This window comes from Capra hircus, chromosome 19 (assembly GCF_001704415.2).
Source record: "Capra hircus breed San Clemente chromosome 19, ASM170441v1, whole genome shotgun sequence".
NCBI classification, from domain to species: Eukaryota; Metazoa; Chordata; class Mammalia; order Artiodactyla; family Bovidae; genus Capra; species Capra hircus.
Genome location: NC_030826.1, coordinates 27,151,470 through 27,261,722, shown reverse-complemented (window position 1 = coordinate 27,261,722; position 110,253 = coordinate 27,151,470). Strand labels below are relative to the sequence as shown.

The 110,253-nt window shown below is 47.5% G+C and overlaps 1 protein-coding gene across 1 annotated transcript; it reads right to left on the bottom strand.

The window, feature by feature from the left end:
• DNAH2 (dynein axonemal heavy chain 2) lies at positions 3,447-106,189 on the bottom strand. The gene is made up of 85 exons (XM_018064595.1): positions 106,004-106,189; positions 100,948-101,009; positions 97,460-97,630; positions 89,666-89,894; positions 89,005-89,115; positions 88,592-88,830; positions 86,654-86,845; positions 82,117-82,322; positions 81,559-81,688; positions 81,091-81,273; positions 79,866-80,080; positions 67,844-67,990; positions 66,894-67,050; positions 66,404-66,643; positions 65,927-66,115; positions 65,583-65,730; positions 64,755-64,947; positions 61,897-62,097; positions 61,632-61,788; positions 61,150-61,324; positions 60,597-60,760; positions 59,141-59,302; positions 58,936-59,039; positions 57,791-57,947; positions 57,568-57,650; positions 57,298-57,478; positions 56,506-56,644; positions 53,754-53,971; positions 53,435-53,536; positions 52,984-53,109; positions 52,570-52,680; positions 52,080-52,268; positions 51,508-51,611; positions 51,219-51,408; positions 50,503-50,683; positions 49,422-49,549; positions 48,931-49,083; positions 48,191-48,316; positions 40,290-40,508; positions 39,966-40,083; positions 39,619-39,755; positions 38,959-39,096; positions 38,710-38,868; positions 36,578-36,730; positions 36,311-36,402; positions 35,838-36,036; positions 35,461-35,685; positions 34,267-34,371; positions 33,408-33,596; positions 33,125-33,210; positions 32,858-32,988; positions 32,554-32,703; positions 32,042-32,209; positions 31,694-31,854; positions 31,307-31,446; positions 29,914-30,046; positions 29,665-29,804; positions 26,980-27,190; positions 26,643-26,759; positions 26,333-26,474; positions 25,364-25,533; positions 25,133-25,249; positions 18,683-18,847; positions 17,673-17,798; positions 17,387-17,535; positions 17,247-17,313; positions 16,952-17,102; positions 16,567-16,715; positions 16,249-16,382; positions 15,946-16,090; positions 15,669-15,868; positions 14,090-14,216; positions 12,548-12,734; positions 12,201-12,349; positions 11,895-12,078; positions 11,473-11,663; positions 6,330-6,521; positions 5,990-6,174; positions 5,576-5,804; positions 5,347-5,498; positions 5,105-5,219; positions 4,447-4,623; positions 4,267-4,341; positions 3,932-4,082; positions 3,447-3,799 (listed from the first exon to the last, which is right to left on the bottom strand). Exons 1-85 carry the CDS (start codon positions 106,158-106,160, stop codon positions 3,645-3,647), a joined length of 13,275 nt encoding a protein of 4,424 aa, XP_017920084.1. The 5' UTR covers positions 106,161-106,189; the 3' UTR covers positions 3,447-3,644.

Below are 110,253 nucleotides of genomic sequence, written 5' to 3'. Positions count from 1 at the left end.
GTACAGGGGGCTTGGAGGGAAAGCTCTTCTGTGTCTATCTAGGGAAAAGTGACCCAAGCTTCGCTTAGCCCAGCAAACGGGCAAAGTCCACCACACCACACCCCTGCCCCTCCCCCTCAAAAACTCCAGGCCAGGGTTTCCCACCTGCAGGACGCTAAGGCCAAGGGAACGGAGGAGGGGGAAAGATGGCACGGGGCTGCAGCTGGACTCGGGGCGGAGGTTGTGGTGGGGGGAGGGGCTGGAATGGAAAGGGGTGGAGGCCTCATCGCCTGGCAACTATCCCAGGGCACGTGCACGGGTGACATCATCCCAGGCCACCTTTAACACAGACCTTTGACCCCGAGGGGCGGAGAGGAGCCGCGGGCTAAGCTTCCTGGGAAATAGCCTCAGGAATTCTGGGAACCCAAAAAGGAGAGGAAGGAAGGAACCCAGGCGTCCCGCCCTTATCTTTTGCCCCCTACGCGGCTCCAATCCCAGGGACTCGGGCCTCTCGGCTCCTCCTCTCCGCCTCCAGCCCTGACCTCCCAACCCACATTTCTGACGGAGTCCCGACACGCCTCTGAGATACTGTGCCTTCTCTCTCCTGGGCGAGATCTCGCGTAGGGGGGGCGGGAGGTGGGGGGCGGGGGCACCAGGTCCCGCGGGGCTCCGTCTCCCATCAGCGGGATCCCCTGTGCCCAGCCGGCCGCCAGCCGGAATCTGTCTGGGTCCCAACACTCCTGCCCCTCCCCGCGCTGTTCCAGGGCGGAGTCTGTGGAGTTGAAATCAGGACACGGCGAGAGGAAGAGTTATATAACTGAGAGAAGCCGAGAAGGACAAGTGAGGACCGGGAGAGACAGCCCGAAAGGAGCCGAGGGAGGTGCAAAGAGCACCAGGGCGAGTGGGGAAGAAACGTTAGGGATGGGAAAGATCTCGGTGCACACCAAGGGGAGGAATTCACGCGAAGACGGGTTGTGATGGTGCGGGAAGAATCACCTGGGGCGTCCGGGGCTTCCCCGCAGAGCCCTTCCCTGCTGCCAACAGCAGCCGGGCCCGAGCGCGTGAAGCCTCGGGAAGGGGCGCTGATACCCGTTCGGTTCGTCTTGGGGAGGCAACTTTAGCCAGAGCCCGGGACGGCAGCGGCGGAGCATATGGGGCCGGAAACCACAGCTCCGCCCAGCCCACCTGGGAGAGTGGGGCGCCAGCTGGGGTGGGGAACAGGTAGCTGGCTCCTCCCACGCCAGGCTGGGCATTAACTGCTCGAGACCCCTAGGAAGAAGGCTAGCGGACCCAGACGTCTGGGTCCCCAGAGGCTGAGAAGCGCAGCCGGGTACTCTTTTGCGAACCGAGTCTCTAGAAAGGAGAAAGGGGGCGCGCGGTGAGCGCTGACTCGCCGCGCAAGCGCAGGGTGGGGTACTCGGGCGCGTGCGGCGGAGGGAGGGGGGTGGGCGCGAGCGTGTGGGAGTGCACGTGCGGGTCCCGGGCAGCTCCCCCCTTCCCGCCTCCACCCCTCCCCTCCCCTGTCTCTCTTCCTTTCGCTCTAAGATGCCTCCTCCACATTGGCTGCCAAGGCCCTGATGTCAGGGGCAGCCGCTGGAGCGGATTGGGCGGACGCGCGAGTTCGGGAATCTGGCCCCGGAGTCTAGCTCTCCAGTTACTCTGGCAACGGGGCAAGCAACCCCCAAGAGGGAAGGGGAGCGGAGCTCATCACTGCTCCTGGGTCCCGCCTCCCTCCGGACTCACGCCGAGTCCGTTTCTGTGGCAGCTCAGCTCGCTGCTCCCCGGCTTCCTCCTAGGGCTCTCTGTGTCTCGAGAACCTGGCGACCTGCCCTCGACCTTCGCCGCGGTCTCCCAGCCCCCCACCCTGCCAACTCCCATCCTAAGTCAGCCACAAGCCGCAGCCGACAGGAAGCGAATTTCCGTTGCTTAGTAACCTGCCCGCGTGCCCCCTCCCCACTATTTATCGCAGATAGGGGAGGCGGAGAATGAGCCCTGAGCCCCTCTCCCGCCCCTGCCCTTCGCCCTCCCGCCCTCAGTTTCCTGTGAGGGGGCCGAGATGACAGGAAGTCAAACAAGCACCTCAGCCCACCTTTCCCTCTGGCCGAGCAGGGAGCTTCGGCTGTTTTCAAGGCCACATCCCCCACCCCAGAACCCTGAGTCGCGCTGTGCGCGTCTCGCTCTCGCCATCTCGCGGCTACGTCGCGAAGGTTCAGTGGAGAAGGGCCCGAGCTGGGTGAGCTCGTAACCCGAGGTGGCAGAGTGGGGGCAGAACCGGGGATGGGGGACTAGCGCGGTGAGGCTGAGTGCAGCGGGGTGAGGTGCCGCGGAAGGGATGGGGCGAAAGCTACCGCTGGGAGGCCGTCGGGGCTGCCGGTGTGAGAGTCACAGCTGAGGCTACACACCTCATCCGTGGGAAGAACCAAAGGGAGGCTTAACGCGGCCCCAGGACCTGAGACACATCCCTTTCTGACCACACCCGCCCTCAAGAGTCCAACTGCAAACCCTGACCTTTAGTCCTGCCCTTCAGAGAGGGACCGCAGCGCTGCGCCCCCGCCCTAGTGTCGGGAAGGGGAATCCCAGCCCAATAGGGACAGGGAGTCCTTTCAGGGCCCCCTCAACATCCGGAACCCAAGACATCTGCCGCCCAGTTCTTCCCTCACGCCGCCCTACCCTCTTCTAGAGAATCCAGACGTCCTGCACCCAGTCTTCTTCCCAGTGCCTCTCCAGAGACCCGAACGTCCATCCTCATCTCTACCCATCCTGCGCCTCAGGCGTCCCGCCCCCCCTGCGCCGAGACGGTTTCCCTCTTTCCAGACACCCTCGCGGCTCCCCATTACCTGGTTCTGGGGTGTCCCAGGTGTTCAGGTTCCCCAAGGTCGCCCAGGGGGTCGAGCGGCCCCCCCTTCTCCCAGGTCGGGGCTGGGGGGGCCGCTCCGCCCCGTGGCGCAGTTGGATTTTCCAACACAAACACCGCCCCCCCACCCCCCGCGCCCCAGCCCCGCCCCTTCTCATGGTCCCGCCCCTTCTCGCGCCGGGAGTCCCTTTCCCGGGCTCCGCCCCGCTTTCTGCCGGCCCCGCTCGCCTCTACACAGGTGCCGAATATGATGCCGAATGCGGGGTGCAGGGTTCAAGATGCAAGGTAGGGGTCCAGCACGGATCCCTGCCTGACAAACCCCTATTCCATTCGGATCACGCGCCCTTCCAAAGTAAGCCCCGCCCCACCCGCTCGAGTCCTGCCCAGAGATTTAGCCACACCTTCTTTAGGCCCCACTGCCCTGCCCATTCGCCGAGGCCACGCCTCCTCTCCCTCTCCAGACCTCCCACTTCCCTTGCTGCTTTCCCTATCCGGCGGCAGCCCACAGGAGCGTTCATCCTTTGTAGGCCCTGGGCTTCCTCCCGACTACCCCGCCTCCCCCCAAACCCCAGCCATCCCATTGAGAGACTTGGGGCTTGTGGTCGGGGGTGTTTTACTGAGCTGAGCTCCGATAAAATTCTTTACGATCAACACGACTAGGTATTACCAGGGCCTCATCACGTGACAAATTCAACCGAGGTAAAGGCCCGAGTGAAGCCTAGTCTCTGTCCGAGGTACATTATCAGCCTTGGCTCCTGAAGTCCTCGACCCTCACCACCCGCCCCCCAAACGAAAAGAAGAGGAGGCCCTCTCAGTTATCCAGGCTCATGAGTAGAGCAGTGCCCCTCTTGATCCAGTGATCAGAGGTCATGGTCCCAGAGCGGAGGTCGATGCCAATAACGAAGGATGCGCGGTCTGAGCTGCCTGCCCGGTTGGGATAGTAATAGCAGGGACAGGAGTACATGCCTGCAGGAAAGGAGAGGAGAATGAGTCAGACCCTGGAGCCACTGGGAAAGCAAGGCAGGAGCAGGTGGGAGGGGAGGGGTGGAGCAGAGGCTGGGTTAGGATGCAAACTAGGGAGGGGGCAAACTGTCCCACCCTTGGCACTCTTCTTGCGGCTCTCAGTAGGCCGGAAGTGGATGGTGGGCATGAGGCAGACAAGCTGCATGGGCTCTGCCTCCACCAAGCAGGAGTTCTTCCGGTCCCAGCCGGCACCCTCCAGGTATAGACCCCGAACCCAGACACCGTCCTGGAGAGACATGGGGACAGGTTGGGGGTAAATACAGACCCTCAGTTGCCAATGCCCCCACCCCTGTCCTCCCACCTCTTTCCTCCCCTCCCTCTCAACCAGTCGTTTCCCACCTTTGCTCCCAGCCCCTCCTCCTCCACCAGACTCCCCTCTGCTCAGAGCCCTAAGAACATGTGGCACCCACCTTGGGTGGATACACTAGGTTGCTGTCGTCCACAGTGGAAACAATAAACTCCCAAGAGAGGCTGTCCACTGAAATCTGGAGATTGAAGGTGAGAATAAGGGAGGATCCTCCCACACATACAGAGGAGAGCAAATACATATCATCAGTATCCATTCCCATCACACTGTCCATGTGGCTCACATTGTTTTGGCGAGCTGACGACTGCAGCACGGCAGTGAGGAAGCCAGTGGGAAAGGTGAAGCCAGACAGCCAGAAGATCACAGGAGGCCGTGCCCGGCTGGCCCACATCTCAAACTGCTCCACACGCATGGCCAAGTCCCGGGTCCATGAAGCCAATGGCTTCTGTGAGGGGTAGGCCTGGAGCAGGAGGTAGTGTGTGTTTATTCATTCACTTATTCATGCATTCAAATTCTTACTGAGAGCACTTGAAGCAGATAGAAGAATATATGGTGTCAGCCCCTGTTCCCCAAACCATAGTTCGGCAAAGCTCTCCAAAAGCCAATTTCCAGGAAAGAAGCATAAAATGACAACTGTTAACAATAGCACCAGCAATGCTAACCAGTTACCATTAATGAAGCACCTTTTAAGGTGCACAGTACCAGGAATCCTTGAAACATCCTTGGAGAAACTTAGAAACTTGCCCTGGGTAAGTTGCTATGTTAATAACTTTGCAAAGTCAGTCAGTGAAGGGCAGAGTCAGATTTTAACCTTGAACCTGTCTGACTCCAAAGCCCAGGCTCACTGCTTTCTGCTATAGGCTTCCCTAGGACCAGGAGGCTGTGGGTCCAGGAGTAAAAGGAGAGTTCATTGTTGGAGAAGGATCAACAGATAATCTTACCTTTCCCCAGAGCGGAGGGACATGGGCATCAAAAATGCAATTGAAAATCTCTTCCAGGCTGGTAGACATGACGATGAGGCCCTGGATGCCTTTTTCTAGGTCTGTCAGTGAGAAGCTGGATGGGGAAAGGTGGAGGGTTATGGATGGGATGGGCCTGGGAGAGCCATCCTAGGCAGGCCGTGAAGGCCTTTCCTCTTGCCCCCTCCCTGCGTTCCACAGAGCCCCGCCTCCCCCCATCTCACAGGATGGTCTCCATCAGCTTGTTGTATCTCTGAATCTCCTGCAAAAGGACCACATTGAGTGGGGAGGGGTCCATAGCCAGTAGTTTTCGGGTCCCCTCATAGTCGATCATTTCCGGGATCTTCTGTTTCACATCGGCAGCCAACTCAAGGACCTGCCGAGGCAGGAGCGTTGAGTGTAGACCTCTCTTCCGCCTTGCTTTCCCTCCCCCAGGTGACTGTCTGTCCTTACCTTCTCCTCCCGACTCTGGCCTCCGGCCCTGGTGGGTGTAATCTGGGGTTGCAGGGAAAGCAGAGTCTCAAAGAGAGTGCGTGCCTCTGTGATCTGGGAGGCCACGTCGGCATTGGGGTGCTGGCCAAAAGCCTCTGGGGGGTCCATGCCAGGCAACATGCTGATGTACTCTTTGTACGAGGCCAGGCTCCCATCCTTGGGGATAAAATAGGTCTCCAACACTGACAACCTGGGGAGTCAGTGCAGAATTATCACTGTACTGTGGGGACTTGGGGCTCCCATGCCAGGCCAAGGCCCTATCCATCCAACTCTCTGCTCTTACTTTGCCCCCCAAGTCAATCTCCCATTCACTCCTCAAACACTGCCCCTACCCCCAATCCTGCCACCTGGCACCCCATTCAGTGCCCCCCTCACCGGTAGGAGGGGGTCGAGAGAGCCTGGTCACAGAAATAGTCATTGATGTAGGTGGTCAGCAGGCGCCGATCCCAGTCATCTGTGACGTGTCCACCATAATTGACCCCGGAGATGAGGTACTTGAGTGCATCCCAGGGCGTCTCCTCATACTCGTCCAGGTAGAGGCTCAGCAAGTTCTCTGACACCTGTGCGTGGCCCCAGCCCACACCCCCAGCCCCACACACAGTTATGGCAGGAATTCTTCCAGGGGCTTCCAGTCAGTGATGATTCCTGCAGGGCAGCCTTGGGGCAGAAAGTGTAAGGAGGGAGGGTGGGGTGAGGGACCCTGGTCAGCACAAACCTCAAAGTCAGAGTCATTGAAGCCGTAGATGATGTTCCAGCCAAGCTGCAGGAACTTTTTGCGTTCAAGTAACACAGAGTGGAAGAAGCACAGTGCGAACAGCAGCTTCTTATACTTGGTGGGTTTGGAGCAGCGGGAAAACTGTGGCTCTGTCATCAGTTGGTAAAGACGGGTCATGTTGGCCTTTAGGCCCTGGGGACAAGGAAGTACAGAGATGGGATGACATGCGTCTTGCATGGCCCCAACACTAGCATCACCGTGTTCAGTTGTGAAGGTTGCTCACTGCATAAGGGCACTCACTGGCTGAAGAAATGAGTGAAGGTTGAAATCCAGCCCTTGAGCTGCATGCCAAGACATGCACTCATCCACAGGGCTTGCTGTCCTCCTCTTCACACGCAGGCGCTGTATGGACTCACGGCAGCCCTGCCTTCTCGTCTCCACCCCCCCTCCTTGATCCCCCTCAACTGTGATGTTCTCAGTGGTGGGTAGGCCAACTCAATTTGTTAGTGCCAAAAAATATGAACAAAAACACAAACATGGGAACTTCCTTCGTGGTCCATTGGTTGAGAATCTGTCTTGCAATGCAGGGGATGTGGGTGTGATCCCAGTGAGGGAACTAAGATCCCACATGCTGCCAAGCAACTAAGCCCTTGCAGCGCAACTACTGAATCCACATGCCACAATGTAAGATCTTGTGTGACACAACTAAGACCTGACGTGGCAGAATTAATAAGAAATGTACATAATTTTGTGCAAAGGGTTAGTATATAGTGGCATATCATTAAACAGGAATGAGCTATATGCTTGGATTTATCAGGCTTCATGAGCAGGCTGGGGTTTGGCTAAGTCTTACAAATAGGAAGGATGTAACGAGGCTGAGAGGAGGGCCTTGGCTGCCCAGAGATGGGAAGAACTGGAGGAATAAAGGCACGAAGGGAAGATAAAGTGAGAAGAGGATCTAACTGAAATCAAGTGAAGCACTCAGATAGGGTAAGAAGGACCGTGAGTAGATGGCGATACAGTAAGAAGGGCAGTTTGAGCCGACTGGACTCGATACACCAGGAACCCTGGAGCCATTTCTGTCTTGAATAGGACAGTGATACATTGAAACAGTGTTCTAAGGAGATTCATCTTGATGGACAAAAGGGAGCAGAGAGAAAACAGACGTAAGAACATTGGTTAGACCGAGAACAAAATGAAAATCTGATTTTTAAAACTATCATTTATAATGTCATCAAGTCATGTAAAGCACCAAGGAATAAATCTAATATAAATGTATATATTTTTAGAAACTTTACAAAATTTTATTAAAAGAAAGAATAAATGGAGAGACCTACTATACTCATTGACTGAGAAGCTCAATATGCTAAAGATGTTGATTTCCCCCAAATTGATCAATAGGACTTTTTTGGTGAAACTTGACAAGCTAATTCCAAAATTTATGTTAGAGAATAAAAGATCAGGAATAGCCTAGAGAAGAATAAGGTAGCAGGATTTGCCTTTCCCAGCCATCAAGAATTATTATAGAGCTAGAGAGTAATTAATACAGTATATATTGACCCCAGGATAAACAACTTGATCAATGAACAGCATAAAGGGCCTAGAAACCCATCTGTATATGTATATGATAACTGCAACACTTAACAAAATTGGAACACATAATACATTTAGATTAAAATAGTGTATCAATTTATTGAAATCAGCAACCGTGTTGCAGTTATATAAGAGAACACCCTGATTCTTAGGAGTGAGTCCTTTCCACTGAAATACACTACAGTATGTGGCAGTAAAGGGCCAGGATATACAATTTACTCTCAAATGTTTCAGAAGTATGAATGGAGAGAGAGAAAAACAGAGATCAAATGATAAAGCAAGTGGGACAAAATGTTAACTACAGATGGATTTGGGTAACGTATAGGGGGTTCTCTGTACTATTATTCTTACAACTTTTCTGTAAACTTAAAGTTATTTTCAAAAAAATTTTTTAAAATGTTGGCCTCTTTGTCAGCTTCTAAAAGGAATTCAGTTGCACCAAGCACACCTGAATGTCCTTTCTCAGAAGGTTTGGTGAATTGCAGGAAGGTTCTGCATCACCAGCAGGCAGCCCTTCATGGACAGCTCTCCCGGGCTGACCTCCAACAGGACTCTCTCCCCTGGTGACCCACCCACTGCAAAGCCATCCTGTCTGGTTCCTCTTTCCTCATGGAATTTGCTCCCATTCATTGTCTCCATGCTTACTGCTTATTAAACCGACCTAAATAGCACCTACCTCAGGGCCAACACACCTCTACCCATCACAGAGGGTGCGGTTCAGCCAACAGAGGGCCCTCTGGCTACAAGGCACATGCCTCTCTTAGAGAGGCAATAAGAAAGGCTCTTAACAAATTAAAAAAGAAGGGTTGCATCTCTTTGACAATTCATATCTGAACTGTTTGACATTTTTTTAACAGGAAGACAGACTACTTCTGTTGACAGAAGTAAATAAAGGTAAATAAAAATCAACTTTAAACACAGATTTTTAAAAATTAGTGGTGCCATTAACAACATGGAACAACAGACTGGTTCCAAATTGGGAAAGGAGTACATCAAGGCTGTATATTGTCACCCTGCTTATTTAACTTATATGCAGAGTACATCATGCGAAATGCCAGGCTCGATGAAGCACAAGCTGGAATCAAGATTGCTGGAAGAAATATCAATAACCTCAGATACGCAGATGACACCACCCTTATGGCAGAAAGCGAAGGAAAAAAAACTAAAGAGCCTCTTGATGAAAGTGAAAGAGGAGAGTGAAAAAGTTGGCTTAAAACTCAACATGCAGAAAACTAAGATCATGACATCTAGTCCCATCACTTCATGGCAAATAGATGGGGAAACAATGGAAACAGTGAGAGATTTTATTTTGGAGGCTCCAAAATCACTGCAGATGGTGATTGCAGCCATTAAATTAAAAGATGCTTGCTCCTTGGAAGAAAAGCTATGACAAACCTAGACGGTATATTAAAAAGCAGAGACATTACTTTGTCTACAAAGGTCCATCTAATCAAGGCTATGGTTTTTCCAGTAGTCATGTATGGATGTGAGTTGGACTATAAAGGAAGCTGAGCACTGAAGAACTGATGCTTTTGAACTGTGGTGTTGGAGAAGACTCTTGAGAGTCCCTTGGACTACAAGGAGATCCAACCAGTCCATCCTAAAGGAGATCAGTCCTGGGTGTTCATTGGTAGGACTGATGTTGAAGCTGAAGAAACTCCAATACTTTGGATACCTGATGCGAAGAACCAATTCACTGGAAAAGACCCTGATGCTGGGAAAGATTGAGGGCAGGAGGATAGGGGATGACAGAGGATGAGATGGTTGGATGGCATCACTGACACAATGGACATGAGTCTGAGTAGGTTCCAGGAGTTGGTGATGGACAGGGAAGGCTGGCGTGGTGCAGTCCATGGGGTCACAAAGAGTCAGACATGACTGAGCAACTGAACTGACTGATTAACAAAAATCGGCCAAGGAGATAATCTGCGTGTAGGAGCTGAAGACTTGTTTTGAGAGCTAGTAATTTATGGTGCTGGAGTGCCAAAAAATACTTTGTAACCAGATGTAATTCATACTTGGCACTGAATTCAGTAATGGAGCCAGAGAAGGGGATTGGGGTTGAAATCAGGAAGAGGACAGTTTCTCCATCAACTTGTGAAGGGAGGAAATGTAGAATGAGGACAGGACAGGAGGAGAAAGAAACACAGAAGTAATCGATGATGTTGCAAAAAAAACAGAAGGGGGACCAGGAGTGTGTCAGGGAAACTGGGGGGACAGTCAACTGTGCCAGCTTCCCCAAGGTGGCCAAAGAAGGATTTAATGATGAAAGACATCCGCATGCCTGTACATCTGATCAGTTCTCGTTTATTGAGCACCTACTACAAACAGGTCCCTACTTTAGTCACAGGATGAGCAAAATGGTGAGGGAGATGAAAAAGACATGGTCTCTGCCCTCTTGAGCTTACAGTCTAGAAGAGAAGTCATGTATTAACCAGAATCATACTAATAGGTGTAAAGTTCTTGTAGCGGAAGGTCGGAGGGAACAGTGAAGAGGATTCCTGAGAAAGTGCTGGTGGGACTGAGACCTGAACAGGCAAAGAAGCGGGTGGGGAGGAAAATAGGGAGGACAGTGTATGAAAAAGCAGCAGGCTGGAGAACACAGTCTGTCGAGGAAGAATAGCGAAACAATTTTAAAAGTTGATGGTGTAAGGGGAAAGTTGCGACAGACAAAGCAGGAGAGGTGCTCGCAGCGGCACACAGGCCATGTGAACAGGGTTGTGAACTTGATTAAAGGCAACAAGAAGCTACTAAAATAGTTTGGTGCTGCTAAGTCGCTTCAGTCGTATCCAACTCTGTGCAGCCCCATAGACGGCAGGCCACCAGGCTCCTCCGTCCCTGGGATTCTCCAGGCAAGAACACTGGAGTGGGTTGCCATTTCCTTCTCCAATGCATGAAAGTGAAATGTGAAAGTGAAGACGCTCAGTCCAACTCTTAGCTACCCCGTGGACTGCAGCCTACCAGGCTCCTCTGTCCATGGGATTTTCCAGGCAAGAGTACTGAAGTGGGGTGCCACTGCCTTCTCCAAAAATAGTTTAAGCAGAGGTAAATGGGCAGGATGTAGTGACATGATCAGATTCTAAAAGATTGGTTTGATTGCATTCCAAGGTGACCTCGTAGTACTGGAGATGAAAATTTCAGTAGAGCTGGAGGGAAGGAGAAAGGCCAGGAAGTGACAGTAGGGAGAGAACGTAAGGAAGTGTCCGGAGGAGGAAGGGGCTGACAGATCCACACACTAGTTATATACTCTTCCTTTGCCTCAGTTTCCTACCTGTAAAATGGGGCTGATAGTACTTACCTGATAGGCGTGTATGTTAAATGAATTAATAAATGTAAGCATTTAGAACAATGCCTGGCATGTAATAACACTCAAAAAAAGTTAGCTATTACTACTATGTTCTAGGAGTTTGGCATGCAGAGGTGGAATTTCTTAGAGGACAGAAGAATCAAACAAGCAGCCTTGCAGCTAAGGTTACAGCCTCTCTCTGAGGCCAGGAGGACAGGCAGGCCCACTAGCGTGGGCACTGCAGCTGCCTACACTTGCCCATACCTTTGGTGGCTCTGTGGTCATCTTGATGCTGGCCTGCAAGATGGAGATGGGGAAGTCTGGGTGGGGGCTGGAGCTGAGCCAGAGGCGGAAGGAAGGGTGCGGATCCTCCACCTGCAGCTGCTCCACCAGTTTATCCAAGTTCGGCATCCAGGACAGAGACAGGTGGCAGTTGGCGAGGAAGACCCAATGTCCTGGAAGGAGGTGCTGGTGTGGTGGGAACCACTCCCCATGCCCCCTCTGTCCCCCCACTGTTCCTCTGGTTGAGGGGCTAGTTTAGGGGGAGGGTCCAAGTGCTCAGGTGCCAACCCCCAAGGCCTTCTGGAGGAGCAGGAGCTGCAGTGACAGCAGGGTGACAGGTGGGAGCTGGTGGACAGTTGGGCCAGGGCCATGGTTGGGGGCAGAAGAACTGGGTAGACACTGACCCTGAATCACACCCTCTCGGAGGAGCCGAGCTGCGATGGGGGCCTGGCCCTGGCCCAGAGACAGGGCATGGAAGCGCTGGGCCATGCCTGTATGCTCAGCCAGCTGGAGCAAGGCACTGGTGGGGTCCACGCCGGGGGACAGGATGAACACCAGTGGGGTCCGTGGGGCCGAGTCCTCCATCACCTGCCAGCAGCACAGGGTGTCACCTTAAGCAGAAGGCCAGGTGAGGTCTCGGGAAAGACCGAGGAAGCGCGGGCGGCAGACTGGGACAGAGAAGCAGGTGGGAAGGCGAAAGAGCCACTGACCAACTTCATGTTTAGCACAGGCGGCTCAACGAAGCGGGAGCCAAGGTTGGAGACGATGAAAGAGGTTACACAGAAGGCCACACGGTCCTGGCGCAGGGAGCGAACAATCAGCATTCGTTGCATTTCGTTGCAGGCGTTTTCCCACTCACCTGGGGACAAGATTAAGGGTGGGGTTAGAGAGCCCAGACGAGCAGGGAATCTGAACAAAGAGGCGCCTGCAGGGACGCTGGGCCAGGGGGCAGATGCGCTGAGGGAACTCGGGAGAGACACGGGAGGAATTAGAGCAAAGAGCAGGTGTGCAGCTGAAGGAGGGAAAAGAAAGGAGAGGGAGGCCTGGCGCCAGGCACCTGGCAGCATGGCCTTCTCGGGGGTGGCGCTGGTGTACCACAGGTTCCAGTCCCGAGGATACTGCTCAAAGGAGCTCATGAGCCCATGGAAGTTGGTCAGTTTGTCCAGCTCTGTGATGTTATCCCAGTAGGCGTCTGCGAGCCAGGTGGTACAAGGGTTATCCATTTGGCCCTCACGATCCAAGACCTGGGGCGGGGGGACGAGAGAGGAGAAAAGCATTGACCAGACTCTCCCAAAAGAAGAGTTTTTTTTTTTCAAGGTGAAAAAGCCAAGATGAGTATTTCATGAAACAAAATGAAGACATGAATGCAGGAATCTGAGATGGATTGGAATCCACCTTTATTGGGGAAATAAATGGAAGGAAAGGGGGACCCTGTGTCCCTGAGCCACCATGTGGGTGGAGGCACAGTCCAAAGTTAGGAAGCAGGCGCCCTCTGGTGGTTTCCTGGCAATACTGCCTTCTACCTGAATGATGGCAGTTGCAGCTGCACCCTTAAGAGAAGCACAACCTGTTTACTGTCACTTATTAATTTAACAAATATTTATTGTTCACCAACTATGTTTTATGGAGAAGGCAATGGCAACCCACTCCAGTACTCTTGCCCGGAAAATCCCATGGACGGAGGAGCCTGGCAGGCTGCAGTCCATGGGGTCGCTAAGAGTTGGGCATGACTGAGCGAATTCACTTTCACTTTTCACTTTCATGCATTGGAGAAGGAAATGGCAACCCACTCCAGTGTTCTTGCCTGGAGAATCCCAGGGACGGAGGAGCCTGGTGGGCTGCCGTCTATGGGGTCGCACAGAGTTGGACACGACTGAAGCGACTTAGCAGCAGCTATGTTTTAAGCACTCGAGACACACCACTGAACAGAACAAATACCTCTGCCCTTGAGGAGCTTATTTTCCCCCATGGGATGGCAGATAATGAACCAAAAACACAGCAAATAATTATCTAGTAGGTTAAAGATGGCAGTGCCATTGAAAAAGAGAACAAGTTGAGGAAGATTAAAGGAGACTGGAAGTGCTTAAGGGTAGCTGGAAATATTAAGACAGTCAAGGAAATCTCAGTGAGGTGAGATCTGAATCAAGCCTTAAAGGAGGAGAGGGAGGGGCACAGTGTACACCTGGGGGAAAAATTTTCTGGCAGAAGGAACAGCTGGTGTGGAGGCCCTGGGGTGGGACATGCCTGCTACAGTGAGAAGCCTGTGCAGCTGGAGTGGGGAGGAGGCAAAGAGGCTGAGGGTGTTTGGAAAGGAGAGAGTGTAACAGTGACCACAGAATTCAGGACGGCGAAGGAGTGGCCTGAGAAACAGTGAAAGAGTGGCCGGGTCATGCCAATCAGTGGGCCACAGGGAAGGGGCTCAAAGCCCCACCTGTAATGCAGGCAAGCCACTCCCCACGGCCCCTGCGAGCTTGTCATACACCTGCTCCTGCCAGCTTTCCTCCGCTCACTTGCTGGATCCTGGGCTTACCCTCTGCATCAGGGGTCCACTCCCGACCTTGTCCACCCCACACTCAGATATACTCTCTACCCAACTCACCACACCCCCGCGTAGAAAGAAGTTGTATTCATCCATGTTGAGTTTCCCAGAAGTCTCCAGGATTTTGGCACACATCTGAAAACTGAATAGCAGCTTGTGGCGCTCGAAAAGCGTGCGGCAGGTGTACCTGGGAGGGGACAGGAGGTGGGGGTATGGGAGGCAGGATACTCAGCATCGAGGCTTCCTGAGTGTAGCCCCGACAATCACAGAGCCCTGCCTATAGGGAGGACCTTCATCAGTCTCTAATCCAAGCCTCCTGTAAACAGCCTAGCCTTCAGGGCTCTAGAGAGAGGATGTGATTCTCCCAGAATTTCCTCAACACTGACTGGACCCCGGCTATGTGCCAGGTACACTGCCAGGTCCTGAAGACACAAAGGTGAATGAATACAGTCTCTGTCCTGCTGTCCTGGAGGAAGTCAGGCAGAGTGGGGAGGACAAGTGAGAGACCATATGAGAGGACACGGGAGGTTACTGTGTGACAAGATGAATCCTATACAAGAGTGGCAGCACTCCCCTGCCTGGAGCAGAGCCAGAAGTGCAGCAGAGTTACTGTGATGTGGCAGAGAGGAGAGGGGAGGATGCCAGGGAGAGCTCAGATACAGGCCAAGGAGGCGGTGGTGGTGAGAAAACCATGGTATGCAGGGCATCAGCGATGCTCAGGGTCCAGTGTAAGGAGGGGGAAGGTGAGGCTGGGGGGCAGGTGGTAGCCAAGGTATGGAGGACTTTATGGTTATTGGACACAAAGCAACCACCACAGAATGGAAGCCGGGGCTGGGGTGGCATGGCCAGATTCGTGTTTGAAGGGCTCTCGTTGCTGACGGCAGGACAGATTGGAGAGGGACAGAGCTGGAGGCAGAAGGACCTGTTGGGAACCCGTGGGGGAACTCAGAAAGAAATATCACGGCGGCCTCAACCGAAGTGAGTCATGGCAGTGGAGAGACCTGGGTGGGATGGGGGAACAGTGTGCAGGAAGAATCATGAGCAAAACCTATGGACTGATCTGAGAGGTGAGGGACAGTGAAGAGCCAGGAGTCTCTCCCAGTTCGGGTGCTTGGGAGGTGGCTGTTGGTGCCACTCAGGGGTGCAGCCCCTGAAGAAAGAGGAGAGACAAAGAGTTGGACGTGAAACAGGTTGACCTTGAGGGGTCTGTGGGATGTCCAGGCAAGGGGGTCAGGAACCTCACTACTCAAAGCAGAAGCCACAGACCAGGGGCAGCAGCTTCACTTAGGAGCTTGTTAGAAATGCAGGCTCCCAGGTCCCAGCCCAGACCTACTGAGTCGGAGTCTATATTAATCTGCGTCGTGGACACGTTAACCTTTGGAGAAGTGCTGGCACAGGGGTAGGTCCTCCACACAAGGCTAATGCTCAAGGGAAACACTGGGGCTGGGACTGGTCAGCCCATGGGTGATGGTCAGCCAGAGGGTGGACACTGTCCAGGGGAGATGTATGGTGAGAAGAGCAGGGGACCAGGGGCGGTGGCAGGGGCAGCTCCAAAGCACAAGTAACCAGAGGGGTTGGTGGGCACAGAGCCACTGGGCCTCACACCGGATGCGCGCGGGGCGCGGTGAGGCGCCCAGACCTGTAGACAGCGTAGGTGTGGTACTCGTTCAGGTAGTCGATGCGGTCCTCCAGCTTGTTGCTGCGATGGCTCTTGTCGATGCTGAGGATAAAGAGGCTGATGTAGGCGTCCAGGGAGAACTGGTACATCGGGTCGATGCGGCCCATATCGTTGAGCACGAAGAACAGCACAGAGGCCCTCTGAGCGCACGGGCGGTAAGCCTGTGGAGGGGGCGGAGTCAGGGGCGGAGGGGCGGGGGCTCGGAGAGGGGGCGGGGCCGGAGGTCGCTGTGGTTCACCTCTCGGGCCAGGTCGATGTTGATCTCCGTGGTTTCGCTGGTCTCCAGCTGTTCCGTCACCTCGGTGGCGGTTATCTTGGAGGTCCGCAGGGTATTCACCAGCTGCACGTCGTCTAGCAGGGAGCCCGTGGCCTCGTTCAGCAGCCTGGAGAAAAGCCAAGAGGTGCGTGGATAAACGGGCTTCAGCGGGTGCTGCGGCTGGCCGGGAGCAAGGGAGGGGCGACCCCTCATCAGCCCCCCGGGACTGTAGTCAAGCCTGCGAGCAGACCCGCGGGCTGTGGGCTGGGGGAGGCAGGGTCTCACCGAAGGATCTCGTCCTCCAGCTCCTTGAGCTTCCTCTTGCCAGCGGCGATATTGATAACCAACGAGTCCTTCTGCTCCTCCAGCTCCGGCCGCTCCTTCCGGACAACAATGCCCAGCAGCTGGGCCTCCAGGCCCTGAGATGGCCAGGACCCGTGGTGAGAACCTCACTCTGGTGACCTTTACCCTTTACATCCCTTTACACCTCTCAAGCCCCACATCCCCAGCTGCCCAACACAATCTCAGCCTTTTATCAGTCCTGGCCGACTCTACAGCCCTCTGGATTCACCCTGGTTCAGTCTAGGCTCCGTCGCCACCCACCTGTTCTTTGACAGCGAAGTTGACAATAGTGGTCTTGGCTGAGGTCTCTGGGCTGTAGTGGGGGTTGGAGAGCTTGGTGGTGATGTAGAAACGGAAGTTGGGATTGTATTCCACCTCCTTATCTCCTATGCGCATCAGCAACCGACCACCTGCACTGACAAGAGGGTCAAGGGCAGGGACTCCACATGACCCAAGTGTGGGCTGACCCATTGCTCCCCAACTGGAATCCAGTAGCAGGGACTCAGCCTGCCTACGGCCCCAACCCAGGTGTGTTTGAATACAGGGACAGGGTAGTAGGAGACACAGCCAAAGACCCAGTGCTTTCCTGCCATGGGTCCGACCTCGCTGGTCTCAGCCCAACCCCACCATAAGCCTGGATCCTGACCAATTCGAGCTACAGATTTGTTGAGCACAGGGTTGAGTGTGGGATCCAGATATTCCTGCACGTTCTGGAGCAGAACTGGATATCCAAACTGGATGGCGTTTTCTAGGATTCGGAGGTAATCGTTCATCTGCAGGTCGATGATCTGTAGGCCCTGGAAAGCAAGGAAAACTATGGAAGAAATGCTGAGGGATACAAGATCAGTAATAGCCAAAGGGTAGGACCTCAGAAAGAATCACGCTTGGGAAGAGAATCTAAGGGGACAAATCAGCCCTCCCCCATCCCCAGCCCTGATTACCTGACTTCCTTCCATGTTCTTGATCCATTTCAGGGCCTGGGCCTGCGGATCAATCATCAGTGCCCACCTGAAGGAGGAAGCGTGAGTCAGAAGATAGGCTCAGCCTTCACTCGGCCCTGTGCTCCCAGCAGCATCCTCACCTGTTGCCACGGGTGACAATGATGCCGTTCTCAGTGGAGAAGGCATCCGAGGGCAGCCCTTGAATGTTCCAGTCCCGAACTTTGGTAGGATTGGACAGGAAGTTGTCGAACGTGAAGCGGGGTGAGCAAGGAACCTGCAGCCCTGAAATCTGGGTGGAAGGAGCCCGGAGCTTCAGCCTGGGTATCAGAGCCCAGGACCTCTGCCCCTTCCAACATCTCTGTTATTCCCAGAGGCTGTGATCTTAGAGCCCAGGAACTCATGCATCACACCTGAGCCCTGCCTTACCTTCCTGATCCAGATTTGGTTGACAATCTCATCCCGATAGTTGGTCAGGAAGGGCCCCATATAGGACAGGAAGGCAGCTGCCAGGAGACAGTCTCCCACCAGGTAGCCCAGATCCTCCTCCAGGCCCTGGAGGACAGCAGGGGAGGTAGGTGTAGGTCTTCCTGGGCCCGTACTGGAGGCACATGGACAGGTCTGAAGGCACTCTCCCCTCTGGACATTATCCAGATCAGAGCGAGTCTTTCCCTCTCCTAAATCCTTGTGCCCCAAGAACTCAACCCTACTCTCATGACTTTTGAGTTCCCCATGTTTTATTTTTTTCATATTTTGGCTGTGCCATGTGACTTGCAGTATCTCAGTTCAGTGACAGCGCCGAACCCTAACCATCTGACCATGAGGGGACTCCATTGGGTTCCCCAATCTTAACAGCAATGTTTTTTTCTTCTCTCTTTTTTTGGTTGTGCCACATGGCTTGTGGGATCTTAGATCCCAGGCCCTCGGCAGTGAGAGCATGTAGTCTTAATCACTGGACCACCTGGGAATTCAGCAGTGTTAGTCACTTGTGATGCCTGGAGAATCCCAGGGATGGGGGAGCCTGGTGGGCTGCCGTCTGTGGGGTCGCACAGAGTCGGACACGACTGAAGCGACTTAGCAGCAGCAGCAGCAGTCACTTGTGATAAGGCCTAACCCTCTTGTGAAGCCAGGAGCTCACTGAGATCAGAGATGAGATGCCCCAGGTTGGCTTCAGTCAGGCCAGTGGGCTCTATCGGGGTCCTCGTGAGTGTTTTCCAGCCGCACCTACACAAGGAGGCAGATCCCTCCTGGCACAAAAGCCTCTCCTCCTACTATTCTCACCAAATGGGAGAGGAAGAAAGCCCACTCCCCATTCTTGGGTGTCCCTACACCCAAGCATTGCCATCATTTCCCCTCCTGTCCCTCCACCTAAATGGGCAAGGAGCTGGTGGCAGTGGTGGGCAACAGCGAGGAGAGCCAGGGGGCTCAGCAGGCCTCACCTTTACTGTCTCCTCCCATCGGGCCTTCTCTCCAGCCAGCCCGGACACCAGCATCCCAGCACGCTCCAGCTTTATCTCCATCTCCTCGGACCTCTTGCGAAGCTCCTCCTTCTGTGCCAGCTTCTCATCATACTGTTTCTTCAGCATCTCCAGTTTCTCAGCCACCTGAGAGGGATCAGAGTATAGGAATCTAACACAGGCTGGAGGCCAGATGATTCTGGCTTCGGATTACCGGATTACCCATCTGCCATGTTGTGGCTCTATGACCTCTGCGAAAAATGATCTCTTGGAGCCTCAGTTTCCTCTGGTACAAAAAATTAACACCTACCCTGCAGGGTTGTTGTGAAGGAAAAAATAAGGTCAAATATATGTGATCAGGTGAGTTTTCTTTCCTGAGTCTCTACCACTCCACCACTCCTTCCTTGAGCCTGGAAACTACTTGGTCATGAACTCAAGGCTGAGGGAGAGACGGGCCTCTCTTAGCACAAGGATAAACCACACAGGATGTTCTGACAAGAGAGGACCAGATAGCACAAAAATAACTGCCATTTCATGTTGTTGAGAGAGTGACTCCTGAGTTCTCATCACAAGGAAATTTTCGTTTTTTCCCAACTATTGAGGTTGACTTCCAGTAACTTGGGAATGAGATAAGTAGCTCTCCAAGAATTATTATTATTATTATTTTTGCCTGTGCCAGGAGGCATGTAAAGTCTTAGTTCCCCAACTGGGAACTGAACCCATGGCCCTGCAGTGGAAGCGTGGAGCCCTAATTATTGGACCAGAGAATTCCCTCCAGGGAACATTTTTTAAAGCAAAGTGGAGATTCAAAATGTCACCCTTGAGTGACTTGAGCATCTAAAGAAAGAAGGTGTCACTCAGGGATCAGATGGGCCACTCAGAGGCTAGGGGCCCACAGGAAAAGGGTGCTCTGGCCCTCACACACATGTGCTGGGTTATCTGGTAGGCTCTACTGCGTGACACTTGTCATCAGGCTCACACAAGCACCTCCATGCACCGAGCAACACTCTGATTATAATTTGGCTTCCTGTGGAGACTGGGCTCTGGGGAGGCAGCCAACCTGTGTGATAGACCTATATTTCATTATTTATTTTGCATGTTTTCACTGTTTTGATTTTCTACACAAGAAATATATGCACAGGGTTAAAAACCTAAATAATAAAATAAAAGAGGTTATAAGGAAAAGCAACGGTCCTCTAGCCCACTTTGCTACTTAGTTCCATTCTTCAATAGCAAATTATTTTTTAACCATGTCTCTTTTTATTTCTTCAAGTAATTACCTCCCTATCTCTGACTGTTACGCTTATGCAGCTACTGGATGTATGTGTGTGTATATATATATATATATATATATACAGCTTTAAATTTTTGCAGTTTTAATCTTTTTAATTGAAAATAATTATGAAAAATTTCAAACCTAAGAAAAAGACTAATATAAGCAATACCTACCCACCCAGCACCCAGATTTAACAGTTGTTAACATTTTGCTGTATTTATGCCATCTACTTGTTTTTCACCAAAGTATTTTAAAGACTGTTACACACTCATGACATTTCAACTTCAAATACCTCATAATGCATCTCTTTTTAGAAAAGGACATAGTCATAACACCATTATCACACCTAACATCTTTAACTTTTTTTGAAAATAACTTGTCCCATTTGTTTTTTTTTTTTTTTGAATGGTGAATATGTTTCACACAAATCAACATTCCAAAGGAGGAAAAGTGTGCCGGGGTTTGTCTTCCTCCCACTCCCGACCCCAGCTCCCAGCCCCAACCTGAGAGGGAACCACTGTCATCAGTTTCTAGTGTAACTTTCCAGACTGAGTCCATCAATAGTAAAGAAAACGTAAGCATCGTGAGGGGAGCGCCACATTCGCCACTGAATCAGACCCAGGTAGTGCCCAGCACTCAATAAATATTTCTTGAATGGATGATTTTTTTCAAAAAGATAAATGGTAACATTCAATATCACTGTTTTATACTTTACTATTTTTCACCTGTCTTCAAATCCATTCTTGTCAAGCGGTCTCATTCTTTTTAACAGTTGCAAATTTTGTGTATGATGGAACCACAATTTATATGACAAGTTTCCTACTGATGGACATTTGTGTCTTCCCAACATTTTCTATAATTAACAAAGCTGTAATGAGTATCCTTGTCCTTGCATAAGCACATCTTGATGCTGCTAGTCCTTTCCTATTATAATTGTGTTTACTTTGTGATTAGGTAACTTAAAAATTCAAGAGGCATGAAAGCATGAAAAATCTTCCTCCCAACACTCTTCTCCATCTACCCAGCTTCCTTCTTGAGGTAGCCAATGTGACCTGTTTCTAGTTCATCCTCTACAGATACTGCAAGTATATTTTATACAGCTGTTTCCTGCTTTATCAATGTTAGACTATTTCTATGGACTTAATGCTATGATAGATGAAGATCTGATTCCCTTATACCAACATACCTCCTCCCTTTCTCTCTACATCTAGTAGTTTTTTCTTTTTTTCCTCAAGTATCACAATGTTTATTGATAGATACAAGTTATAAAATCAGAACATGAACATGATTGGATAAATTAAGTGGACTTCATTTCAATACTATAATAAGAGGGACCAATTAAAATTCTCACCATTTGTTTCACACCCACAAAGACCACTTCAAGGGCATTTAGAATCTCTCAAGGCCTTCCTAGGTGGCACTAGTGGTAAAGAACCCACCTGCCAGTGCAGGAGACAAAGAAGCAGGTTCGATTCCTGGGTTGGGAAGATTCCCTGGAGGAGGCCACGGCAACTCACTCCAATATTCTTGCCTGGAAAATCCCATGGACAGAGGAGCCTGGGCGGCTACAGTTCATAGGGTTGCAGAGTCGGACACGACTGAAGCTAGTTAGCAAGCATACACAATCTCTCCAAATTTCCTAATAGTTCCTAATCTCTCCTACTGGCTCCCTTTATATAATGTTAAATAACATTCTAGTGTTATAAGTAATAAATTTCTATTTTTTTTTGTTTGTTGCCACTGTGCAGGCATGTGGGATCTCAGTGTTCCAACCAAGGATCAGGGATTGAACCTGTGCCCCTGCAGTGGAAGTGCAGAATTTTAACAACTGGAAAGTCCCAACACACTAAAACTGTGTTCTATTTTATCTGCTGCAAAAGCACTGCCCTGTCGTTCCCAGCTATGTCCACTTCCCCAATTTTTAGGCGGTACTTTTATTTTTATATCATTGAGGTTGACAGTCATGAGAGGCCACACTGGGTCTTCTGTGCTCCATCTCTAGACTGATTATAATGGTCAAATGCTAACAAACAGTCAATGTCATCATGATCCGGGTTGGTGCCCAGTGTCAACCAGGCTGGGCTGCTCGTGTTGAGACCCACTCAGACAGGTCACTGTGTGGGCCGAACTGGTTGTTAAATACTTTTTCTATTATCCCTGATGTGTTTTTTCTTCCAGAAATTCTTATGGGTTGGCTGTGTCTCCTCTCTCTCTTCTGTTTTCTGTCTCTGGTTTTGATTTTTGTATTATGTTCTGTGATGCTGTCCTCCCACCCTTCTACCGAATGTCACACTTTGATCATTTTTAAATTTCCCAGAGTTCTTTCTTTTCGTTTGGCCTTTCATCATCCTATTTTTGTTCTGTGGATGTCATTTCTTTCTTAATCACTCTCTCTGATGATACTAATTAGATGAGGTCTGCTTTTTTCAAGTTTTCTCCATAACTTGAATTTTCTCTGGGTTTATTTTTCCCTTTGGGGTCATGGCTTGTTATGATTTTTTGCCTTGGTCGTTCCCTTGTGTGTTGGAAGACTTCCTCCAGGATTTTTTCTCACCCTTCTCCAGGGGAGGTGGTGACTGATCTGACTGGTAAAATTGGAAAGAGTAAACTGGGAATGCTCAACTGAGCTCATGCCCTTTCTTTTTAGGGGTGAGCACAAGTCCCACTCTGCCCCCCCCAACAACGCCCAAGACCAGGTAAGTCTGTCTGAGGATGGGGGTCCCCACTAGGAGGGCCACTTGCTCACAGACATCTTCCACACCCTCCAGCCTAGCCTTTATAGGTGATATTTTGGCCAAATGCCTTTTATTTCTCAATTTGCTTAGAACTCGGGCATAGAATAAGACTACTAGTTCTCAGATAGATCCCTTCCCTTCAACAGTATACCTTTTGGACTTTCCTGGCCATCCAGTTGTTAAGACACCATGCTTCCAATGCAGAGTGTGTGGGTTTGATCCCTGGTTGGGGAACTAAGATCCCACAACCCACATGGCATGGCCAAAAAATGAAAAAATGGAAAAAAAGAGAAAATGAAAAAAACAATGGCACAGGTTTAAAAAAAAGAGAGAGTATACATATATGCAGACCAGAAAACCCCCCCAAGACATTTTTTACAGTCCTGGGGGTTTCCTGATCAGACTGCAGCGTGTGAACAGGTGTTCTGAGTAAGGTGAGTAAGGTGAGTAAGGCTCATGTTAGGCCCAGTGGGTTTTTACACTTGTGTGGTTGACTTTTAACTTCTGTGACTTCAGTGAAAGTCTTTAGGCCAACCCTGTGTTATTTTGACCTTGGCAGATGGCTGTAGCTTTGTCTATGAATGAGTGGCTTTCTCTATAGACAGGATGTTTGAAGCAAGACAATTTCTAGGAAATGGGGCTTGGGCAGGGGAGAGATGTAGTCTGCAAGGGTGGCCTTAAGAGTTCTGTGGTGGATGAAGAGTCTGTTCTGGGACTTCCCTGGTGGTCCAGAGGTTAAGAATGTGCCTTCCAATGCCCAAGATTAAGTGGGATTAAGTGACTTGCTGGTTACTGCCAGCGCTGGGGCTAGAACCCCACCTCCTGATTTCAATCCCCCACCACCTCGGTTCATCATTACCTCTCAACCTCTCTTGAAATCTTCACTCTTTTACTCTTTTTTTCAAGCCTAAACACTCACAGGTATGGCCATCCATTAGGAAAGGTTTCTCACCTCTGGATGAATCATATTCTGGGCCAAATAATTAGGGGTTGTCCCCTTCACATGTGGGGAAAAAAATGGGCCTGTAGGGGCAGCTGCCAACAGCGTCATTCTCGGGAGAAGCATTTGTAGGGCACCTCATGTTAGGTCTCTGGTGGGGGATCTCACACCACATCTTGAGGACTTCTAGTTGGTAACAGTAAGCAAACAGGGAACTGAAATTTCTCCTTTGTTACTGAAAGAGTAAGATGCAAATTCAGCTTTCAATAGAACTTCAGAATCAGGCATGCTGAGCCACCTGCTTGCAGCTAGCACTGTGCTGACCCTGGGCTCCTGCCAGTCCAACTAAGTAAGAATCTCTGAGGGAGCCTGGAAATCAGCCATTTGAAGCCTTCTTTCCCATCAGAGTTGCTCAGAGATGGGAAACCCTGAACACAGCTCTAGAGGTCTGGGAAGGGGCCCAGAGTCCAGCTATATTACATTTCAATCCAAATCTTGAGTAAATAATTTTAATCATTACTCATTTGCTTGGATCCCTGGAAATATGTATTTTCCCTAGGTCCGATTCTGACACACAGCAAAGGTTAGGGACCCCTGGTTTGGAAACTGCCCTAGAAGCCCAAGAAATGGGTCAGAATGGAATCTTCTTTGTGTGTATGTGTGTGTGCACGCTGGATCTTGGTTGCAGCACATGGGCTTAGCTACCCCGAGGCATGTGGGATTTTAGTTCCCTGATCTGGGATCAAACTGGTGTCCCCTGCATTGGAAGGCAGAAGTTACTTTCAAGGGAGGGGAGCTGGTGATTAGAGAGCAGAAGTTGAAAGGGAGAATTCTTACTGGATACATTTTCGTCCTTTTGAATTTCAAACCATGTGGATATATTTATACTACCTATTAAATCAATGATAGAAAATTAGATGATAGACTGGAAGAGTTTTGAACTCTTGATAATAGCATTTATATTCTGCCTGATAGGAGAGTTACTTGTGCATGTATTTGGAAGGCGAGCACCTTCTGGATTATCTAGCCCTCTCACAGGAAATAACCCTCTCTACCTCCAGATGACAACCCCAGGTTCCAACACTCTCGTATTCCTCCAGGTCCAAGCAGCAGTGTGACATCCTTGCCCCATCCCCCGAGCAAAAACCCATTTGCCACACAGATTTCATCAGTTACTGTCTCAAGGACCTTCTCCAAAGGGCCCCAACAAAGGATGGCGAACACTGCTAGCTACAGGTCAGTTGTGGGAAGAGCTCCCTGGAGACAGCGCCCCTGTGCCTTTGTAACCGTCTCAACCGACTTAGCTTTCTGAGCCAGAGGCAGCCGTCTAAACAAGGCGCAGAGTGGGAGGCAGACAGGACTATAAGGAGGAGGGGGTAGAACTAGACAGGGAGAAATAAACACAAAGGAAGCATCCTAGAAATCGGGAATCTGGGAGAGCTACCACCTCGGAAAATGGAAAACATAGGTACGAGGCTCACCTCGCGCAGCTTCTCCTGAGCCTCAGCCAGGGCGGCTTGCTTCTCCTGAAGCTGGGCCAATGCAGCGTTCATGCGGATCCGCTTGGGCTCCACCACCCGATATAGCCGCCCGTAGAGCTGCGGAGAGACAGCAGGCACCCTCTCACTCGCCACCCACTCACCTGCCATGAGCCTTCCATGGCCCTCCTCCCACCCGGCCTCACTGCTCCCACCCCGTCTGTCACTGCCTACCTCCATGGCCCGAACCCACATGCAGAGGGACTTGGCGGCCAGTGACACGCGGCCAATGATGTCAGGCTGGAAGTCGGGCTGGGCACAGTAGGCTCCGATCTTCTTCAGGACCTTGTCTGAGATATTGTCTTTATCGAAGTGGATCAGTGATTTGATGAAGTTCTGTTCCCCTGGGGGATGAAGATTGGGGGCCTCACCTCCACTGCTCAGGCACAGCCACATGATTCCTGGCCTCAGTTCCCAAGGCCTGACCTCATCCCACAGTCCCTCCACTGGCCGTGCTCCCTCATCTAGACCCTTGAGGCTCCCTGAGCCTCCACAACCTCCCCAGCCTCTCCTCCCATCACGTACCTTCCACCCTCTCAGCCCGACCACTCATCCCACACACCATTCTGTCTATATACTTTGCACTTTCTTCTAGGGCAGGAGTCACCAAACTATAGCTTACAGGCTATATTCCACCAACAGAATGCAGAGCAGGAAAAATATCGCAAGAGTAAGACAGACCTTTGTTTTCCCTTTTCTGATTCTTGTCCTTTTCAGGGGTGGGGAGCAAAGGCACTCCTGTCCTTAGATTCTGTAATATATTCCAATATCCTTGCAACAGCTTCTCCCTTTGTGTGTGTGTGTGTGTGTGTGTGTGTGTGTGCAGCTGAGTCATGGGGCATGTGGGCTCTTCTGATGAAGGATTGAACCCGTTCCCCTTCACTGGAAGTGCAGTCCTAATCACTGGACCACCAGGGAAGTCCCTCTTTCTTTTTTGTTTCGTTTGCTTAAATGAAGATGAGCTACCTACAACCGAAGACCTTAACTGATGGTTATGCCTCGTCTTCCCCACCAGGCTCTGTGCTTTGAGAGTGGGCACAGTGCATCCTTCATCTCTCTCTCTCTGAGTGCCTGATGCCCAGCAGATGATCAGAGGAATGCTGGGTGGGCTGGCATAAATTACCTTCCAGTTTCCTGGCTCACCTAGCTGCCTCTTGGCCTCTGCCCAGGTGGGATCATTGCCTCGAAGGATCATGACTGCCTGCAACACCATTTCCACCTGGGCCGGGGGCCGTCCGTATGACTTGATCTCTCCTATGTCCTTCTTGTTCAGAGATTCCAGGGCCTGAGAAAAGGGATGAACTTGAGGACCAGAGTCAACTCAGGCGGCAAGAGGGGTCCTTTATGGAGACAGGACTTAGCTGAAGTTCCCCTCTTCTCCTCCCTTCCAAGGGGACTTTGAGAACAAGGAAGGCCAGCCCAGTCTCCTTCCTGTGCCTTCCCGTCCTGATACCCGCATGGCCTCTTCCAGGGCTGGTAATGCCTCTTCCAGATCCTTCTGGGCATTGTCAGCCAGTGCCTGGCACTTGACTTCCTCAATTGCAATCTTCTCGCTATTGGCTGTGACAGCCTAGGGATGAAGAGAAGACGAGGGTTTTGTCTTCACCTTGAGCAGAAGTGGGGGTGATGTTGCTAGTGGTAATGATGCAAGAGAAAGCTAAAGAAGACTTGAGGAGTGGAACTGGCACCCCCTGCCCTATAACTGATGGAGGCTGGGAAGCCCCTCTGCCCGGTGGGCACAGGGAATAGGGGACGTGAGGGGCAGGGGCGATCTGGGGGGGCGGGGGCACCTTCTGCTGCTCATCTGCTTCCCGCTTCTGCTGCACGATGATGACCAGGTACTCCTCGCACTGCTTCTGGAACTCAGCCACCTTTTTCTTGGCATCCTCCAGCTCCAAGGACATCACTTCCACTTTTTCCCTAGTTTCATCTATCTTAAACAGCCCTGTCCGCAACTTATTGGCCTGGTCCAGCAGCTCCTGCCGCTTCTCCGCCAGCAACCTAGGGGACAGAGTAGGATCAGGAACCCCAGGAGTCTGGGTCCTCAGAAAGGAGAGGCCCATGTAGCCTCCCTTCCCAGCGTGGCTCTGGTCCCTGACTTTCTGCTTGTTGCCACCACCACCACCCTAGTCAGATCTGTATCATTTCCTTGCCTGGATCATTGCCAACAGCCTCCCAACTGGTCTTCCTGTTTCTGGACTCTTGTCCCTCTCATTTATTCTACACACCGTTGTCAGAGTTGGCGTGCTGGCTACCGTTTTCACTGTGCCACTTCCCTACCTGAGGCCTTTCCGCTGTGCAGTGATTCCCCACTGTGCAGCAGGCAGTGGGGCTGCAGTGAACCAGAAAATACAAGTTTCTCTCAAGGGGGTGGCCATCCCTGGGCTTCAGTTCAATTCAGTTCAGTCGTGTCCAACTCTTTGTGACCCCATGAACTGCAGCACCCCAGGCCTCCCTGTCCAACACCAACTGCCAGAGTCTACCCAAACCCATGTCCATTGAGTCGGTGATGCCATCCAGCCATCTCATCCTCTGTCGTCCCCTTCTCCTCCTGCCCTCAATCTTTCCCAGCATCAGGGTCTTTTCAAATGAGTCAGCTCTTCACATCAGGTGGCCATAGTATTGGAGTTTCAGCTTCAACATCAGTCCTTCCAATGAACAGCCAGGACTGATCTCCTTTAGGATGGACTAGTTGGATCTTCTTGCAGTCCAAGGGACTCTCAAGAGTCTTCTCCACCACCACGGTTCAAAAGCATCAATTCTTCAGCACTCAGCTTTCTCTATAGTCCAACTCTCACATCCATACATGACTACTGGAAAAACCATAGCCTTGACTAGACGGACCTTTCTGGACAAAGCCCTGGGCTTCAGCTTGGTTTTTTCCATTTGAGAGTGAATGTGGAATTGTATTGGCACAATTTCTGACGTTTTAAGACAGACTGGAAATCTGGAGTTTTCCAAGGCTTCAAGTTTTAAATGTTGGCAACTCATTCACAAAGTTTTAATGTTGTGCAGTCCCCCCAAAAAAGTCTAAGAAAGATTGTTTTCTGAATTAAATACTAAATATGGGCTTCCCAGGTGGTGCAGTGGTAAAGAATCCTCCTGCTAGTGCAGGACACACAAGAGATGAGGGTTTGATCCCTGGGTTGGGAAGATACGCTTGAGTAGGAAATGGTAATCCATTCCAGTATTTTTGCCTGGAAAATTCCATGGACAAAGGAGCCTTGGCAGGCTACAGTCCATGGGGTCGGAGTCAGACATGACTGAGTAACTGAGCACGTAGGCACGTGCATGTCAATTGCTTAACACAGTCGACTGGGAAATCATGAACAGGATGTGAATCTATGGACCCAGGGAAGGCAAGGACTTGATTTTGTTAACTGGCATATATGTTCAGTTCAGTTCAGTCGCTCAGTCGTGTCCGACTCTTTGTGACCCCATGAATCGCAGCACGCCAGGCCTCCCTGTCCATCACCAACTCCCAGAGTTCACTCAGACTCACGTCCATTGAGTCAGTGATGCCATCCAGCCATCTCATCCTCGGTCGTCCCCTTCTCCTCCTGCCCCCAATCCCTCCCAGCATCAGAGTCTTTTCCAATGAGTTAACTCTTCGCATGAGGTGGCCGAAGTACTGGAGCTTCAGCTTCAGCATCATTCCTTCCAGAGAAATCCCAGGGTTGATCTTCAGAATGGACTGGTTGGATCTCCTTGCATATATATTACAAGTATCTAAGAAAGTGCCTGGCACAGAGTACATGCTCAGAATACTTGTTAAATGAATGAATTAATCTTGGCTATCATTATTATTACAAATGGCTTTTTCTTCACCTTGATTGAAATACTAAATCCAATAAACATGAGGGTTTTTTTTAACCTTTTTCTTATAACCTTCAAAGCAAATTATTGTGTTGTGCAGGTAAAAAGACAGTCAATACAACTTAATGAATGAATATATAACTTGGGAATGGTGGAAAGTCTAGAAGATATTAAAGGCAGAGAGAGGATATATATTGCCAAATATACCCATGATATAATGTCACAGTTGCAATGTGATTGGGATCAGGGACATCATTATTCCAGGAGACAAGGACACAGAGGTATATAAAGGGGTCACTGCCAGAGGGCCCCTGAGATGGCCACGTCCCCTGGAACCCCTCTCTTGGTTTAACTTCCTGGACAGAAACAAGCCCCCCGCCTCTCTGCCATTCAGTTCCCAGTCCTCGAGTCAGTCCCCTTGGCCAGCTCCTGGATATTTTCCAAAACATTGTTTCACCAATACCCCTCAAAAGACACCAAGCTCCTGGGAATTTCCCAGTGGTTCAGTGGTTAGGACTCTGTGCTTTCACTGTAGAGAGCACGGGTTCCATTCCCCATCAAAGACCTAAGATCCCACATGCCACAAGGTGCGGCCAAAACAAAACCAAAAAATCCACCAAGTTCCCAGGCCCTCTGTGCCCCTTACTCTTCCATCATACTTTTTATATCCAGACACAAGTTCCAGGTAGTTAGTGGGTGTGACGTAGTTGTGTCTTCGAAGTTCCAACAGCATCTTCTGGGAATATGTGGCCACTGACCAGTGCATGGTAACGAAGATCTGGGCCACTTTCTTGTGGATCTGAGATCAATGCATAGAAGTTATGAGACAGAGCAGGAGTAGAGGCAAACGGAGAACGGAAATGGGTGGGAGTGCAGGGGTTGAGGAGAGATGGGGAGGAGGGCCTCACGTTCTCCTGGGTCCCCAGATCGGCTCCCATCAGGTACTTCTCAGCCACCTCCAGCAGGGCCTCGCGTGGCCACTCTGAGAACCAGTTAATGGTTGTGCAGTTCACCAGGGCTGGGTATTGGCGGATCCAGTTCCTGGCAGGGGTTGTAAGAAGCGGTTAAGTCCATTCGCAGACTCAGCCTTCAGCGACGGTCTTTGCCACAAGTTCACTCATTCCCTAGGAACCCCAAAGCCCCATCCTTGTGCTCCTGTGTCGCCTTGTCCAGATTCTGCTCCCCTCAAAGCTGGTTTGGTGCATGATTTAGAAACAGCTTCTGGGGTCAGAAAGAGCCAGTTTCACACCAACCAAATATGGATCTTGGGCAAGTGGCGTAACCTTTTGAACATCAGTTTCCTCACCTCGAATAAGGAATAACAAAGCATACTAACTAGAGTTGTTAGGGGATTCAATGGGGTGACACATACAGGATGCTTAGCCCAGAGCTTGGTACACGGGGAACACACCACAAGCCAAAAATATTCAAAGATAAACAAATTGGTGACCTCAACTGCCTCTCTGCATAAGTTCTCTGTCCTTCCCCTCCTTTCTGATGCCCTTGAAAATACGGAGTATGGATCTCATGTGGTGGAGACATACAGGGAATATTATTCAGTCTTAAAGGGGAAGGGGATTCTGATGCTGGCTACATGGATGAACTTTGAAGACATTATGCTAAGTGAAATAAACCAGTCACAAAATGACAAATTCTGCATGATTCCACATCTATAAGGTATCTAAGGGGTGGTCACTCACAGAAAGTAGAAGGGTGGCTACCAAGGCCTGGGGGTGGTGGGAGAAGTGGGCAGTTCCCACTGGGTATCGAGTTACAGTCTCAGACAAGAATGCTCTGAGGATCTGCTGCATAGCAGTGTGAATGTACTTAAAACCAGTTAAAATGGTAAAATTTAAGTTTTTTTTTAAACCACAATTTAAAACTTGAAAACGAAAGAAAAAGAAAAAACAGCCTTCACCTTCCAGAAAAATAAACAAAACTGATCTACCAAAAAGGAGAGGATGAGTCCCATGTAAGTAACAGGAAGTTGCTGAAAGCAGGCACAGGCTGGGACTTGGTGGTCCAGTGGCTAAGACTCTGTGCCTCCAACGCAGGGGGTCCAGGTTTGCTCCCTAGTGAGGGGACTAGATCCCACATAGCACAACTAAAGATCCGGCAGGCTGAACCACGCCCTGGTGCAGGCTGCGACAATAAGACGCAGAGACACGTGGACACGGTGGGACAGGCTGGCACTACTCCGGAGTCTTGGGGGCAGAAGGCAGGGAGACCAGGAGCGGGGAGGAGTGGCCCCCCAAACACACACCAACTCCCTAGGGAGAAGAAGGCCGACACGGGAGTCACCTGAAGGGGTCGCCCACGGGGCTGAGGCAGAGGACGATGTGCAGGTTGTTCCGCACGCGCTCGATGAGGTAGGTGAAGAGGCTGTCCGAGGACTCTGGCACCTGCTCAGCGCGCGCCTGGTCTATGATGAGCGTCTGGATCTGGTGAACGCCGCCACAATCAGAGGGTGGAGGTTTCCAGGACAGCACCCAGAGCGGGAGGGAACAGCGGGGCACACGGGGTGTGGGTTTTAAGGCCGCTCTGCCCACCAGGGTCCGGGGAGGGAAGAAGGCCCAAGAGGAACAGTTCTTCCACCTAATGGAGGAGCTGGAGAGGGGGCGCGACAGCGGCATCCTCTGGACCTAGGAAAGCCAGAATCAACTGGTAGTGGGTGTAGAAGCATCGCACCTCTTCGAATTCATCCGCCTTATAGAGATTGGGGACCTCGCCCGAGCTAAGGATGTTGTTGATGTCCTCTAGGAATGATTCGTCAGCAATCTGGGTGTCCACGAAAAGGAACGACGTGGCCTTGAGCTCCACCCCAGCCTGGCGATACAGACGCTTGATATCTGGGCCAGGGGAGACAGAGACCTTTCAGATTCACCCTTCTGTCTGTCTTTCCTCTTCTATTGATTAGAAAGCTGTCCCCCTGCCAGGGACACATACAGGACACCATCTTCCCTACCTGGCTTCCCTCCCTCCTGCTATTTCACTCTCAGTCCCAAACCCACTTCCGTCTCAGAAACCCAGCCTTACCTTCTCGGAATTCCTGCCTCCGGTAATGTTTGGTGACCTCAATCTGGAAGGTGATGTACTCGCAGATGGATGAGGCCAGGCGGGCCAGACTCTGCCGCCCGCTGCCCCCAATGCCCACCAAAAGCATGTTGCCCCGAGGCTGTCCAATGACCCGCACGATCCGTGTGACTGGAGGGAAAGAGGGAGGATAATGAGTTGGCTGAGCAAGCTCAGGGGACCTCCCCTAGGCTGGGGGCTGGGACACCTGACGCTGCAATAGAGGGACCCACCAGTGTGGGAAGAGGTTAGTGCCTGAAGCTTGGGTAGCAATTCACCATTCAACCTTCACCATGTCTGTTAAATACCATCATCAAAGAAAAAATGTCCACCCATGGACACAAGCGCATCTGGGGTCAGGGAGGAGGGAAACTTCTGGGGCTCAGTTTGAGAAAGATCTGGGAAGAGATCCCCATTTCCTTGGAGTACCCTGTCACTGGGATGCTGGAGAAGGCCCGGGAACAGGAAGTGCTTACTGTGCTCGATGGCCTCTCGGAAGAGCACCAGCTGCATTGGTACGACAGCGGGTGACAGGTTGTACTCATTGAGTGCTGTCTCCATGGCTGTCTTCAGGACCGTCAGATCCGTCAGGTCCTCGTACACCTTGGGCTCCCGCAGGAAGTCCCCTGGGCCATGGCAAGAGGGGACAGATTCCAAATGCCTGGTCCTCCCCAGGCTTCCCCAGAGGGCCCTTCCTCCCTGGGCCCCAGTGCCCCGCCTCTTCTTCTAACCCGTCTCCTAAGACTCTCCAGCCTACAGGGGCCACAGCTCCTGGCTCACCAAAGATGGGAGAACGTTTGTTGGGACAAAGGTTATGAAACGTCAGGTCAAAGAAGGAGCCGAGTTTGTCACTTAGGATGCTCACGAAGGCTTCCATGTCTGTGGCGTCAACCAGTCGGTCAGAAAAGACTCTGTTAGGAGGGAGCTGGAGTTAGATCTGGGATTGGAGAGGAAAGTGGCCCTGGGGAGGAGAGCGGGGGATGGGGATGGGGGAGTGGAGGCTTGGGCTTGGGGAGGCCTGGGTCTGGTGGGCCACAGCACCCTCACCGGAAGCATTCGTGGATCCAAAGTCGGGTGATGCTGGACTTGGTATCGTGGAAATCTTTGTTGGCCCTCAGCATGCCCTGGAACACCTGGGAGAGGGGCGTGGCCAGTGGGATGGAGGGAGGGAAGAGGGTCCCTCCAGAAGTTCTAGCCAAAGTGGCATTCCGGGATGGGGTGATTTGGGGTGTGTGGGATGCTCCCACACTCTGGGGCTCACTTTGAGGAGGGGAGAATACCTCCAAGGAGGCTGTGCTTGGCCCAGGGGCAGGGTCAGATGGAGTTTCACCTTGGAGATGTCTCGAAGATTGAAGAGGTAGTGGATCTTGGCGGGTGTGGGCAGGAAGCGTTGCACCACAGTGTTGTACACGTCCAAGGTGGCCTCGGTCACCACGTTCCCAATGGGCTTCACCTCTTCCTCAAAGTCCTGGAGCTTCTGGTTGATCATGGTGCCAAATATCCGGATGATCTGGGACTCCTAGAAACAGGCCCTCAGACTCAATCTCGCAGCCCCTGGCCTTTTAGCCAAGGCGGGGACTCAGGTCAGTGGAGTAAAGCACTTGGGAGCAGAGTGGGGAGGGGCACAAAACACCCCTCAGAAATCAAGAGAAGTCATACTTTAGTGTATTTAAAAATCAGAATTAATGCAAACTGTCCACAATGAACAAATGCGAATGTTTTAAATAAAGACAGGATCTGTACTGTTGGTTTTTCCTTTTGCCTCGGGCTCTCATGTAGCTCAGCATGGCACTATACTGATCTTGTATTTGTTTAAAATGTTGGTGTTTTGTTCATCCTGAATTTTGGTACTGATTTTTTTAAATATTGCATTATTATTTGTCTGGATTTCTGAGGTTTGGGGACACCCCTGGGTTCTTCCCTTGCCTCCCCTAGCTGCTCTAGTCTCCTCTTTGGAGGGTGTGCATTCCCTTCATCTGCTTGGGCCCCACTCTCTGCCCACTGGGACTGTCAGGCTTCACACACCAGAGCCAGCTCAGCAGAAGCAAAGATGCCTGCAGAGAGCAGAGAGTCTCCCCTCCAAGTATCAGAGCTCCCTGAATGCAGCTTGTGATCTGTGCCCTCGTTCTCTAGGACACGGGTGGTTTTGCCTTCTATGGCCCCTCCCCCAGCCCCCAGGAAGCCCTCACCGTGGGGAAGGTCATGTTGATGATGTTAAATCGACTCTGCAGCCTTGGGGAGATGACAGTCCGTCCACCCCCAGGAGGGCCCATGGCAGCCATCAGGAACATGTCCTAGACAGCAAAGACCAGATGGGTTGGGTGGGGTTGGGGGAGACAGGCAGGAGGAGGGGAAAAGGAGGGGCAAAGAAATAGGGAGGATGTAAGAGGAGCCAGGAGGAAGAGAGGGAATGGAGGGACAAACGGGAAGAGGGAAGAGCAGGAAGAAACATGGAGTAATGGGAATGAAAAGGTGAGGGAAAGGAAGGGGTTTGGGACACTTTTAATGTCCACAGAGTTACTGAGGTAACTAACTTGTTCTTATTTCTTTCTCTTTTTTTGGCCATGCCATTCAGTATGTGAGATCTTAGTTCCTTGACCAGGGATTGAACCTAGGTCCTTGGCAGTGGGAGCGCTGAGTCCTAAACAATGGACTGTCAGGGAATTCCCTATTTGTTCTTATTTCATCATTATAATCCATGTTCCCAACTTGGAAAATAGAGGTAAGTTAAAAAAAACAAACCACACACAACATTTGATAACATCTTCTGGACATTTTCTTCTATTTTAATATACACATATATTAATATATACTTGTATCTGTGTATGTATGTTCTTTCTCTGAAACATATGAATCTATTATTAGTTGAGTTTTGGACCCTGTCAGATAGATGAGTGCCCCAGAAATCAGGCTGAAATGACTGCCCACTGATTCAGGAAAAATAAACAAGATGCTCAGGATCCCATGGGAGAACAGCCAGGACTGACAGGAGATTCCTGGATCCTGGATGGGGAGTAGAGAATTGGTACCAGGGAGGTGGTTCCTGAAACAATGGGAGGCGGAGAGGCCTGGAGAGGGGTGTTGTGGGCGGCTCTGGTTGGCATCAGCGTTGCCATGGAAGCGAGGTGTAAGAGGCCTGGGAAAGGAGTAGAAGTTGGAGGACAGGCTCCCTTGGTCACAAAGCACAGGGCAGTCAATGAAGAGAGTTACTGGCAGGAATTGATGAAGGAGCCAGATGTCTGGGTCCTAAGAAAGGCAGGACCCTCCTCTGTGGGGAGGAACACAGGCTTACAGGACTTTATCCTGGGGTCCCAGTGGAGTGGGGACAGAACCCATCACGGGAAGGGACAGAGACTCAAAGAACAGATTCTCTGGATGCTTACTCGAATGTACTTGATGGTCTGCTTCGTTCGATCATACCAGAAGCCGTAGTCAATCCAGAGGCGAATCAGCTCCAGCGGGGGCTGGGACCCAAACGTGTCCTTGGCTGGCATATTGAGGTCATCCATGAAGGTGATCATGCTTTTGCCTCCGAAAGGCACATAGACACCCTTGGTTCGCTTCTCCACCCTGCTCTCAATGATGCTCTGCACATTATTAGATGTGGTCTGGTGGGAAAGGTACAGAATGAACACTTGGGTCCCAAGAGAGAAATTCGAGGTTAGAGAGGCATGTCCAGCAGGCACTGGGCTCCCAAAGGGGAGCAGAGACAGGGAGGGAGCAGGGGCTGGCAACCTGGCCCGGGGGTCCTGCCACACACCTGCGCAGACATGTTGACTGTGAGCACTGACCACTGGCTGGAGGGCAAGGACTGCAGGACACTCTGGGCAATGGAGGTCTTTCCAGTCCCCACAGGACCCACCAGCAGGACGGGGTTCTGGCTGGCCACCATGGTGCTCACCAGGTAGTTGTAGCGGACAGTGTCGACAGTGGGCACCATGATCTTATAGAAGGGGGAGCTGGGGGTGGGGAAAGGCACTGTGTCTCAAGATCATGGCCCACTCTGTTCTAACTCCTGCTTCCTTCTGCTCCCCACTCTTCCTCTAGCATCACTGCTCTCTGATCACCCACCCTGCCTCCTGTGGGGCCTGGGGATCAGGCATTCTCCTCAGGGACCCTGTCCCATTTCCTCTAGCTTCTGCTTCCTATCCTGGAAAGTCATCTCAACTCTCTTGCCACATCTGCCCCCACCGCAATCCCAAGCCTGACCCACCCCCCAGGCCCGGCTCTGACTTTGGAGGGTAGCGCCAACTCTTAGGGAGCTTATCCTCAAACGATGTCCAGCTCCGCATCTTTGGGTCCACGAAATACTCGTACACTGTGTCCTGAGGACGGAATGTGTGTCAGATTACCAAAGCCTGCCTTTGGCTTTCCCTGCCCAGAAAAAGCACTCATAGATCACGGGGAAGAAGAAAGAGAGCTGGGTGGCAGGCTGAGGCTCAAGATGTCTGAGGATCAGGGTTATAGAAAAATAGGACAGCTGAGCTGGAAGGCGCTGACCTTGTTGGGAAAAGTGCCCTCGATCTCTCGGAGGTAACTGTCGATCTTCTTGCGGCCCTCCTCATCCACAGAGGCACACACCGACCAGATCATGCTGAACACAAATGTCAGCTCTACCATGGAGGCAAAGTTCTCACTGTCAGCTGGGTTCACCTGCATGGAAAAGGAGAAGAGGAAATATCCTAAATCTATTAACTGAAGAGATGGAGACCATAGTTTGAAGAGATACATGCACCACAATGTTCATTGCAGCACTATTCACAATAGTGAGGATGTGGAAACAACCTAGATGTCCATCAACAAAGGACTAGATAAAGCAGATGTGTACAGATATACAATGGAGTATCACTCAGCCTTTAAAAAGAATGAAATAATCCCATTTGCAGCAACATGGTTGGACCTGGAGATTATCATACTAAGTGAAGTAAGTCTGACAAAGAAAAACATCACTTATGTGAAGAATCTAAAAAATAATGATACAAATGAACTTATTTATAAAACACAAACAGACTCATAGAAAACAAACACATGGTTACCAAAGGGACTAGGTTGGGGAGAGGGACAAATTGGGAAGTTGGAATTAACATATACACATGACTATATATAAAATAGCTAAGGAACAAGGCTCTACTCTATAGCACAGGATCTCTCTTCTCAATACTCTGTAATGGTCTATATGGGGAAAGAATCAAGAAAGAGTAGAAGTATGTATTTGTATAACAGATTCATTTTGCCATACACCTGAAACTAATGCAACATTGTAAATCAATTATACCCCAATAAAAAAAACTTTTTAAGCAACATAAAGGTGAATAGAAAAGAGAGAGAGAGACTTCCCTGGTGGTCCAGTGGTTAAGAATCTGCTTTGCAATGCAGGGGACTTGGGTTCGATCCCTGGTTGGGAAACTAAGATCCCATATGCTGTGGGGTAACTAAGCCTGAGTGCCACAACTAGAGAGCCCATGCGATTCAACACAGCCAAATACATACATGTTTTTTAAAAAGAGAGATGGAGGGGTCTATTTTGGCACAAAGAATTAAAATTTCCCTCCCTTCCTGGTTCTGTTTGGAAAACCATGTAGTTGTAGAGAAACCTAAATCGAAACATTTACATAAACCTACTAAGCTACAAAAGCACCATGGGAAGTTGTGCTGAGACTCTGGTGTCTGCTGTATTGAATCCAGAGTCCTTATTCTGTCCTTCCAGCTCACACTCGTACACATCTCACCATCCTCTTCTCAGGGTCTCTGCTACAGCTAAGAGGTACCACACACTGACACCACCCATCAGCCTATCCTGCCCAGCGGGGGGCTGGCTCTCCTATCTGTGTTTCTGCAAAAGTCATCCTGTTGGCATAGACTGCCCTCCTCTCTTTGTTCTGTTCATCAGCCTTCTTCCCCTAGCAGTCCTCCTCAGCAGTTGAGTGCCATTGATACTACCTTACTATCATTTTCCTACATGTCACCTTGCAAGTTCACCTACATAGTTTTAATTTATATTGATCATACCAGGAATGACACATACTGTTATAGATCCTAATTGTTATACAACTATATATTAATAGTTGAATGAGCTGGTAATGCCCTTAAAAACAATATGAACCATTTCTAGGCAGTGATTTAATCTCAGCAGAAAAATATCCAATTTTGGTCCTTACACCAGAATTCTAAACTAAACAAAAATGTTCTTCAATATCAGTTAATCTGGAAATTTCTAAAGCCCCTCATCAGACTAATTGGGGAGCTCCTCCCAGCAAAAACAGTATCCCAAGGGCTCACAGATTCCAAGATTTAATACTTAATTTCAGAAGAATGGAGAAATGAGGAACCAAATGAACTATCCTCAGCTCTTAAATACAGGCAGGAAATTATAGTGAAGCCCACTGTGCTCTCTATCTGATTTGGATATAAATATATAGTTTGGCCTTGCAGCACATGTGCCCACGTGGACACACGTGTGCACGCATACACACACCCTCATACACACCCTTGCTGCCTCCACAGTTGGTGAGGCCTCCTCTTGGAGTCTCTGCTCCACTCAAGCCTCATGTTCCAATTGTGTCTCAGACACATCGTTTGCCAGACATTTTCCCGGGAGGTTGAGAGCCCTTCCTGCCCTGGCCCCCTCTCACCCCATTCTCCGGTGTGGCCAGGGCGGAGTACAGCTTGCAGAGGGAGATGATGCCGCTATATTCTGGGAGGGGCACCAGCTCATTGCAGTTGTCCTTCTTGAAGGTCAGCATCTTGTTGATGAACTTTTCGAACATGTGCTGAAGGGGCTCGGCCTCCACCTGGCATTGAATGAGCAGGAGCTCTGAATTATTCTGTGCACCACCCCCAGGCCCCACTGGTTACTTCCCGCTCCTCCATCTCCTTCATACCTTTGGCCTCTTGTCCAACCATGACTGAACATAGGGCTTCCAGCCTAGGTCTGTGTAGTCAGTGTACACCATCCCACAGCGAGACACGGTGGCTGGGGAGGCCACTGCCAAGTTCTCCACTTCGAACAGGAGAGACACCTACAGATATACTTGGTCAGAACCTTGTCTTTCTCTCAGCAGTAAAAACACCCAGAATTCTGATGCCTCAAGGTGTCTCTACTGAGTACCACGTGTGGCAGGATGAATAAGGACCTAAGCTTTACAAATGATTTGCTTATTTAAAAAAATTAGGGCTTATTCAAGGTCATCCTTATGAGAAGTCTCTCTTCACCTCACATTGTTTGATTGGGTAGGAAAGGGTGGGCTCTTTACAAAAGCTCATAAATTACAGCCCAGGTGCACAAGGGCAGGTCATTCCCCCATATGTCAGTGGCAATGAGACTGCCTTAGTCTCTGCCACAGCGCATCCTGGTACATAGTTCTCTATATGATTGTCCTCAGCGTCCGTGGCAGACAGGCATCTCTTCTTCAGTCTCACAGGCTGCCCTGAGTCCAGGTGTCCTCCTCCTCTTTCTTGTTCCTATAGAACTTCCTCTTTCCTCTTGGCCCTGCTCTTCCCCTTAGCCCTGCCCTGGGGCCCTCCAGTTTCCACCCCCCAACCTGCTCAGGCATTGCGATGCGCTCTCCGTTGATGAGGGTCAGCACTTTGTTATCATCCATGACAGAGTTCATGCTCTCAATCCACAGAGTGTCCACAGGGCCATCAAAAAGGATCCACTTCTCATCTGGTTTCTCGTCTTGGTAGGAGGTGGAGGAGAAAGAAACCACAGCTTTGTTACCTTGCCCTCCCTCCATGCTCATCTTCCTGGAGACGCAAGCAGTTGCTTCCTGGGATCTCTGCATTTCCAAGCATTTTTTCCCCCAAACTGAGTTTTCTATCCCCACACTGCCCACCCCCTCAGGAAATTCAGGAATCTGCTCTCCCCACCCCATGACCCCTTGGGTACCTGCACATGCCGTCCTCATGACACTGGACAGGACGCCATCCGTCCATTCATTTGTGTTGAGGTCATATTCCCCATACAGCTCCCCTAGGGACAGTGCCTTAGGGTTCAAAGGGAACTCCTAAAATAGACACAGGAAGGGAGTTTTGAGCTGCTGGCAGACACAAATCCCAGGCTGTCCCTTTATTTCCAGGTATTTGTATTCAGCCTCGGTCTCACTCACCCCTCCCAGGCCGCCCTCCTGGTCTGTACTGCCCTCCCTACATCCTGGCGCCCCCGCCTGCTACTCAAGTCTTGGACAGCAGTCCCACTGCCCCAGCTCCGCACCCTGACAATGTTGAAGTTGGGCTCCCCCGCGCGGCACAGGGAGGACAAGGAGGACTGGAGAATCCGCCATGAGGCAGTCTTGCCGCTGCCCGTGCAGCCCACGATCATGGTGGAGTGGCGGGAATTCTTGGTTTCATACAACTGGATGACCTTGGTGAGGGTGAACGGGGTGGGCTGCAGGCCCATGTCCCGAATCTCCTGCTCAATGGTCTCCCGCAGCTGAGAGAAGGGGAAATACAGGAAACAGAAAAAAACGGTGAGGCATATAGAGGGCTTTCAAAAGCTCCCCAGTGTCTGGGAGGATAATACTCAAATGGTTTTAAAAAATGGCACCAGGGCCCTTTGCACCCTGACAGTTGTTCTTTCCTTGGGAAGTTGGCCAATTGCAGAGTTAAGAGATTGGGCTCTGGTGTCAGCCAGTCTGGATCGGTAGGTTTCAGCCATGTGAACCTGCGTGAGTGAACTTCTCTGAGACTCAGTTTCCTAATCTGTTAACTGGGAGTCATGATAGTACTTCACCCTTAGGCCTGTTGTATTCAATAAAATAGTCAACAGGAAACACAATGTCTGATACAAAGTTCTACAAATATCTTCTAATATCATTTAACAAACATTTATTAAACCTCTAAAGTAGGTGCCAGGCAGTGTGCTTGGTGCTGAGAACAAATTAGTGTTCATCCCATTTCAGGGTCCATAGTCTAGTGGGGGAGCCAGACATCAAACAACTCACCAACGAAGTTAAAAAGAAATGCTTACAAAAGACGAAAACTCTGATTTGAGAAGATACATGCATCCCAGTGTTCATAGCAGTGCTATTTACAATAGCCAAGACACAGAAGTAACCTAAATGCTCATCAACATGAATGAATAAAGAAGATGTGGTAGAAAATAATGAAATAATGCCATCTGCAACAACATGGATGAACCTAGATATTATCATATTAAGTAAGTCACACAGAGGATTAAGTAACTCGACAGAGGATGAGATGGTAGGATGGCATCACCGACTCAGTGGACATGAGTCTGAGTAAGCTCTGGGAGTTGGTGATGAACAGGGAGGCCTGGCGTGCTGCAGTCCATGGGGTCACAAAGAGTCAGACACGACTGAGCGAGTGAACTGAACTGAACTGAACTGAAGTCACAGAGAGAAAGACAAATATCATATGATATTACTTACATGGAATCTTAAAAAATTATACAAATGAACTTATTTACAAAGCAGAAACAGAATCACAGACACAGAAGAAAAACTCATGGTTACCAGAAGGGGAAAGGGCAGGGATAAATTAAGAGTTTGAGATTAGCAGATATAGCTGCTATATATAAAATAAACAAGCACCTACTTTACAGCAAAATCACTGCAGATGGTGACTGTAGCCATGAAATTAAAAGATGCTTGCTCCTTGTAAGAAAGGCTATGACAAACTTAGATAGCATTTTAAAAAGCAGAGACATTACTTTGTCAACAAAGGTCCATATAGTCAGACCTTTGTTTTTCCAGTAGTTTTTCGTTTTTCCAGTAGTCATGTATGGATGTGAGAGTTGGACCATAAAGAAGGCTGAGAGCCAAAGAATTGATGCTTTTGAACTGTGGTGTTGGAGAAGACTCTTGAGAGTCCCTTGGACTGCAAGGAGATCCAACCAGTCAATCCTAAAGGAAATCAGTCCTGAATATTCATTGGAAGGACTAATGCTAAGTCTGAAGCTCCAATACTTTGGCCACCTGATGCAAACTGCTGACTCATTGGAAAAGACCCTGATGCTGGCACATACTGAAGACAGGAGGAGAAAGGGACAACAGAGGAAGAGATGGTCGGATGGCATCACCAACTCAATGGACATGAGTTTGGGCAAGCTCCGGGAGATGGTGAAGAACAGGGAAGCCTGGAGTTTTGTAGTCCATGGGGTCTCGAAGAGTCGGACATGACTGAGCAACTGAACAATGTTACAGCACAAAGAACCATATAAAATATCTTGTCATAACCTATCATGGAAAAGAATCTGAAAAAGAATATACATATAAATATATATGTAATTATACATCATATAAAATATGTATAATATATACACATATATATGTGGATTTACATATATATAAAACTGAATCAGTTTGCTGTACACCTGAAACTAACACAACACTGTAAGTCAACTAGGCATTAATAAAAATTTTGTGTGTTTTATTTTTAAATTTATTTTAATTGGAGGCTAATTACTTTACAATAATGTAGTGGTTTTTGCCATACATGGACATGAATCCACCATGGGTGTACATGTGTTCCCCATCCTGAACCCCCCTCCCACCTCCCTCCCCATCCCATCCCTCTGGGTTATCCCAGTGCCCCAGCCCTGAGCACCCTGTCTCATGCATCAAACCTGGACTGGCGATCTGTTTCACATATGATAATATACATGTTTCAATGCCATTCTCCCAAATCATCCCACCCTAGGCTTCTCCCACAGAGTCCAAAAGACTGTTCTGTACATTTGTGTCTCTTTTGCTGTCTTGCATATAGGGTTATCGTTACCATCTTTCTAAATTCCATATATATACATTAGTATACTGTACTGGTGTTTTTCTTTCTGACTTACTTCACTCTGTACAATAGGCTCCAGTTTCATCCACCTCATTAGAACTGATTCAAATGTATTCTTTTTAATGGCTGAGTAATATTCCATTGTGTATATGTATCACAGCTTTCTTATCCATTTGTCTGCTGATGGACATCTAGGTTGCTTCCATGTCCTGGCTATTATAAACAGTGCTGCGATGAACATTGGAGTACATGTGTCTCTTTCAATTCTAGTTTCCTCAGTGTGTATCCCCAGCAGTGGGATTGCTAGGTCATATGGCAGTTCTATTTCCAGTTTTTTTAAGGAATCTCCACACTGTTCTCCATAGTGGCTATACTAGTTTGCATTCCCACCAACAGTGTAAGAGGATTCCCTTTTCTCCACACTCTCTCCAGCATTTATTGTTTGTAGACTTTTGGATAGCAGCCATTCTGACCAGCATGAGATGGTACCTCACTGTGGTTCTGATTTGCATTCCTCTGACAATGAGTGATGTTGAGCATCTTTTCATGTTTGTTAGCCATCTGTATGTCTTCTTTGGAGAAATGTCTGTTTAGTTCTTTGGCCCATTTTTTGATTGGGTCATTTATTTTTCTGGAATTGAGCTGCAGGAGTTGCTTGTATATTTTTGAGATTCTTTGTCAGTTGCTTCATTTGCTATTATTTTCTCCCATTCTGAAGGCTGTCTCTTCACCTTGCTTATAGTTTCCTTCATTATGCAAAAGCTTTTAAGTTTAATTAGGTCCCATTTGTTTATTTTTGCTTTTATTTCCATTACTCTGGGAAGTGAGTCATAGAGGATCCGGCTGTGATTTATGTCTGAGAGTGTTTTGCCTATGTTTTCCTCTAGGAGTTTTATAGTTTCTGGTCTTACATTTAGATCTTTAATCCATGTTGAGTTTATTTTTGTGTATGGTATTAGAAAGTTTCATTTCATTCTTTTACAAGTGGTTGACCAGTTTTCCCAGCACCACTTGTTAAAGAGATTGTCTTTTCTCCATTGTATATTCTTGCCTCCTTTGTCAAAGATAAGGTGTCCATAGGTGCATGGATTTATCTCTGGGCTTTCTATTTTGTTCCATTAATCTATGTTTCTGTCTTTGTGCCAGTACCATACTGTCTTGATGACTGTAGCTTTGTAGTATAGCCTGAAGTCAGGCAGGTTGATTCCTCTTGTTCCATTCTTCTTTCTCAAGATTGCTTTGGCTATTCGAGGTTTTCTTGTATTTCCATACAAACTGTGAAATTATTTGTTCTAGTTCTGTGAAAAATACCTTTAGTAGCTTGATAGGTATTGCACTGAATCTATAGATTGCTTTGGGTAGTATACTCATTTTCACTATATTGATTCTTCTGATCCATGAACATGGTATATTTCTCCACTTATTTGTATCCTCTTTGATTTCTTTCACCAGTGTTTTATAGTTTTCCATTTATAAATCTTTTGTTTCTTTAGGTAGATATATTTCTAAGTATTTCATTCTTTTTGTTGCAATGGTGAATGGAATTGTTTCCTTAATTTCTCTTTCTGTTTTCTCATTGTTATTGTATAGGAATGCAAGGGATTTCTGTGTGTTAATTTTATATCCTGCAACTTTACTATATTCATTGATTAGCTCTAGTAATTTTCTGGTTGAGTCTTTAGGGTTTTCTATGTAGAGGATCATGTCATCTGCAAACAGTGAGAGTTTTACTTCTTCTTTTCCAATCTGGATTCCTTTTATTTCTTTTTCTGCTCTGATTGCTGCGGCCAAAACTTCCAAAACTATGTTGAATAGTAGTGGTGAGAGTGGGCACCCTTGTCTTGTTCCTGACTTTAGGGGAAATGCTTTCAATTTTTCACCACTGAGGATAATGTTTGCTGTGGGTTTGTCATATATAGCTTTTATTATGTTGAGGCGGTGGTAGTCACACAGTCATGTCTGACTCTTTGTGACCCCAGGGACTGAAGCCTGCTAGGCTCCTCTGTCCATGGGATTCTCCAGGCAAGAATATTGGAGTGGGTTGCCATTTCCTTCTCCTATGTTGAGGTATGTTCCTTCTATTCCTACTTTCTGGAGTGTTTTTATCATAAATGGATGTTGAATTTTGTCAAAGGCTTTCTCTGCATCTATGAGATAATCATATGGTTTTTATCTTTCAATTTGTTAATGTGGTGTATTATATTGATTGAGTTGCAGATATTAAAGAATCCTTGCATCCCTGGGATAAAGCCCACTTGGTCATGGTGTATGATCTTTTTAATATGTTGTTGGATTCTATTTGCTAGAATTTTGTTAAGGATTTTTGCATCTATGTTCATCAGTGATATTGGCCTGCAGTTTTCTTTTTTTGTGACATCTTTGTCTGGTTTTGGTATTAGGGTGGGATGAGTTTGGAAGTTTACCTTCCTCTGCAATTTTCTGGAAGAGTTTGAGTAAGATAGGTGTTAGCTCTTCTCTAAATTTTTGGTAGAATCCAGCTGTGAAGCTGTCTGGTCCTGGGCTTATATGTATATATGTATATAATTATTATATATAAATAAGTTATTATAATTACATATACGCATATATATGTGGATTTACATATATATAAAACTGAATCACTTTGCTACACACCTGAAACACAACACTGCAAATCAACTAGGCTTTAATAAAATTTTTTAAAAAATAAAAAATAAATGAATGCTTATAGAGCCATGACACATGTGGGTCCCAGAAGAGTGTGACCTTTTAAAATACACAGCCAATGCAACCAAATAATTTCAAACATATGCAGGATTTTACCTGTATCTCTCAAATACACTAAGAGGCCTCACTTCTACTACGTCCTTCCACTGTCTGAGAATTAGTTGTATTATCATGTTTGTGTGTATTTATGTGTGTGTATGTATACTGAGCATCATGCCCCAAGTTTTTTTGTTTAATTAAAAAAATATTTATTTACTTGGCTGTGACAGGTCTTGTTGCAGCACACCGGCTCATTAGCTGTGGCATGTGGGATCTAGCTCCCTGACCAGGGATTGAACCCCAACCCCCTGCATTGGGAGTGCAGAGTCTTAGCCACTGGATCACCAGGAAAGTTTCTTTATCTCCATTTTTAACAAGGTTTTCTCCTTTCCTCAACTATATTTTGTGTCCCCCAAACCAGAGACCTACTATTTTTACCCTCTAGTCTTCTGCCAAAGTGGAAAAGGGACAGCCATCCAGGAACACAGAGAAGGGGAGACCTGCCCTGAGACAGTTTGCCTCCAATCCTTCTTATTTTAGCTACATCCCCTTTACTCAGTGGGCTTCCCTGATAGCTCAGTTGGTAAAGAATCCACCTGCAAAGAAGGAGACCCTGGTTCAATTCCTGGCTCAGGAAGATCCCCTTGGAGAAGGGACAGGCTACCCACTCCAGTATTCTTGGGCTTCCACAAGTCTAATTCCTTTAACTCAGTGGCTCAGTGGTAGAGTCCGCCTGCAATGCAGGAGACGTGTGTTCAATCCCTGGGCCAGGAAGATCCCCTGGAGGAAGGCATGGCAACCCACTCCAGTATTCTTGCCAGGGAAATCCCATGGACAGAAGGATAGGCTACCCACTCCAGTATTCTTGGGCTTCCCTTGTAGTTCAGTCCACAGGCGGGCTACAGTCCACAGTCCATAGGACTGCAGGGTCAGACATGACTAAGTGACTGAGGATTAGCACCCCCAACACCTACTTCCTACTTAACAATTCTCCCTACTTCCAGCCTCTCAGGTTTGCTGAGAGTCACAACACAAGTCACTACTTGATTCATTTATTTCCTATGTCTATACTTCTGTTGTTATCGCCTCTCTCATTCACTCCATCCTTCCTGGAATAGATGCCTTTTTAAAAAAACATCCCTTTAGAGTAGTTGCAGCAGGTTTTCAAAAGGAAACAAAATTGTTTTTAATCCACCTTTTTACCTAGAAGTCCTCTCTGAATATAATGAGGTTGTTGGGTTTTTCAAATTTCAATTATAATATATTTTTTCATTTGTAGCAATTCTATTGGTTCTTTTCAAGTCTACTCTGTTTAGAAGTATCTTGTTCCTGGATCACAGTTTCAAACTTCTCTCTTATTTCTTTAAACATATTAAATGTAGGTACTTTTAGAATTCTGTACTGATTATTGTCCATATCTGTAGTCTTCTGGGGTCTGATTGCGCTATTGTGTTGTTCTCTGGTTTCCCTTCATGATATCTTATTTCCTTGTTTGTTTTGTGATTTTTGACCAGAAGTTGCTCATTTTCTTAGGCTTTTATGAGAATTCTTTGGGCTTTTAAGTTGAAGTTTCATTCTTCTAGAAATAATTTACATTTGTTTCTGCCAGTCGCTTGGGGGAGACACTAACAACCTGGAAATACTTCAAATTAAATTCTAAATTTGAGATTTGGGGGGAGTACACAGTAAAATAAACGATGACCAGAAACCATGTGAGGCTGACTCAAGGTTAGGAAGTCTCAAAGGAGACTCTGCCCCTTCCTCTCACTGCCATCAGTCGTGACAAGCAACTTTCTTTACTGTATGGACCCTCCTCAGTGGTGGGTTTCTCACTTTCCCACTTACTGAAGGTGTTTTCCCTTGTGGGCCAAAGTCTATGCACAACTGGGTTTTCTGTTATACCTCAAAACCTGAGCTACTTTATCTCCTTTCCTCATGTCTTACGTTCAACAAAACCTTTCAGGGAGAAAGCCAGCTTGGCAATTCACTTGCCTCCCTGCTTTTACTTCCCCTCCTCATCCCAGAATTCTTTCTTTCTTGCCAGTTTAGCAATACATTTTAAAAGGTTTTTTTTTATATTTTTATCCAGCATTTTAGTGGTTTCAATGGAAAGGATCACTCAGGATATCTAAACTGCCATATTGCCAGAGAAGAAAATTCCTACACATTCTAGAATTCTCCTCCCCTGGCCCTTTCCATCCCACTCTTCTCCCTTATCAAACAGCTCCTAGCAGTCTCTCCTCAAAAGGGAGGATGAGGAGAGAGGCAGAGACAGGAGAGGGCTGACGGGTATAAAGTAGAGAGGCCAGTGGACCAGAGATCTCCATAAAGTCAAGGAACTGATGAGTAGAAGTCCTTGAGCAGGTGAGTTGGGGCCTGGGGAGTTGAGGGGAGAATGTAGAGTGTTGGAATAAGTTTGCATCATTCCCTAACCACCAGGGAGTCCCACTTTATAGATAAAGTAGCCCAAAGAAAGGGTAACCGTCTTGCTCAAAGTCATAGCTAGTTGAATGGATAGCCAGTGAAGGGCAGAACAAGGCCTGGAAGCCACGTGTCTTGTTCCTAGGACACCACAGGATCCAAATTCACACAAGAGGCCAGGGAGTCTTGGGGATCAAATACCTTGCCATAGTCAATGACCGGCAGCTCAATGCTGGGGAACAGATCTTGCACGATGGCATTGAAGAGGGGCACGTCGATGGAAGTCAGCTTGGCAATATTCATATCTCTCATTGAGAGCAGCAGAACCTGGAGGGGAAAGACAGAGACTCAGGCTGGAGGAGCCAGAGCCCAGCTCTTCATTAGCCCTTTCCTCTCTAGAGGGGTGAGAGGCAGGAGCTAAGAACAAGGGAGGACTTCCCTGGTGGTACAGTGAACCAGAGTCTGCCAGCCATTGCAGAGGACATGCATTTGATCCCTAGTCTGGGAAGATACCACAGGACGTGGAGCAACTAAGCCTGTGGGCCACAACTACTGGAGCTGGGAGTCGTAACTACTGAATCCGAGGGCTGCAACTACTGAAGCCCAAGCATGTAAAGACCGTGCTCCACAACAAAAGAAGCCACCACAATGAGAAGCCCATGCATGGCAACAAAGAGTAGCTCCCACTCACCACAACTAGGGAAAGCTCGTATGCAGCAATGAAGAACCAGCACAGCCAAAAATAAATAAATAAGAAAGAACAATGGATACACCCAAGCTAGTCTTGAGCAACAGGACAGGTAGAACTTGGGCAACACCAAGGAGGGCTGGAAGAGTGGGAAAACTGATTGAGGGAAAGTAAGGATGTGAAAAACTCCAGTGAAGGCTCAGAGGACCAGTGGTGGTGGTGTTTAAGGGTCAAGACGGCGTCCTCAGTCTACCTCTTCATCAGACAGGTCGGGCTGCAGGCGGCGCTTTTTGCCAGCATAGCGCAGGAGGGAGGTGAGGGCACGCAGGCCGAAGTCATAGTGGTCCTGTCTGGAGAGCTGCTGCACAGCCAGAGAGTAGAGCGTGTACACCTTCTTGGCCAGAACCTGGAGGCCAAAACAGAGGAAGGAACCATCCATTTCCTCATAAATCCCTCTGCATCATGTAGGGACAGTTACAGATACAAGAAGGTGGGTGCCCGGGCATGAAGCAGCTGGAGGACAAGGGATGGGAAGGTCTTGTGAATTGTGCCATCAAGGACCAGTGGCGTGGTAGAGGGAAGACCTCTCTCCTCTGGATTCTCCTGCCCCCATATCCTACTGAGAGTCAGGTACATTTCTTGTAGGATAAAATGACTGTGAGGATTTTGGGGGGGGTTTCTTGGGCCCAGAGGGTAATCATGGATGAGAAATAAAGTATCGGAGACAAGAGATGATCAGAATACCTTGCAGTTGCCAAAGCCTTCCCCAAAAAGAATGATTTCTGCAATAAGTGTAGAGTCGGGCACCACCATGGCAATTGGCCGGAACATGGATTTAAGATTGTCAGGAAGCTCTGTGCGGCCAGCATAGCCTGGAAAACAGCACCACATATTCAGAATCCATGAAAGAGTAAGCAAAAGTGTTGATTGCTCAGTCGTGTCCAACTCTTTGAAACCCTGTGAACTCTTTGAAACCCTCTCAGGCTCCTCTGTCCGTGGATTCTCAGGGAACAATAATGGAGTGGGTAGCCATTCCCTTCTTCAGGGGACACTGCTTCCCAAAGACCTACTTCCCCATCAATCCCATTCTCCCCATTCTCTGCTTCATCCTGAGCCCTCTCCCAGCTCCATCTCCAAGATCTCTTCCTCTCTCATCTCAGCCCTGGCTTTTCCCACACCTCTCTGCTCTTCTTTCCTACCCCTGGCCCTTTCCTTACTTGCTGCAAGGCCCTGCTTCAGACAAATTACAGAGCTGTCTTGTTCCCATCTCTCCAAGTTTCATGGATTGGGTGGGCCAAAAATTTGTTCAGGTTTATTCATTAAGATGTTATGGGAAAACCTGAATGAACTTTGTGGCTGACCCAATATAACTCACTCGGTGCTAATAGAAATCGCAGCTGTTTCTCTGATTCTTTTAGTGCGGAAGCCCTTTCCTGTTTTCTCCTAGATCCTACCCACAGAGCTGTTCCTAGGCAACAGTGATGAGAGACCCTAGGCCCTGCACTTCAGGGAGGTTCTCTCATCTGACAAAAGGGATGGCAGATAGACCAGAACTCTAGGAGCTAGTTCAACAGAAGAAAAAAGCTAAGTACCTTGAAAGACTAGGATGACATCTATGCACCTGAGCCGACACTAATCCCTTTAGGAAAGACAGTAAGGTTGCTTCCCCTTCTCCTAGAAATGCATGTGTTCATCCTTTTCTCACACTTTGTTGCCTTTAGCAGCATTACACTTGGCTAAATGCACTGGCCTGGGGTGGGGGAGAGGGAAGATGCACGGACATTTGCCCCCAGGAGCCCCATCTACTCTACTCCCAGGCTCTTACCAGGGTTCATAGTGATGAAGATCCCACAGGACCACACCAGATTGATTTCAAAGCCCTCGAAATAGAAGCGGGTGAGGCCAGCAGCCAGGGCAGAGAGGATGGACAGGATCTGCTGGGCCACCACTGACAGCACCTCCACATTGATGCGGTTAAATTCATCAAAGCAGCCCCAGGCACCCGTCTGTAGTTGGGGGGAGGAGGGGCAGAGATGCTGGGAGGAAGACAAGTGACCCTGGACTGGGAAAAACTAGAAACTGTGACTAACCTATCCTCCCCCTGAAGTGTTTGGCTAGAAACAGTGGCCTCTAAAATGAATGTGTGCAAGTGTGCATGTGTGAGTGCGTGTGAGAAGGGGCTGTGGTAGTTTTGTAGTTTCTGGCCAGAACTTTCCATCGGACAGGAAGGATCTAGGAGAATGCCTGAGTCGTGGGTAGGAAAGAGAGCAGGGTAGGGAACTTGTGGGTGTTGAGCGCCCCCAGCATGCACGACTTTACACTAGTTCTCTTACTGAATCCTTACATAACCTTCTGATTATGCAAATAAGCAAAGTGAGCTCAGGGAAGCGCAGGGACTTCCCCAGTTGTAAGAACTAACTGAGGCGATGCAGTGTCATCAGTTACAGGGCACTGAACCAGATCTGGGTTTCAGCTGATTTTCTGAAACTAAAAGATATGGAGGGGTCAGGCTGGTCCTGGCCAGGCTGGCAGGATGCTGACCTGAGCCAGGCCTGAGTACATCCGGCCCATGGACTTATAGTCCAGGCCCTCGGAGCAGTTGACCACGATAACGTATATGCCGAGGGCCTTGCCCAGGTCCTTGACTGTCTCGGTCTTCCCTGTGCCCGCGGGACCTTTGGGGGATCCGCCTCGATGCAGGTGCAGGGCCGTGGTCAGTGTCATGTAACACCTGTGAGTGGAGGACAGGATTCAGGCCAGACTCCTAGAAGCCTGGGCTCAGCTTTCACTGCCCCCACCCCAAGCACCCCATTCATTCCCCACGGCCGACCTGTCGGTTAGAGGGGTGATGACGAGCCGGCCAGAGTTACCCAGGTACTCATAACCATACTGGAACTGTGTGTTGGTCTGACGGATCATACAGTCGTCGAGATCCTGGGAAACGGCAGAATAAGAGAGAGGTGGGCATGGAGGGAGAGTCAGGGCTGTGGCTGAGAGGAGGGCTGGAAGCATCAGGGAGAAGACTGGGGGCTCTGTTTAGAGTTGGAAAGAGGGATGGGTTTACAGCTCAGATGGAAACTGGCAATTGCGCTGCACATGTCCAGCCCAGTCCATGGCAGCAGCTGCTGATTAAGGGACACCTAGAGTGCCGTCTATGGGGTCTCAGAGAGTCGGACACGACTGAAGCGACTTAGCAGCAGCAGCAGAGTGGGCACTCCCTGGAAACAGGCCTCTTCCCATTCCTGATGTGGCAGATCCAAGAAAGAGTTACCAGCTGGATTAGGGTGATGGGAGAGGACTGAGGGCTGGGCTGAGATATTACTCTTTTTAGAGAATATGAATTTCATCAAAGCATCAGTATTGGGTTTAGGGTACGAGAATGGGAAGCTGGCCCTTCTGCACCTTCTCCCAGTAGAAGCGCAGTTGGCTGAGCCAGTCAAAGGAGCTGACATCCATGAGGCCACTCTTATAAAGCTTCTCCAGCACATCCCGGGCGTGGACTTCTATCGTCACCAGGGCCACAATTTTAAGGCGCATGATCTTGGTCAGGTTCCCCCTGATGGCCTCAGAGTACTTATTCAGTATTGACACCTGTGGAATGAGGCAGTGGGGAAGGTGGGCTGAGCCACCAAACCCTAATCACTTTTGTCCCAGCCTCGTTCTTCTTCCAGCTTTGATGCTGACCCCACCCTCACTGCAGTTCCTGACCTTCAACATCAGCCCAGGGAGACATACTTCTGACCCACCTGACCTCTCCTCGCTGGACACCTCCCATAATGCACCCCATTCTGACCCCTTCCCACCAGCTCATCACTAATTCTCACTCCAATGGATCAGCCCCTCCTTCCAGCTCTGATGCCAGGCCCTTGTCATTCTAGTGGTATTTCCCCACCTGCTTTTTCTTCATGACCTTGAGGATCTTCTTGTCTGCCCGCTCCTTAGCTGTCAGCAGGCACTTGGTGACATCGGCTGTCCACTGGATCTGACTGGCGGTGATCACCATCTGGGGCACGTGTGGAGGCTGTATTCCAAAGGCCCATCCCTGGCCACCCACACATCCCGGCTCCCATATCCTGGCTCATTCGGGACCAGGTGCTTCTCCTCTCAATATGCTTGACCTCTTCTGGAGGGTGGGCACAGGCCTAAGTCAGGAGCTAAGAGTCCAGCATGCAGGCTTCTGGGTCACAGCCCAGGACAGGGGGCAGGACACCTGCCTTTTTGGTGACTCCAGACCCTGTCTTTACACTGGCTGCTCCCTTGTGGCTCCATCCTTCTTGTTCCCTCATTTCTACTGACCCCAGCTCACCTGGCCAGCCCACTCCTTCACCCACTTGTCCCTCTTGTTGAGAAACTTCTTGAGAGCCAGGCGACAGTTCCGGAGAAGGTCCCGGAGGGTCACCCTCATGGTCCGCTCCACATCACCAAGCCAGGACTGGGGGGGAGGTGAGAACAGGATGGCTCAGCCTCAGGGCCAGAGTAAAGAGTGCCCAGAGCAAAGGTGATTGGGAAGGAGGACCCCGGGGCTCTGGGGCCCAAGAGAAAAGTGGGAGCTGGGCAGCAGCTGGCTCGAGTCCATGAGGGGGATGGAGACCAGTGTCAGACGGACTTTCAGGAAAGCATGGTGGAGGTTAGAGTTTTAGGCATGGCAGGTGGGAGGCACAAAGTGACTAAGGCCCCTTCACAGAGATGGTCTCTCCTCATAGAGCCAGCAAAGTTAGAAGAATGAGCTTGCTTCTTAGACCCTGGCCACAGCTCACCTCCACAGGCCCTTCCAGAAGCACTGGGTGGAGGAAATCGATGTATTCACCGTCACCCGAGAACATTCCCAACGCTTCCCATTTGCTGCCAGGTCCCCCAACCTGCAGAAGCAGGAAGCTGTTGAGCCCTTTGGGGGTCATTTCTGCTCCTCCCACCTCCCCCTCTATATTACCAGTTCTAGAAAGTTCTGTCCCAGATACCCAGAATCATTACTATCCCCCTCCTTTTGGAGGGGGATGGTCTCCTCGGAGGCCGTGAACTCACTGATGTCACCATCCCTCCCCTACCCTCCTGCCCATCGTGGCCACCTCCACCGACCTTCTGCATTCTCAGCAGTTTGATGTTGTCAAAGCATTTTTTGAGGTGTGGCTGCACAGCCTCCGGGTTGCGGGACTGGCCCAGAATCTCCAGGAGGTCATCATTGGACAAGAAGTAGAAGCGGGGGAAAATATGGCGCTTGGTCTCTAAATACATATCCAGGGACTTCTGGATGTCTTCAAGGATTGTGTTCATTTCTATCAACGTGTCCAGGAGGCCTGGGGAGGAGAACAGTGAGTGACATTGGTCGCGGCCCTTTTACCATTGCCCTGAGTAGATCTGCAGCCTCCAACCATACCCACTCTGCCAGCTCGCGGATGCTGGGGTGCAGACTGCCATATGGTTTTTGGAAGCAGAGAAGTGTCCCCTAATCACTCTTTTCCCATCCTCCTCATGAACTCATTATTAAGTGTTCATTATACACTATGGTATATATTATACATTATAATTAATTATGCATGTGTGATTCCATTAATATAACTATATATCCCATCAGTCTCTTTCCACCAAAGAAGTAGGGGCTCTGCCAATCATCCCAAGAGCTTCTGAAAGTGAGAGACTGTTCTGCCCATAAACAATTCAGCAAGTTAAATCATTAGATTTAAATACACATCACATGTGCACAATGAAAAAGGTCCACCATCACTGGGACTGCCAGTGTTCCTCGTGATAGAGTGAAAAGAGTTCTAGAGGAAATTCCCTGGCAGTCCAGTGGTTAATACACTGAGCTTCCGCTGCAGGGGGACACAGGTTTAATCCCTGGTCATGGAAGTAAGATCTGCAAGCTGCTGCTACTGCTGCTGCTGCGTCTGCAAGCTACACGGTACAAAAAAAAATGCACCTGACTGGGAGGCAGATGTGGGTCTTTCATTAATTAGCATGTTGGTTAACCTCAGGGAGGTTTTACCTCTTTGTAAAATAGTAATAAGATCCACCTCAAAGAATAATTTGCGCTATAAAATAAACCGTGTTCACATCTATAGGTTCTCAATAATGTTAGTTTCCTCCCAGAGTTAGATTTTGATTGGCTTATCCCCCGGTCTTCCCAGTCTCTAGCTTTACGAAGAAACTATGGATGCCCTAGGGTCTGAACTCCAAGGTGACCCTCAGGCCTTCAAGGACAGAGTCTACAAGCCATTAGAGCTTTTGAATGACCCCCTGATAGCCCCTGGAGACCACAAGGAGACCTGGTAGCCATAGACAACAGGGGTTTGTTCTGTGTGTTCAACCAAGAGAGAGTGTTGCTTTTATGGCTCTGCTTATACATTGACTTAGCAGTAGCAGTATACATTGTTCTAAAATGTAATTATGTTAATTATCTCAAATATTATTGATAAAAATTCAAGTTCTCACTCAATTTTGCACATCCTAATACTTATATATTATCAGAGTAATTGAAATAAAGTGTTGTTTTTTCTTTAATGTGTAGAGTTAAGGTTCTTGGGAAAATTTTTTCAATTGTCAGATTGGCCCAGGCAAATAAACAGGTCCTCCGTATCCCCTGCCAAAACTCTTCTCAGGCTATCTATCCGCCCATCCATTGCCCAACCTGACTTTCTGGTTCTTTACCCCTACTGACCACAAATAACCAGACCTCACCATGTATGCCCACATCTCCCCCTATCTCCTTACCCAATCTCCATGTCTATCAAAGTGTCTACATTAAAGACTAGTTAATCTATTAATAATAAACCAATTAAAGTCAAAGTAATAACAATAGAGCCTAGTAACCAAAGATTTTCTCTGTGCCATTTAATGGGATAAGTGCTTTATCTGCATTATCTCATTTACCTACATCATCTGATTGAATGGACCACATAGAGAAGAAGAGTGATTCCTTAATCAGAGTTTTTTGAGACACAGTGCTAATAACAGCACTATCTTTATGCTAGACACTGCACTGAGTGCTATACACTCCTTTATTATCCTCACAAAGACCCCAAGAAATAGCTATCGTTAACCACTCACTGTGGGAATTCCCTGGCAGCCCAGTGCTTAAGACTCCATGCTCCCAATGTTGGGGCCACGGGTTTGATCCCTGGTTGGGGAACTAAGATCCTACATCTTGCCTCTGGCAGGGCCAAAAAAGAAAGGTAAGATAAAATATGCTCCCCGCTCCTGACACACATATACATATACTACAGGCAAGGAAGCTGCAGTATGGAGGAAACAAGACGCCTGAAGGCATGCAATCCGGAAGGCAGGATTTTGAACTCAAGTCTGTCTGATTCCATATTCCATCCTCTTCACTGCTCTACTGTACTCTGCTCAAATATGTGTTGAGTTTAATCTACAGAACTACTATGTAACGCTTAGAAGAGTTTAATCTACAGAACTACTATGTAAGGCTTAGGACAGTTGGGTACAATGGTCAGTCTTTCAGTAAATGAAGCATGTGGGGCCTTCCTTGGTGGCTCAGTGGTAAAGAATCCACCTGCCAATGCAGGAGAGATGGGTTCGATCCCTGATCCAGTAAGATCCCACATGGCAAGGGGCAACTAAGCCCCTTCGCCACAACTGCTAAGCCTGTGCTCTAGAGCCAGGGAGCCACAGCTACTAAGCCTAAAGCCTATGCTACACAACAAGAAGGTAGCCCCTGCTCCCCACACCTAGAGAAAAGCCATGGAATAACAAAGACCTAGCATAGCCGAAGATAAATACAATTCTTTTTAAAGATTTAAAAAAACATGAAGCACGTGGCCTTGACCTCACACGCACAGAGCACCCGCCGAGGCTGTGTCAGGGCTCAGACCTGGATAGTGGGTGCTCCGGAGAGCGTTGGGGTCCTTGTTCACCCGGTCCATAATGGCCTTCCAGTTGCCATTGACTTGGTCGAATAAGCCTGATTCATTGGGCAGCTGCTTCCGGATGTCCTCTCCCAGGAAGATGTTCTGAAGGGCCAATAAGGGGTGTGAGAGGCTGTTTCCCACACCCTCTCCACTCTCTGCTCCCTATGCTTAGACCAGGAGAGACAATGAAAGAGAATAAGCATCAGAACCAAAGGGTGAGGGGGTCCCTGGTGGTTCAGTGGTAAAGAATCCACCTGCCAACACAGGAGACATGAGTTCGGTCCCTGGTCTGGGAAGATCCCACATGCCACCAAGTGACTGAGCCAGGGAGCCATGACTATTGAGTCCAAGTGCCCTAGAGCCTGTGCTCTGCAAGAGAAGCTGCTGCAATGAGAAGCCTGAGCACCGCAACGAGAGAGGAGCCCATGCAGCAGTGACAACCCAGCACAGCCAAAAATAAATAAATAAGTAAAATTAAAAAAAAAAAAAAGACCCAAAGGGATGTCTAGGTTCTAGAACCAAACCTGGGATTGGGAGGCCAAGTATAAGGGTTCAAGAAGAAAAATGGAAGGAGAACAAAGGCTTTTCAAGGACGAAGCTGAGGGTTCAGATGCTTATGTCCTAGATGAAAAGTGGCTTTAGAGGTGGGACAATGGAGCTGAAACTAGGGCAACTATCTAGATCCTCTGCAAAGAAAGGAGATATGATATCTCCTATCCAGGGGATATAGGGAGAGCTCAGGCGGTGATCCTAACCTCGAGGTACATCCACTGACGCTGCACTGTGAGCACCATCTCAATCACTTCCAAGATGAGGGAGAGGCAGCGCTCCCAGTGGTCCACATCTTTCTCAAAGGCCTTGACAAAGCGAGATGCTTTCATGGTAGACAGAGCCACCTGGTTATCTTCCAGGGCCTGAAATACTTCTTCTGTCCCTCTGGGGTGAAACGTATCAGAATCATAGTCCATCCCCACCTGCCAAACCTGGTCCCCGCTCCGCAGCCCAGGTCCCACAGCCTTGTCTACCTGAGTCGGTGATGGCCCTTATCCTTGTAGGGCACTATGTCAAGCTGAATCACATCCCAGGTCTTGGCAATGTTCTGTAATGCCTGTGGGGGACAGATCAATCAGATACTTAGTCCCCAAGGGTAACAGGAGCTGGGAGGGACCCTCAGATCATGAAAAGCTGGAAGCCTTTGCTCCAGAAAGCTGAGGAAACAGGGGAGTATGGGAGAGGACTCTGTCATACCAGTTCTATAGCCAGCTCTTTGGTAGCTGAGGCAGAGATCTCCCCAATTTTCTCTACATGCTGATCCATCCCAAGCTCCACGATCTGCTCCAAGGTGAAGCTTTCTGATTCCTGATCAAACTCACGTTGGACCTCATCCCTGACCTGATCCCAGTGCCTGTAGGTGGGGACAAAAGGTCAGATCAGCTGGGGACAAAAAGTCAGCAGGGCCTACCGGGAAGTGTGAGCATTGCTCCCTAACTTTCTTCCATTGGGATATTATGATTCCGTGCCTTTATTAATCCGAGATTCAACAGATATTTCCTAAATAGGCTCTAAGATCCCATTTTAGGCACTGTGGGGAATACAGAGATTGAGCTGCTGACTCTAGAAGAGGAGTTCAGATGGATGATCGCAGGTTTACTAGAGATGAGGTGCTGGGCCAAGTGCTCTACATGAGGCATTTCATTTTAATGGTCACTCTATAAATGTTATTCCATTTATAGGTGAAGAAATTGAGGCTTAGCGAGGTTAAATAACTTAAGCAAATAAAGTGGTTAGGTTATACTTAATCGTATAATAGATATTAGCGAAGCACTGCCAAAAACATCCTGCTAGAGGCAATATAAAAGAACTAAAACTATTTACTCCTAAACGGATATACAATTATTAAAATACCACATATGAAATAGTCTATGCTAGCCTCAACAGTTTCAAAGTCCTCCTCTATAACACGATAAGTTCCAGATGCATTAAAAGAATTAAACTTGAGAAGCAAAATTATAAAGTATGCAAAGAAAATATGGAGACACTGCATTGACAGCTCTGGGATTGGCAAGGGCCTCTTCAGGCACAAAAATAAAAACCCTAAAGGACAAATGTTAGACTTTGGACTACAAAATTCAGGCTTTTGTGGGACAGAAGACATAAAGTAGAGCTATGATAGACAACATAAATTGAGAGGAGACAGAAGGGAAAGAGCCAAGAAGGCCAGAGAACCCAGAACAGTGTGACAGACAGGGGAAGGCAATGGGCTCTTGGGAAGCCTCCTTCAGGGTGTGTGTTGGTGGACAGAGGAGCAGAGCGAGGTGGGAACGCGATGGAGGGAACAACCGGGAGAACCAGGTGACCACCAGGCCAGACCACGGTGTGAGGGGCAGCCTCACCGCTCTCGAAGGGCGGGGTTTCTCAGGTCCGAGATGAGCGGCATGGTCCTCTTGAACTGCTCTATTTTGGAGCGAGTGGTTTCAATAATTTCCCAGTTTCGGTCCTGAGCACAAGCAAGAGACGTCAGGAGACCTGCCCTCCTTTCCAGCACAGCCCGCCTTCCTCAGCCGCCTGCCCGTGGCCCTCCACCCTCGCCTCACACACCTTGTACTCTTTGGCCAGTCTAGTGAGGCGGCGAAACAGCCCGTGGGCCATGGTCTCCATGGCCTCTGTCTGCAGGGTCAGGAACCGGCCCATCTTCCACTGGCTCCAGTTTTCCTCCCAGTCTCGGGTGATCTCCCAGACTTGCTGCAGCGCGTCCAGCTCCTTTGGGGCCCAGACCAGACAGGTGACAGAGTCAGGCAACTCCCACCTTCCTTCTCCCTGACAAATGCCTCCTCTCATCCACAGGAGATTTTCCCTCCCGGCAACACAGAGCTGCCTCCCCATCAGTTCCACTGTTTTCTCCACTCTCTTGCTTTAAGAGCGCCTCAAGGAACAAGCACTTGAAAAGATCCTCAGTGCCATTAGTCAGTAGGGACATGCAACTCAAAACCACAGGGAGATATTTCACACCCACCAGAATGACTAGGGCCAAAAATAAAGGGAGAAGTGTTGACAAGGATGTGGAGAAATAGGAACCCTTGTACACTGCTGGGGGAGCGTAAAATGGTGCAGTTGCTGTGGAAAACAGCTTGGAGGTTCCTTAAAAAGTTAAACACAGAGTTACTATGAGATCAACAATTCCACTCCTATGTCCATACCCACAGGAACTGGAAATGGGAACTCAAACATATGCAAGTACAGGCATAGTCAGAGTAGCAATCCTTACAGTAGCTAAAAAGTGGAAACAACCCAAATGCCCGTTGACAGGTTAATGGATAAACAAATGCGGTGTATCCATACAATGGAATATTATTCACCCATAAAAAGGAATGAGATACTGACACATGCTGCAGCATGGATGATCCTTGAAAATATTAGACAAATGTAAGAAGCCATACACAAAAGTCACATATTGCATGCTTCCATTTATACAGAATATACAGAATAGGAAAAATCCATGTTCAGTTGACCATTAAAAACCATGAGGGTGAGGGACACCAACCCTCTATGCAGTGGAAAATCTGTGTATAACTTATAGTCCACCCTCCATATCTGCAGTTTATCTATATCCAGTTTCCCATCTGTGGATTCAACCACACATTATGTAGTCTTATAGCATTTACTATTGTAAGATATCCATGTATAAGTGGACCTTACCAGTTCAAACCCAGTGTTGTTTAAGGGTCAACCGTACATAGAAAATAGATTAGTGGTCGACAGGGGCTGGGGGAGAGGGAATAGGGTGGGGTATGATTGCTTAAGCGTTTCTTTGGGGGGTGATGAAATATTTTAGAATTGTAAGTGATGGTTGTACAACATCGTGAATGTACTGAATGCCACTGAACTGTTCATTGTAAAATGGCTCTTTTGCTCCCCAAGTTTTACCTCTGTTTTTAAAAAAAGCTCCTCGTGCACCCATCTTCCTGGTCCCAGGTGTTTTTTGAGGCCCATGGGACCCCTTCTGCCTACTACCCCCTCCCCTGGGTCACCATGAGGGCCTTGCTAGGCACACCACCTTCTCCAGGTTCTGCAGGTCCTTGGAGGCTGGCTGCTCGATCTTGAAGATGCCCAGGTTGGCACGGAGGATGTTTTCTTCCTCCCGCATGGCGTTCAGCATGGCCCGCACGTGGGCGATCTGCTCCAGGGCTGCCTGGTGCCCCACATTGCTGGTGAAGGGGCCTGTGGAGTGTCCAAGGTGAGGTTCAGATTCTCACTCAAGGCCAAGGTCCTCTGAAAGGCCACTGTGGCTCGCCTACCTCTTTGTGTATAAATCTCACTTCTCTCTTCCCACAAGAGAAGGAAAACAAGAGGGGACCCATTGAAAAGAATACATTGAAACTACTAACTGTGGCTGGAGAGTCAGTAATGAGTGAGATGAAAAGCTGGTGTAAGAAAACTGGAGACGTGAGCAGGGCTGCTGCCTTCCAGCCAAAACTCAGTGACAACAGGTGTATCACTGACAGCAGTGCCTGGCTCTTTCCCTTGTTTGGCACTTTCCTGGGACCCACACTTTGAAAGACTGGGTCAAGACAAGGGAAAAGCAGAAGGAAAGGTTGCAAGAAGGGTACCTTTGCCTTCAAATTCTTCCAGAAGATTGTGTGCTTTCTTCTTGAAGTCATCAGCTGAGTGAATGAGGCCTGTCTTGAACTTCTCCTTGTGTTTCTTCAGCATCTGTTCACTGTCCAGCAGTGTTTGCTGGAAGGCAACCCATTCCCCACCGAGACTGTCCAGCATTTCCAGCACCTGGGGACATCACAAAGGGAAGGGTGGCCCACAGAGCTCTTCCTGTCCCACCAACTCCCAGAAGAACTCATTTCCAATCCTCTAGACCAGAGTCTGTGGCCAAGTTCCAAGCTCTTGGGCAACAAGGCCCAAAGAGATCGAGCAGTTGTTGGGCCTGAAAGAAATCCTCCAGCTGACCCGGAAGAGCACACAAATTAACTTTGGCTCTCAGAGGCTCTGGGGCCTTGCACCTTCTCCACCACTCACTTCTCTGCTCTCCCTCCTGACAGCCAACGGCCTGGGGCTGGGATGGGCTGCTGGAACTCACATCGTCCTGGACTGGCACTTCATACTTCTCGAGGATGGCAAATTGCTCGTGAATGGGAGGGATCTGTGTTTCCATGGTGGGCAGTTCGTGCTGCAGGGTCTCCATGAGTTGCAAACTGACTCCCAGCTCCTCCAGGGTCTGGGGAAGGCGGCTGATTCTGCAGGCAGGGGAAGAGAGAGGGGGTGGGTGGGAAGGCCAGGCCTACTCTCCCCAACTGGTGGCCTGAGCCAGTGTGCCCCCGCCCACCGACGGCCTGTCCACATACTTCTCCGAGTTCTCCTGCAGGTAGGTGTGCAGCTCCAGGAGCCGCCTGGCTGCCATCTCCTTGAGCAGGGTCGTGAACTTGTTCTGCCACTCGTTGCAGTGCTGCACCAGAGAGAACTTGAGGTGCGAGCAGTCCAGGAGCACAAACTGGATGTTTAGGACCGTCTCCTCCTTCTGCACATTATTAGCCACCTCTGTGTAGCTGAAAGGGCCCACACATCCCCGCTAGGACAGCTTTTCCTTGGCAGACGTGCCGGACACCCTGACTGGGTGGTATTTTCCGCCCACCCAGCATCCTTCTGACCCCGGGTGTGCCCCACTTCAACCTGCCCGGGGCAAACGGGTGATGGTGTCATTTTCCCTTCACTGCTTCCAGACTCCTTGGTCTGATTTCAAGGCACAGAGATCCAGGCTGAGTTCACACAGTCCTGCTCACTAGCTCTGTGCCCTCAGGCAGGTTATTTAACGGCTCTGAGCCTTAGTCTCCTCATCTGTAACATGGCAATGAGAACAGAACCCACCCCGTGAGGCTGTGGAGAGGATGACGGTGGCTGCTGTACATAATGCCCTCTGCTGACTTCCTTTCTGGATGCTCACTATTTGGTGAACACGTTCTCCCTGGCCATCTCTGCCTGCTGGCATCCTACCCATTCCAAAAAGGCCAGCCCAAAAGTCACTCCTTTCAACCACATCCTTCCTCCTCTAACATCCCCAAGTTGGACATTCTCTCTCCTTCCACTGAACCACCCAACACCTTGCATGCCTCACCCACAGCGCTGATCACAGGGAAGCTGATATAAGAGCAATGAGCATGTTGGCCCATGCAGGCTTCAAAGTTCACACAGTGCTTCCACGTGTACTTAATAACCTCACAACCTTATGTGGTTGATAGTATAACACTGATTTCACAGAAGACTGAGGCCCAGAGAATGAGAGGAACAAACCTAAGATTATACGGCTGGTAAATGGTGGAGATGGGATTTCAACATTCCTCAAGACCCCACAGCCACTGCTCTGTCCGCAATATTTGTATCTTTCCCACTGCATTAGAGCCCTTGGGAGGAGAAAACTTGCTCTTTTTTTGTTTTAATTCTTCATGACCCATAAGACAATGGTGGTTTTTGGACAAATGAATGAATGACTAGAGGACAAAGAGATGAGGGTTCAGATCAGAATATAAGAATCTTCTTCAGGGACTTCCCTGGTGGTCCAGTAGTTAAGAATCTGCCTTCCAATGCAGCAGACGTGGGTTCAATTCCTGGTCAGGGAACTAAGATCACATGTGCTGTGGAGCAACTAAGCCCATGTGACAAAACAAGAGAAAGCCCATGTGCCGAAATGAAGGTGAAGCCCAAAATAAGTAAATTAAATAAATAAATTTTTAAAAATAGAATCTTCTTCAATTTAACTCCTGTCTGCACTTTTAAAATGAAACTGTTCACATCTCTTACCTTTCAGATCCTTAGCATCTCTCCTCTTCCAGCAGGATCCTATAGTACTCCCCACAAGAGCAACTTTTCCCTTAAATCTCTTTTATTTTTTGGCAAAAAATCTTTTATTTTTGACAACTCTTTAGGGTTTTTTAAATTAATTTACTTATAATTGGAGGATAATTGCTTTATAGGGTTTTTAAGTTACTAACCACATGCATATTTTACTTTCTAAAAGCCATAAACTCTAATGATGCTCTCAAATATAGTAAGTGAGAAATGGATTCCATATTAACTTTTTAAGACTCTAATTATATGAATGACAATGTGTGAATTTGTACAGGTGTACAGAGAGTTCTGGAATGACACATAGAAAGATTTTTAAGTATTTTTATAAAAAAAAACAAGTTTACTGTAAAGAGTCTCTTGATCAAAGTGAAAGAAGAGAGTGAAAAAGTTGGCTTAAAGCTCAACATTCAGAAAACAAAGATCATGGCATCCAGTCCCATCACTTCATGGCAAATAGATGGGGAAACAGTGACAGACTTTATTTTGGGGGGGCTCCAAAATCACTGCAGATGGTGACTGTAGCCATGAAATTAAAAGACACATTCCTTGGAAGGAAAGTTATGACAACCTAGACAGCATATTAGAAAGCAGAGGCATTACTTTGCCAACAAAGGTCTGTCTAGTCAAGGCTATGGTTTTTCCAGTAGTCATGTATGGATGTGAGAGTTGGACTATAAAGAAAGCTGAATGCTGAAGAATTGATGCTTTTGAACTGTGGTGTTGGAGAAGACTCTTGAGAGTCCCTTGGACTGCAAGATCCAATCAGTCAGTCTTAAAGGAGATCAGTCCTGAGTTCTCATTGGCAGGACTGATGCTGAAGCTGAAACTCCAATACTTTGGCCACCTGATGTGAAGAACTGACTCATTGGAAAAGACCCTGATGCTGGGAAAGATTGAGGGCAGGAGGAGAAGGGGACAACAGAGGATGAGATGGTTGGATGGCATCACCGACTCAGTGGACATGAGTTTGAGTAAACTCCAGGAGTTGGTGATGCACAGGGAGGCCTGGCGTGCTGCGGTCCATGGGGTCACAAAGAGTCGGACATGACTGAGCAACTGAACTGAACTGAACTGACTGTGACAGAATGTTCTAGACTCATTTATAAATTTTAAACATATAATAATAAATCATTATTACTATACTCTTTTGAGAAGACTGATGGAAACTCTAAATTGCTGATGTGGTGCTTCAGCAGAGAGATTGGTGGGAAAAAAATCTAACTGACGTTTTGTTTTTTCCCAGCTCTCACTGGATCCCTACCGCCTTAAGAAACAAAGGTCCAGTGCCTTTCTTCTCATTTTCTGCCCACTCCTTGGTCTCCAGGCCAGACCCCCTCCTATGGTCCTCACAGCTCCTTACCGGGCAATGTCAGCATCAAAGGAAGAGACAGGCGGGTTGAGGCGCTGGTATCGGCGGATGAAGGAGTCCTTGTTGATCTCCCAGATCTCTCGGTACATGTCCCAGGTCTTGAGGTAGTTCTGTAGCAGGCTTGCATTGTTGGTCATGCCACTACTGATCTGGGCCTGGATCTTCTTGATGTCCTCATCCCGTTCTTCAAGACCCAGCAAGATACTTCTCACTAACCTCCACCCCGACCCAAGCTCCAGCCCAGCCCCTGGCAACTGCCCCAGAGTCTCCCCTCCAACATCACTTTCCCAAAGAAACACACTCAGATGTGAGTAGTAGAAAATGAAGCAGGAAGCAGAACATAAAAGAATGACTCTGTTCTGGGGGATACAGATGTCTCACCTGTTGGTATCCAGGCCTCTTACATCCCAGCCCTGTTACCCAAACAATTCCTTCCGGGTCTCCTCACCCCAAACTCCAAATCCCTTGAGCATCAGTCACCTAATTTTGACCCCTGTCTGTGTCCTGTCTCCCTTCCACAATCCAGCCCCTTGACCTGGGTTTTCCACCATCCACGGAGACAACTGGCCAGGTATGTCCGGAAAGAGCCCTGGTCTCTTCTCCTAGCTCCACATGGTCCTAGGGTTTGGTTTTTTTTTTTCAATTAATTTTTTTTTTTGGTCACACCACATGGCATGTGGGATCCTAGTTCCACAACTAGGGATCAAACCCAAGCTTCCTGCACTGGAAGTGCGTGTGGAGTCTTAACCACTGGACTGCCAGGGAATTCCCTCATCTGGTCCTAGGCTTTTGATACCCCTGCACTGGATGCCTACTCACCCACGATGGTGTGGATGGGCTCACGCTGAAACTTGCGCTTGATGAGAATTTCAGGGAGGTGGCGGAAGACAGAGATGGTGGAGAAGAGGTGGCTGCCGATGTCATTGACCACACTAGCCAAAGTCTGCAGAGTGGGAGAGAACTCCACCTGTGGGAGCACCATGGGGAGGGCTCAGCACAGGCCCTGGAGGAGGTGAGTTCAGGACTAGGCAGTCTGGACACCTCAGAACCGGGCCTGGAGGCTGTAGGACAAAGCCAACGCCTAGGGCCAAGTCTAAGGATTAACGGAAACGGACAAAGTATGATGGTTTCAGGATGTTTGGGGCAAAGTGGTTCCCACCCACCTGGGCCACACCTCCCTGAAGATCATTCTTCAAAATGACAAGCACTCGAAAGAGTGGGTTAGGGGTGGTCTTGCCATCCCCATTGATGGCCTTGGACAGTTCCAACAGAGACCACTTCACATTCAGCCTCAAGGCATCCTCCATCATGCGGTCCAGCCGAATTGTGTACAGCATCCACTGCTGCTGAATCTGTGGGAAGAGTGGGGAAGAGAATCCCTCAGGCAAAACAGAGCAGGTCCTAGGAAATGAGAACCAGCCAATAGGGAGGGAAATGAGTTGTTTTAATAGAAAGGCAGACATCTAGGAAGAGGCTGAAAAGCTGAAGGTTGGGTGAATCCAAGGCTAGAGCGGGATGTTTGAGAGGCACACACAGAATCAGGGTGTGGAGGGAGGGGGATGACCAAGAGAAGGTTCTGATGGGGCTGCGGGGGGCTGGGGATCTGCTCACCCACAAAGCCCTGGCCACAGGACCCTTACCTCAGGACCGTCATTCTTGAAGACTTCATAGGAGTTGGTCATGATGGCCACCACATCCTGATGCAGGCTCATCAATTTCTGTTGCATGGCTGCCCTATGCTCTCTTTGGTCCTCTTCAAATTCCAGGTCCCTGTACACCCGTTTGCCACTGATGCGCACCAGCAGTGTCTCTGATATCTCTTGGGCTCGCCAGCCGATGGTCAGAGTGGATGCCTTGAACTCATTCACAATCGTCTGCACCTGGAGTCAGACCCCACCCATGGGGGAGTTTGGGAACAGATCCTCTGGGCCTAATTCCATCCTCCCATCTATTCTCTAGCTAGAGTTACTGACAATAAAAAAAGAAAAGTCCTTCACTAAACACACTTCATTTCTTTCACACAATTCCCCTGGTCTCTCTGCCACTACCCGAGACTTGGGTATTAAGTACCCAGATGTCAGCTTTTCAGTCAGCCTTGCAGACCTTTAGACTCTAATGACCATGACCTACCTTGCTGGCATGTATGCGGCACTCTGTGATGAAAAAAGCACTGGCCCCCTTCAAGGCCCAGTGCAGCTTCTTGAGCCCAGGGTGGATCTTCTTATCCAGGAACCGGATACGTTCTTTGAACAGGGCCTGCTCGTCTGGGGACAGCATGGCAATGATCCTGCGAGTAAGAGAAGGCCAGTAGCTAAATGGGGACAAGCTCAGATAGACCTTACCTCCACACCAGGACGAAAAGTTCATGATTCTAGGCAAGGACTTTCCGATACAACTTTCTGTGATGATGGAAATGTTTTGCCATTTGTGCTGCCCAGTATGGCAGCCACTAGCTACATGTGGCTGTGGGGCACTTGAAATGTGGCCTGTGCAAATGAGTAACTGAATTTTAAACTTTTATTTAATTTCGATTAACTTAAATAGAAAAAAACACATGCATCTAGTGGCTACTGTACTGGACAGGACAGTTCTAGACACCCAAACAAGACTGCTGGTCCCATCCCTTTGGACTCGAAATGGCCTGAGAAAGGTACCCAATTTCAAGCAAAGCCTCACTTAAGAGATGAGTGCCAATGGGATTAAGAGGAGGGCCAGCATGGCCTTGCTTGGTTCAACCAACCTTTTGTTGTTATGGGCCCATAAACCTAATGCTATCAACTTCCTTCGCAGAGAAGTGACTCAGGCCAACAATATACATGGTCCAAGTGCCTGATGGGGTGGGAGGGGACCTGTTGTTTTGCTCTGTACTCTAAAGATAGAAGACAACACTGCAAGGGACAGGAATAATCGTAGGGCCACATGAGAGAGAATAGGAAACCTTTTTTTTTTTTTTTTTTTTGAGATGGACAAAATATGAAGGATGTGTACTGTAGGAATGGACAATATCATGGGGCAGATAAAAGACAAAGAGAGGGCAGGAAGTAGCATGCGGGAGGGCTTCAGTGAGGAATGAGCCCTACCTGTTGTAGTCCCGAGCGACAAGCAGCAGGTTTTCTTGAAGAACGCGCAGGTCCTCAGCACGTTCAGCCACATTCACCACGTAATGGGGTGTCTCAAACAGCAACCGCTCCCAGTAGTCAATCTCCACAAAGAGGATCGACAGGGTCCTTGGGGAGAAAGAAAGGCAGAGCCTCTGAGGTGGCTGTGCAAGGGCGCAAGCCAGAACAAACACCAGTTCAAGAGGTATGGAGTTGGGGAGCACGGAGACATTTAAAAGTAAGAAGTGAAGCAGAGGGGCTTCCCTGGTGGTCCAGTGGCAAAGACTCTGCACTCCCCATGCAGGGGGCCTGGGTTCAATCCCTGGTCAGGGAACTGGATTCCACTTGCTGCAACTAAGACCCAGCACAGCCAAGTAAATAGATAAAATAAAATAAATGAAGCAGAACCTCTGGGTAAAGAAGGCAACTGGACCCACTGACTTTTGCTTCTCTCCCCAAACCACTAAAACAACAGTAAAGAATGTTTCATTTTGTTTAAGGCACAAGCCCACAAATACAAGGAGATAATGACTGAAAACATTTGAAACATGGAAGAGCAGATGGATAAGGAGCAGAAGAGTCCTCAGCTGGTGGTGGAGATGGCTAAGAACCCCCTTCAAAGGCTCGGGTGGGGGGGTGCGGTAACTCCAAGGATCTCAGGAAAGGCGTGATGGTGGGATTAAAACAAGCAGAATAGCTGAGAGTTTAGGAAGCAGCGCTACTCTGCAGAGTTAAGCAAGTTGCCTCTCCTTGCCCCAGCATAAGACTGAAGGCTTCTTGTCTGGGGAAGCAGTGCAGAGACAAACAGAGGGTCCCTGGACTGGGGACCCCAGGCCCAGTTGTAGGAGAGAGTAACGCACTGAAAGCAGAGGCAGTAAGTCACCATGTACACATGAATGTTAAGACCCCCACTTCCCCTTCCCACCCAGACACCAGTACTCTGGCACTGGGACCTATATCTTCCGGAACAGAGTTTGAGAGATGGTTTTCTGAGACCTCAGACCAGCCTAAATGGAAACGTGCCGAGGCTGATGACCTCTGGAGTCGCCAGGAAACAGCCCATCCAGACAGGCCTGCAGTTGAGAAGCCACCCTTCCTGCTCAGAGAGGTGCCAATCAGCTTTCCAGCCCCTGTCCCTGAAATACAATCAGACAACCAAGGGTCGCAGAACACTGCTCTCTGCCTCTCCTTGCACAAAAGGTGGGAGTCAGTTTAGTTCAGTCACTCAGTCGTGTCCGACTCTTTGCGACCCCAAGGACTGCAGCACGCCAGGCCTCCCTGTCCGTCACCAACTCCCGGAGTTCACTCAAACTCATGTCCACTGAGTTGGTGATGTCATCCAACCATCTCATCCTTTGTCATTCCCTTCTCCTCCCACCTTCAATCTTTCCCAGCATCAGGATTTTCCAATGAGTCAGTTCTTCACATCAGGTGGCCAAAGTATTTAGAGTTTCAGCTTCAACATCAGTCCTGCCAATGAAAACTCAGGACTGATCTCCTTTAGGACTGACTGGTTGGATCTTGCAGTCCCTTGGACTGCAAGACTTGGACTCTCAAGAGTCTTCTCCAACACCACAGTTCAAAAGCATCAATTCTTCAGCACTCAGCTTTCTTTATAGTCCAACTGTCACATCCATACATGACTACTGGAAAAACCATAGCCTTGACTAGATGGACCTTTGTTGGCAAAGTAATGCCTCTGCTTTTTAATAAGTTGTCTAGGTTGGTCATAACTTTTCTTCCAAGGAGTAAGCATCTTTTAATTTCATGGCTGCAGTCATCATTTTTGGGGCTCACCATTTTGGAGCCCCCCAAAATAAAGTCTGTCACTGTTTCCATTGTTTTCCCATCTATTTGCCATGAAGTGATGGGACCAGATGCCATGATCATAGTTTTCTGAATGTTGAGTTTAATCCCAACTTTTTCACTCCCCTTCTTTCACTTTCATCAAGAGGTTCTTTGGTTCTTTTTTCGCTTTCTGCCATAAGGGTGATGTCATCTGCATATTTGAGTTGGTATTTCTCCCGGCAATCCTGATTCCAGCTTGTGCTTCATCCAGCCCAGCGCTTCTCATGACTTCGTTGGCAAAGTAATGTCTCTGCTTTTTAATATGCTATCTGGTTGGTTATAACTTTCCTTCCAAGGAGTAAGGATCTTTTAATTTCATGGCTGCAATCACCATCTGCAGTGATTTTGGAGCCCCCCAAAATAAAGTCTGACACTATTTCCACTGTTTCCCATCTATTTGTCATGAAGTGATGGGACCAGATGCCATGATCTTCGTTTTCTGAATGTTGAGCTTTAAGCCAACTTTTTCACTCTCCTCTTTCACTTTCATCAAGAGGCTTTTTAGATTCTCTTCACTTTCTGCCATAAGGGTGGTGTCATCTGCATATCTGAGGTTATTGATATTTCTCCTGGCAATCTTGATTCCAGCTTGTGCTTCATCCAGCCCAGCGTATCTCATGATGTACTGTGCATATAAGTTAAATAAGCAGGGTGACAATATACAGCCTTGACGTACTCCTTTTCCTATTTGAAACCAGTCTGTTGTTTCATGCCCAGTTCTAACTGTTGCTTCCTGACCTGCATACAGATTTCTCAAGAGGTCAGGTGGTATTCCCAACTCTTTAAGAATTTTCCACAGTTTGTTGTGATCCACACAGTCAAAGGCTTTGGCATAGTCAATAAAGCAGAAATAGATATTTTTCTGAAACTCTCTTGCTTTATCTATGATCCAATGGATGTTGGCAATTTGATCTCTGGTTCCTCTGCCTTTTCTAAAACCAGCTTGACTATCTGCAAGTTCATGGTTCACGTACTGTTGAAGCCTGGCTTGAATTTTGAGCATTATTTTACTAGTGTGTGAGATGAGTGCAATGGTGCGGTAGTTTGAGCATTCTTTGGCATTGCCTTTCTTTGGGATTGGAATGAAAACTGACCTTTTCCAGCCCTATGGCCACTGCTGAGTTTTCCAAATTTGCTGGCATATTGAGTGCAGCACTTTCACAGAATCATCTTTTAGGATTTGAAATAGCTCAGCTGGAATTCCATCACCTCCACTAGCTTTGTTTGTAGTGGTGCTTCCTAAGTCTCACTTGACTTCTCATTCCAGGATTCTGGCTCTAGGTGAGTGATCATACCATCATGATTATCTGGGTTGTAAAGAAGTTTTTTGTATAGTTCTTCTGTCTAGTCTTGTCATCTCTTCTTAATAGCTTCTGCTTCTGTTCGGTCCATATCACTTCTGTCCTTTACTGTGCCCATCTTTGCATGAAATGTTCCCTTGGTATTTCCAATTTTCTTGAAGAGATCGCTAGTCTTTCCCATTCTATTGTTTTTCTCTATTTCTTTGCATTGATCACTAAGGGAGCCTTTCTTATCTCTCCTTGCTATTCTTTGGAACTCCAAATTCAAATGGGTCTATCTTTCCTTAAACAGAAAAAAGCAACCAGAAGGGACGGAGAGGGGATGGAGATGCAGTAAGGTGGCCCACCCCCGAAAGAAAAAACAAACAGAATTACAGCAAGCATCCTCAGAGAGAGATAAGAAACAAAGAGCGTCCGTGAGACAGAAACAAGATGCTATAAAAGAGACACGAAGAGAGCTCTTGGAAGTTACAAATAAAGCAGAAAAATTTTAAACCAAAAGAAAGATACAAGATAAATTTGACAGAGATCCCTCATAAAATAGAGAAACAGACATAAAGATGAAAGGCAAAGAGGATGTTGCATGAAAACGAGAATAGAAAACTCTCTGTGAACAATTCTTTACATTGATTACATATTGGCAAGGTAATATCTGGGGAATACCGGGTTGAAAATTAAAATTCATTTAACTTGTTTCTTTCTCCTTTATTAAAAGTAATGCCAAATTTTTTTTAATTGTGTCTGTGGCCCTTGTCCTAAGTCCTTTGCCACCTCACACCCAGTGACCTGACCTTCTCCCCACTCAGTGGCCACGCCCTGGAACTCATGTCCTACCACCTCTAAGGTCAGTCTCCAAGCAGATGGTCCCTCCCCAGCTCAGCTTCCTCGCCCATCCCAGTACCTGCACTCAAGTCCTCCCAGTCGACCTTTGATCCCATGGGGACGTTCAGGTCACTGACCCCTGGCCTTTCTTCTTGCCTGTTTGTCCCCTTCCACCTCCATCCCCTCCTCCAAGGACCCTGCCCGCTTCCACTGCTCTCTCACCAGTTCCTAGTCTTTTGCCTCCTTCTTTAGTCTAAGCCACCTGACCAAACCCCATCCCTGGCCCTGTCCACTCTCTTCTCCTCTAAGCCCACGTGAAGATGGCCAAGCAAAGCTGGAGAAGATCACACAACTACACAGATTAGCAGGCTGCACATTCAATGTCTCTGGTCCCAGCTGGCCTCTCAGGCTGCACCCCTGGGGTTTCCCCAATCTTCTGTCCCTCCTGTTCTCACAGGGACTGTTTGCAAATTCTCTGCTTTCTCAAACCTGGTCTGCTCCTCTCGCTCTCCGCAGAAAGCCCCACCTCTTCCCTCAAAGAAATACGAAAGCCACCAGGGGAGAACTCTACATGCTCCCTGCTCTAAAACTTATAAACGTAACTGACCCCATACCTATAATTTCTCCCGTTTACTACAGAAGAGGCCATCCTTGCATCCAAGGTCAAGTCCTTCCAATCCAGCTTCCCTCTGCATCCTCAGACACCATCTTTTCCAGCTTGCCTACACTTCCACCTTACTCGTTCCTTCCCATCAACATTTAAATAAGCCAAGTTTCTATAATCTTAAAACAAAATCAAAACACCACCTACCCTCAACTCCACATCCTGGCACCACGCTGCTTGCCCCCTTCACAGCCTGCCTTCTGTGAAAAACTGGCCTCCTGAATTCCCTTCCTTTCTTTTCTTCTCGTTCCTCAGTCCCCTGAGAGCCGCCTCCCACCTTCCCCTCTAAGTCTGTATTTTCAAAAGATGTTTAAAAATATTTATTTATTTGGCTGCATCAGGTCTTAGTTGTGGCACACAGGATCTTCAGTTGCCGCATGCAAGCTCTTAGTTGCAGCATGTGGCATCTAGTTCCCTGACCAGGGATTGCACCTGGGACCCCTGCATTGGGAGCATGGATGGAGTGTTAGCCACTGGACCATCAGGGAAGTCCCTAAATCTGCTTCCATCTAGCTTGCCCAGGATTCCTCGTAAGACTTCTTGTAGCTACACTCTGAGAACCTCCTTGGCCTCACCCTCCCCTCTAAGCCTCCACATCCGGTGGCCTCCTCTCTGCCTTTCTCCCTGGCTTCTGAACCTCGGTGCTTCTCTTGTCAGCTCCACCTGTCAGGACAAGCAGCCTTTCTCTCCAGGGTCTCTTGGAAATCTCATCCAGCTGACTCTGGAGACTCAGCAAAGCATCCACCTCCCCCATAGCTCCCTGGCACGCCAGCCCCTCGAGGTCATGCACACCCAGCACACTAGCCCTGGGTGACCTCACCTACTGTGTGGCTGCAGCTGCTTCTCTCAGCTGAGGACACCTGCATCCATGCAGAGATGGCCCCACCCCACTGTCTGGACCAGAACACATGTCCTCCCTCGCCTTGACTTTCCAATATCCAACCAAGCACCAGCTCCTTTGGATTTCATCATCAAAAGCAAAGTTCGAGAATTCCACTTACTCCAAGGCAAGCATAGCTCTAATGCAATGATAAACTGCAACTGAGTTTTGGCCTAAAGTTGGGCGAAAGAGCGAGAGGTCCATCCCCAAGAATCACTGCTCGAGGGTTCCAGGCATTTACTGCCAAATGGGATATGGGCTCAGTGTGATTTCAAGAGAGGCCAGAAAGTGAATTTTTATATAAAGTCTCCTGAATTGTAAATGCTGACAGATAGTTCAACTGAAAAATATAAGTAGGAAGGCTTCTGGACTGCTGGCCACATTCTTTCCTTGATCTAGGTGACAGTAGCAAAGGTGTTTATTTTATACCTATAGATTACATTGAACATGAAGGTTTTAAGTAATTTTCTATATGTACAATATGATCTTTCACAATTAAAAAATGTTTTAAAAGGGAAAAACTGGACTTCCCTGGTAGCACAGTGGATAGGAATCCGTTTGCCAATGCAGGGGACATGGATTTGATCCCCGGCCTGGGAAGAGAAGCCCAGACAACACAACAAAGGGTAGCCCCTGCTTGCTTCAATTAGAGAACGCAACGAAAGACCTAGTGCAGCCAAAAATAAAATTAATAAGCAAATTTTTAAAAAGGAAAAAACTATTTTAAACAAGGGAATTAGTTGTAAAAGGGACTGGGTACAAAATTAACTTATTAAAATCAAAGTTTTCCAATATAAAAACTATAACCAGTTCAATATTATCATGGAGAAAAAGAGACCAATGATCATTAAAACAACAGAAATAAAATACCAAAAATTAAGAGATCATCCAAAGATATTAATATATATTATCACATTTCTTGTTAGTCGGTTAATATGTATGAAAAATATCTTATGAACAAAAGAACAGGACTTAAATAAATTGAAAGAAAAAAATGCTATTCTTGGATAGAAAAAACTCAGATCTTAAAGATGTTCATTCTTCTTCAGTTCAGTTCAGTTCAGTCACTCAGTCATGTCTGACTCTTTGCGACCCCATGAATCACAGCACGCCAGGCCTCCCTGTCCATCATCATTCTTCTTAAGTTAACCTATAAATTTAACCCAATCTTGTTCCCCCCCAAAATATAGGACTAGAATTATTTGGGGAACTAAACAAAGAGATTCTAATGTACTTATGAGAAATAAATATTTAAAATATCCAAGAAAAAAATCTAAAAAGGAGAGTAATGAGGACAATAATAAAAACAATTTGGTCTCTACATATGAATAAACAGACCTATCAGAACAGGATAGTGAATCCCAAAACAGACATCCTTGGGAATTTGTTATACTATAAAGATAGCAGTTTAATAAATGAGATTGGGTCAACTGACTAGCCATCTGGGGATAGATTAAAAAAAACACAAAACCAACTCAAGTTGCATCTACACTTCTCTCCCTAAATCAAAATAAACTGAAAATTGGAGCCAAGAACCAAATATAAAGACAAAAATCACAAAATGCCAGGAGAAAATATGTAATATTTTAAACACTTTTACATCTTGAGTAAAAGTCATTTGACTTTGTAAATCTGTTTTCTTCTTTCTTTGAAAAAAAAAAGAAAATACATTTTTTAATCACAGAGGATAAAAAGCCCCATAATCTCAAGATACTCTGATGAAGCTTTATATCCTGAATATCACCAAGATGTTATCTTAAAAGAACACTGAGGTGAAAATTTCAGCATATTTTGTGTCTGTTCTACTAAGCAAGCACTAAAGTAGCAATATAGGACATGACATCACAGTGCAAGTTTTCCACCTTTATTGGAGTGGACTCTACCAAGGAAGGAAATTATTATCTACCAAGGAAGAGCTCATTTGTGATATGTGCTTTAAGAGACTGTGGACAAAGAAATGCTGTTTTTCACACCTTAACAATCTTCACTGAAGTATGTGTTATTTTTGAAACTGTGTCAAAAGTCTTCAAAGTGAAGAAGGCTCTCTCAAATAGGAATGAACAGCAGATTACTGGACAGTTAAGCAAAGCCTCCAGTGTAAAGGAGAGCCAAAATGAAGGAAAACTGTTTTCAATCTAGAATTCCACAAAGGACTAACAGGTGTCAGGCAGAAAACAGTTGTTGTCAATCATGCAAGAATTCAAAAAGTTTACCTCCCATGTACCGTGGAAAGCTACTAAAGAATGTAGTAGCTCCAAAATAAGAACATCAACCAAGAAAGAGGAAGACAAAGGAAAGGGGGAATCAAACAACAAAAGAGGCTCAGGGAAGTCCCAGAGTGACAGCTGGCCTCAAAACCAACCAGCTGGGCTGAAGGAAGAGGACAAGGGAATTCCAGGAGGGATAGTGCTAAGAACACAAAATTGATAACATACGTGATAAGTCAGATAGCAAAGTAAAATATTATCCAAAGGAATTTTATTGGTTGGTCTGGAAAAATTAATGATAGTGAATAATGTGCTGACAAAAATAGTGAGGTCATTGTTAATTCCAAAAAGAACAAGTGTCATACAAGCAAGGAGAGAATTGGAACAACTGAACATGATTTGGCTCCACAGTAAACAATACTAACAGAGTCATACTAAGAAAAACACTGAATATCAGTTTAACCACAAATTCTAGCATAGCTATACCAGGAGGGTGGAGGGGTGTAAATACGTACGGGAACACTTCTAGTAAGAGAATCATATTCTCTTATGTTCTTCAAGCTGGAGGCCTTGAATTTGACTCTGTCAAATTCTTGGTAAGCCCGCTTGGATACATATACTATCCAACAGTGCACTAAATTTTTTCTTCATTTCCTCATCTTGACAAGACTTTTCCAAATAACTTTAAGCCAAATTATCAAATTTTAACTTGTCAGTCAATACGATGAATTTGAAAAACACCTTCCCGATGCTGAGCTGAAAACCCTATGAGGACCTTTTTTCACAGTGATGCTCAGGCTTAGCCAGAAATTTGTCAAGAAGTTTCTGGAATACAAATTTATTTTCCTGGTACATAAAATTTCTTAAAAAAAAAAAAAAAAAAACCAGTCTGGGACTTCCCTGGTGGTCCAGTGATTAAGACACTGTACTTCCAATGCAGGGGGCATGGGCTGGATCCCTGGTTGGGGAACTAAGATCCCACATGCCTCGTCATGGCATGGTCAAAAAAAATTAATTTTAAAAAATCAGTCTGGGGAAATATTTTTTAAAATATTTTCTGTTTCCTTGGACAAGTGCTCAGGCAATGGAGCCAGTGCAAGTAGGCTGACTGGGTTTGGTGCTGACAGCCCAGAATGAACTGACCTAATGGAGAAAGTGCTCTCAGACCAGAGAGAAAAGGAGGAAGAGGAAGTCCCAGTCGCAAAACACTGTCAGACGCCAGTGTCCCTTGTCTTTCCCTGGAGAACTCCTGCTACACAGAGGAGTTGGCTACTTACACAGTGATAACACAGCTCTTTTCAGCCAGGGTACAGACGCCATCTGGAATATGTTTGTGTTAAGTGCAATCTGTAAGGCTGGTCTGGCTGTAAAATGTGGTAAAAGCCAATTTGGACTTCAGAGTTCAAATATTTGGGATGGAAGGTGGGACAACAAAACCCTTTGTAAGATAAGATCGGTGCTATTAGGGACTGGAAGTCTCCCAGAATAGAGGGAGAGTCAGGTAATTCTGAGGACAATCAGGGCATTTGAAGAGCACGCTTATTTCAAGACCTTATCTAGATCATGAGCACAAAAAAGTAGACTTGATAAAGTTATCTGCCCCTCGTTGGAGGCGTCATATTTAGAAAAGGTTTAGAAAAGCTGAAACTGTCTTGGACGTCTTTACTGGTTTAATGAGCCCAGACTTTTCAAAATCCTTCCCTGTGATCATGGTTTTTTGTTTTTCCCCCATACATTATTTACTGGATTGAGGTAGTTTTAGCTTAAAGCCACAAAAATGTAAAGCAGTTTATAACAGATCCCTCTAGACAACAACTGCCAAAGAATCGGGGTACCTCTTCTCTCTGGAAAAAGTGTTTTAGCCATTATTTGGGTTTCTGCTAAACCCAGGCCACAAATATTTGCCCCAAAATTGTCTTGTTAAGCTCTGCCATAAAGATTATGCAAACGGTATTTGAGATAAATATCCAATGTGTCTCTCGACAAGAGATGATCACGGCAGACAGAAAGCTGTCTCCTAAGCTTATTGGGGCTACATGGCCAGGTGCTAAGCTCAAACGTCAGGTGGATACACCGCGGTGGTGAGAAGGGAACAAGACTCAGGGAGTCCAGGTGAAAGCCCCCAGCACAGAATGTTCAGGACCCTCATGGAAACTATGCAACTTCTAGGTCCACCAGTAGTGGGTTGATGGATTAAATTATGGTACAGTCAAAGCATGGGAAGCTGTAAGCCATGAAAAGTAATTATGCAGTTCTGTACACACAGGATGGAAAATCTCCCACACATATTGTTAACCTCAAAAAAAGCAAGTTAAAAAATGTTGTTTATAATGAGATCCTGTTTTGTGTGTGCAGTGTGTATTTGATTACATGGTAATCACGGCTACCTCCAGGGAGTGGAGCTGTGCGCTGGATTTTCACTTTTTCCTTTATATTCTTCTATAGATCAATCTCTCTCTTTTTTTTTTCTTTTACGGTGAGCATGCACTACTTCTGTTGTTTAAATACTTTAATTTAAAAAGCAAAAAAAGATGGACTTCCCTGGTGGCCAAATGCCTAAGACTCCTCACTTCCAATATAGGGGGCCTGGGTTCCACCCCTGGTCAGGGAACTAGATCCCACATGCTGCAGCTAAAGACCCAGCGTTCCACAGCTAAGACCCTAAGACCGGGCACAGCCAAATAAATACATTTTTAAGTTAAAAAGATTCTAAGAATTAAAGAAAAATAACCATATGAAGCATATGAAGTGGGGGGAACATGGAGTGATAAATATACATATATATATGTATACACCAAATCTTTAAGAGTGGTTATCTTTGGGGGAATCTTGTTCTTCCTTCTACTTTTCTGCATTCTGCAAATTTTCTAAAAGGATCAAGAATTTTATAATAGAAAAAAATCAAATAAATCATTTTGAGAACACTTCAGATGTATAGAATAGTGTGAACAGTATGCTACTATTCATATTAAAAGGTACTTAAGAGATTTCCCTGGCAATCCAGTAATTGAAACTTCATGCTCCCAATGCAGGAGGCTTGGGTTCAATCCCTGGTCAGGGAACTAAATCCCACAATTAAAGATCCCTACATGCTGCACACCACAACTAAGACCCAGTGCAACCAAATAAATAAATATTAAAAATAAATCTTATTGTTGATTTATGAGGCCATTTTATGGAATCCTCAAAAAAAACACGAGCCCTATCAAAGCAGATCTCGACACCCCTCTCTGGTCAAAGGCCTATCTCAAATCTCTTACCCTCTGGTCTTCACACCCTGCTTGTCACCTGCTTCCTGATCCATGTGGCTTCTCATCTCTCTGTCCTTCTCACTTCGGCCTCCCCCTCACCCCTCTGACCTGACATTAAGCACTGTCTCCCCGTCTTGGTTATTTTGCTTCAAACATCATGTGTCATCTCCCAGTTAGGTTGCTTTTGGCTCCCAGGACAGACACACTCAGTCTCTCTGTCCATGTCCACACAGGCCGTCTCTGGCAAAGCCCCTTCCACATTTCCCCCAACAAATAAGGACATTCCATGGGTTAAAGTCAGTTCTAGAAACCTGGGAAGCCACTCTTACTATAGGGGCTTGCTGATGATAAGGAGCCCAAACCGATCAAGAAGAAAGTGACTTCCTTCCTATTAGGAAAACGTTGTCATCAGAAGGGTCGTCATCTCTGTAGACAGCCGCCTTACTAAGTTCCTTCTTTATTCTCTCTTCTGCATCTTATCTGGGAAGGAGGCAGGGCTCCAGGGTATAACAGTTCACTTACAGAGCAACAGGGGGCAAGGACATCGTCACTGGACACACCTCTGCCCATCTTGGTTCTTAGCACATGGAAGGCACTCACTATGTATTTTTGAATGACTAATGAATAGACTGGTTAAACTGAAAACCTGGTGATATGAGAATGTCATGATTCTACAACTATAGGAGAGGGTGTGACCTGAGAGCCCCACTGACTTTCGGGAAAGCTCCCTAGGTGGCTCATGGTTGGGACGATTTCGCTGAGCCACCGTGGCCACCTAGTGGCAGGACACCTACATCACTGGTGTAGTAGGTGACAGTGGATTTTCTATTTTCAATCAGTTTTTGTTTTGTTTTGTTTTGTTTTTTAAGACTAAGAAGTGGGAGGAAACATAATACAGGGTAAGAGAGAATCAGAGGAATGGAGAGGAGGAACCAGGAGATGGGAGTTAAAACTCTCAGGAGGGTTGGGGAAAGGAAAGGTGACATAGAAAGGACGAGCAGAGCAGGAGAGGGGCGGGGAGGGTCTCCTACTTGTCAAAGTTCACGTCCAGCATGCCCGCCTTCTCCTGGCTGATTCGTAGCAATGGTGTGTCCAGCCGCCGAATGCAGTCCTTGTCCAGCGTGGCTGTCCAGTCTTGGAAGGTTTTTCGTACCAATTCATCAATGGCCTGAACCATCTGCTGGTAGGTGTGCACACTCTCCTCTCCGGTCCCAATGTGGGGCAGGAAATGAGCATTGGAAAGACACTGTGGAGGAGAACCAGGGACGCTGGGATCCACCTGCCACGTTCCTCCGTGTTATCATCGTCCTGAGAGCCCTATTCCCCTCCCCAACATACACACCCCGATTATATGTGTAAGACAGGGCATGGAGATCGATTTTGACTACTCGGAGGGAAGGGGGAGCCAGAGAGAAAGGTGAGAGGAAGACACCAGGTTCAGCGAAAGAGGTAGTCAGAATGAAGACAGGGAAGGGGAAGGTGTGAGAATTCGGAGAGGAGCAGTGTCATATACGGGCTTCCCAGGTGGCTCAGTGGTAAAGAATTCACCTGCCAGTGCAGGAGACCAGGAGACATGGATTCGATTCCTGGGTGGGGAAGATTCCCTGGAGAAGGAAATGGCAACCCACTCCAGTATTCTTGCCTGCAAGATCCCATGGACAGAGGAGCCTGGGGGACTACAGTCCACAGAGTCGCAGAGTCAGACACAACTAAGTGACTAAGCACACATCCACACATTGTCATATGTACACTACCGTGTGTAAAATAGATGGCTAGTGGGAATCTGCTGTGTAACACAGGGAGCTCAGCTCAGAGTGCTATGATGACCTAGAGGGGTAGAATGGGGGCCGGTGTAGAAGGGAGGTCCAAGAGGGAGGGGATATATGGATACACATAGCTGATTTACTTTGCTGTACAGTGTTACACAACACTGTGAAACAATCATACTCCAATAATAAAATATAAGAAGAAAGAGAAGCACAGACATTCAGCTTGAGAAAAAAAGTTGGAAAAAGAAAGTCAATTACAGGAGGTGAAGGATATAAGAGACACAAGGTCAAAAACAAGCATGAGCCCTTCCTAAGGACAGGCCAGTTCCTCTGACACGCCCCTCGCACCCATTTAGTCTCAGGTCAGGAAACCTCTCCAGGGAGATGCTCTGGACTGGCCTGCAGGGCTCCCACCCACCAGCCTGGGGCTCAGCCTGCAAACTCTGTCGTGGCACCGAGAACAAGTTCTGGGAAAGGTCAGGCTTACGTTCATGACTCGGTCGATGCGACGCCGTAGGATGCGCACCCAGTGGGCCTGCCCTGAGTACTGGGCCATGTAGGGCTCCAGGTAGGGCCACTTCTTGTTCAGCTCACGGTTTACGAGTGCCAGCTCACTATTGAACAGCATGTAGAGGTCCACGGCCTTCTTGTCATATGTTCGCTTGATGGCCTGACGAAGAAGAGGAAGTAAATGACATGACCAGGGATATGGGGTCCCTGCAGCTCCCCATCCTGGAAGAAAGCTAACCCCCTGCCATGGTAGTCCTGCCCCCAAGCCCTCCAGACACCAGGGGAGGGGGTGGGCAGGGACAGAGGAAGAAAAGCTGCGCTGGCAGTTTAGGGCATGGGCGAGAGCACAGATGGTGGTTGGACGGCATCTGGAAGGACCAGGCAGACGTGAAGGAAAGCTCAAGTGAACCAGGGGTGGAGGAAGGAAGGTGGTGGACAGTCCCACCTCTCGGGCCGAGAGCCGGTGGAAGGTGTCCAGCAGCAGCACCCCGTGCTCCACGTCACGGACTAACTCGAAGGCCGAGGTGATCAAGTTCTGAGTCATCACCTCCAGGTCCTTGACTCCAGCCCGGAACCTGCACCATTAGAGGCGTGTCGAAGGGTGGGCGACGTCGCCTGGCCCCAAGAACCTCCCCTGAGTGCAATTCCGATGTTTTATGTACAGAGGGCATCCTCAGTGTCGGCACTGAGCGCTTCACACACAGGAATCCATTTAGTCCTCAAAACAACTCAGTGGGGTAGGCTGTATTGCTAACCGGATTTTATAGATGAGGAAACTGAGGCCCAGGCTGGTAGAGCAATCTGCCCAGAGTCATGTTAACTAGTCTGTGGCAGAACCGGGATCCAAGGCCAGAAAGGCTGGCTGTGGCACCCTGCGTCTGAGCAGCCCCGTGAGCTTCCCCTGTTCGCCCCCGCGTTTCTGACCTGCTGCCCCCACACTCCGCTCTGCTCTCCCCTGTCCCCCTTCCCTGTCTATGGAGGGGGTGGTCTGTGACCCTCTCACCTATTATAGTCTTCGTGCCAAGAGGTGTTCTTGACGTCCAGGATGCCCCCGCGGACGGCTCGCAGCACGTGCAGGTTTCTGTGAAAGATGTCCTCAATCTCCAGCAAGTTCCGTGTTATCTGGGGCCCCTGGGCACCGAAGAAGCAGGGGAGGGGACCTTGCTTTCCATCTTCCCAGCGGGCAAAATGGTACTGACAGTCACATACCTGCAAAGAAGTCAGCATGAGGCTTCCTGCCCTCCTGAGTCTTCCTGTCCCAAGTTCTTTGGTTTAGCTTGTGTTGTGGTTGTTCAGTTGCTAAGTCATGTCCCACTCTTTACAACTCCATGGACTGCAGCACACCAGGCTTCCCTGTCCCTCACTACTGGCTTCGCTTAAAATGGCTAAAAAACTAAGGAGAACCCACCAGATGCAACGGGCTTCTGGGGTGAATTTTAGCTGCACAATGAAATATGAAAAAAATTTGGCCTTGGAGTACAAAATGAAGCAGGGCATAGGCTAATAAGAGTTTTGCCAACAGAATGCACTGGTCATAGCAAACACTCTCTTCCGACAACACAAGAGATGACTCTACACATAGACATCACCAGATGGTCAATAACAAAATCAGATTGATTGTATTCTTTGCAGCTGAAGATGGAGAAGTTCTATCAGCAAAAACAAGACTGGGAGCTAACTGTGGCTCAGATCGTGATCTTCTTATTGCCAAATTCAGACTTAAACTGAAGAAAGCAGGGAAAACCACTAGACCATTCAGGTATGACCTAAATCAAATCCCTTATTATTATACAGTGGAAATGACAAACAGATTCAAGGGATTAGATCTGATAAACAGAGTGCCTGAAGAACTATGGACCGAGGTCCGTGACATTGTACAGGAGGCAGTGATTAAGACCATCCCCAAGAAAAAGAAATGCAAAAAGGCAAAATGGTTGTCTGAGGAGGCCTTACAAGTAGTTGAGAAAAGAAGAGAAGCTAAAGACAAAGGAGAAAAGGAAAAATATACCCCTGTGAATGCAGAGTTCCAAAGAATAGCAAGGAGAGACAAGAAAGCCTTCCTCAGGGATCAATGCAAAGCAATAGAGGAAAACAATACAATGGGAAAGACTAGACATCTCTTCAAGAAAAATTAGAGATACCAAGGGAACATTTCATGTGAAGATGGGCACAATAAAGAATAGAAATGGTATGGACCTAACAGAAGCAGAAGATATTAAGAAGAGGTGGCAAGAATACATAGAAAAACTATACAGAAAAGATCTTCATGACCCAGATAACCATGATGGTGTGATCACTCACCTAGAGCCAGGCATCCTGGAATGAGAAGTCAAGTGAGCCTTAGGAAGCATCACTATGAACAAAGCTAGTGGATGTGATGGAATTCCAATTGAGCTATCTCAAATCCTAAAAGATGATGCTGTCAAAGTGCTACACTCGATATGCCAGCAAATTTGGAAAACTCAGCAGCGGCCACAGGACCAGAAAAAGTCAGTTTTCATTCCAATCCCAAAGAAAGGCAATGCCAAAGAATGCTCAAACTACCGCACCATTGCACTCATCTCACTAGCAAAGTAATGCTCAAAATTCTCCAAGTCAAGCTCCAAAAGTACATGAACTGAGAACTTCCAGATATTCAAGCTGGATTTAGAAAAGGCAGAGGAACCAGAGATCAAATTGCCAACATCTACTGGCTCATCAAAAAAGCAAGAGAGTTCCAGGAAAACATCTACTTCTGCTTTATTAACTATGCCAAAGCAACAAACTGTGGAAAATTGTTAAAGAGATGGAAATACAAGATCACCTTACCTGCCTCCTGAGAAATCTGTATGCAGGTCAAGAAGCAACAGTTAGCACTGTACATGGAACAACAGACTGGTTCCAAATAGGGAAAGGAGTACATCAAGGCTGTATATTGTCACCCCGCTTATTTAACTTACATGCAGGGTACATCATGTGAAATGCTGGGCTGGATGAGCACAAGCTGGAATCAAGATTGCCAGGAGAAATATCAATAACCTCAGATATATAGATGACACCACCCTTATGGCAGAAAAAGAACTAAAGAGCCTCTTGATGAAAATGAAAGAGAAGAGTGAAAAAGCTGGCTTAAAACTCAACATTCAAAAAACGAAGATCATAGCATCTGGTCCCATCACTTCATGGCAAATAGATGGGGAAACAATGGAAACAATGAGAGACTTTATTTTCTTAGGCTCCAAAATCACTGCAGATGGTGAATGCAGCCATGAAATTAAAAGACATTTGCTCCTTGGAATAAAAACTATGACCAACCTAGACAGCATATTAAAAAACAGAGACATTACTTTGCTAACAAAGGTCCATCTAGTCAAAGCTGTGGTTTTTCCAGCAGTTGTGTATGGATGTGAGAGTTGGACCATAAAGAAAGCTGAGCACCGAAGAACTGATGCTTTTGAACTGTGGTGCTGGAGAATACTCTTGGGAGTCCCTTGGACTGCAAGGATAACCAACCAGTCAATCCTAAAGGAAATCAGTCCTGAATGTTCATTGGAAGGACTGATGCTAAAGCTAAAACTCCAATACTTTGGCTACCTGACGCGAAGAACTGACTCATTGGCAAAGACCCTGATGCTGGAGAAGATTAAAGGCAGGAGGAGAGGGGACAACAAGAGGATGAGATGGTTGGATGGCATCACCGACTCGATGGATATGAGTTTGAGTAAACTCCAGGAGTTGGTGATGGACAGGGAAGCCTGGCGTGCTGCAGTCCATGGGGTTGCAAAGAGGAGGACATGACTGAGCGAATGAATTGAACTGAACTGAATGGAGGCAGTGATAACAGACAAGAATCTCTGAGCACAGGATGGTGGCTAGGTGCACAGCCATGTGATAAGAACCAAAGAGGCAAGTTTTGTGTGTAGCCTCACCCCCAGCCCCAGCTCCCTCGCCCCTGGGCCGGGATTCTGGAGCATCTGCTGTGGGCTCTGTCTCCCTGACAGTCTTCCTACCTCGATGAGGTCCTTGCAGCGTTGTACAAAGGCATCGACCTGGGCAAATATGCTGGTCTGGTCTAGGATCCAGCCCCGGGTGGAGAACCTGTCGTGAGAAAGACTGATCAGTTGGAAGCGGGAACATGAGGCATTTACCTCCCCAGGCCAGGCTAGAACCAGGAGTTCTGGTTCAAAGGAAGCCTGAGAAAATGAGACCCCAAGAAACAGTTTTTCTGAATGCCAAGTAAAGAAACACAAGGTGAGGAGAGCCAGAGAGAAAAAGAAAACACTTTGGTTCTAAGAAAAAGTTTGGTGGTGGTGGTGGTGGTGGTTTAGTCTCTAAGTCGTGTCTGGCTCTTGTGACCACATGGACTGTAGCCCTCTAGGCTCCTCTGTCCATGGGATTTCCCAGGCCAGAATACTGGAGTGGGTTGCTATTTCCTCCTCCAGAAGAGAAAGTTTACACACAATTAAACTTTAGACTTTAGAGCCAAGGAAGGAGGAAAAGACCAGGAGGGATTCCTGGGTTGAGGGAGGGGAGGTTACTTAGAGTTCGGAGGACCCAGGACTGAGAGCTAGAATATCTGCATCCAGAGAGAAAACTCGGACCATATAAAACCTCTAAAACAAACAAACAAACAAAAAAACAGTCCACAGGCTTAAAGTACAAGCAGAAGGGCTCGAAATCTCCCCGCTCCAGGAGTGACAAGCGGTAACACACAGGATGTCCAGGTAAGTCGTACTGGGTATGTGTCTGCACAGCCCGAAGGTAGTGGTCCTTCCAGGAGTGACAGCAAGAGATGCAGCCTTGTAGGTCCTCCTTGCTAGAGATGACGTAGCCCTCAAAGATGCGGTCCAGGGAGATGGCATGGCAGCACAGGCGAATGATCTCATTGCTCATCTGCGGGAGGAGTCCCGACAATCTCAGTTCGCAGCCTTAGTTGCACTGACCCTCTCTTGGAGCCCCCAAGACCATGCCTCAGATCTCGGGCTCCTACTTCTTGATACCCATGGCTCCTTTCATCCCTGGTCCTCCACTGCTCATGCGGCAGCATCTCTGGGTTCCACCTTATTTGCCCACCTCATTTCCAGCCAGTGCTCAGCTCAGTGCCCTTTCCCCACTCTTTGCCCCTCCCCCAATGAAATATGCTGGGTTCTGCTCCTCAAAAGCCAGAGTTCCTTCCTATATCTGCCTCTCGCTCACTGCAAGGTCCATCTTTGGCAATGAGAAAGAGCAGGTCTTCCCTTCCTGTACAACTCAGCCTGGGAGTCAGTCCTTCCTGGTCCCCTCCCTGTGCTCCATCAACACCTCTTCACAAAGACTCCCTCTTCCCACCTGGGCTTCATCCATCTGGAAGCAAAATGTCCAGTCCAGGTCCCAACTCTGAGCCTCACTAAAGCAGATGATGCAGGCAAAGGGCCTGTGGTCTCTGTCCGACCGGAACGGCATTGCTCACTACCTTTTCACCATAGATCTGCCCAGTGAATTCTACCTTCTCCAGAAATCTGCATGCTACCAACATGGCCATCCCCTCACCACCCTCTGTCCCACCCTCTGCAGACACACACCTTCCGGAAGAGGGAGGTCAGTCTCTCCCGAGTATTGTAGTGGGGAGAGTTGACCCAGATGATACGGATGAGGCTGATGAGCCTCGGGAGTTTACTAGAGATGTCCTTTGGCCGCATGAATGCCAGTTCCTGGTAAGGCTCCTTCAGGATCGACAAGAAAGTCAGGTTTGACTGTGCTTGACGAGAGCCATCCTGGTAGTAAAGAGAAATCAGGAGAAGACTTAGCTCCTGGAAAGCACAGGTTCAAAGCGAGTGCTTCTGGTCCTCCTCGAATTCCAACCGATCTGCCTTTCCCGAGAAGTGTTCCCAGTTAACGCTACATAGACCTCATCACCCCAGGTCTCTGCAACCCTTTGGGATCAGAGTGTGTGCATGCCTGCTTTTCCTCACTGACTAGTTTCTAACTCAGGTTACGTGTCTATTCCTCTAGCTTTTGCCCTTGAACTAAGAACTCTGCACCAAGGAGACACTCAAGAGCTGTTGATCAACTGACCGGACATCACTTGCATTCATCCCACCTTATGGCTTCCACCATAGCCCCCCTTTCACTACCTTGTTCTCAAAGAGAATTTTAGACTTCTCCATCTAACTATAGCTCAATCCCCTTAAAGTGTGTTGGTGCATGCATAATCGTGTCCAATTCCATGCAACTCCATGGACTGTAACCCACAGATTCCTCTATCCATGGAATTTTTCAGGCAAGAATACTGGAGTGGGTTGCCATTTCCTACCCCCAGGGGATGGTCCCGACCCAGGGATCAAACCCATATGTCTGGCAGCTCCTGCATTGGCTGGTGAATTCTTTATCACTAGTGCCACCTGGGAAGCCCCAAACTCCCTTCAGTTCAGTTCAGTTGCTCAGTCATGTCCGACTCTTTGCAACCCCATGGACTGCAGCACACCAGGCCTCCATGAATATCAGTTTCAAATTCCTGCTAGGAAGAGATGGCTTCTCTCTCTGTATTTTACAGATATCTCTGATCTCTGTGTGTCACAACACTAACATAATCAGCTTGTCATATTATATAAAATTTAATTTTTTAAAAAATTTTGTTCTGACTATGCTGGATCTGTGTTGCTGCGCAGGCTTTTCTCTAAATTAGGCAAGCAGGGGCTACTCTCTAGTTGTGGCACACTGGTTCTCATTGCAGCGACTTTTGTTGCGGAGGACAGGCTCTAGGGTTTGGAGGCTTCAGGAGTTGCGGCTCCCAGGCTCTAGAGCACAGGCTCAACAGTTGTGATACAAGAAGTTAGTTGCTCCATGGCATGTGGGATCTTACTGGATCAGGGATCGAACTCACGTCTCCTGTATTGGCAAACGGATTCTTTATCGCTGAGCCACCAAGTGAAGTGAAAGTCACTCAGTCGTGTCCAACTCTTTGCGACCCCATGGACTATACAGTCCATGGAATTCTCCAGGCCAGAATACTGGAGTCGGTAGCCTTTTCCTTCTACAAGGGAGCTGCCCAACCCAGGGATCAAACCCAGTTCTCCCACATTGCAGGCGGACTCTTTACCAGCTGAGCCATAAGGGAAGCCTCTGAGCCACCAAAGCAGCCCTCAAATATAAATTTTTAAAGTGTTTCTTTTGCAGCTCTCTTTGCTGAACTGGATGGGTTCGACTTTGACCCCAGGCCACACAGTCATCTCTTTTGTGTTAGCCTTCCTTCTCAGCTGGATCGTAGGGGTTGGGCTTCTAGAGGGCACTCAACATAGTACATTTGTTAAGTAACTAGATGTCTCCCTAGTTAAACTATAAGCTCCTTGAGGCCTTGTGTTCTACTACTTTTATACTCTCCCACAAGCCTAAGTCCAAGCACTGGGTGCTTCTATCTCTGCGTTTGATGAATATGTTGACTCTCTCTTCTTAGAGCCTTACATTATCCCCACCACTGGGCACTTTCTGCCAAGTCTGCATCCTTCGATCCACTCACAAACCTGGATCTGCTGGGCCAGCTTCATGAAGGGCGCCAGATAGGATGACTTGGCGAGACGCAGGATGGACTCGATGTGCTTCACTCCCGGCTTCACCAGCTGTTTGCTGATGCCAGACAGGTCCATGCATCGGTTGCGCCAAAACTCAATCTCCTCCAAAGGACCTAAGTTTTCTCCTGTCTCCACCGACTCCTGGGCACTGAGCACCTCCTTTATCTGCCGTGTCCAGTGGATCATGGAGGCTGCCGGGGAGAGGACAAAACCTCTTGCATTTCCTTGCAGCGCTCCCCACTTTCATCCTTCCCTCCACCCCCAACAGAGCCCTCCTAACCCACCTCCTGTCCCAGCCTCTGGGCTGCCCCTCCCTACTCCTCCACCTCAGAAGCCCCGACACAGGAGCAACGCCAGCCACTCACTCTCTAGTCGCTGCACCAGCTCTTTGTCTTTAACCACCACCTCAGGCTTCATGTTCATGGCCTCTGTGGGGATGTAGAGGACGGTGTGCCCCTCCAGCTTGTACCGAGTGTCTGAGGAAATGAAAGAACCAGGAGAGTTCACAGAGGGTGATGGGTTTATGCCACCCTAGTTCCTATCATGGCTGATGATCCGGGGCCCAGGAGCTATGTGCATCTCAGGAGAGCAGGCAGGAGAAACTAGGACTCATGCTTTTTTGACATCAGGAAAATGACAGAAAGCAAGAGGGAAAACCTCGTTGAGATGTCATAAGAGACTGTCATAAAATGAGGTCTGAGAGCAATACAATGGCCTCGACACTCTCTTTCAGGACACATGCACTCCCCTGCCGCACCCACACTACCTCCAGCTTCCCTAACCCCACATGTACTCTTGGAAATTTCCAACTCTGAGCAAGTCTGAGCAACTGTTGGACCACAGAAAACTGTATCCAGATTAGAAGGCACACTGCGGACCCTGTGTCACTCATTCAGCAAACGCATTCCAAGCACCTACTCTGTGCCAAACAACGCACGTACTCAGGATCAATCTCCCACCTGCCTCACTCGCTCGACTATTGGTGGGGACTGGGGAGACAGCAGGCACCCCGGCCATTCCGCTCACCTGTCAGGCAGGCCAAGAACCTGTGCAGGTGAGAAGCAAAATGATTTCGAATGCTCTCAGGCCAGGTTGTGTTTTTAAAGATCTGAGGGGCAAAGACGCCACTAAGCAGCCGAAGCAGGGCTGGGATGTAGGCACCCCGCACTGTCCCAAACTGCACCGTCTCCTCAAAGTTCTCTGGAGTGATGGGGACCGGGGCTTGACGAATGAAGTAGACAATCTGGTTCTGGGTCTGCATTGAAGACAGTAGAGCAGAGTTCAGGGTCCATGCTATGCTATGGTCCATAGCAGCCATGCTACCCAAGGGAATCTGAGGCTCCAGTCATGAAACCCTGGTCGCATCCCCTTAGCATATCCTGATCCTTCTCCAAATATAAGAAACACGAGATGTTTCCTGTTCTTGTCAGGGACACAACAGTTTCTGTATCCAGAGGGTTGTGGAGGAAATACAGAGAGTACTCCTTGAGGGTAAAGACTGTGTATTCTCTCCAGAACCTAGCAGTGACTGGGACATACTAGATGCTCCATAAATGACAGATGGATAGATAAATGGAATGAAAAGGATACAGGAAAAGCAGAAAGGAGATGGACTTCCAGGGAAGTCCCTCCCCTAATTTTTCATTTATCCTGCAGTTTTGTTTATGCTGAGTTTTTATTGTTGTTTACATTCAAAAATGTATAGCTTTCATGTTGTTAAAACTTCTTAGTTTCTGACTTCTACATGGTTAGAAAAGTCATTCCTACTCTAAGAACAATTTCACTGTTTTTTTCTTTAGTGCTTTTGTAACTACTCTTTATAATTTATTTAACTTTAAAAACTGAAAATAAAGTACAAAGAAGAAATTCATAATCATTCATCTTCCCATTACCCAGAATTAAATTTTGGCATTTTGTATTTATTTTTTTAAAAGATTAACAACTATTATTTTTATTAAAATTATGTTAATTATAAATATCTGAAACAATGCAGAAAAGTACACAATAAAAATTTAAATGTCATTAAAATTCCACCATGTAGACACTAATCATTATCATTAGAGAAAATATTATTCTAGACATCTCTTGTAGATATATATACAGAAAAATAAAAAATTATTTCAAAATAAGATCATGCTATTTTTAATTAAAAGTATTGAATTTAATGGAATAAAAAGACACTGATAAATTGTTGAGCTCCAAATAGATGTTTCTTTAGGTGTAAGAGAGATTTCTTCCTAAAAGACTCCTTTCTAAGGTTATAAGAAAGATTATGAAAAATATTAAGAGGTTAGTTTTCTCCAGGATTCCCTGGTGGTCCAGTGGTTAGAACTTAGCCCTGCCATTGCTGTTGGCCCAGGTTCAACCCCTGGTCAGGCAACTAAGGTCTCGCAAGCCAAGTAGCTAAAAAACAAAGGTTAGTTTTCTCATTACCTTTCCATTTTAACTTCAACTGACTCACCGCTTTGAAAGGTAGGAACATGGGCATGCATCCTCATACTTTCTCTCATTTTCTTATCACTTCCCAATTTTTGTTATACTATTATTTGGACATCCCTTCATCTAGATCCACTAATTGTTAACATTTTGCCATATGTGTGCATGACTGCACTCTCTTCTCTCGCCATCTCTGTCTCTCATCCTCTATCGCTCTGCTGAGCCATTTCAGAATTGTAGCAGACGTTATAAAACTACACCCTTACATACTTCAGCATATGGCTCCTAAAAGTGAGGATATTCACCAACACTCCCCAAACTAATTATCACACTCAGAAAATTGAACTTCATTTAATACTTTACATAATACATCGTTCACATTCAAATTTTCCCAGTGGTCCAAATAATGTCATTTACAGCTGCTTTCTTCCCACCCAGGATCCAATTCAGATCACACAAGGTTTCTTTCTTTCATGACAGTGATATTTCTAATACTCCGGGCCAGTTGATTTTCCAAATGTCCCTTAATTTTAATTTATCGGATTGTTTCCTCATTACTAGATCCAAGTTAAATATTCTTGGCAGGAATACCACATAGGTGATGTTTCCAAATAATTAATTTCCCTGAATGTAAGCAGCTTAACTAAGACATGTGTTGACATTAAACATTATGTAACAAATTTTTGTGGAATAAAGTATGTCCTTTCAGTTCCCCCATTCAGTTCCTTCAGCAGTTCAGGGAAATTCTCTGTATTCTATTTTAAAATTTATATTTTGTTTAGTTAGCTGGCTCCCTATGTTAGATTACCTGTGTCTGTCTTTCACGTCTATCAACTTCTAATTGTATTGTCATTGGTTTTTTCTTTTCCCTACACTGTAATTATCTCAAGCCTCTGTTCTATGTCCATTCATATTTTCAGCAATAGTTATTCAGTCCCTTGCTGTTTCTAACCTACTAGTTTTAACATGTAAACATGCTGCTTTATTTATTTCAAAAATCTGCATTCACTCTTTTATTTCATTCTCACATTTTATTGTTTCGTTGCTCAGCTTTTTAAAAAATTAAATTCTTATTAAGTCGTATTGAAACATGATGCTGGTGTGAAAAACTGCCTTCTGTTCAGTTACATTTTCCTCATGTGCATGCTTTGTTCTGCTGTCTTTCTCCCCTGATGTAGTATGCTTGTAGTTGCCCTGCAATTCCTTTTCACTTGCCTCATGCTTGCTCCGCTCTCTGAATTCATTCCTTCTGCTTTCAAGTACTGTGGGTGACTTCCTGACGTCCCACTGTGAAAGCCCACTTTGATTTCCCCCTTGAAATTAAAGTGAAATGACTGGGTATTTTACATTCCATTCACTTTTCTCTAGATTAAAATAATAGCGTGAGGGGATGAGTAGGTAGTTAAGACCAATTTAAAACAGTGTAAAATCTTTGTTAAAATGCATAGGCTCTTTCTCTCTTTTCAGATTTTGTTAAATATTCTGAGGTTCACTCCATTTCACTGCTGGTGGTGGTGAGGAGGGGTGTCCACCATTCCTGCAGGGAGAACGGTTTCCTTAAATCAGTGCACAGACCTTTCATTGGTGCCCACTTTCAAAGTTTATTAGATCAGATTTTGCTTCTTTCCTAGTTTGTTTACTCTTGGGTGCTTGCTTTTGTTTGTTTGTTTTTCTGGCTTTACTTTTTGCTATTGTTCCAAGTATTCAAAAGAAATAACTTCTTAAGGAAGTTTTTCAACAGTCCATCTTGACCTAGAATACAATTAAATCCGTGATCTATGTAGAATTTATTTCCTTTGGGCTGCGCTGGGTCTTCACTGCTGCGAGGGTTTTTCTCTACTTGTGGCGAGCAGGGGCCTTTCTCTAGTTGCGGTGCATTGGCTTCTCACTGCGCTGACTTATCTTACTGTGCAGCACAGGCTCAGTAGTTGTGGCACCTTGGCTTAGTTGCTCCTTGGCATGTGGGATCTTCCTGGACCAGGGATCAAACTGTGTCTACTGCATTAGCAGGCAGATTCTTTACCACTGAGCCACTGGGGAAGCCCTAGAATATATGCTGGCATGGGAAAAAGGCTTTTTTCAGCTTTGCCAAACCATAATTGACAAATTAAAATTGTGTTTAAGGTGTACACATTGCTATTTTGTGGCTTCCTGGTGGCTCAGCTGGTAAAGAATCTGCTTGCAATGTGGGAGACCTGGGTTCGATCCCTGGGTTAGGAAGATCCCCTGGAGGAGGGCATGGCAACCCACTCCAGTATTCTTGCCTGGAGAATCCCCATAGACAGAGGAGCCTGGTGGGCTACAGTCCATGGGGTTGCAAAGAGTCGGACATGACTGAGCCACTTTCACTTTCCTTGCTGTTTTGATATAAATGTGCATTGTGAAATTATCACTGCAATCAAACTAATTAACATATCTATTATTCCATATGGTTACCATTCTCCTTTCTTTTTGTAATGAGAACACTTAAGATCTACCCTTTAGCAAATTATACAGTAATATTAACTACAGTTACCACACTGTATATTAGATCTCCAGAACTTATTAACCTTGCATAAATGAAATTCTGTATCATTTCCCCCTAGTCTTACCGAAATATAATTGACCCATAACATTGTATTAGTTTAAGGTAAACAATGTAATGCTTTGATATGTATATCTATTGCAAAAATGATTACCACAATAAGTCCCAGCTAACATTTATCAGCTTACATAGTTACAATTTTTTTCTTATCAGAACTTTAAAAATCTACTCCCTTAGCAACTTTCAAATATATAATCCACTATTGTTAATTAGAATCACCGTGCTATACTGTACATCACATCCCCAGAACTTATAACTGGAAGTTTGTACCTTCTGGCCAACTTCACCCATTTTCCATACTCCCTCACCCCCAACTCTGGTAACCACCAATCAGTCCTCTTTTTCCCTCCTCTGGTTCTCAATCTGTGCCGTTCTCTGTTCCTATGAGGTGTTGTTTTTTTTCCCCCAGATTTCACATATAAGTGAGATCATACAGTATTTGTCTTTCTCTGTATTATTGCACTAAGCATAATACCCTCCAAGGCCACCTGAAAGTGACAGTGAAGTCACTCAGTCATGTCTGACTCTTTGCAACCCCATGGACTGTAGCCTACCAGGCTCCCCTGTCCATGGGATTTTCCAGGCAATAGTACTGGAGTGGATTGCCATTTCCTTCTCCAGGGGATCTTCCTGACCCAGGGATTAAACCCGGGTCTCTCGCATTGTAGACAGATGCTTTACCATCTGAGCCACCAGGGAACTCCAAGGCCACCTATGTTGTTGCAAATGGCAAGATATTTTTTCTTTCTCATTGCTGAATGATATTCCATTGTGTGTGTATGTATGGTATGCGTGTGTGTATATATATATACATATATACATTTTCTTTATCCACTTATCCAATGATGGACACTCAAGCTGATTCCACATCTTAGCTATTATAAATAGTACTATAATGTACATGGGGGTGCCAGTATTTCTTTGAGAGTGATTTCATTTCCTCTGGATACATACTCAGAAGTGGAATTGCCAGATCATATGGTAGTTCAATGTGTTTTTTTTTTCAGGAACCTCCATACTGTTTTCCACAACTGCACCAATTTACATTCCCAGTGCACAAGGGTTCCCTTCTCTCCACACCTTCATCAATATTTGTTATCTCTTGTCTTTTTGACGACAGCCATTCTAACAGGCATGAGGTGATACCTCATTGTGGTTTTGATTTGAACTTCTCTGATTAGTGACACTGAGCACCTTTTCTGGTACCTGTTGGCCATTTGTACATCTTCTTCGGAAAAATGTCTTTTCAATTCTTCTGCAGATTTTTAAATCAGATTGTTTGTTTCTCGCTATTAAATTGTATGAGTTCTTTATGTATATTTTGGACATGTATTCATATCTTATCAGATACAGGATTTGCAAATATTTCCTCCCATTCATAGTCTGCCTTTTCATTTTGTTGATGATTTTCCTTTGCTGTGTAAGAAGCTTTTAGTTAGATATAGTCCCACTTGTTTATTTTTGCTTTTGTTGCCTTTATTGTAGTGACAGAAAATTTGTACCCTTTGATCAACAGCTCCCTATTTCCCTCTTGCCCAAGCTATCTACATTTTTAAAATGGAAAACCTTTGTTTTCCATGTTTCCCAATTCTATTCATGGAATAATCCATCTTTCCCCACAGATTTTAAATGCTACTTTTGTAGAAAATGCTTGCCTATATGTTTCATTTATTTCTGCTTCTTTGCTGTTGCTTATATAATACATATTCCTGCCCTGGTCTACTTTCAGTTCACTTCAGTCACTCAGTCGTGTCCGACTCTTTGCAGCCCCATGAACCACAGCATGCCAGGCCTGCGTATCCATCACCAACTGCCAGAGTCTACCCAAACCCATGTCCATTTAGTCGGTGATGGCATCCAACCATCTCATCCTCTATCGTCCCCTTCTCCTCCTGCCCCCAATCCTTCCCAGCATCAGGGTCTTTTTTCCGATGAGTCAGCTCTTCGCATCAGGTGGCCAAAGTGTTGGAGTTTCAGCTTCAACGTCAGTCCTTCCAGTGAACACCCAGGACTGATCTTTAGGATTGACTGGTTGGATCTCCTTGCAGTCCAAGGGACTCTCAAGAGTCTTCTCCAACACCACAGTTTAAAAGCATCAATTCTTCAGTGCTCAGCTTTCTTTATAGTCCAGCTCTCACATCCATACATGACTACTAGAAAAACCATAGGCTTGACTAGACGGACCTTTGTTTTGATTACTCTTATTTATTTATTTTTGGCTGCACTAGGTCTTCATTGCTATACCCAGGCTTTCTCTAGTTGCAGTGAGTGGAGGCTACTCTCCAGTTGCTCCGTGTTCGGGCTTCTTATTGCAGTGGCTTCTCTCATTGCAGATCACGGGCTCTAGGGTGCTCCCACTTCAGTAGTTGTAGTACATGGGCTCAGCAGTTACAGCTCACGGGCTCAGAATTTGCAGTTCCCGGGCTCTAGAACATGGGCTCAGTAGTTGTGACACACAAGGCTTAGTTGCCCCAGGTATGTAGCATCTTCACAGACCAAGGATTGAATCCATGTCCTCTGCATTGGCAGGCAGATTCTTAACCAGTGGACAACCAGGCCAGTCCTAATTACTGTAATTTAATAAAAGATTTTCATTCACAGGTCTCCTTCATCACTTTCCTTCTTCATCATTTTATTTTTTTGCTATTTTATTTTTCAGGATATACTTTTAAAAATCCTTTACACTAGCAATCTAGGGACTGGGTACTTCAATTGGAGTTATAATAAAATGGTACATTTATTTGGATGGAATGATCTTCATAATATTAAGATTCCCACTCAGAAACAGGATAGGGCTCATCATTTATTAAATTTTCTTTTGTGGCCTGCAAAAAAGTTGTTTTCCTTCATATACATCCTAAGTTTTTGGCATATTTTTGTTACTTTTCTGAATGAAATTTTTTTGTGTGATGCATTATAGCCAATTATTGCCAATATACAGGAAAAAGAGATAGCCTGTTTTGGGCTTTGCTTAATAAGGAAGCTTTATAAATTGCATCATTGTGCAGGACCATGCGACTCTTCATTATCATTTCAATTTTTGTATGTGGACCAATAAAAGCCAGGCAATAGCCTTTTTCTTTTCCAAAATTTTATTTCCCCAAATTTCAAACATACAGAAACACTAAAAGAATTTTACAATAATACCCTGTACACCCACCACCCATATTCTACCACTAACTTTACTATACATCTGTCTTTTAACTATTTTCCTACCTGTGGTTTACCTTTCACTACTGTATCCTCCCCACTGTTGAATTAGTTACCTATCTAACCCATGAAAGCCTTTAATAGTTCCCTCTGGAATAAAGCCAAATTCTTTAGCATAACATTCAAGGCCCTTCAGAGGCAGACACCAACCCACCTTTTTAGTATCATTTCCCCAACTCCTCGTTTCTTTGCACATAAAGTGTTCTTTACCTGGATGCTCTTACTCAGCCTCAATGAAATCCTACTTACCCTTCATCCCCGACTCAAGTATTTCCTCCATCACCAGGCCTTGCCAGCATTCCAGGGGCTACATTAGTTGCTCCCATAAGACTGTTATAAAGTTTCGTCCAGGCATCATAATATATTGTAAATATTTTTTATATGTCTGTCTTCCCTACTAGACCAAGAGATCATCAAAAGCAAAACCCTGCCTCATTTCTCTCTGTATTCTGCTGCCAAGCAGGGTGTCCAACACACTGTGAGGCTCAACAGACCTTGGGCATGAGAGATTAGATACAGATGACTGGGGTCTGCGGAACCCTCAGCCCCGTGGGGAGAACACCTTGGGGTCTGGGTGGTGGAGTACGCACCTGCACAGGCACTCCCAGGTCTAGCTTCAGCCCCATACAAGGGTCGATGAAGACGGTGAGGATGGGTTCTGAAGGGTCCTGGGCAAAGTGTTCCAGAACAGCGCTGTGCTCCTCTGTCCACGTGGCATCCGCCAGTCCTGTCAGTACAGCTCGGGACAGGAAGAGGGGCTTCTGCAGAATGAGAGCAGGGGGCCAGAGCAGGCACAGCTGTCAGTGTAGGTCACTTCTCCCTTCCACTGCCATGTGTGGGAGTCATGGGGAGTGAGAGGAGGCAGGTAGGTTCGGAAGAAAAAGCTGAGGACCAACTGACTGATAGGTTTCAAGCTTTCGAAGAAACAAGACAATAAGATCCTCTTCCCTCTATGAGTAAAAATAGAATGGATCATAGAGGAAGACTAAGGGATAGTATCTTTCTGAGATATTTCATTTATGCCTGTGGTTGTAAAAATGTCTTATCAAGCAACCTTCAACCTCACAATAAAACTAAATTAAGGGAACATGTAGGATATTAGCCTCAGTTAAGCAATTAGGGGCAAGAGGATTACAAGCTGGAAAAAGAATAAAGGTAGAAGAGCAATTTTTCCATGATGTGGCCTCCACAGACTACTGGAATACATTTACTACACTGGGCAAAAGTTAACTGGCCCAGCAGTGAGAAAAAAAGAAAAAGGGAGGGGAAAAGACAAAACTGGAAAACAACAAAGGACAAATCAATTGGATGGAAAATCGGTCATAATTGGTGGCTAGAAAAAACATAGCATTATTTAGAACAGTATTAAATACATTAAGAAAGCTAGAGGATATGAAGACTTGGCTCAGGAAACTGGAGAAGTCACCCTGTCCTCCCCATACTTCTAGAAGATGAGAAGAAATCCCTTTTGCTTACAGTTTCCAGGTCAAGAAAATTTAACCACTGATCCAAAATCTTTCATATATAAAGACATGCATAAAAGAACTTTCCTGATGGTTCAGTGACTAAGACTCTGTGATCTCAATGCAGCGGGCCAGATTTCAATCCCTAGTCAGGGAACTAGGTCCCACATGGCACAACTAAAGATTCCAAGTGCCACAACTAAGACCTGGCACAGCCAAATAAATAAATATATTTTTAAAAAATTTACAATAGCTAGGACATGGAAGCAACCTAGATGTCCTTTGGCAGATGAATGGATAAGAAAGCTATGGTACATATACACAATGGAATATTACTCAGCTATTAAAAGGAATGTATTTTAATCAGTTCTAATGAGGTGGATGAACCTGGAGCCTATTATACAGAGTGAAGTAAATCAGAAAGAAAAACACCGATATAGTATATTGACACATATATCTGGAATCTAGAAAGATGGTAACGATGACCCTTATGCAAGACAGCAAAAGAGACACAGATATAAAGAACAGACTTTTGGATTCTGGGGGAGAAGATGAGGGCGGGATGATTTGAGAGAATAGCACTGAAACATGTATATTAGCATATGTGAAACAGATCACCAGTCCAAGTTTGATGCATGAAACAGGGCACTCAAAGCTGGTGCACTGGGACAACCCTGAGGGATGGGATGGGGAGGGAGATGGGAGGAGGGTTCAGGATGTCGGACACACATACACTCATGGCTGATTCATGTCAATATATGGGAAAAAAACACTACAATATTGTAAAGTAATTACCCTCCAACTAAAATTAATTAATTTTTTAAAAAGACATGTATGAAGACCCAGTGAGAAGAACACTAAGGATATGAACAAACATTTCATGCTATTAAAAAGAGAGAGAGAGAGGAAATGAAAATTGGAAAAATATTCAATTTCACTTGAAATTAAAGAAATAAAAATAAACACAGCAAAAGTATATCATGTATTGCCTATAATTATTAAAAAAGAAAAAAAAAACCTGCTAAACTGCTAATACCCAGGCTTGGAAAGGGTTTGTTGCTAGTATGAGGGCAAAAACTGCAGTTTGTTTGAACAATAGTTTGGCATTATGTATTAAAGGTGTTACAAATGTTCTTTACTCTTTGATTCAGGAACTCCATATCCAGGAATCTAATTTTAGGAAATACTAAGTATTTCAAAATATGTTCGTTTTATTTACAAAATTCATCACAGTACTATGAAAGCAAAAAAAAATCATAAATGGAAAAATGTCCAAGAGTAAGGATTTAACTACGGTACATATACCTTATCAAGCACTGTGTGAACATTTAAAATGGTGCTTACAGGGAATTCCCTGGCAATACGGTGGTTAGGGGGCTTCCCAGGTAGCGTTAGTGGTAAAGAACCCACCTGCCAACGTGGGCTTGATCCTTGGGTGGGGAAGATCCTCTGGAGGAGGACATGGTAACCTACTCCAGTATTCTTGCCTGGAGAATACCATGGACAAAGGAGCTTGGCATGTTACAGCTCATAGGGTCACAAAGAGTTGGACAGGACTGAAGTGACATAGCACACACGCCAGTGGTTAGGACTCCGCGTTTTCACTTCCCCAGGACCAGGTTCAATCTCTGGTTGAGAACTAAGATCCCACAAACCTCGAGGCACAGCCCCCAAAAAGAGGCGTCTTGTGATTTACGCATTTCTGATAAAAAATAACAGCATCCCAAATTTTTTTTAAGGTTCTTTTTTAAGGAGCTTAGTTCCCCTTACACTGGGAGCACAGAGTCTTAATCACTGTAATTCCAGGGAAATCCCCTGTATTTTTTTTTTAAGAATGTAATAACATGAAGAATGATAAAATGTTTTGTGAAAAAGCCTAATTTAAAAAGTATAATGTGTAGTATAGTTAAGATTGTTAGAAAACAAAATAACTCTCAAATCTACAGAAAGAAAGGACATATACTCAATTATTAACATTGAATGTGTTTAGTCATAAATTTCATTTTCCCTTTCTTTGTTTTACTTTTCTGTCCCTTCCAGTTTTTTCTTTAATGAGTAGTTGTTACTTTGCTTTCCCTTTCTAGAAAGTTCAAGGTCACTATTCTTCTAACCCAGGTTAGAAGGTGTCCCCAGGCTCTGATGCAGCTTGAAAATAAAGGTGTAGGGGTCATGGAGTGTCAATTTCTGAAAGTATTTCAAGTGGCTTCTGTAAACTTTTCAGCCAAAAGAGAGCGCTAAAGGACAGGAAGAAAGAGGGTGTCTTAGAAATTAGGACAGTGTCCGCCAGCTTGTTCAACCTGTCCAAATGTTCACCCATTCGACAGATAAAGCTTGCCACATTTTGACCCAAGATGGAGAGCCGAGGAAGGGCCTGAAAAGAGTCCTGTTCCCTCCTGAAAGCTCTCTTCTTCTGGAGGAATAGGGGGCACAGATAACTCTGCCCTTTACTCAGTGTACTGGATTTGCAGTGAGCAGGCTACCAGTTTCTGCTGGTAGAAAGAAAAGGTATCAAGCGACAGACTGAAGAGAATTCCTCAAACACCATTGTGCAACTGATCCTTTGATTCACCAATTGCTGATGAGGAATACTTGTTTCAACAAAAACGCAAACTTACCACATCTACCTCACGCTCCTCTAATTCTTCTTTCTGTATTTCAGGTTGCTCCAATACTGGCTCTGGGAAGAAAATTCAAAAATGAAAGCATTCCTTTAAAAATTAAATATAAAAAAAAATTAAATATAGAGTCACCATCAGTCAGTTCAGTTCAGTTCAGTCGCTCAGTAGTATCCGACTCTTTGCAACCATATGATCCAGTAATTCTAGGTATACCCAACAGAACTGGAAGCAGGGACTCAAACAGATATTTGTATGCCCATGTTCACAGCCATTCACAATGCCGGAGAAGGCAATGGCACCCCACTCCAGTACCCTTCCCTGGAAAATCCATGGACAGAGGAGTCTGGTAGGCTGCAGTCCATGGGTCGCTAAGAGTCGGGCAAGACTGAGCGACTTCACTTTCACTTTTCACTTTCATGCATTGGAGAAGGAAATGGCAACCCACTCCAGTGTTCTTGCCTGGAAAATCCCAGGGGCGGGGAAGTCTGGTGGGCTGATGTCTATGGGGTCGCACAGAGTCAGACACGAATGAAGCGACTTAGCAGCAGCAGCAGCATGTTCACAGCACTGCTATTCACAACAGCCAAAAGGCAGAAACAACCCAAGTGTCCACCAAAGATGAATGGATAAACAAATTGCAGCGGAATATTAATCGGCCATGAAAAAGGAGAGTCTGCTACAATATGACAACGTGGATGAAAATGTAACATTAAGTGAAAGAAGCCAGTCACAAAAGACAGTATATTGTATGATTCCACTTATATAAAATGTCCACAACAGGCAAATTCAAAGACACAGAAAGTACCAGATTAATGGTTACCAGGATCTGGGAGGAAAGGGGAATGGGGAGTGACTGTTAAGAGGCTAAGCTCTCATGAAACATAGAAGTAAAGATATAGTGGCCATCGGATGCCAGTTTCTCAAGGTACCTGAAGCAGCTTTTGGTGAAGGAGTTAAAATGCTCTAAAATTAGGGACTTCCCTGGTGGTCCAGTGGTTAAAACTCCCAATACAGGGGGCCCCCATTGGATCCCTAGTTGGGGAAATAGATCCCATGTGCTATAACTAGAGTTCACACGCAGTAACCAAAGACCTCGAATGCTGAAACTAAGACTTGATGCAGACAAATAAATAATTTTTTTAATGTTCTAAAATTAGATAGTGGAGATGGTTGCATAGGCTGGTGAATACAGCAAAAATCACTGAATTATATACTTTAAAAGTATGAATTTTAAAAAAATATTGATTGATTGATTTATACATGTATTTAGTCTGCATTAGGTCTTAGTTGTGGTGCTTGCCTGGCAGCATATGGGATCTTAGCTCTCCAACCAGGGATCAAACCCATGTCCTCCACATTGGAAGGTGGTCTCTTAACTACTGGACCACCAGTGAAGTCCCAAACACATGAACTTTATAGTAAGTGGATTATATCTTAATTTTCTTTAAAAAAAAAGCTGGCAGGGGTGCAGAGGGAGGCAGGGGAACGAAGGCAGTCAGTATTAAGGTTATTCTAGCCACTCAGCTTCTGGCCTGCCATTCCTCCCCTAGCCTCTTCCCACATTGAGAAGCTGAGACCCTCAGAAATTGGCCCCTCTCCAAGCACCCCCACCCCGACTCTGGATGCCATAAAAGTCAAGGGGGTGTTTCTCTCCCTCATGATCTGTTGTTCGCACTGAAGACTGGAGCAAAACAGGTGGGTTTCCCATCTCCTGTGGGCTGAAAGGAGGAAGGAACAGATGAGATGGAACCACAAGACCTTGGGGAACAGGACACTCAGAGAACAGGACACTCAGACTTCCAGAAAGAAAACCTAAGAGGGGAGTAAAGCAAAGAAGTTGAGGAAGGAAATCATGAGGAAGATGGAACAGCTGACTCTAGGAGCTCAGGAGTGAGAGGGATGTGTAGTCGAGACAGCCAAGGCCCTTCGAGAAAGCCAAGTGCGTCCAAGGTTGCAGACAGGAACGAGGCAGAGAGAACGAGACTTAGACCATCTCAAGAGTAAATAGGTTTCGTCTTCTATAGTACGATTTATATAAAATCTAAACCATGCAATATGATACTAATATGTGATGGTCATAGATACATGCATTAAAAATTTAAGAAAACAAGCTTGAGAATGACAAACATCAACTCAGGATAGCAGTGACCTTTGGAGAAGGAGAGAAGGGCTTGAGGGGCAGGGGACAGAGGGATTCATTTGTTGCTATCATAATTAATTTAGACATTGGGTAATGGATACATGGATGTTCATTATCTTTTTCTCTACACTTTTTCTTCTTTGCCTGAAATACGGGTCTACAATCCCTTGTCCAAAACTCTTCAGTTCAGTTCAGTTTAGTCGCTCAGTTGTGTCCGACTCTTTGCAACCCCATGAATCACAGCATGCCAGGCCTCCCTGTCTATCACCAACTCCCGGAGTTCACTCAAACTCACGTTCATCGAGTCGGTAATGCCATCCAGCCATCTCATCCAAAACTCTCAGGATCACATATATCTCGGCATTTAGACTTGTAATATAGTATGGTATGTGAGACCCCCACCCACCTCCCAGGGGCTCTAGAGCAGCACTCCACTTTTCATGTTAGTATTCCTGCAGTAAAACATAGGAAAATTTATACTAAGTGGCTTAAATAGACTATAAATACCTCAAGTCAGTTTAGGTTATATTTTACCACCAAATAAGTTTGGAAGCCAAACTCTGAGGGGAAAAAAAAAAACTTTTAGTTCTCAAGGCTTTTTAAAATTATAGATATGAGATTATGAACCTGTACTTCTCCTTCTTTTCTTAGTGGAAATGGCTATCAACTAGAACTTCGAAAGGGTGTCTGCCCTTTAAGCCGCCATCCTTCACCCAGAAGTGTTTAGGCCTGGTCTTAGTCTGTTCCAGGCTACTATAACAAAATATCAGTTTGTTGTCACTGTTCAGTCACTAAGTCATGTCCAACTCTTTGGGACCCCAGGGACTGTAGCCCAAGAGGTACCTCTGTCCTCCTCTATCTCTGGGAATTTGCTCAAATTCATGTCCACTGAGTCGGTGATGCTATCTAACCATCTCATCCTCTGTCACCCCTTTTTCCTTTTGCCTTCAATCTTTCCCAGCATCAGGGTCTCTTCCAGTGAGTCAGCTCTTCGCATCAGGTAGCCAAAGTATTGGAGCTTCAGCTTCAGCATCAATCCTTCCAATGAATATTCAGGGTTGGTTTCCTTTTAGGATTGTCTGGTTTACAGTCTCCTTACAGTCCAAGGGACTCAAGAGCCTTTTCCAGCACCACAATTTAAAATCATCAATTCTTCCGCACTCAGCCTTCTTTATGGCCCAACTCTCACATCCGTAAATAACTACTGGAAAAACCATAGCTTTGACTATATGAACCTTTGTCAAAGTGATGTCTTCACTTTTTAATACACTGTCTAGGTTTGTCATAGCTTTTCTTCCAAGGAGCATCTTTTAATTTCACGGCTACAGTCACTTTCTGCAGTGATTTTGGAGAGCAAGAAAACAAAGTTTATCACTGCTTCCCCATTCCCCCCCTTACTTCTAAGCAGCAGACATTTATTTGTCAAAGTTCTGGAGGCTGAGGTCCGAGTTCAGGGTGCCAGCAAGGCTGGCACCTCTTAGGTGTGAGGGCCCTCTTCTGGGTCGCAGACCTCTCTATGTATCCTCACATGGTGGAAGTGAACACGGATTCTCTCCGGGTCGCTTCTTATAAGGCATGAATCCCACTCATGACAGTTCCCTCATGATTTAAGCACCACCCAAAGGCCCCACCTAGTAAGACCATCATATTGGGCATTAAAATTATAATATATGAATTTGGGCAGGGAGATACACAAACATTCAGACCATAGTAGGCCCCCTCTGGCTCCAGTAGGACAAGCTTCAATTCCTCCCAACTCCAAAGACTACAGGAATTAATATTCATTTCAGGGCTGCCTTGGAGACCCAAGTCTTCTCTGAACCTCTATCAAGTGTCAGCTAGAAAGCTGACATCAAACAATTAAAAGGCTTAGAGCTAAAGAGATCCTTGGTGTTTGGGGTTAATGCTTTCATTTAGAAGTTCTTCCATTCCCACCCCAGAGGATTCTCCAAATTGAACCTCACTGCCTTCCTTCTTTCCTCCTGCTGCTTCTGGTATCCAGCTTCTAGAAGCCAGTCCCACTTTAAACAGCTTTTAAGAACTCAAAAGAAAAAAAAAAAAACTGTACGCTTCTAATGTCTAGATCCCAGGGCAAGGCTCTTTGTACCCTGGACCTTTCTCCCACGCCCACGCCTAATCTCTCACCTTTTCCTGTTAAAAAGAGATTCTATTTCTTTCCATCTTGACAGGGTGGTAAGAGTATGGGAAACCCCAGGTAGAAGGGCAGGGCTATCTGTAGCTGAGTCATAGTTACACTGGCCAGCCCTCTAAGGGACCGCCCAGCGACAGCACCTTTCAACCCTAATGGCCTCAGCTCACCCACCATGGAGGAATCCCCCCCAAATCAAAGCCACAAGAGGCAGACTCTTTAAACTCTTTTCTTCCTCAATCTAGATGTCAGGCTTCTTTTCCTGTGGCCTTGAACCGGAACACCCTTAGTCTACCAAGACCCTGTCAAACTGAGGGCGGAGACACAACAACTTTAAACAGATGGGAGAAAGATTCAGTCGGGCTTAGGATTCAAAGGATGGCAAAGCAGGCTGAGTCTCCATGGTGATGGGCTTAATGAGAGGAAACCACTATTTGTTTTGCCACCCAGGGTGAGATAGGAAGAGATCAAACCCTCTTCACTGGTGTAGGAGCAACCAGGAACACTTGAAATAAGAAGGAAAAGGCTAGGATAGAAGATTTGTTGGTGAGCTCTGGGTGCACTGGGGAGAAATTTTAAGACTGAAAGAACAAGTATAAGACTGGCCAGGAGGGAAAACCCCAAACAAGGGAATTAGCAGCGGCCTGAAATTCAACTAAACTCCTTTCTTCTTACCCAGAAGACACAGAACCTGCTCCACGACCCTAAAACGCTCTTCAAATACAAACATTCTGCTTCCATGTCTCTCTCCAGCAGGTACCAACCAGGGTTCTCCTTGATGGTCTCGGGCTCTGCCTGGACCTCGCTGCTGGCCGGCAAGGTGATCTCCTCGACCTGTGCATCCAGAGTAGACTGGGGAGCTCGCCGGCGGGCGCTTCCCCGGCTAGTCACTTTCCGCTTTTTGTCAGCTTTGCTGGACATCGTGTAGGCAAAACCTGCAGATACACGGACACTGGGGGTCCACAACCAGCTCTACCCCCAAACCTCAGTCCTTTCCCTGGGATACCCCACTTTCTTCAGGGCCTTGGGTTAAAAATCAAAATCAGTCCCTGAAGACATTAGGAATAAATGGAAGCTAAATATGAAGGCACAGGGAATTCCCTGGCATCCCAGTGGTTAGGACTCTGTACATCCACTGCAGGGGGCATGGGTTCCATCCCTAGTTGGGGAACTAAGATCCCGCCTGCCCCGTGGCATGGCCAAGAAATAAAAATAATAAAAATGATGGTAAGCAGACACCCACTAATGAGGATATAGGAACCCCTATCTCTGCCCAGAGGTGTGAGAACATAGATAACTAAGAAAAGATCTACCAGCTGAGGTGTGGCTGCACACACCCTCAATCACTCAGGGCCATGGTGAGTGAGCGAGGGCCCAGGGAAGAGAACACTGTCCTCAGGTTCCTTTTTTCCACACTCTCACTCACTGTGTCAAGTCACTAAGCAACCAAGATGATTTTCCTATGTATCTCCTTTCCTCCAAGTTCCCCCCTGGAAGGAGGGGGAAAATGTCCCTCCTACCCACACTAAAATCTGTGACCTCCTTAAACAAGGAAAAATCAGTAATTGCAATGTGTCTCTTTAGCTTTCCATTCCTGAGTGGTAGGAACCCTGTTCTGAGTGTACTGAAAGGTCTCTTAGCCTAGCTGGCTGTGTTTCTCTGTGCTGACCAATTAATGAAGACTAATATCATTCAATTTCGGATGCCTTGAAAACAGACTGGAAAAATGAAGGACAAAAGTCATCCAACACTGAACTTGGAATTGTGTCTAGGGGAGGAAGAAACGGGGTGATAAGAAGTCCCCAGGAATGTCTCTCTCAGAAAAGTGGGATGGTGGGAAGCAGGGCATCTCTGGCGGGCACCCAGGGCAATGTCTGACGGCTGGGTAGTCCCTCTTCACTCAGCTCCAGTCTGACAGACACCTGTGGCTTTTCTTCCTCCTCCCCACAGGCTGCCACAGGCATTGATCGTTGAGTCTCAGACTTGAAGGATTTGTACTTTGCTCCAAGGAAAATCGTTCTATTAGGCCAACACATCAACAGAACCAACTACAGCGGTGCGGCTTCTGCCACCGGTCTCCAGAGAAGCGTCAGGCTGTGCTTCCCTGCCGGCGGCAGGAGCTTAGGAACATTCCGCCGGCCAGGCTGGGAGCCCCCTCCCCTAGGGGCTCACCCCCGGATCCCACACCGTGGCCCAAGGAGGCGCTTTCTACCAGACTCGCTCTATTTCTCAGGAAATAAGGCAAGGGGCCGGCCCCCTCCACCAACCACCAGTGGCTACCAGTGGGCAAACCTCCCCTCAAAGGCGCTTCCTCCCACAACTGTCACAACTGTCCCCGCTCCCTCATCTCAACTCCAGTTGGCCCTTCTTCTCCTCCGCCAACTGCCCCTTCCTCTCCCCTCCCCCCCAACTGCCCCTTCTTCCCCGTCCCCCCACAACTCCCCCTCGCACCCCCTCCCCACTGCCCCTTCTCCGCATAGCTTCGCACTCTTCCTCTCCCCGCTTCCCGCTGCCCCCAACACACACCTCACGATGCCGACCCTCTCCTCCCTAGACCGACCGACGGGTCACTCTAGCTAAGAAGTTGCCCCGCGTGACTTTCTCGGGCCGGCGCCTGCACGCGTCGCCTCGGCAACCCTGGGCGTGGGGCGGCGGGGGAGTGGCGGGGGCGCGAGCCTGCGGAACCAGCCTCCTCTGCGCAGACGCAGAGAAACCCGGGTCCGCGGCTGACGGCCCGGCTTCGTCCGCGTCACCCAGGCGGGGACCCAGGGCGAGAAGGCTGGGAGGCAAGGGAAAGCCGCTAAATCTGGCAATCTGGAGGGGCGTAGGGGGCCTGGTCTGGGAACGGGCTGGACGGACTGGAGCTGGAGACAACCCTTGGAAACAACTGAAAAGGCTGGGGGAACCCCAAGCTCCCGACCCCGCGCCCGGGTCTGTGGGCTCCATCCCGGGCGAGTCCAGCAGATGGCGCCCGAGGTCCCGCCTGCGAGATTCACACGCGCTCTAGAAGGAGCTCCAGGATTTCGAGGCAGCCGTGGCTGCAGCTGAGTCCGGGGGAAAAACCGGGGCTGGAGCACCCCTGCCCTCCCGCTCGATCCCCCTTCTTAGTTCGGACTGGGGTCTAGGATCGCCGGGCAGAGCGGGGCGGGGGAGGGAAGGAAGAACGGAACTGGAATTTTTGGAATCTGAGGATTGACTTTAGAAAGCGTCGCTCGTTTTGGGGGAGACAGGAGGCGGGGACTCTCTGGGGAAGGTGACCGGGCCGGGGAGGGGCTCGGCTCTCCATAAGAACAAAGGCTGAGTCCTGGGGAAGCTGGAGGAGAGGAGTGTGAGAGGAGGGGCAGACCGCGGCCGATGCTAGGGGGCGCTGCAGGCCTGGACCGCCGGAAGAGGCGCCTGGAAGACTGAGCTGTACCTGGGGCGGTAGAAGCTTTAGGGAGGGCTGGGAGATGCAGGGAGGAAGCGAGTCAGGGGGATGGGAGGGCACCCTCCCTGCTTCCATCAATAGTGCCTAATTAAGACAAAGCCAGCAGCGAGCCCGCTGATTACATTTCCATGAGGAGCTAAATTGATGACAATTTCTTTGCTGGATGAGGAGCGAAGCTGGCACCTCAGTTCCCCTTTTTCCTGGTTGATGTTCACACCTGACAGGTCTCATTATGCCAGTATTCCGGCAGGCGAGGAGTGGCAGTCCTTGGTACTCCTGAAGGGCCTGTGGATTAATCCACACCCGGACCCAGCTCTGACCTCACCATTCTTCCTACCCCATTTTTATTTCCAGAATTGACAACCCCTACCCTTGGCATCCCCCGCCATTATCTTCAAAGTGGGTGTCTGGGCTCCCGCTCAGCCCACACTCATGTTGCTGAGGGCAAGGACTGAAGAAGAGGAGGGGTCCTGCCACACCCCACAACCAGCTGCACAGCAAGCAGGGCTACCCTGCTAACCACTTAGGCAGTGGGTGGCAGAGAGGTGATGTGATTGGTCAGATCCCCCAGAGAGAAGTCCCAAAGGAGTGACGATTTGAGGGGAGGCATAAGATGGGGAGACTTATAAGCAGGGTTCATGGCTCCCTCAGGGAAAGGTTGTGTAGACTCCATTTCTTTTCTGACACCCCCACACACACACACAACCTTGGCTGTGCCTAGGGATCCCAGCCCCCTACATTATGCTAAACAGGTAATCAAACATCTCTCTTTGCTAATTACTGCTCAATCCGATTAAATGCTACTGAAGCTCATCAACAGAGGTGGAGGTAGGGGGAAGGGCTGAAGGTGGGGCAACCACATCTGTGATGGGGGTCTTGTCCCCAGGGGCTCTAGGAGACAGCTGAGAAACAGCCAGGGTAGCAAGACTCAATACCTGGCAGAGGAAATGGGCAGAAGAGTTGTACCACAATGCTTCAGGGTTTCCCTCCTCCAAGAACCTTCGTTACCCTCAGAACCCAGGCATCTGGCCATTCCCACAGCTCCACACACACACACCCCTGTCCCAGCTTTAATAAGTTCTGTTCTCTCACTGTCAATATTTGATTTCTCAGAGCCATCTCCACGGAGAGAGGGGGCTCTTCCCCTGCAGCCCCCCTACCTTGGCCCTTTTTTGCCCACCCCAGGCTCTTTGTGCCCCCAACCTTCTCTGAACTAGCTGATTTAATGAAATGATATTAAAGTCTTAAGCAACTCCAAAAGAATGGTTGTTATGGTGAACGGAGTGGGCAGGACGCCTGGGTCCCTGAGGGGAGCAAGGGCTGAGGAGGAGGGAGAGGGAGCCAGAGGCTAAGGTCTGGAGGCCCCAGTCCCCAAAGGGGAGCAGCAGATTTAGGGTAAGCTGGGGGCTGGCCCTCTGGATGATGGTAGGAAGCAGAGGATAAGTGCTGGGGGCTAGGACAAGGTGGGTAGTGGGAGGACATTTCTGGGGTCCACGTCTCAGCCTGCTGTCCAGGGCATTATCAGGGATGGAGAGGCCAGCTGGGAGCACAAAGCCTCTGTGCCAGCAGCCTCCCTGCTGACTACCC

Coding starts and splice junctions, on each gene's coding strand:
- DNAH2 (XM_018064595.1), bottom strand. CDS start 106,160: ATGTCCAGCAAAGCTGACAAAAAGCGGAAAGTGACTAGCCGGGGAAGC. Junction 34,372..35,460: donor AGACCATCAAGTACATTCGA/GTAAGCATCCAG, acceptor TTTGCTGTCTAG/GACATGTTCCTGATGGCTGC. Junction 17,799..18,682: donor GATGGGAGGAGACAGTAAAG/GTGAGGCCTGCT, acceptor GCTGTCCTCCAG/GGCCTGGAGGAGGATCTGGG.